Consider the following 144,179-nt stretch of genomic DNA (forward strand, 5'->3'; position numbering starts at 1 on the left):
CCATAAAGACAAACACTGAATGTTCCCTCTCATCTATGATTCCTAGCTCCAAATCTGCATATGTAAGAATATAAGGGGTAGAACCTAGAGAAGCCAGAAAAGTAAAAGGACCATTTAGGGTGTGGTAGAAATTTTAGAGAGGGAAGCAGCAAGACAAGTAATAAGGAGGACAGATGGGAAGAAATGAGTTAGAACATAAATGAAAAGGTTAAGGTGTCAATACAGGAGTGGAAGGAAAAATAAATGAAGTTTGAAAAGCCATAAAAATCATACTCCTCTTTTTACTGAAATTACTTATAATACATAAAGGCAAATATATACAAATGTATATATAGATATACATAGGTATATAAACTTCTACATTGTATGTACATAGACATTCAATTATATATATGTATATGTATATATCACATATACACACATGTTGTGACACTTGAGATGACAACACTCTGCACAATGCGCATAGACTGTCTAACAAAACCACCTGTGTTTGGCATAAAAAACAGGCACCTGTTTGTCTTGTTTTGTTTTTGAGGAGTGTGAATACTCTCAAAACAGTGTAGGCTATTGCTATTGCTCTTCATTGTATTCTAGAGGTTGAAGGCATTTACCAATTGTTGAAGCACCATGCATTTCAGACATCGGACTTGGAGGATCAAACTTGGATTTGACCTGAAAACCTCCTTGATGTTGATGATGATGATATTTCATAGTATTGGAATGTTTTCTTCAGGCTTATACAAATGAAAGCAAACAATAGTTTTACACAGATGTATCTATGAACTACAAACATAACTAGCATAAAAACTTGTCCCTAAGGGTTTCATGGCCAAACTCATATCTTGGAGAATACTGACAGATTTTTAATTGGGTTTAAGGCCAATTCCACAGAATGAAAATCATGCCTGGTATTAGAAACTTAGCCAACTACCCAGCGATAAAGAAGTCATGAACCTTAGAGGGGACCTCCGACTTCCACTTAACAAATCACCATAATTCTTAGCTGAATGATAATATATACACTTCTATGCACAGATAAGTGTAACCCCCATAACAATAAAGTCCATCAAAACTAAGAAATTCGTCAAAATGTAATAATTTTTTGTGTGGTACTTCTTCATCTAAGACTTAGGCAAAAAACAGGAACGAGAGGAGAGAAAGGGGGATAAAAAGTCTACTGTGATTTTTTTTCTCTTAATATAGCAAAGAAGCTTTGTCTGTGATACATCAATAATATAGGTACCTAAACAAACAATATCATTATACATTCTAATGTCTAAAGGGAAATCTAATGGAGTTTCCTCCCAACAAAGAAATATAGGAAAATAAGGAATAGGGAGAGAGCAAGTATTTGTCTTCCCAAGGAATGAATATCAAAATGTCTTATCCAGGAACATTGTGATTTTATCTTAAATATAGCTTGATGAAAGGGGATTTAAAAATAATTTTCATCAGTAAAGTATAGAAAGATGACTACAACAGTAGAAAGGCAATCGGTCACACTAGGTAGCTCTTTTTAATAATTAGATGAAACTGATGGCATAAACTAGCAATATTGCATTAATGTATTCATTGAATAAAATGCTAAGATTTTTCCAGAGTATATGTGAAAGTACACAAGAAGAATTTTGAGAGGCTTCCAGGATTCTGACTTACAGAATTCTCACTTAGAGTTATTTTCCTAGTTTTGACATTATGAAAGCGTCTTGGAGAGCTGCTGAGGCTTGGAACTAGGAGAAAGTCTTGGAGAGGACATGGTTAAGGGTACATCCTCACTTTCTGTAGAAGCCCAAGGCATGGACCAAAAGAGAAGTTAATGATTGACAACATGTGAGAAACTCAGAAGAGAGAGCAAAGATTGGTGAAGGTGTAAGCAGTAGCAACAAAAATCTTATCATTTGGAGATACCAGTACCACAGGATCCACAGTAGCCATGAAGTAAAACTAGACTCAACCAGCAACACTGGCAGTGTGTGCTACCACTGGAAGAACGAGGGAAGTGATGCCCACTGTGCCACCAATATCTCATGCTGACCTTTAACCTTTGGACGTTTGTTTTGCTTAGATCTAATTGTGAGTGTGCTATGGCTTTTCCTTTATAAGATAAGAAGAATTTAATTTTGATTTTACAGAATGAAATATTGACAGATGTTAACTTTAAAGTTATGTTGGAGGGTTTTTTTTGCTATTTTTTTGTTTTCTCATTTAGTTCATTTATTTAAATATTTAATATTCTCTGAGAATTGAATTTTCTGAGAAGAGAGCAGGAGTGGCATATGTAGTTTGTGTTGTCTAATGACTCTTCCTCATAGAGATCTCTCTGTGAAATGGTATTTTTATGTTTTTTTTCCCAAGACTTAATCTACAGTGATCTAAATAACTTTAAATAGAGACTATTTGAATTCTGCCAGAAGGTCAGGAACACTTTTGTTCTGAGTAAAATTAACCATTTAGTACAGTTTCAGTCCTCAGCTGTGTCCATTCTCTTCCATGGCTTCCTTTGTAAGAAGGGTTTCAGTAGAAGATGGGGAGATAAGACAGTAGATGGGAAGTTTTTTAGAGATGGTCAACTTTTTAAGTGACTTATGTATGTTAAAAAGCCAAAATTTTAAGTGTTTTAGTTTATAAAGACTTAGGGAAAGGCCCTCAAGTTTCATTCCTAGACAAAGAATTATAGGAAATAGATGTGATTTGAACATAATGAATGAACTATTTGTATGTAATTTGTCTGAAAAAAGTTTTCTCCCAAATAAGAGATACCTGTTAAAGTACAAGAAGCATACAGAACATCAAGTAGATAGGACAAGGAAAGAAACCTTTCATGACACATACTAATCAAGAATTAAATGTACAGAGAAATAAAAATACTAAAAGCTATGATGGAAAAACAGCAAGCCACCTATAAAGGCTGACCCACTAGAGTAACACCTGACTTTTCAGTGGATATTCTAAAATCCAATAAACACATTTGTTTTAGATACAGTTGCATATAGCTGTTTAGGCTGCACTTGCCTATATTTCTTTGTGTAGGTGCTATTTATTATTATTAATAATAATAACAATAATAATAATAATTATTATTATTATTATACAAGTCTTTGACTTCTTGTTTAGAGTTACCTCAAGATAATTTATACTTTTTGAGGTTATCATGAATGGTGTTATTTTTCACAATTTCTTTCTCAGTAAGTTTATATAAGAGGAATATTTATGTTTTAATTTTTTGTGCTGCTACTTATTGGAAGAGTTCACCAGATATATGAGTTTTCTTGTGGAATTTTTAGGATCATATATGTGTACTACACATATACACAAAGATCATATAATCTTTGAAAAAAGATAATTTAACTTTTAAATTTCCAACTTTTATCCCCGTGCTCTCCTTCAGTTTTAATATTACTCCTGCTGGATTACTAGTGCTCTATGAAACAAGAATCCCTTGAGTGAGGCCAAATATGAACAGAGACAGCTGTAGGAACCACAACAGCTCACAGGAACTGGATGATGGGCAAGGAAATCTGGGTGGTTGGACAATTAGCATCCTTGTAGAAATAAGGCAGTTACTGGTAAAAAAAAGTTCTTCACTTAACTCAGAATAGTATGCCATCAAAAAGGTATGCATTTTTTCAGTTTACAATATTTTATTGTAGAAAAACATTCGTGTAAAATTTGAGTAAACCTTTTTACCTAGGCTTCTTTGCAATATATATTTTTACCAAGTTATTTCTTATTGTCCATAATCTGTTTTAAGAAAAGTACTCAAAAAAAAGTTAAGTGGCAAAGACTTTCCCTAGGTAAGAAAACACTAACAAATCATTGTTACTAACATAGAACCACAAAGGACTGCTCAACTATGACCATCTATTACTGTTTTATTTCTTCAAATTGCTTAGCATTATTTTTACAAATAACGTTTGAAATGTAAATAAATAAAATAACCAATAAAAAAGAAAAATGATGTGTAATGATATTCTGCTATACTCATAGATTGGTGCTAATCCAATTGTCATCAGGGAAGATTCATCTAGCAACTGATGGAAAATGATACAGAAAACCACAGCCAAACATTAAGCAGAACTCAGAGAATTCTAACAAAGATGGGGAGAAAGGATTGTAAGAGCCACTAGGATCAAGGATATTGTAAGAAAGCCCATATTATTAATACATCTGGACTCATAGGGACTCACTGAGACTGACCCTACCAACAATCAGGGAGCCTGCGTGGGTCTAATTTAGGCCCTCTGGTTATATGTTATAGTTGTGTAGTGTGTAGTTTCTGTGGGATTCCTAACAGAGCGATCAGAGACCGTTTCTGATATGATTACCTACTTTGGGGCCCTTGTCCTCCTACTGGGTGGCATCATCCAGCCCTAATATGAAGGGGTGTGCCTAATCTTATTGTGATTTGTTATGCCATGGTAGGTTGATGTCCCTGCCCTTTTCTGAAGAGAAATGGAGGAGTGGATGGGAATGAAGAAGGTAGGGTGGAGGAGGACGTAGGGGCTAAGGGAGGGAGAGGAAACTGCAGTCAGAATATAATAATATATAAAGAATAAGTTAACCAAAATATTTTTTACATATATACATTTTCTTTCCATTGTGTCTATGTCTTTATTAACTTCAACACTTTCAAGTACAGCAGTTACAAATGCAGTCTTCCAAGTGTGGATCTAGATGGGTTGGTCAAGTGCTTATCCCTTATGCACAAAGCCTTAAGTTCAGTCAGTTTTGTGCATAACCCAGGCCTCTGTGACACATACCTATAATTTTATCTCTAAGGAGATAAGGTCATCAGAAGTCCAGGGTCAACCTGCTCTGTCCTGAGTTTGAGATTAAATTGGGATGGATGAGTAACTATCTCATGCCTTCTTTGTTATACTAACCATACACGGAAAAGCTATTTAATGTGTTCTCTTCTCAGTTACCTCATTTGTTAATGAAAGATAAAGATAAAAGCTGGCCTGATTCTACTAAAGTATGATTAAAATGTTGATAGTACTAGCAAATTGCTTTAAGTAACTACCAGTAAACAATATATCTTTGAAAAACATTAAACAATGCACATAGTTACATTTTGATTACCTACTTTAGGTATGCTTCATTGGCAATTTGTACTCTCAACTCCATAATAATCATAACCACTATCTTTAATTTTCTTGTACTTCTGAAGACTCAAGAAATTATGACAAATGCTTTAAAAGATTAAAACCCAATCCATCCAAAATAAGAGAGTTGAAGTTTCCTCTGCCACCAGAGGAGTGGAATTTTAACGATTTGTTAAAAATAATGCTAAGGTTTTTTTTTTTTTATTATTAGAAATTTCAACTTTAAACATTCCAGAGTATAGATGATTAGGCCTGATTGAATACATGGAGAGTAGAAAACTAATGTAGCCAAAAGGAAAAAAATACATTATATTTATATTTTATTAATTTTACATTATACTAGTAAAGTGAATTCTTTTGTGAGAGAGGAGTGAAAATGTGTGACTTAGACAAGTCCAAGAACCGGCACGGGATATTCTTAAAGGAAAGTAAGAAGGCTTACAATGTTGAACTTTAGAGGGGTATTTCAGAGTAACAGTTTTTTACCTGAGAAACCAAATGAAAGACCCAGAACTATGGTAAATTCTGTGGTAAAGAAAATTTACTTAAGTTTAACCAATGAGCTGTTCGTTATTACTGACATGTGAGTGCCACTTATTGCACCTATTCTGACATCTTGCCATGCTGGTTACTGTCATACTTCATAGGTGTTTCAGGTAGGTACAATTATTAATTACCTCTCTATCATGTCAACTTGCCTACAGTTTTATATATCACAAAAGAGAACTTCAAGAAACTAAACTTCAAGATAGAGGATTCTAAGTAATATCCACCTAGAATCACTTGAATTCTGAGCCATCCCTGTGAGATTTATTTAGCAACTAGCACACAATCTCTCAACCTGAGAGAAAACCAAGGGCTACCCCAAACATCTGGATTTGGGAGAAAGTCACTTCAAATACTTTGATTAAGGAGTGGGATATTTTCTCTTAACAGGATTGAAATCATGTCTGCTATTAGAAATCTAGTCATACTTATGGTGTTAGTGAGGTGATGGACCTTAAAATTTATCATACCAATTTACTAGATCAGCCCAATTGCTTACAACATTCTAGATATTTCTAGATATTATTCTTATACTCATAAGTAAGTGAAGTGGGGCTATCACTCCTCATCACAGAAGCTTTTTTTATATATAGAAAAATGGAGACAATTATTGAAAACCAAAATTGGACACAATGAAGAGAGCAGTGGATTGTGGAAAACCCAGCATCAATGGATACTATGTACACAAAAAACAACAATATAGACTTGAGTTGTATTTATTTTTTTATAATGCAAACATACACAAATAAATACACATATGTGACAATATAAACAATGAGTTTGAGAGTGTGCTGCATGCGATGAACTGCAGGGAGGAAAGAGGGCAAAGTGGTATAATTCAATTTTCAATAAAAATTAAAAAAACAATAGTAATCAAAGAAACATTTATAACTTATATTAATGGGAGTTCAGGAGGGTCCAATGAATAATTAATGTGGAAATTATGCATTTCTTTAAGATTTCCATATCTCAAATTTGTATTACAGACCCTTTCTAGGAAGACAAACCATAAAGAATGATGCTGAGATAAAGGTCTCAGTTTATGAAGAGAGATACAACAGATATGATGTATACTTATGTGAGGTTCCGAGTATATGTGATACATGTGTGAATACATGTGTGTGTGTGTGTGTGTGTGTGTGTGTGTGTGTGTGTGTGATTGTGTGTGTGTCTGTGTGTGATTGTGGGAATTTAGAGGCTTGAGCTTATTTAGGCTAGAGGAAAGCTGCAAGCATTGTTCTTTCTCCTATCTTTTTGTGACTCTGAGTCTCTTTTGTTCACTACTGAACAAACTTCCAGCGATATTTGGCCATAAGTCTTGTGTTAATTCCTGTCACAAACTCCCATCTCTAGGTAGAAGCCTCTGGGCTAGAGATGCTTGTGCTACAATACCCAGTTTAGTTTGGTTTTTAATGTATGTTTTGATGACCTGAACTCATGTCACAAAGCCTGTACCTCAATTCCTTTAGACACCGAACTACCTTTTCAGGCCATTTTATATATTCTTAAAATTGTGTGCCACCCCCAATTTCATCATTTGTGATGATTAATTTTGATTATTTATGTATTTTTATCTAGAAATATCGATGACACTGGCTTCTAGGCACAGCTCTGAGGGATTATTTACTGTCATTAGCTTCTGTCTATTAGAGCTTCTGAGAAATTATTTGCATTAGGTATTTGAGGTGGGAGAATTAACACTATACCTGGGCTGTACTACTCATTAGACATGCCTCCTGGAAAGTCCAAGGAGGAGAAAGTTCACAGAGTATGAACATTCATCGTGCACTGCTTCTTACTGGATGAACGACTTCACTAACTGCAACCTCCTGATATCAGAATTGTACCATAATGATGCCCAGAGTCCTCAAATATTGAGCCACTTTTTCCTAATGTAAATAATATTCTAGAAGAATAATTATTATTTATTATAATTAATTAACACAATATAATTATATCATACAAACATATAAATATTATATTATAGTGACATATAAATATTATTCTAATAATATTTATTTAAAATAAAGTGTTTCTATGATGTACAGGAGTGAGGCTGATTTTATGATACACCTAATTAGTTGATTATTAGCCATTGGGACTGTTTTGTGGTAAGAATCTGGGAGAATTTGGTTAGATAAATTCCCAGCTTTCATTTCTTATGCATAACGTAGAATCACTTCTGCTGTTTTGTATTATTTTGGAAGAAAAGACTAATGAAGTGATGCTAGTGGATCTACCTCATGAATGCAGGTCTCTGAGTAACTGAGTTAGAGGAGAAGATTGAAAAATGCCATTTCCCAAAGACTATGGAGAACCAAGGCACATTGGAATCTAAGCAATAATGTAGTTTAATAACATTTATTATTATAATAAAGAATGTGTAATATACAGCAGAAAATAAACATAATAAGTGAAAACTGTTTGTAATCAATAATATAGTAAAATATAATAACAGGAGTGTCTTGTAATAATATAGTCTTCTATGGCTAAGCGGGAGGTGCAAAGGCTCATTGAAAAAGAGAGGGCTGGAACCTTCGTCAGTCATCCTCTACCACTTGATCACACTGTTACATACAATATGTGGAAGTTGCTCTGTTGTGCACTGCTAAATGAACCATAAAATGTCATAGTTAGACAATCATATGATAGATTTGCCTCACTTCAGATTAGTTTCTCTGTATATTTTCTTAACTCTACACAAGAATTATTTGTGTTAACAATACACCTGATTTTGAATGGTGCTAACTGTTATAACTCTTCACATATGTGTTTTAGTGGATCCTGTGCTAATTATTTGCCAATGAAATGAAACAAACACTAATGCTTTTGTACAAGTATAACAAAGTTTGTTGGCAGTGGCACAAGGCTTAATTCTTTAGAATGTTTAATGTTTGATCGATTTTAAAATCAAATCATTGTTTCTAAATGATCTTTTAAAAAATAATTTCATATCCAAGATATAGTACATAACTTATTGACCATTGACCAAGGTGAGAAATATAGTAGGCAATATTCTGGTAATCTTACAGAGACTAAATTAGGAGTTCATCTATCACACACACATTTCCATATATACATGCACGTATTTGTGTGTGTACATATACATATATGCATATATTTAAACATAATTTAATTAATGTGTTGTTTCAAAACCCTTTTCCATACTCTAATATCATGATGTGCCCCAAAGCTGCTGGGATGTTTACAGTTCTTTGAAATCAGGCAATGCTGTCATCCACCATTCATTTGATGACTACTTAAAACGTCTTCTTACCTGTCTGTAGGACCTTTCTTCTGAGGGGCAGCAGATGTAATCTTTAATTCTTCAGCATTATCATTAGAGAAAGTTTTCTCACTGTGGTTACCTATGGCTTCTTTCATAGCACACGGTTTATGAACAGTTTTTAGCGAACCTGAAGGCATCTTTATGTCATCAGACCTTTTTTTGAGTAACTTTATAAAATATATTGTCATCATCCCCAAATATCTTGAGACAATTTTCAGTTCGATTTTCTACAAAAAAAAATCTGTGACACAACAAGACAAAAATCAAGATCCTCTGTCATTTCACATAGTTTACAAATTTGAAATCAAGTAAAAATTTGAAATCTAAAATTGTGATAACAGTTACTACAAACAGGTATGAAGACATGAAATGAATTCTCTATCTGAAATGGAGATTCTAAGTTCTTTGGATCTAACTAAAACTTCTTAAAATTTCATACAATAAAGGAACTACTAAGTAAAGCATTATTTTAGAAGTTATAAGCTGACAAGAACTGTGAGTGAATCGAACTAATGATTTTAAAAGTATCTGGACTATGTTTTCTTGGGTTTTGGAGATGGGGAGAGGGGGAGGGGGAGTTCCATTATAGCAGTTGAATGTGATGCCCCTCTAATTCCAGGCATCTCAATACTTGATTCCTTCCTTGTGAAAAATTTTGGGTGGTTAAAGTGGCTTGGCTTTCCTGGAGTCAGTATACCACTGGTGGGAATTTAGGGTTACAAAATCCTGGTACTGTTTGCAGTGTACTCTCTCTGCTGCATGCTTGGTGTCCTATAAGAGCAATCAGTTTGGGCCCTGACATTTCTCAGTAATTAATTGGTAACTATAAGTACAACATGAATTGTATCTTGTCCTCCATAAGTTGCTTTTCATCAGTGTTTTATCCCTGCAATAGTAGCCGATTAAGATATTTCCTGTATGGAACAACACAAGTAAGTCTCTTCTGAGATGTTGGTTAGGTTAATTCAACTCTACTCAGCACCTAAGTTTCTTCCCAGGATGCACCTAAGATTATATTTGACCAGTCTTAAAAAAGATAGGAAAGAAATGATTCTCAGGAAAATCCCACTCATCAAATCTTTTCTTTTATGTGTTGATTGTTCAGAAAAGTTTTGCTTCTTTTTTTCATACCTGATCCTACAAAGGAATATATTTGAATGGAACTATACATATAGGAAGAATCATTAATCATTATGATTAAGAATGGGAAAATGTATTTAATTGCTTAATTTGGACTGAACACGCAGCATAATATAGGATTTGATTTTAGGTTACCATTATCTGTGTTCTCCAGGTTAAAATGATTTTAGTAGTCCAAACCATGCTCAGTCCTGTGTGAGAAAGCAATTCAAGCTACTTTCTTGCTATTGTACTTCATTGTGAGTAATATTGCCAAAACTTCCTTCCTGTGGACTTTATCATTAAAACTACTAGTTAAAATGCCCCCTACTTTCCTTCTTTTTTGTTTTCTTTTATTGTATTTTGTTTATGTTTTAAATGTATGTTCTTATTGGTTCTCTATGAATTCCTCATCTTGCAATCCTGTAACACTTGTTTTCCAATCCTTCCATATCTGCCCCACTGTAACTCCCCCATCCCCCAAATTAATAAATTAAAATTTAAAGTTTTAAATTAAAAATTGAAACCATAAAATTAAATTAAAAAATTAAAAATTGTGCTGTGGAATGTGATGTGCCATGGTATGTTACATTGTCTGTACTCTTTTGCCTCAACAGCTTTACTTGTGAAATGCCTGTTAAGCAGGGAGAGGGACCTTATAGAGCCCACTTCCAGCAGGTAGACAGGGCATCAAATGAGGTAGGGGGTTGCCATCCCACAGTCAAAACTCTTACCCATAATTGTTCCTGTCTGAAAGAACTACAGGGATGGAAAGGAGCCGAGGAAGAGAAAGTCCCGCGATAGGCCCAAAGTGGGATCCAGCTCAAGGGGAGGTCCCAAGGCCTGACACTTTTACTGATGCTACGGAGTGCTCACATAAAGGGACTTATCATGACCGCACTCTGGAAGACCCAACAAGCAGTTGAAAGAATCAGATGCAGATATCTGCACCCATCCAGTGGAAAGAAGCAGCTGACCCCTGTGACTGAATTAGGGGAAAGCTGGAAGAAGCTAAGGGGAAGGGTGACCCTGTATGAGGACCAGCAGTCTCAATTAATCTGGACTCCTGAGATCTCTCAAACACTGGACCACCAATCAGGCAACATACACCAGCTGATATGAGGCCCCCAACACATATACAGCAAAGGACTGCCGGGTCTAGGTTCAATCAGATATGCATCTAACCCTAAAGAGACTGGATGCCCCAGGGAGTTTAGAGGTTCAGTGGGATGGGGGTGGGGTGGGGATGGGGGGTATAAGGACACCCTCATTACAATAGTAGTGCTAAAATGGAAAAAGCTCCTAATGTATTTTTTTTTCAATTTTACTATAGTCTTATTGCAGTACTATTATATGGGCAACATATTGTTGGCTAAAACATCAATATCTAAAATCAGTATCTAAAAGAAAGAAAGAATGAATGAAAGAAAGAAATGATTCACTTACTTCAAACTACAATAGCAAGCTCCCTTCCCAAACCTTCATGAAATAGATTAATACATCTTCCATTCCGGAAGAATGCAATCCAGGGTGTCCTTTAACAGCAATGATCTTTCTGAGATTTTTTCCAATTCCTGGCTCACAATGAGGACTTTGTTCCAAAAGGCAAAACCCAACAGATCCCCTTACCTTTTTTGAGAGGTCACTCCCAAATAATGAGTTACTGGAAGTAGGATCCCATAGAACATGAGGGGTTATGCAAACAGATAAACTGTTAAGTGTCCAAGTGATTCATAAAAGAACTTTTTAATCTTTAATTACACATGAATAAGGTATTTTAGTAGAATGTAAGTTGGTTGTGGAATCTGTGGTAAAAGACTAAACAGAAAAATGAGAATTTTATGTTTGATTGTCTTGCAAATAATATTACTCATAAAACTCTAAATATAAAGAAATATCTGGGTAAAGGCTTTATAGACTAGCTCATAGTATAATCAGAATTCAAAGTAAATATGAATATATGGCAAAAGTATTGCTTAAAGTATTTTTTGCAGATCACTTTTCTGTATAGAATCATGGGAATTATTTTAAAATCATATATGAATTTCTGTGTACTACATGTATGACTGCTACTGACAGAATCCAGAAGAAGGCGTCAGGATTCATGCAATTAGAATGTAGATGGTTGCAGGTCATGTTTGTTCTGGGCATGGAAACATCCAGTGTTGTTAAACAGCGAACTATTTTTCCAGCCCCCTTGGAGTCACATTTAATATCTAACTTAATATAAATCCAACTTGTAACACTCTTGTGGCAATCTAGATCATGATGAGCAGGAAACATACTAATGAACCTAAGCAATGCAGTTATAAAAAATTCTACTATAGATAAGGCAGAGATGCTGGGTTTCTGACTAGCAATGAAAGCGCAAAGCTTTTCTGTTACCTAAGAAATTATTCTGTGGAGTATAGTACAGGAAAATGTTTCAAAGGAGACAAAGCTATACCTAACCTAAACTCCTGTAGGTAGTTATAGCTGAGAAAGACAAATTCAGTGAAAGCTTCATGTTCCAATTAATGGCATATATTTAGTATATGAAATATTCACTATACCATGGTAGTAATATTAGGACACAAATAACCCACAGGTATCATACACACAAATTTCTTTTAATTTGTATTACACAGGAACTCAAGCCAATAGTCTAGCCTGGCCTGCACACAATTGTGCAGCACAGTCTGTCTTCCAAATCATGATAGTTATAATGTAGAAGGCTCCCAAGTGGTGGGATTAGAGATACAGTACAACACTCTTGCTTGAAAAATACATCTGTTTGCAAAGTGATAATACATGTCTGAGCTAAGGAAACATCTTGGAATGGGGCATCATTCCAGTGGATAATCCTGTACATACAAGCCTATGTACATTCAAAATGCATTGCTTCTATCCTTGTATGGTTCCCCATGAGTTTACTGTACCATTATCTTTAAATAGCAGAATTTTTTTGGTGCAAAATTTCTTGATCAGGGATACCAACCCAATTTTGTAAATCTTTAGAAATCCCATTTTAAAGAAAAACAAACAAACAAACAAACCAACAAACAAGACTTGTAATTATCATTGTACATTGGAGAAAGTATTTGAGAAACATTTTTGTTAAAACATAGCAATTTAGTCCAGTGAGTCTCAACTTGTATGTCACAATCATTTTGAGGGTCGATTATCAGATATCCTGCATATCAGATATTCCATCCATTACACATTATAATTCATAACAGTAGCAAAATTATAGTTATAAACTAGCATCAAAATAATTTAATGGTTATAGATTACCACAACATAAGAAACTATGCTAGCGTTACAAGGTTAGGAGGGCTGAGAAGCACAGGTTGAGTCCTACTTCCGTAAGAGATTCCCAGCACTGTCACCTACCCAGAATCTTGGCTCAAAAGTAGAACTCTATAAGCAGGAACTTGTGTTTTTTTACCTAAGACTAGAATCAAAGAAGCAGAGTTCTGATTGCAGTAGCAGTGCAATAAACCTACTGTCTGTTCAAGTTGCCTTTCCTGGCTTCCAGTTTACACCACTACCTGCAAACATTGATCTGCAATCAGCTCTCCAGCCCCCAGCTCTGTTTTCCTCAAAGGAGGTCAGCTCCCATGTGGGACAACCAGACAGGAACCTATCATAACTGCCCTCTGAGAGGCTTGACCCAGCAGCTAACTGAAACAGATACAATGACCCATAGCCAAACAGTGGATGGAGCTCAGGGACTATTATGGAAACGTAGGTGGATGAGTCAAGAACCTGAATGAGATAGAAACTTCACGGGAAGAACAACAGAATCGACTAACCTTGACCATTGGGAGCTATCAAAGACTGAGCCATCAACCAAAAAGCATACACAAGCTATACCATGACCTATGGCACATATGTAACAATTGTGTAGCTCAGTGTCCATGATGGTCCCTCAACATGTGGAGTAGGGGCTATCCCTAAAGTTGTTGACTGTCTGTGAAAACCTTTCCCCCTCTGGTCCCAGTGGGAGGAGATGTGCTAACTCTGAAGAGAGTTAATATTCTAAGGTGGGAAGATGACCTAGGGAGTCCTAACCCTGTCAGAGGAGAAGGGAGAGATTCTGTGAGGGGGAAAGAAGTGAGAGGCTGCATTCAAGATGAAAAATGAATAAATAATGAATAAACAATCCAATAAATAAATGAAAAAAAAATAACAACAACAATAATAATAATGAATAAATATAAAAACCAACAAAACAAACAAAAGCCAAATTGCTCTTTCTGAAAATAAGCAACCATCAAAAAGGGCAAGGCCAGAAAATATCACATCCCGATTTTATAATTTGGTGAATCTGTACTTTTTGTTCATAGTAATTAAAGTTCTGTAATAGTGATGGAATTTCTTACTTGAACACACCATTTTGCCTGTGAGAAGGTAAAATTCACATCCATTCCCTTAAATATGTGAATATTCAATTATTTAAATTAATCGTAAACAGCAGCTTGTTTGATGGACAGAAATGTTGTCTTGTTCATGAAACACCATAACTAACTTTCATGTTGTACCAAGAATAGAGAAGTGAGAAAAAAAATGAAGAATCTCAGGTGTTCCTGTACTTTTAAATTGCTCTGAATGCACATGGCTGCCTTCAGGCACTGATCTTCACTTTCTTCCCCATGATTTGGTCCCAGATTTCTGACAATTAGAGCCAGACACACTTGGCAAGCCCCAGGGCCAAGGAAGGATCATTTGCCCCTTTGCCTAATGATACTATAGTAGCATTCTTACTTTCAGAGCATTATCTTTTTTCTCTTGATGTCTGAGGCCACAGCACCACAGTCTACTGAGAGACAAACTCAGAACATGGCACAATTAAAATATAACAATGATATTTGTTCTAGAGTCATTGCTGCTCCCTTGCAAGTTAAACAAAGTAGACTATTAATGAGTAGATTAGGCTAATTCTTGATTATTTGATATGGTGTTAGGATGGTAACATCAGGCAAAAGTGAAAGTGCTGATTTATTTCTTGGTAAGAGATACTGGAAAGAGGGCAACATCCAAGTCTCTGATAACCTATTATAGGTCAGTAGTGGACTAGCCATTTTGAACTGTTGTTATTAGTAATAATTTTGTTAAGTATGATTTATGACACATATTTTGTAAAGCACACCTTTACCACTACTATTATTTGTTCTGTTATTACTTCACAGCCAGAGGCAAAAATCACTGGGTTCATTTGCAATGGCAAACCAAAGCCCATCTAATATATGAGCAAGTTAACTTCCAATAGAAGGTATTAAATTATGTTTTTGTGATGAATCCTTTAGCTTCTCAGACTTTTATCTATCATGCTTCTCATCCTGAGCTCATATTTCCATAGTTCAAGGAAACTGTCATCATCAGTTAATCTCAAGGAAGGGATGTACATATGCATCTTTAGAGGGATGCTGACTGTTGGGGGATGCAAAAAACCTTCTTTAACTATAAAACAGATACTATGACAAGGACTGATTCTCGACTCTAATTTTTATTCAGCATCAATTTTATCTCTCATGAACCAGTGTAATTCCATCGATGGTGTTCTGAGTATTTTATATGAATCTTGCCCCTTTTAGCAATGATAGCTAACATGTCCTGTGTGGGATAAAGATAAGCTACTATTATTGTAGATCCACACATCTGAAGCACAAGTATGTCTTTTATTGTGAATCAAAGCCAAGGCAATTATGGGTGGAGAGCTACAACTGAGAGGAATGAAGAGTACATTGAACTTTTTTCTCTTTTACTTCCAAATAAATATTCTCACCTAATCCAGTTTTCCCGATTTGAAACACTGGGTTTTGTTGGAATCAGATAGTCCTTAGCATTGAGTCACACTTCTGATCCCCAAAGCATTTTAGTGAATGATCCTTGGTTACATTTTCCTTTCTTTTATGAATATCCTTCTCAAAAACACCATCCTCAGTTACTATTTGGGATATTTCTCTTTTAGAGATCAAATTACTATTTTATTTGTTATCTGCCCTGGCCTCTGTTATGAATCCTAAAATCTGTGCTTTTAAGAAAGCATTTTCTCAATATACTTCTGAGCCTTTTGTTTCCCTTTTCCGTGACTTCTTATTTTCAACTGTCTCTGATAGTTCATCTGTCTAAAGATGCTGTCACAGTTAAGAACCCAAACAAATTTCAATCCTTCTTCCATGGAGTCTGTAAAACTGACTACAGTACAAAGATTTACTCCAAATTTTCTCATTTTCAAAGTTGTGATGATTATAGTTATGGTTACCAGAAACTTTTGCTGTAAAATACCAAAGGTGTGGGCAGATATAGTCATGTGTCTGATGTGATAAACTTGTTCACAAGCAGCATAAATTCCTGGCACAGGTATAGTAATAAACTGGGTGTTGAACAGTAAATAAATGTTTCCAATGGCAATTTAGTAACTTAGTTAAAATAGGTCAAGGCATATTAAGTGGCTTTTAAATATAGTCTACTAGAATAAAATGATTCTTCCTCTCCAGAAGGTCACAATGCCAAGGTATACATAATCTACCAAATGAAACAAAACCAAAACAATTAGCAACAACAACAAAAAACCCAGACTCTCAGGATAATCCTGTATTTTTGTCTCATTGTAAAGATTTATCAAAGCTAGGCATATGATATCCATTGCTAATCCTTTATTGTGGGAACTAGGTAGGCACAGGTTACTTGGTGCAATGCCAACAGAAAAATCATAAGCCGTCATTTGATTCACACATCAATTTCTCTCAAATTGATATTCTGAAAAGTTGTCCATACGTGTGATATTTGAGTGCAGTAGTTTTCTAAAGGCAGAACACAGGGACAGTTTTTTTTTCTTTTTAAAAATGTCTACTCAATTTGTAAATATGAAGGAATGGATCAGAGTAACTGTATCTTAGACAAGGCATCCTGACAATAAGATGAAAGTTAGAAGGTGTACTAGAAATATTTCTTGAAATGTTTCCCCAACTTCAGAAAATAAAAGACAAATTTAATTAGAATATAAAGCAGAAATTGTAAGCATGGGCCCCTGTGTCTACAAGTCACACGTCTCTTTAAAAATGTCTTCAATGGTGGTGAACAATTGATACCTTTTGTTGTCAATGAGTATTTTTTGTAAGTATTTCTATGATATATAATCTCTAATGTGTGAAAAAAATATTTCTTCTTTGATGATTTTGTTCAATAGTCATTACCTCTGCACAGTGGTTACTTTCTCTTCTTCAATGACCTGGTCAAGTACCCCAAGCCATTCTTCATATATTCTAGATGTCAGTAGACTTTCTTTGATATTTTGAAGGAATTCCTTATATATAGAGAAAAAATATATTTTGTGGAAAAAATGGAAATTTCTCAATACAAATTTGAGTCTAAAATTCTGTTTAGTTCCAACTTTCTTCATAGCTAAAAAATTTCCTCTTGTTAGAGCATTGACTGATATGTAGGTCTAGTAAGTTTTTTTCCTTCAAAACTAGAAACCTAAGAGTAGATTTTCAGATATGCTTAGATTGCAAAAAATCTCTTCTTAGTTCAATGTGCCTCTAGTGGACAGATGAACAAAATGGTACACATAAGAGACCAATACCTCAACTTGAATACTATTTTTAAATGACAGAAGAATACATATATGGTAACCACAACAAAGATAACCATAGTGAGTTATTATCTGATTTCTCTGGAGCAGAAATTCATGCCTGACATTGAGCACATGAGGTCATGGCTCTTACAGAAGGTCCTGTTACCATTTCACTAAACAAGCATGATGTTCCTAACTCTATTCTAACAAAATGTCCAGTGGCTCCAAGATCCACTGCCTACATATTCATACTAACTCCTGAACCTTGGGATCTGAAAATTGGTTAAAGGAGTCAGAATCATTTTATACCAGAAGATCAAAAAATCTGCTTTGGGATTGGTCCTCCTAGAAATGTAGGAGAGGATTCACAATTGATAGTCCCACAATCTGGCTGCTTAAACAATTCCTGAACAGAACATTGCCCAAGTTAGTAACAATAAGTCAGAATGAGGAAATATCATAAAGCCAAACTTTTAGATAAAGAACTACATGAAAACAAATACTACAAAAAGTGAGAAAATTGGCTTTCCCAAAAATTAAACCTTGAATTTGTAAGCCAATCACAGTTGGTTCTCTTGGAAATAGTACATATATTAACAAAGATAATGGACTCATCAGGTTGTTTGAACGTATTTATGGATCTATTTCTATCTATAAAATGACAGTTAAAAAAATGGGCCATGTATTTTTTAGCAGAAGTGGGAGATTGAAGAGAAACAACATTAGAGCAAGTGAAAGGAAGGAATGAAAAGGTATAATTGAATTTAAAATAAATAGTAAGATTTAAAAATATCATTGTATGGTGCTGAAGGGATGGCTCAGTACTTAAGAATACCCGTTTTAGGCAATCTCAGGAAATAGGAGGTTGGGGGAATCCTCCATAATTTACCAGTGACATGGGAGGTGAGAGACTCTCAGAACTCAAAGGGAGAGACCTTATATGAAATGCCCTACAGTGGGGAGAGGGAACTTATAGAGCCCACCTCCAGCAGGAAGACAGGACATCAAGTGAGGGCTGGGGTTGCCATGCCACAGTCACACCTCTGACCCATAATTGTTCCTGTCTGAAAGAATTACAGGGATGGAAATGGAGGGGAGCCTGAGGAAAAGAAGATCCAGTGACAGGCCCAAAGTGGAATCCAGCTCAAGGGGAGGTCTCAAGGCCTGACACTATTCCTGAGGCTATGGAGCACTCACAAAAAGTTGACCTAGCATGACTGTCCTCCAAAAGACCCAACAAGTAACTGAAAGAATCAGATTCAAATATTTGCACTCAACCAATGGACAGATGCAGCTGATCCCTGTTGTTGAATTAGGGAAAGCTAAAGGAAGCTGAGGAGAAGGGCAACTCTGCAGGAGGACCAGCAGTCTTAATTAATCTGGACCCCTGAGATCTCTCAAACACTGGACCACCAAATAGACAGCATACACCAGCTGATATGAAACCCCCTAACACACATACAGTAGTGGACTTCTAGGTCTGCGTTCATTCAGAGATGATGCGCCTAACTCTCAAGAGACTGAAAGCCCTAGGGCGTTTAGAGGTTAGGTGGGTTGGGGGCATCCACTTGTAGATGGAGTGGGGTGGGGAGGAGGTGTGGGATGTGGAGCAGTTGGAGGGTTCATGGGGGAGCCGGGAATGGAATATGGAATGTAAAAATGAATTAAAAATAAAATAAAATTAAAAAAAGAATACCTGTTTTATAGCCAAGTGAACCTTCATTTGGATATCATTATCTTGTGAGTGAGAGAGTCAAGCAGACCATGAGATCCTACTGAGTCTGCATAGAAAAGATATACAGGAAGAGGCTCCATGCTCTAAAACTAGGAAGAGAAACCTGCCTCTCAAAATGAAGTAGAGAGTGATGAGAATGAAGAGCAGGGGGAGGGGGAGGGGGAGGGGAGGGGTGGGAGGGGATAGGGGATTTTCGGGAGGGAAACTAGGAAAGGGAATAACATTTGAAATGTAAATAAAGAAAGTATCTAATAAAAAAAAGAAAAATCCATCTGAGGAGGCATGCATACCAGGTGATACTTGTACACATGTATGACGTGACTCCATATGTCCACATGGAGTAATCAAATGAAAGATACTTAATTACTTGACTGCTCACTATGATGGCTTTTCCCCCTCTGAATCCCTATTCCTTATGCTGTGAGTATCAGAGGAACCTTTGAGCTTACCAGATTTCTCTCCTATGTACCTACTCTCACTCAAGGGAATGTATGATGAAGGAAACTACTCACAAATGTTCGGAGGAATCCTGAGGGTAGATGACGCCAGGACTGTCTCTATCTTTAAGATCCATGCCACTACATGCGCAGATGGGGTTTTAGGTTTACATCTTCTCTGCAACCCAACTTCTCATATACTGTTTGACATGATGCTATGCTGGGTGAGATTATAAGTATATCCTAAGTTTGGGGTCATTTTTCTTGGATGAGGAACAGCATATCGTGAGAGGAAAATGGGAAATACCTGTCATTCCATGTACAGGACAGAGAATTATTTGTTTCATGAGAACCAGTCCAATGATGTGCACAGCTGTAGTGCAAGGGCTGGCATGGACAAAGAGGACCTTGAACTGGTTTTATGCCTCAAAATGACCCCTAATGTTAACCCTGAAAGCTCGGGCAACATTTAGTTTTACCAGATTTTCCACACTAATAAAGAGATCTGACTTTTCTAGTAGATAGATTCTGATGAATAGTACTCTCTTAACTTCTTATTGTATAGCCAATGATTCGATGCACACGTGTTTCTCTTCATTGTGGTAGGATTGAAGACAGTAGGGGTCATTATAAAAGCAGGATCGTGTCATTCAGACAGACAACGAAAAGTGATGTGAAACTTTCCAGAATTACTGTGGGAAGTTTTCCATCACCACAAATGGAAGTCAGGTCTTTTCCTAGATTTCCTGTCTTATCAACAAAAGCAGTTGTTGGTCCTGGTGAGGATCCGAGCCCCTGTGGAACAAAATGTTATGAAAGGCCTTTTTTTTTTTTTTGAATTTGCTTCCATTTTATTTCTCAGAAGTGAATTTTGAGCAATTTTTTTTAATACATTTTCTTTTTTTTTTATTTTTATATATGCATATCATTGTTTATTTTTTATTTTTTTCCATTTTTTATTAGGTATTTAGCTCATTTACATTTCCAATGCTATACCAAAAGTCCCCCATACCAACCCACCCCCACTCCCCTACCCACCCACTCCCCCTATTTGGCCCTGGCGTTCCCCTGTACTGGGGCATATAAAGTTTGTGTGTCCAATGGGCCTCTCTTTCCAGTGATGGCCGACTAGGCCATCTTTTGATACATATGCAGCTATAGTCAAGAGCTCCAGGGTACTGGTTAGTTCATAATGTTGTTCCACCTATAGGGTTGCAGATCCCTTTAGCTCCTTGGGTATTTTCTCTAGCTCCTCCATTGGGAGCCCTGTGATCCATCCATTAGCTGACTGTGAGCATCCACTTCTGTGTTTGCTAGGCCCCGGCATAGTCTCACAAGAGACAGCTACATCTGGGTCCTTTCGATAAAATCTTGCTAGTGTATGCAATGGTGTCAGCGTTTGGATGCTGATTATGGGGTGGATCCCTGGATATGGGAGTCTCTACATGGTCCATCCTTTCATCTCAGCTCCAAACTTTGTCTCTGTATCTCCTTCCATGGGTGTTTTTTTCCCAAATCTAAGGAGGGGCATAGTGTCCACACTTCAGTCTTCATTCTTCTTGAGTTTCATGTGTTTAGCAAATTGTATCTTATATCTTGGGTATCCTAAGTATGGGGCTAATATCCACTTATCAGTGAGTACATATTGTGTGAGTTCCTTTGTGAATGTGTTACCTCACTCAGGATGATGCCCTCCAGGTCCATCCATTTGCTAGGAATTTCATACATTCATTCTTTTTAATAGCTGAGTAGTACTCCATTGTGTAGATGTACCACATTTTCTGTATCCATTCCTCTAATGAGGGGCATCTGGGTTCTTTCCAGCTTCTGGCTATTATAAATAAGGCTGCTATGAACATAGTGGAGCATGTGTCCTTCTTACCAGTTGGGGCATCTTCTGGATATATGCCCAGGAGAGGTATTGCTGGATCCTCCGGTAGTACTATGTCGGATTTTCTGAGGAACCGCCAGAGTGATTTCCAGAGTGGTTGTACAAGCCTGCAATCCCACCAACAATGGAGGAGTGTTCCTCTTTCTCCACATCCATGCCAGCATCTTCTGTCACTTGAATTTTTGATCTTAGCCATTCTGACTGGTGTGAGGTGGAATCTCAGGGTTGTTTTGATTTACATTTCCCTGATGATTAAGGATGTTGAACATTTTTTCAGGTGCTTCTCTGCCATTCGGTATTCCTCAGGTGAGAATTCTTTGTTCAGTTCTGAGCCCCATTTCTTAATGGGGTTATTTGATTTTCTGAAGTCCACCTTCTTGAGTTCTTTATATATGTTGGATATTAGTCCCCTATCTGATTTAGGGTAGGTAAAGATCCTTTCCCAATCTGTTGGTGGTCTTTTTGTCTTATTGACGGTGTCTTTTGCCTTGCAGAAACTTTGGAGTTTCATTAGGTCCCATTTGTCAATTCTCGATCTTTCAGTACAAGCCATTGCTGTTCTGTTCAGGAATTTTTCCCCTGTGCCCATATTTTCAAGGCTTTCCCCCACTTTCTCCTCTATGAGATTCAGTGTCTCTGATTTTATGTGAAGTTCCTTGATCCACTTAGATTTGACCTTAGTACAAGGAGATAAGTATGGATCGATTCGCATTCTTCTACACGATAACAACCAGTTGTGCCACCACCAATTGTTGAAAATGCTGTCTTTTTTCCACTGGATGGTTTTAGCTCCCTTGTCGAAGATCAAGTGACCATAGGTGTGTGGGTTCATTTCTGGGTCTTCAATTCTATTCCATTGGTCTACTTGTCTGTCTCTATACCAGTACCATGCAGTTTTTATCACAATTGCTCTGTAGTAAAGCTTTAGGTCAGGCATGGTGATTCCACCATAGGTTCTTTTATCCTTGAGAAGACTTTTTGCTATCCTAGGTTTTTTGATATTCCAGATGAATTTGCACATTGCTCCTTCTAATTCGTTGAAGAATTGAGTTGGAATTTTGATGGGGATTGCATTGAATCTGTAGATTGCTTTTGGCAAGATAGCCATTTTTACAATGTTGATCCTGCCAATTCATGAGCATGGGAGATCTTTCCATCTTCTGAGATCTTCTTTAATTTCTTTCTTCAGAGATTTGAAGTTTTTATCATACAGATCTTTCACTTCCTTAGTTAGAGTCACGCCAAGATATTTTATATTATTTGTGACTATTGAGAAGGGTGTTGTTTCCCTATTTTCTTTCTCAGCCTGTTTATTCTTTGTATAGAGAAAGGCCATTGACTTGTTTGAGTTTATTTTATATCCAGCTACTTCACCGAAGCTGTTTATCAGGCTTAGGAGTTCTCTGGTAGAATTTTTAGGGTCACTTATATATACTGTCATATCATCTGCAAAAAGTGATATTTTGACTTCCTCTTTTCCAATTTGTATCCCCTTGATCTCCTTTTGTTGTCGAATTGCTCTGGCTAATACTTCAAGTACTATGTTGAAAAGGTAGGGAGAAAGTGGGCAGCCTTGTCTAGTCCCTGATTTTAGTGGGATTGCTTCCAGCTTCTCTCCATTTACTTTGATGTTGGCTACTGGTTTGCTGTAGATTGCTTTTATCATGTTTAGGTATGGGCCTTGAATTCCTGATCTTTCCAACACTTTTATCATGAATGGGTGTTGGATCTTGTCAAATGCTTTTTCTGCATCTAACGAGATGATCATATGGTTTTTGTCTTTGAGTTTGTTTATATAATGGATTACATTGATGGATTTTCGTATATTAAACCATCCCTGCATCCCTGGAATAAAACCTACTTGGTCAGGATGGATGATTGCTTTAATATGTTCTTGGATTCGGTTAGCGAGAATTTTATTGAGGATTTTTGCATCGATATTCATAAGAGAAATTGGTCTGAAGTTCTCTATCTTTGTTGGGTCTTTCTGTGGTTTAGGTATCAGAGTAATAGTGGCTTCATAAAATGAGTTGGGTAGAGTACCTTCTACTTCTATTTTGTGAAATAGTTTGTGCAGAACTGGAATTAGATCTTCTTTGAAGGTCTGATAGAACTCTGCACTAACCCGTCTGGTCCTGGGCTTTTTTTGGCTGGGAGACTATTAATAACTGCTTCTATTTCTTTAGGTGATATGGGACTGTTTAGATGGTCAACTTGATCCTAATTCAACTTTAGTACCTGGTATCTGTCCAGAAATTTGTCCATTTCGTCCAGGTTTTCCAGTTTTTTTGAGTATAGCCTTTTGTAGAAGGATCTGATGGTGTTTTGGATTTCTTCAGGATCTGTTGTTATGTCTCCCTTTTCATTTCTGATTTTGTTAATTAGGATTTTGTCCCTGTGCCCTTTAGTGAGTCTAGCTAAGGGTTTATCTATCTTGTTGATTTTCTCAAAGAACCAACTCCTCCTTTGGTTAATTCTTTGAATAGTTCTTCTTGTTTCCACTTGGTTGATTTCACCCCTGAGTTTGATTATTTCCTGCTGTCTACTCCTCTTGGGTGAATTTGCTTCCTTTTTTTCTAGAGCTTTTAGATGTGTTGTCAAGCTGCTAGTATGTGCTCTCTCCCGTTTCTTCTTGGAGGCACTCAGAGCTATGAGTTTCCCTCTTAGAAATGCTTTCATAATGTCCCATAGGTTTGGGTACGTTGTGGCTTCATTTTCATTAAACTCTAAAAAGTCGTTTCTGGGTTCTGATGATGGTGAGTGGTCCTGGTTTCTCTTAGTAGGATTCTTACGTTTACCTTTCGCCATCTGGCAATCTCTGGAGCTAGTTGTTATAGTTGTCTTTGTTTAGAGATTGTTCCTCTGTTGATTTTTTTACGCTCTATCAGCAGACATTGGAGACTAGCTTTCTCCTCTGAGTTTCAGTGGTCAGAGCAGTCTCTGCAGGCAAGCTCTCCTCTTTCAGGGAAGGTGCACAGTTATCTGGTGTTTGGACCTCCTCCTGGCTGAAGATGAAGGCCCAAAACAGGATCTTTCCCAGAAGCTGTGTTGCTTTGGCCAGGAAGGTGGCCGGTTGTCTGGAGCCGAAGATGGCGCCGCCTCAGAAGCTCTGAGGCTCTCGCCTGTCTCAGAAAAGCCTGGCCTCTGTATTCTACACAGTCACCCGTGCAGACTGCCCTCCGCAGAGTCCCGGAGCCAAGGAGGCTCCCGCCGGGGCCTGAGGCACAAACCTCTGGGGCAAGGCCTTCATTTCTTAACTGTTCTTTCCTTTGCATTTAAGGAGGAAGTGAGATCATTACAAGAAATATTGTCATTTATATACTTTTTTGTTCCATTTTTGTATTTTAATTAGGTATTTTCTACATTTACATTTCCAATGCTACAACAAAAGGCCCCCATATCCTCCTCCCCCCACTTCCCTCCCACCCCCCACTTCCACTTCTTGGCCCTGGCGTTCCCCTGTACTGAGGCATATAAAGTTTGAAAGACCAATGGGCCTCTCTTTCCACTGATGGCCAACTAGGCCATCTTATGATACATATGCAGCTAGAGACACGAGCTCTGGGGGTACTGGGTAGTTCATATTGTTGTTCCACCTATAGGGTTGTAGACCCATTTAGCTCCTTGGGTACTTATTCTAGCTCCTCCATTGGGGGCCCTGTGATCCATTCAATAGCTGACTTTGAGCATCCACTTATGTGTTTGCTAGGCCCCAGCATAGCCTCACAAGAAACAGCTATATCAGGGTCCTTTCAGCAAAATCTTGCTAGTGTGTGCAATGGTGTCAGCGTTTGGAGGCTGATTATGGGATGGATCCCGGGCATGGCAGTCTCTAGTTGGCCATCCTTTCGTCTCAGCTCCAAACTTTGTCTCTGTAACTCCTTCCATGGGTGATTGTTCCCAATTCTAAGAAGGGGCAAAGTGTCCACACTTTGGTCTTCTTTCTTCTCGAGTTTCATGTGTTTAGCAAATTGTGTCTTATATCTTGGGTATTCTAAGTTTCTGTGCTGATATCCACTTATCAGTGAGTACATATCATGTGAGTTCTTTTGTGATTGGGTTACCTCACTTAGGATGATGCCCTCCAGGTCCATCCATTTGCCTAGAAATTTCATAAATTCGTTCTTTTTAATAGGTGAGTAGTACTCCAATGTGTAAATGTACCACATTTTCTGTATCCATTCCTCTGTTGAGGGGCGTCTGGTTTCTTTCCAGCGTCTTCCTATTACAAATATGGCTGCTATGAACATAGTTGAGCATGTGTCCTTCTACCAGTTGGAACATCTTCTGAATATATGTCCAGGAGAGGTATTTTGGGATCCTCCGGTAGTACTATGTCCAATTTTCTGAGGAACCTCCAGACTGATTTCCAGAGTAGTTGTACAAGCTTACAATCCCACCAACAATGGAGGAGTGTTCCTCTTTCTCCACATCCTCGTCAGCATCTGCTCTCACCTGAATTTTTGACCTTCGCCATTCTGGTTGGTGTGAAGTGGAATCTCAGGGTGGTTTTGATTTGCATTTCCCTGATGATTAAGGATGTTGAACATTTTTTTGGGTGCTTCTCAGCCATTCAGTATTCCTCAGGTGAGAATTCTTTGTTTAGCTCTGAGCCCCATTTTTTAATGGGGTTATTAGATTTTCTGGAGTCTACCTTCTTGAGTTCTTTATATATATTGGATATTAGTCCCCTATTTGATTTAGGATAGGTAAAGATCCTTCCCCAATCTCTTGGTGGCCTTTTTGTCTTATTGACAGTGTCTTTTGCCTTACAGAATCTTTGCCGTTTTATGAGGTCCCATTTGTCTATTTCCGATTTTACAGCACAAGCCATTGCTGTTCTATTCAGGAATTTTTCCCCTGTGCCCATACCTTTGAGGCTTTTCCCCACTTCCTCCTCTATAAGTTTCAGTGTCTCTGGTTTTATGTGGAGTTCCTTGATCAACTTAGATTTGACCTTAGTACAAGGAGATAGGAATGGATCATTTCACATTCTTCTACATGATAACCACCAGTTGTGCCAGCACCATTTGTTGAAAATGCTGTCTTTTTTCCACTGGATGGTTTTAGCTCCCTTGTCAAAGATCAAGTGACCACAGGTGAGTGGTTTCATTTGTGGGTCGTCAATTCTATTCCATTGGTCTACTTGTCTGTCGCTATACCAGTAACATGCAATTTTTATCATTATTGTTCTGTAGTACAGCTTTAGGTCAGGTATGGTGATTCCACCAGAGGTACTTTTATCCTTGAGAAGAGTTTTTGCTATCCTAGGTTTTTTATTATTCCAGATGAATTTGCAGATTGACCTTTCTAATTCGTTGAAGAATTGAGTTGAAATTTTGATGGGGATTGCATTGAATCTGTAGATTGATTTTGGCAAGACAGCCATTTTTACTATATCGATCCTGCCTATCCATTAGCATGGGAGATCTTTCCATTTTCTGAGATCTTCTTTAATTTCTTTCTTAAGAGACTTGAAGTGCACATTTTTTAAAAATCAGAATTTCAATTGTTCATTTTCCTTGTTGTAATTTGTTACTCTGCCTGTAATAGCTTTATTTTCTTCTCTGTACTCTACACTCTTACTAATCTTAGAGACATGATCTAGTGTTAACCAGTGGAAAATCTCACAAAATGTTACTGTCAAACTCTGTACTGCATCATGAAATACTCCATACATGATTTTAACAAGTTTCCTGAGTATGCACTTTCCATTGCCTTTGTGGTCATATCCATTTTTATATCTAACCTCACTTGTATTCACTTGAAGCAGTGTTGTATCATTCTCAACTGTAGTGAATCTCCTCTCATTCCTAGTTTTCTTGATGAGGTTTTAGAAGAACCATTGCCAAATTTTTCTCCTCAGCAGTGTGTCCCCTTCAAGAGAAAGTATATAGGACTATTTTTTCAGACTCTGTACCCTGATTCCATAGTGTTCATTCAAACCTGAGATCAAAGTTTTTCTCTTCTAAGACTTCTTTGAGAATATTAGACCATAATAGAATCTTATATAAGTTACATAAAACAAATGCATTAAAAATAAACAAAATAGCCACATAACAAAATATAATATAAACAGTCTTCTTCAGTGTAGAACATACTAGCAGACTCACTATTTAATACTCATAACTATGTCACAAGTAATATTATACATACTGAAAAAGATATATATATATATATATATATATATATATATATATATATATATATATATTCCAAATATACAGACCTTAAAAACATTCAAGAGGTGTATGTGGGACATTTTCAAGAAAGGGGAATAAGGGGAGATTATGAAAGCATTCTATTATTTGAAAAATATTTAAAATTTCCCAAAACTCCAGTATATAAATATTAGGTTCATTTCAACTCTAGATGCATGTCTAGAAGGGAGACACAGCATATACTTGCTGTGTGGTCTGAAATGAGATTAGAGACTGAACTACATGTATAAGGCTATTTCTAGTCAATCCCACAACAGATTATCTTCAATTCTATGCATATGATTGTTTTGTGTGTAGCTCTCATTACATTAGTCTGTGAAAATGCAGTTCATAGGTAATTTTCTGCTCTGATCATGAAACTACATGAAGGGAACCTATGTGGATCCAGGTATTAAAATTCTTATTCTAATAGGACAAAAATGTGTACACATACTTGTGTGCATACAGCATCCTAACATTCTAGTTTATGATAAATATCTGCCTGCAAAAATGAAATGTTCTCCCCCAAAACAAGGTGAATATTGACATTAGAATTTAGAGTTTTCTTAAACTGGACCTGAAGCATATTCAGTTGTTTTTTTCTTTTGGATTCTACAGGGTCCCTCCTCCAAGCAAGAAAATGACAATATGCTGTAATATTTTATTTCAACAAGAACTGGGAACTGAGAAAGGGCACTTGAAGGAAGTTGGTAGACTCACTTCTTTGCTGCTGGTTTTTTTGCTGAACCAAGGTTTTAAGGGGAATTGCCCCTGTGCAGCTGAATTTAGATATTTCATAAGCCACCCAGACAGGGAAGCTAAAGCTGTGACATTTCTTGAGTTCCGTGGACTAAAGTTCATCTGAATGCTGATCATTGTAGTGTCACTGGATAGTCATGGTCTGTGAGAAGGAAATAGGAATATGAGTTGAAGCTAATGATAATGAGTATAAGCAACCCTCCCAATACGATTTAGTATGCACTGCTGTATCTTAATTCTCCTCCTTCTTCTGCTCAATGTAGACTGTACACACTAGAAGATTAGGACCATGTCAGGGATACTGAAAACACCAAGGAGAAAAATTTCAATTTGACACTTTGTTTAGAGGACATAGACTCCTCAGGACAGTGTGTAGAGGGACTTTGCTGAACTCCTTTCTGACAGTGTTAAGACCTGCCTGACAAAAAGGCCACCAACAGGCTGGGAAAGGATCTTCAGCTATCCTAAATCAGATAGGGGACTAATATCCAATATATATAAAGAACTCAAGAAGGTAGACTCCAGAAAATCTAATAATTCCATTAAAAATGGGGCTCAGAGCTAAACAAAGAATTCTCACCTGAGGAATACCGAATGGCTGAGAAGCACCTGAAAAAATGTTCAACATCCTTAATCATCAGGGAAATGCAAATCAAAACAACCCTGAGATTCCACCTCACACCAGTCAGAATGGCTAAGGTCAAAAATTCAGGTGACAGCAGATGTTGACGAGGATGTGGAGAAAGAGGAACACTCCTCCACTGTTGGTGGGATTGCAAGCTTGTAGAACCACTAAGGAAATCAGTCTGGTGGTTCCTCAGAAAATTGGACATGGTACTACCAGAGGATCCTGAAATACCTCTCCTGGGCATATATCCAGAAGATGTCCCAACAGGTAAGAAGGACACATGCTCCACTATGTTCATAGCAGCCTTATTTATAATAGCCAGAAGCTGGAAAGAACCCAGATGCCCCTCAACAAAGGAATGGATTCAGAAAATGTGGTACATTTACACAATGGAGTACTACTCAGCTATTAAAAAGAATGAATGTATGAAATTTCTAGGCAAATGGATGGACCTGGAGGGCATCATCCTGAGTGAGGTAACCCAATCACAAAAGAACTCACACAATATGTACTCACTTATAAGTGGATATTAGCCCAGAAACTTAGAATACCCAAGATATAAGATACAATTTGCTAAACACATGAAACTCAAGAAGAAAGAAGACCAAAGTGTGGACACTTTGCCCCTTCTTAGAATTGGGAACAAAACGCACATGGAAGGAGTTACATAGACAAAGTTTGGAGCTGAGATGAAAGGATGGACCATTTAGAGACTGCCATATCCGGGGATCCATCCCATAATCAGCCTCCAAACGCTGACACCATTGCATACCCTAGCAAGATTTTGCTGAAAGGACCCTGATATAGCTGTCTCTTGTGAGACTATGCCGGGGCCTAGCAAACACATAAGTGGATGCTCACAGTCAGCTATTGGATGCATCACAGGGTCCCCAATGGAGGAGCTAGAGAAAGTAACCAAGGAGCTAAAGTGATCTGCAACCTTATAGGTGGAACAACAATATGAACTACTCAGTACCCCCCAGAGCTCGTGTCTCTAGCTGCATATGTATCATAAGATGGCCTAGTCGGCCATCAGTGGAAAAAGAGGTCCGTTGGTCGTGCAAACTTTATCTGCTTCAGTACAGGGGAATGCCAGGGCCAAGAAGTGGGAGTAGGCGGGACATCGGGTTTGGGACTTTTGGGATAGCATTGGAAATGTAAATGAAATAAATACCTAATTTTAAAAAAAGCTGAAAAAAAAGACCTGCCTTTTGGAGTATTGATATTAATAAGATTTTTACATCATAAGAATCTTACATCACTTGCTTACCTTTATATTAATCCATTTAATATTTTCATACTTCATATATAGAATAAAATATGAGCACCAAGTGCCTTCATAAAGATATTGGAGAGACTCTATACTAACAGCTTAACAGCACAACTGAAAAATCAAGAACAAGAAGAAGCAAACACACCCAAGAGGAATAGATGGCAGGAAATAATATCAAGGCTGAAATTAACCAATTAGAAACAAAGAAAATAATACAAAGAATTAACAATACAAAGATCTTATTCTTTGAGAAAACCAATAAGATACACAAACCCTTAGCCAAACTAAGTAAAACTCACATTGGAAAAATCAGAATGAAAAATTTGACATAACAATTAAAAAAATGAGGAAATTCAAAAGAATCATTAGGTCTTAAAAGCCTATACTTGACAAAACTGGAAAATCTAGATGAAATGGATGATTTTCTAAGCAGATATCACATACCACGGTTAAGTCAATATCAGGTAAATTACCTCAACCATCCCATAATCCCTAAGGAAGTAGAAGCAGTCATTAACAATATCCCAACCAAATTAATTAATTAATTAATTAATTAAGTATGTAAGTAAATTTAAAAAAAAGCCCAAGGCCAGAGGGTTTCAATGCAGAATTCTACCAGGCATTCAAAAAGGAGCTAAAACCAATACTCCTCAAAATATTTCACAAAATAGAAACAGAATGAGAGATCATGCTGGTGAGATTATGGAGAAAGGGGAACACTCCTCCATTGCTGGTAGGATGGCAAATTTGTACAACCACAGTAGAAATTAATCTGTTGGTTCCTCAGAAAACTGGAAATAATTCTATCTGAAAACCCAGCTTTACCAATCATGGGTATATACCTAAAAAAAAAAAAACTCCACCATACCATGAAGACATATGCTCCACTGTGCTCTTAGTAGCCTTATTCATAATATTCAGAAAGTGGAACCAACCCAGATGTTTCTCAACTGAAGAATGGATAAGAAAAATGTGGTACATCTACACAATGGAATGCTATTCAGCTATTAAAAACAAGGACATAAAGAATGTTTCAGGCAAATGTATAGAAGTAGAAAATAACATCTTGAGTGAGTTAACCCAGTCCCAAAAGGACATGCATGGATATACTCACTGATAAATGGATATTAGTAAAAAAGTACAGAATACCTATGACCCTAAGAAGTCCAACAGAAAGGAATACCTATGTGAGGATACTTCAGTCTTACCTAGAAGTGGGAACTAAATAATCATGGAAGGCAGAGGGAGGGAGGGAATTTGGTGAGACAGTTGAGGGGGAGGGGAAAAGGTGCAGGATCAGGCATGGGGCAAGATATGAGAAAGGCCAAAAGGGCCAGGAGAATGAATGAAAATATGCAGCTTCTGTGGTTAAGGAGAGCGGGGACTTCCCTTTATAATATCCCAGAGACATGGCTTGGGTGAGGCTACAAAGACTCAATGTGAGTGATCTTAGCCAAAACGCCCAATAGTGGGGATATGGAATCTGAAGTGTCCACCTACTGTAGTCAGGACCCACAGTGGATAAATGGGGACACTAACCCACCTACAAAACTTTCAACCCCAAATTGCTCCTGTCAAAAAGAAATGTAGGACAAAAATGGAGCAGGAATGGCCAGTTAGTGACAGTCCCAACTTGGGATCTACCCCATTGGCAGACACCAATCTTGACACTGTTACTGATGTTATGTTGTGCTTGCAGACAGGAGCCTACCATAACTTTCCTCTGAGAGACATACAGATACTCATGTAGAAGAATGCGAATTGATCCATTTCTATCTCCTTGTACTAAGGTCAAATCTAAGTGGATTAAGGAACTCCACATAAAACCAGAGACACTGAAAATTCCTGAACAGAACAGCAATGGCTTGTGCTGTAAAATCGAGAATTGATAAATGGGACCTCATAAAATGGCAAAGATTCTGTAAGGCAAAAGACACTGTCAATAAGACAAAAAGGCCACCAAGAGATTGGGGAAGGATCTTTACCTACACTAAATCAAATAGGGGACAATATATATAAAGAACTCAAGAAGGTAGACTCCAGAAAATCTAATAACCCCATTAAAAAAATGGGGCTCAGAGCTAAACAAAGAATTCTCACCTGAGGAATACCGAATGGCTGAGAAGCACCTGAAAAAATGTTCAGCATCCTTAATCATCAGGGAAATGCAAATCAAAACAACCCTGAGATTCCACCTCACACCAGTCAGCTGACTGAGACATACAGATACTCATAGCCGAGCATTGTACTGAGGTCAAGAGCCCCTTTGGAAGAGTTAAGGGAAGGATTCAAAGAACTGAAGGGAATGGTAACCCTACAGGAAGACCAACAGTGTCAACTAGGCTGGACCCCTGGAAGCTCCCAGAGACTGAGCTACCAACCAAAGAGCATATATGGGCTGGTTACCTCGGACACCTATGTAGGAGAAGGATGTCTTGTCTGGCTTCAGTGGGAGACGATGTTCCTAAACCTTCCGATATTTGATGTACCAGAGATGGGAAGTAAAATCTGCAAAAAGAGGACCAGCAAAGAATATGTGTTCATACGGTTTGGGGGCTGGTACCCATTAGGTAATTCTATTAGCCATGCAAAGTGCTGTTCATTTCATTATTTTCTCTCATGATGACTGCTGCATTCATAAAGAATCCATTTCCACACATTCAAAATGAATGCTATGAAATTAACAAGAATGTTAAGTTCTTGGGATTTTTGAAACATTAATGATATACAAAGCTCTTCCAAACCTTAGAATTAAAATAATATCAAGTTGACACATTTCACTCAATATTTTTTAAAAGAATGTTCCTGATCTTTCACCGCCACTACACTTGTCTTTTAACTGACTGAGAACTCTAATTGTGTCCACCTTACAAAGCAAAATGCATAGATGTTTTTATCCATGCCTATATTCTCAGCACTCATTTGGTTGAGACAGTGAGGATTGAGAGTTCTTAACCTGCTTAGGCTTATTACCAATACTCTGTTCCATAAAGGAAATAAAAACAATCAAATGTGTGGGTAGATTTTGCCCTGGTTATTATCTAGCGTACTGAGACCCTGAAAATAAGTTTTATAGAAAAAAAATTGGAATATAGTTTCAGTTCTCTTGGAATAATTAAAATTTCTCCATAGATTGTTTTCACTGTACATGAGAAAAGTTTGAAGAACAAGAAAATGTTCTCTGTTCTCCAATAGACATCATTATTGTCATGAGTTTGAAGGTTACTGTATGCCTTAGGACTTCACCTTTTCAATAGTTTCTAAAAGACCAGCTTTGCAAACACACTTGGTAATCTCACATTTTAAGTCTTATCCAAATGCTTCTGATAATTCTATTACTATTATTTGCCAATAATCTATTGAAAAATTCCAGGAAAAATGGCAACAGAAGGAATAGCAAGTCAGGAATCATCATTCATTCAGTGAAGAAATCTCTCATTCAGTGGGGAATGCTGGTCACAGGGAGATGTGAACTGAATATTTTACATGGATTCAGTGAAATGGCCACATTTCCTATTTTCATTCCAAAACAGAATCTACATAGTTTAGTGTAAACAGATATATATTTTAAAAGTTCTACATTTTAATTTCAGACTTATTGCATGTAAGTGTTTTGCTCACATGTATACCTTGTACCATGTACCTATGGTACCTATGCAGGTCAGTGAGGGATTTAGATCCCCTGACTATGTAGTAATGGATGGCTGTGAGCTACCATGTGGGTGTTGGGGATCACTGAGACATCGCCTAGTTAGTAGGATTTTCTGTAATGATTACCAAATGACTTTTTTCCAATGCTTTTTGTTTTGTTTGCCTTTTTAGGAAAATTATTTTTCTCAAATGGGAAAGCACAGAAAAATTGCAGTTATTTTTTCTTAGACCTCAGACTGTTGCATAATGAGATGTTATTATGTGCCTGAAGGATATATTAAATAGTTATTAATTATGAGTTAATTGAATGAAATAATGTTTAAGATAGTTTGATTTATTATGTATATAAATTTAAGGGTAAATAATGAAAACACTGAGAATTTAGGGATAGACCACTGAGCTCAATTAGTCCCTCCTTAGATTTCCTTCTTATTTTCCTTGGAGTGCTCTTGGAGCTCCTTCATGGCCAGAACAGAAGCACAATTATTAATCTTGAATGTTCTGGGAGGCAAAAGGAAACAACCATCACAAACAATCTGACAGTAGAATCTTGAAGAGTGTAGCCATTTCCTTTCCTTACCATTTCCAGCTGTTTAGCAGAAAAATTATTAGGACCAGTATTAATAATATGTCTTCTGACCACATGTTTGAGTCATCAGAAGAAAACCCTTGGGTACTCACCTTTCCTCTCTGAGTCTTGATCTGTTGATCCACAATAGAATAAGGAATTGTATTCAGCCATTCACATGAACCAAGACAAATATTATTACAAAATTTCTTACATCTGTCTTTGCAGACTGTGTGGAATATTAAACTTCGATTTGACATGACCACACAACCTAGTACCCAGAAGGTCATACACTCACTGTGATTTTGGTGACTTGATAAAGGAACATTTGGAGAATATGGTAACTTTAGCAACAGTGAGCAAAATAGACAAAAACAAAAACAAGAAAACGGAGAGGCTTTGAGGATGCCTAGGAGTAAAAACAACTTTTTGCTTTCATTCAGAGATGACCAGTCTGTGAACAGACATGTGTCTAACCTGAAAAATAATCCAGATACTGGAAAAAAGTTCCATCTGTTGAAATATTCTGTCGAAATGCTTAATATCCTCCAGGAGTGGCTAAAATAAAAATGTGCTGTAATTGGAGCTATTATTAATCGTACTTTATTCATGATTAAAATCCTTGCATTATCTCATAAAGTTTCTTTTCATTTTTTTATTGGTTATTTTATTTAAATTTCAAATGTTATCCCTTTTCCTAGTTTCCCCTCCACAAGCCCCCATCCCCTTCTCCCTCCCCCTGCCTCTACCACCCACTCACTCACTCCTGCCTTAGTGGCCTAGTATTCCCCTATCCTGGGTCATTAAACCTCCACAGGACCAAGGGACTACTACCCTCCCAGTGATTCCATATAGGGCAATTCTCTGCTACATATCCAGCTGAAGGCATGGGTCCACTCTGTGTACTCTTTGGTTGACGGTTTAGTTCCTGGGAGCTTTGGGGGTCTGGTTGGTTGGCACTGTTGTTCTTCCTATAAGGTTGCAAACCCCTTTAACTCGTACAGTCTTTGCCCTAACTTCCTTATTGGTGTCCCCACACTCAGTCCAATGTTTGGCTGTGTACATCCACATCTGTATTGGCCTGACTCTGGCAAAACCTCTCTGGGGACAGCTAATACTGAGCTTCTGTCAGTAAGCACTTCTTTGAATTAGCCTTAGTTTCTGGGTTTGGTGTCAGCACATGGGATGGATCCCTATTTGGGGCAGTCTCTGGATGGCCTTTCCTTCAGTCTCTGCTCCACTCTTTGTCCCTGCATTTACTTTTGACATCCCATAAAATTTTTAAGTATTAAACTAACAGACATAAACTCAAAAGCAGACACTCACACCATCACACACACATCCATACCCCAACATACAAAGAGAGTAGAGAGGGGACAGGACTAGAGGCAGAGACAGACTGACACACAGAATGTCATCATATAGACTCACAGAAAGTGACAGAGGGACATACAGACATACATTGAAACACACACACACATACACACACAGAATTACACAAAGATACACATTTATAAACAGAAAGACAAAAATTTACACAGATATGGATGCAGAAAAAAAGAAGATAGACAGAAATACATTTATTAAAGATTTATGGAAGATTGAAAACCATACCAAAACATGTACACTTATACCTCCACACATATAGAAATGAATAAAAGAAGGAGTGGGAGAGGAGATGGAGTTATATACCAAATAGGAAGTACATTATAAATTTAAAGAAAATAAAGGAATTAAGAAAAAATTGCTCTCTCTTAAATGGGTATCCTTTAAATTAGGTGTGTGCATATGACTAATTAATCACAATTTATTTCAGTGGATCTTTATTATCTAGTGAGCACAAGCCATTGGACTATGGATTTCATTTCACATAAACTAGACAAGAATTCAAGAAAAAAAAATCCCTCTAAAGACTATAATTACATATTAGATGCTCCGTTTCAAAAGGAGTAGTTTGTAAAATATGATTTGTAAATTTATCATGAGCAAATTTCTTCTGTATTTAATTATAGGTACATCTACACAAATGTGGATCTCAAAAACATAATTCAATTTTAATTCCCAAAGTAGATGGAAGGTAAACTTACAGGTTTTCCTATCATTGATTGTAACTTCACAATTAAATCATTCATGGTATCAATGTTTATTGCTGTCCCATATGAGGGTTATAGAAAGTACAGAGGAAAATGCTATAAAATAACTTGAAAGTTCATGATTACAAAATGAGTTGTGATCTACTCATTTCTTATAATCTACAATCTCTAATGTATAATAAGTAACTTAATTTCTTCCCATAAGATAACTATGGAAGAGTGTCAGTCTAACATATTTATCTTAAAATTAAATCCTTGGGTAGTGGGCACTCAACTGTAACTGTAGCAGGTATGACAAAGGGAGACTGAGTAATTGTGTGTACTGGAGCTCAGCATCCTGATTTTTTTTTCCATAGGGAGCGTGGTTAAGAACAGAGCACAGTCCTTTGCTTCCTCCCTAAGTGGACTTCCATAATTTTACAGCCTAACTTTTACATGTACCATGTGCACAGTTCTAGGAAAAATAGGATAAGAAGCAGCTGCAAGGTTGTTGGGGATATATATATATATATATATATTGCCTCTCACATTTAAAATTTGTTCCAAAGACCTAGAAAGACACAAGAAGACAATAGCCTGAAATCAAATGACAGGAATTTGAGATAATACCACTGATATACTGAAATTGTAATACATATATCATATTATATATATAAATATGAATGAGCATTCTCTCCATATCAGGGTTTGTAAATGATATACACTGTTAAAACCTGTCATGGTAATGGAATCCAAAATAAATATTTTAGAGATGAGACTCCATTTCTTAATACTCCCTAGAATATGCAGGAGCTTATAATATTAGGTTTCTACTGCCTCTCACATTTAAAATTTGTTCCAAAGACCTAGAAAGACACAAGAAGACAATAGCCTGAAATCAAATGACAGGAATTTGAGATAATACCACTGATATACTGAAATTGTAATACATTATCATAACATATGACAGTGAGTGGATAGGCATATGTTTATGAAGATAGTTCCTATAGTATTAGATAATCTGCAATGAGGGTGGTAAGATTCTAGGAAATAGTCCCTTAAAGAAGAACACAGCACAGAGCCTCATCTCAATCCATAACAACTTTGAACCAAGACTAAAGAAAACTAATTCATAAGCCATCTCTTTCACAAAATTCTTATTAATTACCTTTTACCTGCTGGGAACAAACTATTACCTTAAAATTTTTGTGTGTGTGTGTGTGTGTGTTCATCTAAGACACTACCATAACATGCCAGGTTAGTTGAATTTAATGAACAAGGGCATCTTTTATTAAAAAAAAAAACTAGAGGTTTATTTATTTTATATATGTAAGTACACTGTAACTGTCTTCAGACACACCAGAAGAGGGCATCGGATCCCATTACAGATGGTTGTGAGCCATCATGTGGTTGCTGGAAGTTGAACTCAGGACCTCTGGTAGAATAGTCAGTGCCCCTAATCACTGAGCTATCTCTCCAGCCCTAAGGACATCATTTTTTAATTAAACATTTTATTTATTTACATTTCAAATTATATCACCCTTCCCCAGTGCCCCTCCACAAACCTCCCACCCATCCACCCTCTCCCCCTTCCCCTTTGCCTCTTTGAGGGTGTTCCTTCATCCATTCACCCACTCCCACCTCACTGATCTAGCATCCCCCTTTACTGAGGCATCAAGCCTCCACAGAACCAAGGACCACTGATGTCAGATAAGGCCATCCGCTGCTACATATGTATCTGGAGCCTTGAATCCTCCATATATACTCTTTGGTTGGTGGTTAGTCTCTGGGAACTCTGGGTGGTCCAGTTACTTGATATTGTACTTGTTATGGGGTTGCAATCCCCTTCAACTCCTTCAGTCCTTCCCCTAGCTTTTCCATTGTTGTCCCCTGGCTCAGTCTGATGGTTGTCTGTGAGTATCTGAATCTGTATTGATCAGGTGCTGGTAGAACCTTTCAGGAAAAAAACTATACAAGGCTCCTGTCAGCAAGTGCTTCTTGGCATCAGCAATTATATAGGGGTTGGGTGTGTGCAAATGGGATGAATCCTTAGGTGGTGTGGTCTCTGGTCTTTCCTTCAGTCTCTGTTCCTTTTTTTGTTCCTGTCTTTCCTTTGGACAAGAACATTTCTAGATTAATTTTGAGACGTGTGGTTGGCCTCATCCCTCAACTGAGGGCTCTGTCTACTGGGGTGGTATCTACAAGTTCTATCTCCCCAAATGGCTAAGGTCCTCCCTGTTGCATCCTGGAAATGACTTGCTTCCCTGTGGTTGGGGACTTTCTAGTGGTTACCCCCAGTTCTCAATCTCCCACTGCTACATATTTCTATTAAATTTCCTAACTCTCTCTATACTTTTCTCCTCTCCCTTCAATACCTGCTCCTGCTCCCCCTTTTTTCCTCCCCCTCCTTTCTTCCTCCAAGGTCCCTAACTCCCTCTATCTCCTGTGATTATTTTGTTCCCCATTCTATGTAGGATTGAAGCATCCATACTTTGGCCTTCCTTCTTTTTAAACTCCATATGATTTGTGGGTTGTATTGTGGGTATTCTGAGATTTTGGACTAATACCCACTTATCAGTGAGTACATACCATGTGTATTCTTGTGTGTCTAGAGAACCTCACTCAGAATGATATTTTCTAGTTCTATCCATTTGCCTGTGAATTTGAAGAAGTCATTGCTTTTAATAGCTGAATACTAATCCATTGTGTAAATATACCACATATTCTGTATCCATTCTTCTGTTGAGGGACATATGGGTTGTTACCAGCTTCTGGCTCTTATAATTAAGGCCACTATGAATATTATGGAGCATGTGGTTGTAATATAAATAGGAAAGAACCAATGTGTGGTTTTGTTCAGAATATGGAGTTAACAATCTCTGACCAGATATTAGACAACATCTGTGGGTTTCCTTTGTACTTCAACATGGCACTTTGAAAAATGTGTACAAAATTGAACACCACATACTCACACACATACACAGTCACACACACATACACACAGTGAGCATAATAAAATTAAAGAAGAGTAAAGTTCTGATATTTTGCTGAATATCTGAAAAGTGTTGCCCTTCTCCCCAGCTTCTTTCAGCCTTCCCTAATTCAACAACAGGGATCAGCTGCTTCTGTCTATTGGTTGGATGCAAATATCTGCATCTGACTCTTTCAGTTGCTTGTTGGGTCTTTTGGAGGGCTGCCATGATAGATCCCTTTTTGTGAGCACTCTATAGACAACCCAATCAAAACATGGTGTATAGAACTAAACCGAGAATTCACAACTGAGGAATCTCGAATGTCTGAGAAGCACCTAAAGAAATGTTCAAAGTCCTTAGTGATCAGAGAAATGCAAATAAAAAACGACCCTGAGATTCCACCTTATACCATTCAGAATGGCTAAGATCAAAACCTCAGTTGACAACACATGTTGGAGAGGATGTGGAGAAAAAGGAACAGTCCTCCATTGCTCATGGGATTGCAGGCTGATACAACCACTTTGGAAATCAATCTGTAGGTTCCTCAGAAAATTGTAAATAGATTTACCTGAAGACACAGCTATACCCAAAAGATGCCTCACCCTGCCACAGGGGCACATGTTCTACTTTGTTCATAGCAACCTTACTTGTTATATCCAGAAGCTGGAAACAACCTAGATGTTCCACGACAAAAGAATGGATACAAAAATTGTGATTCATTTACACAAGAGAATACTACTCAGCTATTAAGAACGAGGACATCCTGAGTTTTGCAGGCAAATGGATGAAACTAGAAAATATCATCCTGAGTGAGCTAACTCAGACCTAAAAGGACGTGCATGGTATGTACCCACTAATAAGTAGATATTAGCAAAAAAAGAAAAAGAAAAAAAAGAAAGAAAAAAGAAGAGAAAAGAAAAAACCCATATAGAATACACAAGATACAGTCCACAGAATTCAAAAGGCTCAACAAGCTGCAGTACCCAAGTGAGGATGCCCTAGTCCCACATGGGAGAGAGAAGAAAGCAATCACAAGTGGGGAGGGAGGGAAGCTTCTTGTCTTGTAGTGCAATGTCATAATTTTATAAATTTCATCATATATACATATACACATATGTATATATGATGAAAAATTATATAGGTATATAACCTAAAGATACTTTGCATTGTAATGTGCATATGTATATATGTGTGTATGTATGTGTAATGAAAAGCTATATATGTGTATACCTGAAAGACACTTTGCGTATAAATTATAACTTCTAGCTTATTGTTTTAATGTGATTATTCAGTGTCTGAACTCGAGGGACTTTGTGTCTATATCTGTTTCTTGTGCCTCTTCTGGGCACTTTTTTGTTGTATTTGTTTGCTTTGTCCTATTCTGATGTTTTGTTCTGTTCTGTTCTATTCTATTCTATTCTATTCTATTCTATTCTATTCTATTCTATTCTATTCTATTCTATTCTATTCTATTCTATTCATATCCCTTAGAAGCTTACTTGTCGCCCTCCCCCCCCCCACGTTTTTTCGAGACAGGGTTTCTCTGTATTGTTCTGGCTGTCCTGGAAATCACTTTGTATACCACGCTGGCCTCGAACTCAGAAATCTGCCTGCCTCTGCCTCCTGAGTGCTGGGATTAAAGGCGTGCATCACCACTCTGGGCACTTGTTTTCTAGTAAGGGAAAGAAATGAAGTGGTTTTAGATGTAGGGGAATGGATAGGAAATGAGAAAAGAAGAGGGAAAGAAATTTTAATTAGCATATATTATATGTAGAAAAATCTATTTTCAATAAAAACAAAAATAAAATTTAATTCACAATAAAATAAAAACACTGGTTATTTCCATTATGAATTTCTCAAACTCAATTTTTGTACCATTAATTCTTAGTTACTCAGCGACAATTCAATAATTTCTATGACCTTTTAAATCTTAACTTACTCATTATATGCATTTTCAACTCCAGATTCTCCCTTGCAATTGATTTTTTTGTGAAAATAACTCAAGAATAATGAAGAAATATGTATATGAATAACTTACATGAATGTTGACTCAAATCATATCCTTTTTGTATGAATGTGCTCATCAATTTTTGTCAATGTCATTATATAAGCATTAATCAGGCATTTCCTAAAACACTTGGAAAGATTAAAATTAAAATTATTAGTGATAGTCATTAAAAAAGGAATTTATAATTTGTTTATGTATGGCTCATCGACCTAGTCACAAAACATTCTTCAGAAATACCTTAAAGACAAATATTTATAATTTAATCAGTGTGCATGAAGTTCTGTTCAGAAAAACTGATCCTTTGAACTTAAACTTGTGAATATATAACAACAAATATTTAAGAAACAAGGAAAAATAATGACAAATTTAGGCTAATGAAAATTTTATCACACAGGGGGAAAATGTTTGTTGAAGGCTAGAAACAGAAGACCAAAACAAACAATTAATTTAAGAATGTCTCAGTAATTTCTTAGTAGGGATGATGAAACAGGTAGATGCTGAAAATGGCAAGAAATTGAAAAGCTTAACTGCAATAAGAAGATAATTGATGTACATAAAATTTTCTTTTGAAAAACCAACTTGAATGTTCAATTGCATGGGTTGATAAATGCAAACTATGGGAATGGTAAACTGAAACTATAATATTTTTTTCAAAATATTGTTCATGGAGTGTGGAGTGGTTTATCTTACTGTTAACATTAATTACATCGGACACAAAGCTCTGGATATTTCTCAGAGGGAGTTTCTAGATTATATTAAGATAGAAAGTAGCATCCTAACTGCTGGACAGTATTCAAAGGGAAAGCTATCCATGCCCAGAATTCACCCTTCTTTACAGCAGGAGCAATGTAATTAGCATCCTGCCCCTATGGCCATGTCTTTCCTGCCATGAGAGAATGTGTGATAGAACTTTGAGCTAAAGCAAACTCTATCTTCCTTATTTAAGGTGATTTTAACAGGTATTTTGTCAGCAACAAGACAAGGGACATATTGTAAATAATGTTATGATCAGCTGCCTCCATGTCATTATGTAAGAGACTTTGGGAGACGAGAATGATAGAATTAAAGCATTTGTTTTCTTACCTTCTCTGGATTCCTCAGGTTGTTAAGGACCTTTTGCTGTTGTTTGGGTTTGTGCTGGCAAGCCAAAGGTATTTCTTTATCCTTTCAATTCAGAGTTTGTCTGCATTGCCACTGCAGGATTTTCTTTCTTCTTTGTAGATAAGTCCTAAAAACTGCTGTAGATTCTACTATAGCACACACTTGATGAACCTTAACATACCTTCACACGAGATGATTTAGATAAAAGTCTATGAGAGAACCAAGTAGACATATATAATGCAAAATTTTATCCTCCAGAGAAAGAGATATACATATTTGCTTATGTATAATGTTTTAGTTGTGCTAAAGCCAATGTTGTTTGTACTTTAAAGAAATTTTTAAATGAAATAACAGAACGTTTTATTGTCTAACCAGATAATAAAAAGAGGGTTTACAGAGGGTGTCAGAGTATTTCCTCTTTGATTTTTTTAAAACACATTAATATGCATCACTGTAAGTAAATTAGTTTCTGTTTCTTTCTATATTCCAAATGTGAAGGAGAGTTTACCACTGTACACAGGTGTAAAATTAAACATGCAATACTTTAAGTATACATAAACTATTCAATAAAAAAAACAGAGTTACCAGAATCTAAACACAACAAACACTATTTTGGCTAATAGTGTTAGTTTTTCATGCAGATATAGATCATTTTAAATTGAAAATTTTATGTCTTAAGAAATAGACAGAAATATGTCATTACTTGAAACATTTTTAAAATTACATTGAGAATATTTCAGAGATATTATATGGAAATCCATCAATGTAATCCACTATATAAACAAACTCAAAGACAAAAACCACATGATCATCTCGTTAGATGCAGAAAAAGCATTTGACAAAATTCAACACCCCTTCATGATAAAAGTTTTGGAAATATCAGGAATTCAAGGCCCATACCTAAACATGATAAAAACAATCTACAGCAAACCAGTAGCCAACATCAAACTAAATGGAGAGAAACTCAAAGCAATCCCACTAAAATCAGGGACTGGACAAGGATGCCCACTTTCTCCCTACCTATTCATATTGTACTTGAAGTTCTAGCCAGAGCAATTCAACAACAAAAGGACATCAAGGGGATACAAATTGGAAAGGAAGAAATCAAAATATCACTATTTGCAGATGATATGATAGTATATATAAGTGACCCTAAAAATTCCACCAGAGAATTCCTAAACCTGATAAACAGCTTCAGTGCAGTAGCTGGATATAAAATTAACTCAAATAAATCAATATCTTTGCTCTACACAAAGGATAAACGAACTGAGAAAGAAATTAGGGCAACAATACCCTTCGCAATAGTCACAAATAATTTAAAATACCTTGGTGTGACTCTAACTAAGGAAATGAAAGATCTGTATGATAAGAACTTCAAGTCTCTGAAGAAAGAAATTGATGATCTCAGAAGATTTTGGGACGATCTCCCAGGCTCATGGATCAGCAGGATTAATATAGTAAAAATGGCTATCCTGTCAATCTACAGATTCAATGCAATCCCCATCAAAATTCCAACTCAATTCTTCACTGAGATAGAAAGGGAAATTCATCTGGAAAAATAAAAAACCTAGGATAGCAAAAACTATTCTCAATAATAAAAGAACCTCTGGTGGAATCACCATGCCTGAAATTAAGCTGTACTACAAAGCAATTGTGATAAAAACTGCATGGTAATGGTACAGTGACAGACAGATATATCAATGAAATAGAATTGAAGACCCAGAAATGAATCCACAGAGCTATGGTCACTTGATCATTGACAATGGAGCTAAAACCATCCAGTGGAAAAAAGACAGTATTTTCAACAAATGGTGCTGGCACAACTGGCGGTTATCATGTATAAGAATGAGAATTGATCCATTCTTATCTCCTTGTACAAAGCTCAAGTCTAAGTGGATCAAAGACCTCCACATAAGACCAGAGACACTGAAATTAATAGAGGAAAAATAGTAGTAATAATATTAATAATATTAATAATAATAGGGAAAAGCCTCAAAGACATGGGCACAGGGGAAAAATTCCTAAATAGAACAGCAATGGCTTGTGCTGTAAGATAAAGAATTGACAAATGGGACCTCATAAAATTGCAAAGCTTCTGTAAGGCAAAAGACACTGTCAATAAGACATAAAAGCCACCAACAGATTGGGAAAGAATTTTTACCAATCCTAAATCTGATAGGGGACTAATACCCAATATATTCAAAGACTCAAGAAGCTGGACTCCAGAAATTCAAATAACCCCATTAAAAATGGGGTTCAGAGCTAAACAAAGAAATCTCAAGTGAGGAATTCCGAATGTCTGAGGAACACCTGAAAAAATGTTCAACATCCTTAATCATCAGGGAAATGCAAATCAAAACAACCATGAGATTCCACCTCCCACTAGTCAGAATGGCTAAGATCCACCCCATAATCAGCATCCAAACGCTGACAGCATTGCATACCCTAGCAAGATTTTATTGAAAGGACCCAGATGTAGCTATCTCTTCTGAGACTATGCCGGGGCCTAGCAAACACAGAAGTGGATGCTCACAGTCAGCTAATGGATGGATCACAGGGCTCCCAATGGAGGAGCTAGAGAAAGAACCCAAGGAGCTAAAGGGAACTGCAACCCTATAGGTGGTACAACATTATGAACTAACCAGTACCCCGGAGCTCTTGACTCTAGCTGCATATGTATCAAAAGATGGCCTAATCGGCCATCACTGGAAAGAGAGGCCCATTGGACATGTAACCTTTGTATGCCCCAGTACAGGGGAACGCCAGGGCCAAAAAGGGGGAGTGGGTGTGTAGGGGAGTGGGGGTGGGTGGGTATGGGGGACTTTTGGTATAGCATTGGAAATGTAAATGTGCTAAATACCTAATAAAAAATGGAAAAAAAATTCAGGTGACAGCAGATGCTGGCGAGGATGTGGAGAAAGAGGAACACTCCTCCGTTGTTAGTGGGATTGCAAGCTTGTACAACCACTCTGGAAGTCAGTCTGGAGGTTATTCAAAAAATTGGACATAATACTACTGGAAGATCCAGCAATACCTCTCCTGGTCATATACCCAGAAGAAGTTCCAACTGGTAATAAGAGCACATGCTCCTCTATGTTCATAGCAGCTTTATTTATAATAGCCAGAGCTGGAAAGCACACAGATGTCCCTCAACAGAAAAATGGATACAGAAAATGTGGTACATTTAAACAATGGAGTACTACTCAGCTATTAAAAAGAACGAATTTATGATATTCCTAGGCAAACGGTTGGACCTGGAGGGCATCATCCTGAGTGGGGTAAGACAAGCACAAAAGAACTCAAACAATATGTACTCACTGATGAGTTGATATTAACCCAGAAACCTAGTATACAGGAGATATAAGATACAATTTGCAAAACACATGAAACTGAAGAAGAACGAAAACCAAAGTGTGGACACTTTGCCCCTTCTCAGAATTGGGAACAAAACACTCATGGAAGGAGTTACAGAGACAAAGTTTGGAGCTGAGACAAAAGGATGGGCCATCTAGAGACTGCCATATCCAGGGATCCATCCCATAATCAGCCTCCAAACGCTGACACCATTGCATTCACTAACAAGAGCTTGCTGAAAAGACCCTGATATAGCTGTCTCTTGTGAGACTATGCTGGGGCCTAGCAAACACATAAGTGGATGCTCACAGTCAGTTATTGGATGGATCACAGGGCCCCCAATGGAGGAGCTAGAGAAAGTACCCAAGGAGCTAAAGGGGTCTGCAACCCTATAGGTGGAACAACAATATGAACTACCCAGTAACCCAGAGCTCTTGACTCTAGCTGCATATGTATCAAAAGATGGCCTAATCGGCCATCACTGGAAAGAGAGGCCCATTGGACATGCAAACTTTATATGTCCCAGTACAGGGGAAAAATGCCAGGGCCAAAAAGTGGGAGTGAGTGGATAGGAGAGTGGGGGGTGGTATGGGGACTTTTTGGATAGCATTGGAAATGTAATTGAGGAAAATACCTAATTAAAAAAAAACAATGGATTTATGAAATTCTTGGACAAATGGACATATCTGGATGATATCATCCTTAGTGAGGTAACCCAATCACAAAAGAAATCATTAGATATGCACTCACTGATAAGTGAATATTAGCCCAGAAACATAGAACACCCAAGATACAATTTGCAAAACACAAGAAAATCAAGAAGAGGGAAAACCAATGGGTGGATACTTCATTCCTCCTTAGATTGGGAACAAAATACTCATGAAAGGAGTTACAGAGACAAAATTTGGAGCTAATATGAAAGGAAGGACTATCCAGAGACTACCCCACCCAGGGATCCATCCCATAATCAGCCACCAAACCCAGACACTATTGCACAATGCCAGAAAGATTTTGCCGAAGGGACCCTATTATAGCTGTCTCGTATGAGGCTATGCCAGTGCCTGGCAAATACAGTAGTGGATGCTCACAGTCATCTATAAGATGGAACACAGGGCCCCCAGTGGAGAAGCTAGAGAAAGCACCCAAGGAGCTGAAGGGGTCTGCAACCCTATAGGTGGAACAACAATGTGAACTAACCAGTACCCCCAGAGCTCATATCTCTAGCTGTAAATGTAGCAGAAGATGGCCTAGTTGGCCATCACTGGGAAGAGATGCCCCTTGGTATTCCAAACTTTATATGCCCCAATACAGGGGAATGCCAGGGCCAAGAATTGGGAGTGGATGGGTAGGGAGCAGGGCAGAGGGAGGGTATAGGGAACTTTTGGGATAGCATTTGAAATGTATATAAAGAAAATATCTATTAATTAATTAATTAAACAAATAAATAAATAAGAGAATATTTCAGAGATACAAAAGCAAATTGAATATTTTCAGGGTGTTCAAGTAGCCTAATTGTCCTATTGATTTAAGAGAAGATCATTTCTCCTTCATTGCTTGATCTTTTTACTTTAGAGAACACAAAGGATGAGTTATAGTAAAAATTATTATCATGTCCACTCAATGTATTTGGCATCTCTGTGAATCTGTGTATTTTGTAGAATACTCACTTGTACCACATAATGAAATATTTGTTTTAAAAAATCTCTGAGCTCATTATTTTAGATTAAGTGTATGAATGACAATATTGTGAGTACTATTTCTCCTATGCTTTTGATTCTTTGTTTGTTTTCTAGGTAAGGGCTCACTTTACAAGCCATAACGTACTCAGACCTAATTACTGAAGCTCCTGAGTCATTCTGTGCTTTCATTCCATCTACATATCAGCATTTGCCAATCAAAAGCCCATTCTTTTATATATTTTAAGTTTTTTATTGAAGTAGAGAGGAGAGAGAAGGAGAGGGAGAGGGAGAGAGACAGAGAGACAGAGGGGGAGAGAGAGGAGGAGAGAGAGAGAGAGAGAGAGAGAGAGAGAGAGAGAGAGAGAGAGAGAGAGAGAGAGAGGCAAAGTACTTACCTGTGATGGCATCCCTGTATAATGTGCCATTTGGAGACATTTAAAACTACTTTATAAACGGTTGACAGATTCTCTATAAAACAAGTAACTGATGATGTCAAGTGTTTATTAAAAATAAAGATAGTTAAACTATTTATGTGGCTGTGGACAGATTTTGAGAGAATAGTCAAACAGACGTTTTGTGGTCTATGCATATGAAATGTGACATAGCAATATAGGTGAAAGAATATTTAAGAGAGAAGAACAAGGTTAATAGTCATGAGACAGAAAGAAATGTAAATTCTTAGAACAAAGAAGACAAACTGCGTAGAGTCATTACAGTCAATTAATCAGCAACTTGGAGTCAGGATCCATTTGGGAACCCCGAACCTTATAAAAAATATGTGTATTCTATAAACCTGATAATTTACCTCAAATGGGCCTGCTAGAGAATTGATCTATCTCTTATTCCTTAGAGAAATGAGTGTGGAGGAAGCAAGGGTCATTTCTAGATCTGGATGATCTAGTTCATAATTCAAAACACATTTGTTTTATAGCTTAGGGAGATTGAAGTTTAAAATCAAAGTATCAGAAGGGTAGATTTCCCCCAATATTCTGAAGGAAATCCTATCAACGTGGCTTTTCTAAGTCCTGGGGGCTTCTGAATCATTTTCAACTTCCTTGATTTATAGACCCCTCACTCCAGGCTCTCCTTTTTGTACTACATTATCTTTTCCTCTTCATGATTTTTGTTGTGTTTTATTTCTTCTGGAGACATAATTGAATATAGGGCTATTTTCTATTGCAGAGGTAGAACTCATTTTTAATCTCAGCACTCAGGAAGTAGAGGCAAGCAGATCAATATATATAGGCCAGCCCAGTATATCTAGAAAGTTCCAGGACAGCCAGGGATACACAGAGAAACTGTGTCTCAACCACATCCCTCACCATCACTAAAAAATAATTGAAATAACTTAAAATTTATTTATATATGCAAGGCCCCTATTTAAGGTTATACCATGAAATTCAAATTCTATATGAATGCAGAGAGGCCACCGATAAACTGCTTGTGGCAGGTATGGTGTTAGCAATGATGGGAATGAGTAATGTGATTATTTAGTTCTAAGCAAAAGCATAATGCAGTGGTGCATTCTAGTGTTCAAAGTGGTCCAATAAAATGCATTTTAAATTACACTATTGACAGTGAGTAGAACTTCATGACATTGTTCAGAAAGTTCAGAGTACATGGTAGTTAAGCTCAAATCCCAGATAAAAGATAGTGGAACATATAGAGTGTGAAAATGCATAAGAAAATTTGATTTAAGAATAAATTGCTAATTTTTACTTTATTAGATATACAATCCAAAATACTAAATTGGCGGGGAGGGGAGGAAGAGAGAGAGAGAGAGACAGACAGAGACAGACAGAGACAGAGATACAGAGACAGAGACAGACAGAGACAGAGACAGAGAGAGACAGAGACAGAAAGAACAAACTAAGTGTAAGCATGCATAAAGTTATTCTCTTTTCTCTTGATTATGGATGTTATCTGTCCAGCTGTTTCAAGGCCCTGCTTGTTTAACTTTCTTTCTCAATGGTGAACTATAACCTGAAATTGCCAACTATAATAAACCCTTTTACCCTGAAGTTACTTTTGTGTGAAAATTTACCATATCACTAGGAAATTAAGTCAAGGCATCTTGACTGAAAATCATCAAACTAATAAGACATAAAAGGGGTAAATGATGTTAAAAAAGAAAACCATCAACAATGAAATTCCTTCTATTTATCCAAACAGATGCAGACTTGGTGTGTAAAAGGAGAAGAGTGGCAGCTGCTACACAGCCACGAAATGCTGAAGATATTACAGATACAATTGTATTTTAGAATTGAAATGTAGAACTAAGTATCATTTCCCACATTTTAAGAATGTCCAAACCAAATTTTAGTGAGACAAAGTGCATCAAGGTGTTGAGTATTGCTGGTAGTCAGTGAAGAGGGTAAAACATTGGGGTGGGTGATCCATGATTTACCTCGGACACCTATAGGGCATTGCTGCTTTTTGGTGATGGTTCATAGGGTATAGAGATATGTATTTATTTTTCTGAAATAATCTAAATGAGCTTCTCTCATGAACATCAGGATAAGTATTGGTGCTTATTATTGCCTAATTAGACCTCTTATCATGTTGGGTTTTAGGGTAAAGATTATGTCAGCCTTCTGATATTAATATAGGTGAGCTACTAAATGTAGATTCATTTGACCATTTTAAAGAGTTTTGATAGGCACTTTGACTTGTATGTCGTATTTTAAACCTTTTACTACTTCTTGTGCATAATACTGAAAAATTTCCTTAACTACTAACCTATTACCATTGTGTTTGTTGTAATTATGTCATTGATATGCTATGCATTGTTTTGCTCAACACTGTGAAAAAGAAGAAAAATAATGTTTGTGAAAATTTACAATCATAGGTAGATTGTTGTTTTCACTTCTGACAGTCATTTAAAATTCCGCGATACTAATATTTTATATTGCAATAGGAACAAAATACAGTGGTTTAGGTAAAGATAACTATTCTGCTACAGACTCATGTGTGTGTACTATAAATTAGAACAGAAATGAATGTGTAGAATGCCTTGTGTATGGAACACAGGCATGCTGTGTCTTTTTGTGTGCTCATTCATAATCTAGAATCATCTATGTTAGCAAAACACCCCAGAATCTGAGGAGTAAAGCAATTTTTAGCAGAGGCACAGGCAGTTTTCTGCTTTTGAGGACAGCTTGGTCTACAAAGTGAGTTTCAGGACAGCCAGGGCTATACAGAGAAACCCTGTTTTGAAAAACAAAAACAAAAACAAACAAAAAAAAGAGTTATATGCATTGGCAGACTATGTTTATAAGTTTTTAACAGATGGTTTATATCCAAGATTTTTATAAATACAGATAAGAAATATAAATAACTTTTTTTTTCTTTTTTTTTTTCATGGCCAAGTTTCATTTTATTGCACAAATGTCTGAGACTCATGAATATTGAATGTATTTATCTCTGTTATTCTATCTCATAATGCATAAACATATATGTGTAGTTTTCAAAGCCTAAAGTTGTGTTGCACAGTTTAAAATGTTGATTTTTATGACAACTTTTGTATGAATTTTAAAATGACTATTTGAAAACAATATTGCTATAACAATATTCCTGGCAGAAATCTATATGCAGGGCTTAATTTCATAGTCTGAATTGTCAATTGTTTTAGGAAAAATGATTGTTCAGAACACTGAATTAAGTTACATTTGGGTGTTCAACAACTACAAATTAAAATTGAATCTACTTGCCCTTTTGGCTTGTGCCTTCTGCCTGGGCAGATCATCAGATTGTCTGCCTTCTGAAGACCCCACAATCTGAAGGCCTGCCAAGAAATCTGCTGCACCCAGGGCAACAAGTATGGGGGTTTCCCAAAAATTTGCAATAGCAGGGACCCCTGAGGAGCGCAGCAGACTCAAGACACATCCCCTCCAGTTGAACTACATCTCCCATCCTGCCTGCACCTTCTGCTGGGCCAGATCATCAGCTTGTCTGTCCCTCTGAAGACTCCACAGACTAAATGTATCTCAGCAGATCTGCTGCACCCAGGGCAGCAGAGCAGATCATCAGCTTATCTGCCCCTCTGAACACCCACAGTCTGAAAGCCTCCCAGGAGATCTGCTGTACCCAGGGATATAGACCTCAAAGTCTAAAGGCCTTCTATGAGATCTGCTGCAGCCAGGGCAACAGATCGTTGGTGTAAAGGCTTACCACCACACTGTACCCCACAGTCTGAAAACCTTATAAAGGTCCTGAAGCAGCAAAAGGACACAGGAGGCAGGCTCCAGACAAAGACAACCAGGCCAGTTTATGCCAGAGATAACAATAGGTTAAGAGGCAAGCACATGACCATAGCAACAGAAGGCAATATACTATCAGAACACAGTTTTTCTACCACAGCAAACCCTGAATATGCCAACACACCTGAAAAATAGGATGCTGACCTAAAATTCTATCTCATGAATACAACAGAGTCCTTTAAGGAGGAAATCAATAACTCACTGAAAGAAATACAGGTAAACATGTAGAAGCCCTTCAAGAAGAAACAAATAAATACCTTAAAGAAATACAGAAAAACACATTGAACTAGGTGACAAAATTGAACAAAGCAGCCCAAGTGAAAGTAGAAACAATAAAGAAAACACAAAAGGAGACAACCCTGGAAATGGAAAAACCTAGGAAAGAGTCCATGGTATACAGATGCAATCATCAACAACAGAATGCAAGAGATAGAAGAGAAAATTTTAGTCATAGAATGTACTTTAGAAGATATTAACACAATGGTTAAAGCAAATTCAAAACATAAATAACTTCTAATCCAAAACATCCAGGAAATCCAGGACACAATAAAAGACCAAATCTAAAAAAAAAAAAAAAAAAAAAAAAAAAAAAAAAAAAAAAAAGACAACCGACCACCTTCCTGGTGAGAGCACAGGGGTCCGCCAGGCCCGAGAGGCTTCTGCCTCACTTTCCACGGGGGTCACCTTGGCTCCAGGACTCCGCGGCGGCAGTCTGCGGGTGAGAGTGTGGAACACAGAGGCCAGCAGCTTCTGGAATGGGCGAGAGCCACAGAGCCTCTGAGGCGGCGCCATTTCCGACTCCAGACAACCGGCCATCTTCCTGGTCAGAGCACAGGTGTCCGCCCAGCCCAAGAGGCTTCTGCCTCACGTTCCTCGGGGGCCACCTTGGTTCCAGGACTCCACGAAAAGTAGTCTACACAGGTGAGAGTGTGGACTACTGAAACGAAGGCTTCTGTGACAGGCCAAAGCAACACAGCTTCTGGGAAAGATCCTGTTTTGGGCCTTCATCTTCAGCCAGGAGGAGGTCCAAACACCAGATAACTGTGCACTTCCCTGAAAGAGGAGACCTTGCCTGCAGAGACTGCTCTGACCACTGAAACTCAGGGAAGAGAGCTAGTCTCCCTGGTCTGCTGATAGAGGGTAACAAAATCACCAGAGGAACAATCTCTAAACAGAGACAACTATAACAACTAACTCCAGAGATTACCAGATGGCGAAAGGTAAACGTAAGAATCTTACTAACAGAAACCAGGACCACTCACCATCATCAGAACCCAGCACTCCCACTTCGCCCAGTCCAGGGCACCCCAACACACCTGAAAAGCTAGACCTGGATTTAAAAGCATATCTCATAATGATGGTAGAGGACATCAAGAAGGACTTAAATAACTCACTTAAAGAAATACAGGAGAACACTGCTAAACAAGTAGAAGACATTAAAGAGGAAACACAAAAATCCCTTAAACAATTGCAGGAAAACATAACCAAACAGGTAGAAGACATTAAAGAGGAAACACAAAAATCCCTTAAAGAATTGCAGGAAAACACAACCAAGCAGGTGATGGAATTGAATAAAACCATCCAAGACCTAAAAAGGGAAGTAGACACAATAAAGAAAACCCAAAGTGAGGCAACATTGGAGATAGAAACAGTAGGAAAGAAATCTGGAACCATAGATGCGAGCATCAGCAACAGAATACAAGAGATGGAAGAGAGAATCTCAGGTGCAGAAGATTCCATAGAGAACATCGGCACAACAATCAAAGAAAATGGAAAATGCAAAAAGATCCTAACTCAAAACATCCAGGAAATCCAGGACACAATGAGAAGACCGAACCTACGGATAATAGGAGTGGATGAGAATGAATATTTTCAAATCAAAGGACCAGCAAACATCTTCAACAAGATTATTGAAGAAAACTTCCCAAATCTAAAGAAAGAGATGCCCATGAACATACAAGAAGCCTACAGAACTCCAAATAGACTGGACCAGAAAAGAAATTCCTTCCGACACATAATAATCAGAACAACAAATGCACTAAATAAAGATAGAATACTAAAAGCAGTAAGGGAAAAAGGTCAAGTAACATATAAAGGCAAGCCTATCAGAATTACACCAGATTTTTCACCAGACTATGAAAGCCAGAAGAGCCTGGACAGATGTTATACAGACACTAAGAGAACACAAATTCCAGCCCAGGCTACTATACCCAGCCAAACTCTCAATTACCATAGATGGAGAAACCAAAGTATTCCACGACAAAACCAAATTCACACATTATCTCTCCACGAATCCAGCCCTTCAAAGGATAATAACAGAAAAAAACCAATACAAGGACGGGAACCATGCCCTAGAAAAAACAAGAAGGTAATCCCTCAACAAACCTAAAAGAAGACAGCCACAAGAACAGAATGCCAACTTTAACAACAAAAATAATAGGAAGCAACAATTACTTTTCCTTAAATCTCTTAATATCAATGGCCTCAACTCCCCAATAAAAAGACATAGACTTACAAACTGGCTACACAAACAAGACCCAACATTTTGCTGCTTACAGGAAACACATCTCAGAGAAAAAGATAGACACTACCTCAGAATGAAAGGCTGGAAAACAATTTTCCAAGCAAATGGTGTGAAGAAACAAGCTGGAGTAGCCATTCTAATATCTAACAAAATCGACTTCCAACCCAAAATAATCAAAAAAGAAAAGAAGGGGCACTTCATACTCATCAAAGGCAAAATCCTCCAAGAGGAACTCTCAATTCTGAATATCTATGCTCCAAATGCAAGGGCAGCCACATTCATTAAAGAAACTTTAGTAAAGCTCAAAGCACACATTGCACCTCACACAATAATAGTGGGAGTCTTCAACACACCACTTTCACCAATGGACAGATCATGGAAACAGAAACTAAACAGGGACACAGTGAAACTAACAGAAGTGATGAAATAGACTTAACAGATATCTACAGAACATTTTATCCTAAAACAAAAGGATATACCTTCTTCTCAGCACCCCATGGTACCTTATCCAAAATTGACCACATAATTGGTCACAAAACAGGCCTCAACAGACACAAAAATATAGAAATTGTCCCATGCATCCTATCAGATCACCATGGACTAAGGCTGATCTTCAATAACAAAATAAATAATAGAAAGCAAACATTCACGTGGAAACTGAACAAGACTCTTCTCAATGATACCTTGGTCAAGGAGGAATAAAGAAAGAAATTAAGGACTTTTTGGAGTTTAATGAAAATGAAGCCACAACATATCCAAACTTATGGGAAACAATGAAAGCATTTCTAAGAGGAAAACTCATAGCTCTGAGTGCCTCCAAAAAGAAACTAGAGACAGCACACATTAGCAGCTTGACAACACACCTAAAAGCTCTAGAACAAAAGGAAGCAAATTCACCCAAGAGGAGCAGAAGGCAGGAAATAATCAAACTCAGGGGTGAAATCAACCAAGTGGAAACAAGAACTATTCAAAGAGTCAACCAATCAAGGACTGGTTCTTTGAGAAAATCAACAAGATAGATAAACCCTTAGCCAGACTCACTAGAGGGCACAGGGAAAGCATCCTAATTAACAAATTCAGAAATGAAAACGGAAACATAACAACAGATCCTGAAGAAATCCAAAACACCATCAGATCCTTCTACAAAAGGCTATACAAAACAAAACTGGAAAACCTGGATGAAATGGACAAGTTTCTAGACAGATACCAGGTACCAAAGCTAAATCAAGATCAGGTTAATGATCTAAACAGTCCTATATTCCCTAAAGAAATAGAAGCAGTCATTAATAGTCTCCCAAACAAAAAAAGCCCAGGACCAGATGGTTTAGTGCAGAGTTCTATCAGACCTTCAAAGAAGACCTAATTCCAGTTATTCACAAACTATTCCACAAAATAGAAACAGAAGGTACTCTACCCAACTCATTCTGTGAAGCCACAATTACTCTGATACTTAAACCACAAAAAGACCCAACAAAGATAGAGAACTTCAGACCAATTTCCCTTATGAATATCGATGCAAAAATCTTCAATAAAATTCTTGCTAACCGAATCCAAGAACACATCAAAACAATCATCCATCCTGAACAAGTAGGTTTCATCCCAGGGATGCAGGGTTGGTTCAATATACAGAAATCCATCAATGTAATCCAGTATATAAACAAACTCAAAGACAAAAACCACATGATCATCTCATTAGATGCTGAGAAAACATTTGACAAAATCCAACACCCATTCATGATAAAAGTGTTGGAAAGATCAGGAATTCAAGGCCCATACCTAAACATGATAAAAGCAATCTACAGCAAACCAGTAGCCAACATCAAAGTAAATGGTGAGAAGCTGGAAGCAATCCCACTAAAATCAGGGACTAGACAAGGCTGTCCACTCTCGCCCTACCTATTCAACATTGTACTTGAAGTCCTAGCCAGAGCAATTAGACAACAAAAGGAGATCAAGGGGATATAAATTGGAAAGGAAGAAGTCAAAATATCACTTTTTGCAGATGATATGATAGTATATATAAGTGACCCTAAAAATTCCACCAGAGAACTCCTAAGCCTGATAAACAGCTTCAATGAAGTAGCTGGATATAAAATTAACTCAAACAAGTCAATGACCTTTTTCTACACAAAGGATAAACAGGCTGAGAAAGAAATTAGGGAAACAACACCCTTCTCAATAGTCACAAATAATATAAAATACCTTGGCGTGACTCTAACTAAGGAAGTGAAAGATCTGTATGATAAGAACTTCAAGTCTCTGAAGAAAGAAATTAAAGAAGATCTCAGAAGATGGAAAGATCTCCCATGCTCATGGATTGGCAGGATCAACATTGTAAAAATGGCTATCTTGTCAAAAGCAATCTACAGATTCAATGCAATCCCCATCAAAATTCCAACTCAATTCTTCAACGAATTAGAAAGGGCAATCGGCAGATTCATCTGGAATAACAAAAAAACCTAGGATAGCAAAAACTCTTCTCAAGGATAAAAGAACCTCTGGTGGAATCACCATGCCGGACATAAAGCTGTACTACAGAGCAATTGTGATCAAAACTGCATGGTACTGGTATAGTGACAGACAAGTAGACCAATGGAACAGAATTGAAGACCCAGAGATGAATCCACACACCTATGGTCACTTGATCTTCAACAAGGGAGCTAAAACCATCCAGTGGAAGAAAGACAGCATTTTCAACAAATGGTGCTGGCACAACTGGTGGTTATCATTTAGAAAAATGTGAATTGATCCATTCCTATCTCCTTGTACTAAGGTCAAATCTAAGTGGATTAAGGAACTCCACATAAAACCAGAGACACTGAAACTTATAGAGGAGAAAGTAGGGAAAAGCCTTGAAGATATGGGTACAGGGGAAAAATTCCTGAATAGAACAGCAATGGCTTGTGCTGTAAGATCGAGAATCGATAAATGGGACCTCATAAAATTGCAAAGCTTCTGCAAGGCAAAAGACACCGTCAATAAGACAAAAAGGCCACCAACAGATTGGGAAAGGATATTTACCTATCCCAAATCAGATAGGGGACTAATATCCAATATATATAAAGAACTCAAGAAGGTGGACTCCAGAAAATCAAATAACCCCATTAAAAAATGGGGCTAAGAGCTGAACAAAGAATTCTCACCTGAGGAATACTGAATGGCTGAGAAGCACCTGAAAAAATGTTCAACATCCTTAATCATCAGGGAAATGCAAATCAAAACAACTCTGAGATTCCACTTCACTCCAGTCAGAATGGCTAAGATCAAAAATTCAGGTGACAGCAGATGCTGGCGAGGATGTGGAGAAAGAGGAACACTCCTCCATTGTTGGTGGGATTGCAAGCTTGTACAACCACTCTGGAAATCAGTCTGGCTGTTCCTCAGAAAATTGGACATAGTACTACAGGAGTATCCCGCAATACCTCTCCTGGGCATATATCCAGAAGATGTCACAACCGGTAAGAAGGACACATGCTCCACTATGTTCATAGCAGCCTTATTTATAATAGCCAGATGCTGGAAAGAACCCAGATGCCCCTCAACAGAGGAATGGATACAGAAAATGTGGTACATTTACACAATGGAATACTACTCAGCTATTAAAATAATGAATTTATGAAATTCCTAGGCAAATGGATGGACCTGGAGGGCATCATCCTGAGTGAGGTAACCCAAACACAAAGGAACTCGCACAATATGTACTCACTGATAAGTGGATATTAGCCCAGAAACTTAGGATACCCAAGATATAAAATACAATTTGCTAAACACATGAAATTCAAGAAGAATGAAGACCAAAGTGTGAACACTTTGACCCTTCTTAGAAATGGGAACAAAACACCCATGGAAGGAGTTACAGAGACAAAATTTGGAGCTGTGACAAAAGGATGGACCATCTAGTGATTGCCATATGCAGGGACCCATCCAATAATCAGCTCCCAAACGCTGACACCATTGCATACACTAGCAAGATTTTGCTGAAAGGACCCAGATATAGCTGTCTCTTGTGAGACTATGCCAGGGCCTAGCAAACACAGACGTGGATGATCACAGTCAGCTATTGGTTGGGTCACACGGCCCCCAATGGAGGAGCTAGAGAAATTACTCAAGGAGCTAAAGGGAACTGCAACCCTATAGGTGGAACAACATTATGAACTAACCAATACCCCGGAGCTCTTGACTCTAGGTGCATATGTATCAAAAGATGGCCTAGTCAGCCATCACTGCAAAGAGAGGCCCATTGGACTTGCAAACTGTATATGCCCCAGTACAGGGGAACCCCAGAGCCAAAACGGGGGAGTGGGTGGGTAGTGGATTGGGGGGGTGGGTATGGCGGACTTTTGGGATAGCATTGAAAATGTAAACGAGGAAAATACCTTATAAAAATAAAATAAAATTAAAAAAAAAAAACAAAACAAAACCAAAAAAAATTTGGACCAGAAAAGAAAATCCTCTCATCATATTAATAATCAAAACACTAAATGCACAAAACAAAACAAAGAAAGAATAATAAATGCTGTAAGATAAAATGGTCAAGTCACATATAAAGGCAGATCTATGAAAATTACACCAGTCTTCTCAACAGAGACACTAAGAAGCCTGGACAGAAGTCATGAAGACCCAAACAGAATATAAATGCCCGCTTAGGCTACTGCAAAACTCTCAATCATCATAGGTTGAGAAACCAAAATGTCCTTGGACAAAACCAAATTTAATCAATATCTATCTACCAATCCAGGCCTACAGAAGATTCTAGAAGGAAAACTCCAACACAAGGAGGGGACCTACACCAAAAACAAACAAACAAAAACCTTCCTTTATACAAATGACAAATGGGTTTGAGAAACAAAATAGGAAAGCAACACATTTCACAATAGTCACAAATAATGTAAAATGTCTAGGGGTAACTCTATCCAACAAGTGAAAGATCCATGTGACAAGAACTATAAGTCCCTCAAGAAAGAAATCCTCAGAAATGTAGAGATCTCCCATGTTCATGGATTGGTAGGATTAACATAGTAAAAATGGCCATTCTACCAAAAGTAGTCTACAGATTTAACAAAAACCCCATCAAAATTCCAACACAATTCTTCAAAGTCATGGAAAGAACAATTTTCAATTTCATCTGGAAAAAAAAAACCCAGATAGGGAAAACAATTCTTAACAATAAAAGAACTTCTGGGACAACCATCATCCCTGACCTCAAGCTGCACTACAGATCATTGGTGATAAAAACTGCATGGTATTGGTACAGATAGGCTGATCAATGGACTAGATATGAAGACCCAGTAATAAAACCACACACGTATGGAAACTTGATCTTTCACAAAGAAGCCAAAAATATACAATGAAACAAAGAAACCATCTTCAATAAATGGTGCCAGTTTAACTGACAATTGGTATGCAAAAAAGAAAAAAGAAAATAGATCCATATTTCTCATCTTGCATGAAGCTCAAGTTCAAGTTGATAAAGGATATCAACATAAAACCAGAAACACCGAATCTAATAGACAAGAATGTGGGAAAGATCTTTGAACTCCTTGACATGGGGTGGGAAGAGGAATTTCTTAAACTGGATTTCAATGGCTCGGGCTTTAAGATGAAGAATTGATAAATTTCGGTTTTCCTGAAACCGAAAAGCTTCTGTAAGACAAAGGACATAGTTAATACAAATCAGCAATCTACAGATTGGGAATTTTTTTTTTTTTACTAAACTTGTTGTATGTCATCCCGCGGCCTACATGAACCGGGTACACCTGGGAGGCAGGCTGGGGCTGAAAGAGACTTAAACTGCGAGAGAGATTAATGGAGACCAAGACACGTTTTCTGTTCAAGGCCCCCGAGTTTACTAAGAGATAGTGCTTATAATGGGGAAGGTCCATTCCCCCCCCCCCCCGGCCCCACCCTCTCCCCCGCCAGTCCACTCTTGGTGCCTGGAGCCTTTCTGTCAGGCAGGCTGTGCTTATTCAGGAATCTCTCAGGCAGACAGGTTCAGCCTCTAGGCATGTAGCAGAATCTCAGGGCAGTTGTCACTTCAAAAGAAGCCAACCAAGTTGGAAAGCTGCAAGCAGGTGGCCCCACCTCAGTGGCTTGATAAGGTATGCACCAGCTTGCTTCAGGCTGGGGGAGGCTACATAAACTCACATCCTATAGTGGGCTAGAATTCAAAATATATAAAGAACTCAAGAAGCTAACCTCCAAAACACCAAACAACACAATTAAATAATGGAGTATAGAGCTAAACAGAGACTTCACAACAGAGGAATTTCGAAAGGCTGAGAGGCACTTAAATATTGAAAGTCCTCTGTGATCAGGAAAATGCAAATCAAAATGACCATGAATTTCCACCTTATACCAATCAGAATGGCAAAGACAAAAATCTTAGCAGTCAGTATATGCTGTCAAGGATGTGGAGAAAGAGGAACACTCCTCCAATGCTGTTTGGATTGCAAACTGGTACAACCATCCCCTTCAGCTCCTTTGATCCTTCCCCTAACTCTTCCATAGGAGTCCCTGACCTCAGTCCAATGCTTGACTATAAGCCCCTGCATCTGTTTCAGCTGCTGGTCGAACCTCTCAGAGGATAATTAAGTTAGGCTTCTGTCTGCAAGCACAATATAGAATCAGTAATAGTGTCAGGATCTGGGGCCTGCCCTTGGGATGGATCCCAAGTTGGTCTGGCCACTGGTTGGCCATTCCTTTAGTTTCTAAAGTTCAGTTTAAAAAAAATGTCCCTGCATTATTTAGATATGAACAACACCGAGACAAAAAAAAAAAAAAAAGAAAGAAAGAAGGAAGGAAGAAAGAAAGGAAAGAGAGAGAGAGAGAGAGAGAGAGAGAGAGAGAGAGAGAGAGAGAGAGAGAGAGAGAAAGAGATAGGATGGGTGATCCCATCCTTCCACTAGGGGCCTTGCCTATCTCCTGGATGTGGTCTCTTCAGGTTCTACCTCCCCATTGTTTGACATTTCAACCCTCATTGAGTACTGGGAGCCTCTCATATCCCAGGTTTCTGGAACTTTCTAGAAGTTTACACTACTCCCCCCCAACTTCAGCAGCTGCATACGCTATTTATTCTTCTGGCCCTTTGGCCTTCTCTCCTGTCTCCCCCAAACCTGATCCTGCCCCTTTTTTCATTCCCCCTCTTTTCTCACACACGTCTCTCCCTTCCTTTGCCTCCCCTATTATTTTGTTCCCCTACTAAGTGGGATTGAATCATCCTCACCTGAGTCTTTCTTCTTGTTAAACTACATCTGGTCTGTGAGTTATATATGGGTATTCTGTGCTTTATGGCTAATTCCCACTTATCAGTGAGTACATACCATACATGTCCTTTTGGGTGTGGGTTACCTCATTCAGGAGGATACTTTCTAGTTCCATCCATTTGCCTGCAAAATGAATGATGTCCCTGTTTTTAATAGGTACATAGTATTCCATTGTATAAATAAACTACATTTTCTGTATCCATTCTTTGTTTGAGGGACATCTTGGTTGTTTCCACCTTCTGGCTTTTACAAATAAGGCTTCTATGAAGATAAGAGGAGCATGTGTCCTTGTGGTATGGTGGAGTATCTTTTGGGAATATGCCCAAGAGTGGTATAGCTGGGTCTTCAGGTAGAACAATTTTCTGAGGAACTGCCAGATTGTTTTCCAAAGTGGTTGTACCAGATTGCAATCCCACCAGTAATAAAGGAGTGTTTCCATTTCTCCACAATCTCACCAGCATATTCAGACCCTCTGTTTCTGTTCTGTGGAGTTTGAGGAGTGTGGGAAGCACATCTGGAGTTAACTTTGGCTGACTTCTTGATTGTGATTAATCAAGAATGAGTCTGCTAACTGCTGTCTTAGTTTTTAAATAAGACATGTGTTATATCCTGCTAAGTTCCTCCATTTAAGCATAATTCTTCAAGAAACTGTCCATGCCTGAAAGAAATGGCCTTAGTCAAACAGAGAAATTTCCTATATAACCATTTGTGGTCATTGTTTAACTTCCTGGAATTCTGCTGCTTACCTTTAAAATACACCAGCAGCACTCCCATATCTGTTTCTTTCTTTCTTTCTTTTTTTTTTTTTTTTTTTTTTGCATCTTCTGCCTTTCCTATAATCATCCTCACTCCTAATGTAGTGGTTTTCCAGATGACTGGCTCCAGCATAATGGCACCCAGCATGAAGGCTGGACTACCACCGATGCAGTGAAGGACACCTCTGGAAGTGGAGTGCTGGGGAACGGTAAATGTGTTTGCAGTGGTGAGTAACTTTTGGGAGTAAAATTGTAGATAAGGGATCTCAGAAAAAGTAAGGGAGCTCATAAAGGGTAAGGGAGCTTGTGAAACAAAAGTAAAAGTTGAAAAGAAAAAGAAAAGAAAGGAAAGGAAAAGAAAAGAAGAGAAAAAGAAAAGGAAAATGGGAACGGCCATATGTTTTTTTGTGCAAATGCTTAATATTCTTCCCTAAAGTAGACTTAGTATATTCTACACTGAGGAAGACTGTTTATATTTTGTTATATGACTACTTTGTTTAATTTTAATGCATTTGTTTTAAGTAACTTATTTAAGATTTTATTGTGGTCTAATTTTTTAAAAGAATTCTTAGAAGAGAAAAAGAAACTTTGCTCTCAGGTTTGAACTAACCATGGGAGCAAGGGTCCATAGACCGACAAAATAGTCATGTATACTTTCTCTTGAAGGGGACACACTGCTGAGGAGAGAAATTTGACAGTGGTTTTTCTGAAACCTCTTCAAGAAAACTAGAAATGGGAGGAGAGTCACTACAATTGAGAACAATATAACACTGCTTCAAGTGAATACAAGTGAAGTTAGCTATAAAACATGATATGACCACAAAGGCAACTGACTGTACATACTCAGGAAGCTTGTTAAACCTGTGTATCAAGTATTTCATGATAAAGTGCAGAGTTAGACAGCACCATCTTGTGAGAATTCTCACTAGAGAATACTGAATCATGTCTCTAAGATTAATAACAGTGTAAAATATAAGGAAGAAGTACAAATATGCATTATAGGATGAGTAACCCATTAAAGTAGGGACATTATGCAATTGGGATTCTCTTTTTCAAAAAAAGCCATGTAAATGACACTACGCCACATAAAGATCTCATCTCTTTCTTAGATGCAAAGGAAAGAACAATTAAGAAAAGAAGGCCTTCCATAATATCATTGTTCCACAGGGACTCCATGTCCCACCGGGACCAAATGTGCACAGTTCTCACGATTGATAAGTCAGGAAAACTCTTTGAAAAAGAGCTGACATCAAGTTTTGATGATGGCAATCTGCTCACAGCAATTCTGGTAGGTTCTTCTCTGGCTGTCCTTAGGACAAAATCTTGCTTCTTAAATACCCAATACCCTCATCAAATTTATCACAATGTGGAGAAACAGTTGTGCATCTATTAAATCATTGGCTATTCCATAGGAAACTAAGAGACGGCTATTCACCAGAATCCATCTAATGGAAAATTTGGATCTTTTTATTAGTGTGGAAAATCTGGTAAACCTAAGTGTTGCTTGAGCTTTCAGGGCTAACATTAGGATGCACTGAGTACAATAAAAGATTGAGGCACAAAACCAGTTCAAGGTCCTCTTTGTCCATGGCAGCCCTTGCACTGTAGCTGTGAACACCATAGTTCTGGTTTTCAAGAAGCAAATAGTGCTCTGTGCTGTATATGGCATGACAGGTATTTCCCATTTTCCTCTCAGGTTATGCTGTCCTTCATTAGAGAAAAATGACTCCAAGACTAAGGATATTTTCATAATATCACTCAACATAACATCATATCAAACAATAAAGAAGTTGAATTGTGGAGAAGATGTAATCATGTAAAATCTGTCTGCATATACAACAGCATTTATCTTAAAGGTAGGGAAAATGTCCTTGCATCATCCACCCTCAGGAGTCCTCTGAATTTATGATAGTAGTTCCCATCATCATACATTCCCTTGAGTGTGAGTAGATACATAGGAGAGAAATCTGCTAAGCTCAGAGGTTCCTCTGATACTCACAGCATAAGGAATAGGGATTCAGGGGAGAAACCAGTCATAATGAGCAGTAATGTAACTAAGTATCTTTCATCTGGTTCTTCCATGTGGACATATGGAGGGTTGCTTCATACATGCATATGATTATCAGTGCAGGTATGCAAGTCTAATCAAACACATTTGACTACCAGAGTTCTTCATTCTCTCACTCTGTAGTTTATTTCTGAGGGGCAGCTTTCTCTTTACCAGTATAAAGCATGTGACTCCTTCATGTATATCTTTTCTACTCATGCCAAGTACAATTTCATGTCTCTCTCTCTCACAAAATATAGATACCCAAATGCAGGTTCTCTTGTCTGTGAGTTAATCTTTATTACTGAGACCTTCACTTCAGCACCATAAAATGATAATTTTATATTATTATTAAAATTAAAATTCAATTATGTCATTTTTCTCCATCCCTTCCCTTGCTCTATTGTGCCCCCTCAATCTCCCACTTATGCTCAAATTCATGCCCCATTTTCTTTAACTGTCATAATTATATAGATACAAGTAGATTCATAAATATTTTGAAACAATTTGATGAATCCATTATTCTTGGTAGTATATGTACTACTTCTGAGATAACCAACTGTGATTGGCTTACAATCTACAGAGTTCACTTTTGGGAAAGACTAACATTCTCTCAGTAGTATTTACATGCATATAGCTCTTTATGGAGAAGTTTGGCTTCATGACATTCCTTCATTATTCATTAGTGTAGCTTTCATGATGCTTTGTTCAGAAATGGTTTAAGCAATGATATTTTTGCACTATCAAAAAGTGAAGCCTTCCTCCTTATTTCTAGGAGGTTCAATCTCAAAGCAAAGTTCCTGATTCTCTGGTGTAAAATTTCTCTGACTCTTTACCCATTGTTCAGAGCCTATGTTTCAGAAGTTACTGTGTACGTGTATGCCCTGCAACTCAGAGCCACAGGATATTTTGTTCTGTATACCTTGAGTAGCTGTCTAATCCACTAATAGTCTAGATCCATTACAAAGAGACCCTTCTTTGATGGATGGGTAAGGGCTACATTATCTGTGAATATTAGCTTAAATATTTAAAATCAAGTTAGGAATCATGCTTGTTTAGTGAATTAGTGACAAGACTTTCTCAAAAAAGCATGACCTCCTGTGACCTCCTCCTTTCAGTGCCAGGCATGATTTTCTGTTCCTGAGAAATGAGATAATAACTCACGATGGTTGTCTTTGTTGTCATTGAATTATTGGATGTTTCTGCCATTTAAAAATAGTATTCCAGGTGAAGTATTGATCTCTTATATGTACTAGACTGATCAGCTGTCCACTAGAGGAACATTGAGCTAAGAAGAGATTTTTTCTGCAATCCAAGCACATCTGAAAATGTGAAATTCTTTTAGGTTTCTAATTGTGAAGGATGAAACTTACTGGACCTAAATATCAGTAAATGCTCTAACTAGGGGAAAGTTTTTAGCTACAAAGGAAATTGGAACTAAACAGAATTTTAGACTCAAATGTGTATTGAGAAATTTCTGTTATATATTTTTTCCACAAAATATGTTTCTCTCTATATAAGGAATTCTGTCAAAATATGGAAGAAAGTCTGCTGACATCTAGATTATATGAAGAATGGCTTGGGGTACTTGACCAGGTCAATGAAGAAGAGAAAGTAGCCACTGTGCAGAGGTAATGGCTATTGAAAAACATCATCAAAGGAGAAATATTTGCTTTCATACATTATATATCACAGAAATACGAAAAACACTCACTGACAGCAAAAGGTGTCAATTGTTCACAAACATGCAAGACATCTTCAAAGAGAAGTATGACTTGGGGGGGGGGGCGCTGGTGGTCACAGTGGCCCATGCCTATAAACTCAGCTTTATATTCCAATTAAGTTTGTCCCTCTTTTCTGTTTGGGGAACCATTTGAACCAATATTTCTAGTACAAACTGAAATATAGTTACTCTGTTCCCTTTCTTCATATTTACAAACTGAGTAACCTTGTTTTAAAATAAATATTTCTATGTTCAGTCTTTTAGAAAAACTACCAATAGCAAATGTTACTCTTCTGGGACAACTTTTCAGAATATTATAAACAAATTGAGAGAAATTTTTCTATTAACAAAATGACAGCTTATAATTTATCTATTAGCACAGTGCCAAGTATCCAATGCCTGACTACTTCCTGTAATAAAGGATTAGCAAAAATAACACCAAATGGTAATGTGACATATACTCTATGCCTAGCTTCGATAAATCTTTACAATGGAACAGGAATAACAATATTAACCTGAGAGTCTTAGTTATTTTGTTGTTTATTGTTTTGAATTTGGTGTTGTTTCATTTTGTAAAATAAGTACACCCTTACATTGTGACCTTGTGGTGAGGAGGAATCATTGATGTGTTTTAAGTTAGTAGAGTGTAGATGGGTATTTTTGTTCAATGACTCAGGCTTTTGTCAATTGTGATTTAGAATATCCTTAGACTAACCCACTGAAAGGAAATGTTGTAAAATGATTTAAAAAAAAAAACCCAAAACCAACAACATGAGTACTGGGTACTGGGTTCAGAAAACAAGACTGAATGTTATCGGTTTATAACTGTGCTTGTTTTCCAGGTGGTTTCCCCATCCAACCAAAGGCAATATAATTTAGATTGTTTCTATCAGCTATAATTATGACTCCTGAGTAGTGTGATTAAATATAACCTTGGTTTAGAGAAATTCTTGAGTATACTTTTTCATGGTAGCTACTTTTCAAATACTATTATAAAATACCAAAATTTATAAACTACAGGTATCAAATGGAAATTTTGACTCTCAGTAATTGAGTTTCTGATTTATTATTAATTGACCAATTGCCCTGAACATGTAAGGAATATATTATAGGAAAGCATAACTCAAAAAAATATTCCTCGTAGTGTATGAAATCAAAAATCAGAAGGAATAGCTAAGGTCCTAAAGAACCTGTCATTGGAGATCCATAATTATCCTTTTTCCTACAAATAGACCTTATTTCAAATACCCCTCAATATGCTACACCTTAAGATCAAGGTGTTACCATTGTATCTGCACTGAGACATCAGAAACATTTAATGTTACTGCTCAGATGGGTTTGCATATCTCTTGCTTTTTAGTCAGCCCATGGACACTTTCAATAGGAGGCTGCTTATGTTGAGAGGTCATCTTCCTTCCTTAGTGTATCTTTCTATAAGCATCCTTACAAACATGCTCAGCCACGTCTGTGTCAAATGCAACAAAAGCTACTCCAGTGGACAGTGTGTATCACATACTGATCATCACAATGTGAAAACTAGAAATCATCCTCTTATATACTATTGCACTGTGATGATCACAATTGAACATCTGATCTCAAAATCATCTTTTAAATTTCTAACAGAAAATTCCACACTATATTTTATAACAGCTGATTTTTTTCAGAATTTTGAACTATATATTTTTATCCTCCAAGACAAATAGGTCAAATATGATTTGCAATGATTGTAAAATGATAAGAGACACTCAGTGTTTGCCCCATGTTGTCACAGATTTCTCTTGTAAAGTTTCTGATTGAAAACTACCCAAAATTATTTGGAGAAGACTTGGTTTTAGTTTATTAGGAGAACACGTTATTTTTCCCTTTTGGAGCAAAGGCCTCTCATTACCAGAATAATCTATGTAGCATGAGTGAGATAAAGGAAAATGGACACAGCAGCTGCCCCAGTGGGAGGACATGTCCCCAGCCTTAATATACTGCCCAGAAGTCCAAATGCTCCTCTTCACAATGAGGGGATTATAAGTGTGTATAGATTTTCTACTACCATAACTTAAAAAAGTAGAATCATTTAGCACTGAGGATATGATTTATAATAAAAATCAATTGAAATTTACTTAACAATGTGAAGAGAAACTTCACCTATGTATGTTAGGTGTTATTCTATTCTTAGAAATTGCCTCCAAATTTTGGTATCACTTTCTAGTGGTCCTGAGTTTATGTATGAGGTAAATCCCAGAAATGAGATTAATTAAGATATGTAAAGAAATATTACTTACTTTGATATATTGAGTCTTAATATAGATTTTTAAAATACACAGCATAGCAACCCAATAGCAAATCAGGTTTCCTGTACATAGCAGCTCTGCTCTGTAGTACAGGCTGACCTCAAACTCAGAGAGATCCTCTTAGCTCTGTTTCCTGGCATCTTGGATTAAAGGCATGTGCCACCAGACTTGTTCTCATGCAAGTCTTAATATAGCATAATATACCTATAGGGGAGACATAAACACTATCATCTCAGATTTGAGTTCACAGTTCACGGGGTGTAAAGCCAAAGGCTGTCATAGAAAGGCAAGTTGTGTTTTAAAATGCAGGCACTGCTGTTAGTTTACATTTTCCCCTGGCTGTTCAGTAAGAAAGTCACACAGGATGACTAAAAGATCAATACTATAATATTGCTTGATTCTAATACCTATATACATAGCTTTCAAGGCAAAACCAAAAATTTCCTGATTATTCCAGAAGTATGGGTCATATACAACTAGATATTCAGTACCTTATAAGCAATGGCATTATTATAAATGTTATAATAGTGATTAGTTATTTTCTGTGTATTTGTGGGGATGTACAATGCATTCATGCTATAAAATCAAAATGGCATTCAAGGGCCAAGTGAGTTCAATTAAGACAATCATTTTCCTTACTTCTTAGGCTCAGAGAAATCTAAAAAAATACCTTCTTTTTTAAACCTGGTGATTACTTGTAGCACCGATACTAGCCAAGACAATGTGCATATAACCCCACCACCACCAAATAAGTAATATTCTGTTGGGCATTCTCAAACTCTTCCAGTAGTAATAAAAAAACCAACTTTTTGGCAAGTCTCTTATGAGTGAGTATCTGTTAAGACGGAAGTCTTCATTCTCCAATACTGGTGAGTTTCATTTTGTTTTTCTACAGCCGTCCTGTTTTGTGCAATTTCTAGGAACCTTTGTTCTAAGTAAATTATTTCATCGAACTGATGTATTCTTAGATAACCTATCCTTGAGGGTAATACCTTTTAAAATAGAAGTAAATCCCACTGACGTTTGAGTCACGTCATAAAAGAAAACTGAAAGAAAAAAAAAGAAAAAAAATAGTATTCCCATGTTTTGCCCTGATTTCAGCAAAGACCCAAACCCACCAGCTTGTTGGAGAAATGGGTTTATGTATGCGCTTCTCTCAGTCTCCAACCACCATATATTGAGCTTCTTTATCTCTCACATTACTCTGGAGTGTCCCTTAATATCATTGCCTCTAAGATTACTCAATCTTATAATTTAAAATATCTAGAGACTTTTATTTTATTACCAATTATATATATATATATATATATATATATATATATATACGCATTGATCTTTGCTATATATTAATCATTTTATCCTATATTTAAAAGCCACCTAATATTCCTTGATCTATTTTAAATAAATTACTAAACTGCCATTGGAAATATTTATTTAGTGTCCAGGATCCGTTGTAGCATTATACCTGCAAGAAATTTATGCTGCATGTGAACAAGTTTATCATGTTAGACACATGATATTTACTCTCACGACTTAAGTATTTTACAGCAAAAGTTTCTGGAAATTGTGATTGTAATCATCACAACTTTGAAAAATTTAAAAATATGAACTAAATCTGTGGATGATAGTCATTTTCTCTGAGTGAAACCATAGTAGAGGGATTGAAATTTGCTTAGGTTCTAACAGCATCTTTAGACATAGATAGATGAAAATAAAAGTCTAGGAAATATATTGAGAAAAGGTTTTCTCAAAAACACAGATTTTGGGATTCAGAACAAAGGCCAAGACAGACAGTAAATAAAATAGTGATTTGATCTCTGAAAGAGAAAGAATCCAGTAGTAACTGAGAATGGCGTGCTTGAGAAGGACATTCAAAGAAAAAAGAAAAAGTCAGAGAGTTCCATTCACCAAAATGCTGAGGGGATGAGAAGTTTCATTCAATGCTGAGGATTATCTAATTCCAACAAAACCCAGTTTTAAAAATTGGGAAAAATGGACTAAGGGAGAAAATATATTTGGAAGCTAAAAAAGAAAAGTTTCAATGTCTTTTCATTTCTTTCAGTTGTGGCTCTGCACCCACAATTGCCATGGCTCTGGTTCACAATAAGAGACATATTTGCGATTCAGATGTGTGGATCTATAATAATAGAAGCTTGTCTTTCTCTCGGATAGGATATGTTATGTATCATTGCTGAAAAGGTACAAGATTCAGATAAAATATTCGGAACACTGGCAAATGAATCACACTGGTCCCTGAAGGAAAATTTGATGCTTAACAAGAAGTAGATTGGAGTGAAGAATCAGTGTTCACTGTAGCATTGTTTTAAAAGTAAAGAAGGATTTTTCATCCCAAACATTCAACATCCTTCTATAGACTCTTATGTACTTTCTTTGCTTGAGATAAACTGATGATGACAGTTTCCTTAAACTATGGAAAATTAGGACCTCAGGATAAGAGGTATGGTAGATAAAAGTCTGACAAGCTAGAGGATTCATCACAAAGACACAGTTTCAACACCTCTTTTTTTAAGTTAACTTTGTCATATATCAAACGGGCTTTGGTTTGGCATTGCAAATGAGCCCACTGATTTCACCTGACTATATCCTGTGATGTGAGAACAGAACAAGTAATAATAGTGATAAGTGTGTTTTACAAAAAACACGTGTTAAATCATACTTATCAAAAATATCCCTCATAAATAACAACAGTTCAAAATGGCTAGTCCACCACAGTGACCTGTAATAGGCTGTTGGAGAGTTGGATGTCGCCCTCTGTTTAACAGATACATGAAATTGTTTTCCTTCTCTATCAAAAAGTAAACCAGACTTTCTCTTTAACCAGATATTGCCAACCTAATCCAATGTCAAATCATTAAGAATTAACCTTTATCTTGCCAGGGAGCAGCACTGACTCTAGAGCAAATATTGTTTTACTTTAATTGGGCTATGTTATGAGTTTAACTGTCAGTAGACTGTAGAGTTATGGCCCCAGACATCGAAAGAAAAGATACTGCCCTGAGAGTAGGCATGCTTTTTAACATTAGGAAAAGGTATTTGTTTGTTTCCTCATCATGCTGCTTGCCAAGTGTTCCAGGCTCTCATTTCTAGAATCCTGGGACCACATCATGCAGAGAAAAGTAAAGATCAGTGCCTAAAGGTAGCCATGTGCATTCAGAGCACTCTAAAGGGACAGGAACACCTTGGAATCTTCCATTTTTCTCACTTCCTTATCCTTGCTACAACATGAAAGGTGATTGTGGTGTTTCATGAACAAAGCAACCTTTGTGTTCATTAAACAAGTTGCTGTTTACAATTAATTTTAATATTTGAATATTTAAACTTCTAAGAGAATAGATGTGAAATTGTGAAACCTTCTCACATGAGACACAGGGTGCTCAAGTGAGAAACTTTGCCCTATTCCAGGTGGTTCTGTAAGCAAAGGTGTATATGCATATTAGAACTTTACTTATAGTAAACTAAAAGTACTTTTTAACCAAATTTTACAGTCAAGAAGACGTGTTAACTGGCCTTCCATTTACTGAGGTTGCTCATTTCTAGGAATAACACTGGTTTTTGTTTGTTTGTCTGCTTTATTGGTTATTTTTATAATTGTTATTTTTCATTCATTCATTCATTCATCCACTCACCCATTCATTCATGTTACATCCCGAATGCTGCCCATCTCATCTTTCCCCCTCACAGTGTCTGTCCCTTTCTTTCTGAGATAGTTAGAGCCTTCTGAATATGCTCCCACCCTGGCACATCAAACCTCTTAAGTTTTAGGCTCATGTTCTGTCACTGAGGCCAGACAAGGCAAAACTTTAGCTATTTACTCTTACTTCTTTTGAGTTAAGATTATACTTTGAGCTGCTCTACAAAACATTTTCCCTGATTTTTCTTTGTATTTAGTAGAATTTCACGAGTAACATTAAAGTTAGAAAAACAAACACAAAATCCTCTTTAGTTTTCTATTACATATGCCAAAACCAAATTACATTCTATTAAAAAAGCTCATTCATGTGTTATTCAAGATGAAAAGTTCTTCCATGAATCACTTGGGTTCTTCCTTTATCTGTCCTCATAGTCCCTCAGTTTCTATGGAGTCCTACTTCCAGCAACTCAGTTTTCGAAAGTGATTTCAAAAAAAAAGAAGGGGATGGGGTGTTTTCTACCTTTGGGAACAAAGTCCTCATTGTGAACTAGGAATTGGGGATAACTCTGAGATCATTGCTGTTAAAGTACACCTTAGGATTGCATTATTCTGGAGTGGAAGATGTATTTATCTAATTCAGGAAGGTTTGGAAAGGGAGATTGTTGGTGTAGTTCTTTCTCTTTCTTTTCCTTTCTCTCTTTCTTTCTTTCTCTCTTTCTTTCTTTCTTTCTTTCTTTCTTTCTTTCTTTCTTTCTTTCTTTCTTTCTTTCTTCTTTCAGTTATTAGATACTGATTTTAAATATTGATGTTTTAGTCAACAATATGCTGCACATATCATAGTACTCTAAGAAAACTAGAATGAAGTTGAAAAATACTGATTACATAGTATTTTGTTTTTTGTTTTTTTTTTTTTTTGTTTTTTCATTGTAGCACTACGTTGGGGTACATAATAGTCATGTTTCATAGTAGTGAGACTATTATAATGAATTAATTCACATCAACTGCACATCTGGTCATATGAAAGCACACTTACAAATAATTATATACATACACAATAGGCAATATAATGAATAGCGATAAATAACAAGTATATATTATACTATGTATATTCTTTATTTTAGCACTAACTCCTACTTAAAAAGAATGATGTATGCCTGTATCATGTCAGGTACAGTCTTATGTACCTTGGGTTTACTGTAACTCTTAATTTTATGATAAACCTGTATGCATTAATTTATTCACTTTATATCCTGATTTCAGGCCCCCATTTTCATCCAAGTCCCATCCTGACAACCTCCTCTCACCACTCCATTTCTCCTTCTCCTTGGAGAAGTACAGAACCCAGATGGGTAACAAATCTCCTTCATACATCAACTCACAACAGGTATAAGTGCATCTCTCCCACTAAAGCTGGACAAGGCTTCCTAGCTAGAAGAAATGGATCCAAAGACAGACAATAGAATCATAGAAAGCCTCCACACCGATTGTTAGGGGACCCAGATGAAGACCAGGCCGCACATACGCTACATGGTTAAAGGGGACCTAGGTGCAGCTGCTGAAGCACGTGAAAGGGCTGGTCCTGCAGATTCAAGGCTGAAGGATCTACATGACTAAAGGAAACATCAGGATATCCAGGACATAGGAGGGGAGCACACTGGAAGGTTCCAGTATTGATGATTTAGCAAAATCCTGAGGTCTTGAACTAAACCAGTGACTCATTTCAATGGACATTTGCATGTAAAGCTGTCTGGAGAAAAGGGTATAGACAATGTGACACACCATGGCACATCACATCTCACACAGATGAAGTTTTTATTTGTTTTAATTTTTAATTTCAATTTTAATGTTTATTTAATTTATAATTTTTTTATTTTGAGGGGAGAGAAGAAATAGGACTGGAAAATGAGAGTTATTGGGTTGCATAGTGAGAAATTCACTGACAATCAAGAACATGCATTTAAAAAGTGGAAAACCAGTAACTTACAAAAATAAGGATCACATGAAGTCATGGTAATATGACTCACTACAATAAGGTAAGACAAGAAGTAACTTGAACAGTTTTCTTACATAGGACTTTACTTGGCTTGGGCTGCTAACATATTTTCCCTCAAAGGACATAGCTACTGGCAATCTAAAATCAAATTCTATGTTAAACTTCATGTTCAGTCCAAATGAAGAACGGGAGGTGGAGATAGGAATTAACAGAGACTTTTTGGCATGCACAAATGAACACACACATGTGCATATGTGGCATGCATATGACAAACACACCTTAGATATTCACACATACCATGTGCATCAGCTCACATCAATCATAAGCATTCAGGCATGTATCACAAACACTCACCAAAACACACTGATATAAAGCATTTTTGTTTTATCTCTCTTCATAAACTAAGACATCTTTCTCAATGTCAAGCATTCTTTATTCACAGCTTGTCCTCCTAGAAAGGATCTCTAATGCAAAAGTGAGATAATAGAAATCTTTGAGAAAACCTCCAGTAAACAAATTAACTTCCACATTAATTATTCATTGGACCTTCCTGAGATCCCATTAAGTTCTAGGTTTTCTCTTAAGACAATTATTATTTTTAACTTGAATTGAAAATTTATTTATAGCTCTCTTCAGCCCATTTCATGCACCACACTCTCAAACTCTGTTTCAGTACAGTTATATTGTATGTTAATTTGCATGTTTGTATCTATAAAAATATGAATACAACCTAAGCCTATTTTGCTGTTTTATTTTTGTGTGTGTATATGTCTTCCAAATAGAATGTTCTTTATTGGACAATTCATTAGAGGGTTATCTCTGGAAAAGGTAATACTTCTCTAGCCATCTTTAGTTGTCTATAATTTTTGACACATTACATTGATATTAACATCATTGTCATTTGCATCAATTTTTCTGAAAGGCAATTTCAAAACAGACTTTCAGTTATGTTGGCATTTATGGTCTTTACAAACCCTCTTGGGCAATGTTCCATGAGCTATATAGACAGTGGACCTACAATGTACATGTATCTAGTGGTGCTGAGTTTCCCTCAATCCATTGATCTCATCATTGTGTCCAGTTTTGGTTTTCTGTGATGGTCTCCATTTTTTGTAGAAGATGCTCTGTGATGAGGTGTGATAGCCCCAGTTATTTGTGGGTATAAGGATAATATTTAGAATGCTGTAAGGAATTGGGCTGATCTAGTAAATTTGTGTGATACATTTTAAGGTCCATTACCTACCTTACTAGCTCCATAAACATGACTAGATTTCTAGTACCAGACTTGATTTCAATTGTGTTGAGAGAAAAAGTTCCATTCTTTAACCAAAGTATTTGAAATGATTTTTCCCAAAATTCAGATGTTTGAGGTAGACCTTGGTTTTCTCTCAGGTTGAGGGATTGTGTGCCTGTTGCTGGATAAATCTCACAGGGATGTGTCATCATTCAAGTAATTCTAGCTGGATATTACTTAAAGTTTCCAGGGTATAAAAAACAGTAAGTAAGCAAGTTGATAGATTGTACCCACCTGCAACACCTATGAAGTATGACAGTAACCAGCATGGCAAGATATCAGAATAGGTACAATAGGTGGCACTTACATGTCAGTAGTAACTAACAGCCCATTGATTATACTTGAGTGTATTTTTCTTTACCACAGATTTTACTGTAGTTCTGGGTCTTTCATTTGGCTCCCTGGAAAAGGATGCTATTCTGAAGTAACCTTCTAAAGTTCATCATTTTATACCTTCTTACTTTTCTTTAGGATTGTCCCATGCAGGTTCTTTGACTTGTTTAAGTCACACATTTTCACTCCTCTGACATGAGAAATTAGTTTTCCTAATGTAACATAAAATTAATGAAATATAAATACAATACAAAATTCTTTACTTTTTGGCTACATTAATTTCTACTTTCCATTTCTTGAATTAGCCTTAATCAACTATAATCTGAAATGTTAAAAGTTGAAATATCTACCAGAAACTAACTTATTTCTACAAAGATGATAATCATTCTATCACCCAATATTTGCTGCCATCTAGTTTCCTGTGGAATATTGTGGTACCAACAGCAATCTCTGCTCATGTTTGATCATACCCGAGGGACACTTATTTCATACAGCACTTGTAATATAGCACAACTAATATTACAACTAAAGGATATCAAAGACAAACAAGTTAAAAATGAAGAAACAAAGTACCTTTATTTGAAGATAATATGTTAGTAAGAATAAGTGAGCATGAAATTTCCACAAGAAAACTCAAATAGCTGGTAAACTCTTTTTTTAATTAAATATTTTCTTTATTTACATTTCAAATACTATCCCAAAAGTTCCCTATACCCCCCCACTCCCACTCCCCTACCCATCTACTCCCACTTCTTGGCCCTGGCATTCCCCTGTACTGGGGCATATAAAGTTTGCAAGACCAAGGGGCCTCTCTTCCCAGTGATAGCCAACTAGGCCATCTTCTGCTAAAAATGCAGCTAGAGACATGAGCTCTGGGGTTACTGGTTAGTTCATATTGTTGTTCCACCTATAGGGTTGCAGACCCATTCAGCTCCTTGGGTACTTATTTTTAAAAGCAGCAGCATACAAAATTAACATAAAAATCAATATTCTTCCTGAATAAAAAATTCACAGACTTACTGAGAAGAAAATCAGGGAAACACTACCATTCACAATAACCTTAAAAAGTTTAAAATATCTTGAGTTAACTCTAAACAAGCAGTGAAAGGCTTGTATGAAAAAAAAGAAACTTAAGGAAATGGAAGAAGGTATCAGATAATAGAAATATTCTCCCATGCTCACAAACCAGTAAGATTAATATAGTAAAATCTGAGCATCTAATATTAACATTTTGATTCTTTCCTTCTCAGCTTGATAACATGTAAAACACTTCTGATATTACTAGGAGAAACAACCTCACAGAAGGGACTTGATCTTTTGGGTTTTACCCTCTTTCCTCCCCATCTTTTGCCATGTCCCCTGAACCTCACCCATAAAGCCTCACCAACATGACTGACAAACCATTAGCTGAACAAAGGCAATAACACTGAACATGAAAAATTGAATGAGGGCCAAATCCTACACAATGAAATATAGTCTAAACAAGTGTATGCAAGAGTATCAAAAACGTGTTTCTTGGATTCAGGAGAACAATGGATCCTGTTTTCTTTTGCAAACTGAATTTTTATTGGTAGAATGAGACTGTTAATGTTAAGAGATACTAATGAGCAGTATTTATGGATCTCTTATTTTTTCATCATATACTTTTTTAACATCTTTTGATTAATGACTACAGTGATATTTATCAGTTTTGTGCTTTTAAGTATGTACTTTATCTTCAAACTGATGTTTTCCTTTTGTAAACCTCAATTGCTGAAGAGAAATGGCTTAATGTTGATTTCATTGTGTAAAGTTGCTCTTTTTTGGTGATATGAATGATAATTTTGCTCAATATTTTATTTTATGCTAGTATCAGTGTTCTTTGACAACTTGGAGAACATCCATCCAGGCCCATTTTTATTTTCAAATATCCATTGAAAAGTCAGGTGTTCATCTAATGTGTCAGTCTTCATATGTGCCTTGGTCTTCATAGCTTTTAGTGTTTTTATTTCTCTGTACATTTAGTCATTGATTATTAAGTCTCAAGGAAGCTTTCTTTACTGGTTCTCTCTGCTTGATGTTTTATATGCTTCCTGTACTTTAACAAGTATCTCTTCCTTATTTGGGGGAAACTGTTTTCAGACAAATAATATACATATAGTTATTTCATTTATGGTAAATACTGTCAGTAGATAAGATACTACAAGAAGGAATCAAAACGCAACCACCCACTAAGCTCACCAATACAGCCCAGAATAATAGAAGGCAACAGATAGTTCCATTGCAGTTTGCTGTTTTCAGCATATCTTACTTTGATACCAAGAGGTGCCTAACACTTGTGATTTTTGTCTAAAATTTTTAAATATCTGGGGTTATACATTGCCAAAGCCTGCCTGTCAGTCACTGGGAAAATCATGATGACTGGGGAAGTGAGGATAGGAAAGAGTCAAATAAATTAGAAGTCGGGAGGGCTAACAGTAAATACTGCATACTGATTATATTCTCTCAGTGTCTTTTAAGGGCAAGCAGCTCAAAGCATGAACAATCCCAGGAAGGTAAACATTAACCCCAAATGCTTACATAGTGAGTTTATGGTACACAGTATTATCTATGTTTGACTAAGGCCATTTCCTTCAGTCTTGATCAGTCTCTCAAAGGTATGTGCATAAGCAGATAAACTGGACAGGATAAAATGCATGTCTTAATGAAAAATAAGACAGATGACAGCAGACTCGTTCATGATTAATGACAAGCAAGAAATCAGGCAAAGTTAACTTTAATGTGTATTTCACATTTTCCCCATTTTTATCTATAAGAGCTGCACACCTTTCCAGCCATGAAGCAGAAAGTTGTGCCTGTCTTAGGTTGTCTTCTGAAAACACAGCGCTCACCCATCATTGGCACACAAATAGTCTTGTATTTGTGGCCTGTCTTAGGTTGGGAAAGTTTTCAAGATAATCTTACCCATCATTGACTACCAACTTCTTCCAGGGAAGACATTGGAACCTGAATTTTTGTAACTCTGCTTTGACATCTGTAAGTGCTCCAATGAAGTGCTCTGATGATTCAGTTCAAGAAAATAGGTAATAGACATGTCATGGAAAGGATTATAAAACCAAATACTGCTATGCCAATTATGAGAGACATAAATGAAGACCATGAAAGAAAAAATGACCTATAAGTTTTTCAGAATATCATTTTCAATGTTAGCCATATCAAAACACACAGGATTTGCATTTATTAAACTTACAACCTCCTAAGAAGGGCCAATAAATCTAAATTAGTACTGGTGTTCTGTCATATTTCTTGAATGTGCCATTTTACTCTTGTCAAAATATGCTGACTTTCATTATATATTTTTGGAGTTATACAGGTTGATATCAAACATGAAATTCCAAATGGCTTCTGAATTTCATTCCTCATACTTCATTTCCCATGATCTGTACTATATCACATACTGTGTCACATCTTTGTTATAGTCATTTATCCAAAATCTGACCATTGGTTAAATTTAGTAGCACTGGCAATGATCAGCCAGACCATAAGTTTGTTCCTTGCCAAAGCATGTTCTAATTCTTCCAGTATTTGTAGCTTTTTAAGAATACCAGAGTTCTGAATCATGAACTAGAAGCATAACAAATTAAGGTTGACGAGGTACCATAGCATTAATTCCTTGGAAAATGTCAGATAAACAATTAGTCAACTACAGTCATAGTACATTACATTAACTCTGATCCTATATAATTACTAACAGTACAATTGTCACATTAAACAATTCTCCAGACATAGCAATATTATTTGCCCAATCTTCAACACATGAGGCAAGGATACACAAGCCTTTACAAAACCTGACAAAAGATATGGAATTGTTTTCAGAATGTACCCAGGGGGAATTCCTTTTTGACTTAGTATTTCAGCCTGTCAAGTGGGAGAATGGATGTTGTATCTCTCTTCTGTATCTGCTTCCTGCTGACATTAGGACGTCGAAAATGGGGCCCAGGAAGGCTGAAATACTAGTCAAAGGCTGGGCAATGCGACATTTGTCAAAAGCATCTAATTAGCTGATACAGATAAAAGACAGAAAGCAATTCCATTGATTAGGCTGGTTAACATCAGCTTTCAACAAGTACAGAGTTCTGCAGTTCCACGGGTGATCAGCTCCACAGGTGGAGTCTGTCAGTCGGGTGAAAATCTGCTGAGACAAATATAGACTAGGAACAGAAATTAAAATTGTCTACCAATTGGGGAAGGTAAGAAATCCCAAGGGAAGGGAAATTTCCATTTTTTTTTTTTGAGGATGGAAACCTTTCACAAACTTATTTATTTGAAAATACAAATATAAAATTATACTTTCCACATCTGTGATGTGAGAGACTGCCATCCACATAGTAATTTTTTTTTTTTTTACAACAGGGCTTTAAGAAAGCCACACACAAAGACCTGAAAGATGCTTGAGATATATATATATATATATATATATATATATATATATATATATATACATATATATGTATATATATAAAAAAAATACTCACTACCAAAGTTCTCATCAGTTTCATACTAAAGTATAAAAGTAAGGGTGAGGTCAGCCACAGTGCTAGGGGAAGTTTTATTTAGATACATTTATGTCCACATGAAACGCTTAGACTTGCATCCTATTACATATGGAATTCCGAGTTTATAACACCATGAATGGCAGATTGGCTAGCCCACGCTACTCAAGAGCACACTCACAGACTCCACACAGGGTGGCACAGTATATACAGAATACAGCAGTTAGCAGTAGAAGCCTTCCCTGGAGGCTCTGGAACTGTCTCTCAGTCCCGCTCCCCTCCCCCCTCACGCCCTGCCTCCCGAAAATGAAATCCTGTCTGAGACAATACCTTCTGATTACTAAATAGCCATGTTTGAATTATGGTTGTTTCCCAGAGAGGGGTGGGTTTTATTTATATGGGTTGTTGTTTGTTTGTTTAAGAACAAGCAGCTGTACTTATCTGGAGTCCATTTGATCTGTGACAGGCAGGTCTTAGGACTTATGTGAACTTTAGTTTACAAAAGAATATACATTAGTATTTACCATTGTATCGAAATCCATATTTCAGAAAAAATACTTAACATGTGTCTGCTAGACAACAGGAATAGACTCATGCCTTTGAGACCTACTAAAATGTATAGATTTACAGCTATAGATACACAGGTAGAACAGAGATGGTTTTAGCATGATGAGAAGCATCTTTAAGTTTATATTCAGAAGACAACCAAAGGGAAATTAAAATCTTAAACTTGTGACTGAATTGTGAACTGCAAATATTCGATTTACTTATGAGAACTCCACTAATCAATGTTAAATTCTGAATGATGAAATAATAATAGCATATGGGGGGAATATGGAACGTTTCCTATTTTTCTTTTTTCAAGAGGGTGACAAGTCAATACTATGCCAGCAGAAAGTGTATTTTCATAGCCTTTTTATATACACAGTACTTTGGGAAACAAAGCCACCACTAACAGAAGCAATTGCTGAAATATACATAGAAGATATATGTGCTGATCCTATGTCTTCCCCGTCCCTATAACCAAGATCAACAGAATATTCAGTCACTTGCCATAAGCTTCAAGTGTACTTCCCTTCTATCATTCCATGAATTTGCAGGCCAGGAAATCTGCCAACAGGCCCTGACCTTCCTTGACTCTACCTGGCAGGCAGACTTTGATTCTTATTCTCCCTCCCTCTCCCTCTCCCTCTCCCTCTCCCTCTCCCTCTCCCTCTCCCTCTCCCTCTCCCTCTCCCTCTCCCTCTCCCTCTCCCTCTCCCTCTCCCTCTCCCTCTCCCTCTCCCTCTCCCTCTCCCTCTCCCTCTTCCCCTCCCTCTCCCTCTTCCCCTCCCTCTCCCTCTTCCCCTCCCCCTCTCCCTTTCTCTCCTCCTCCCTCTCCCCTCTTCTTCAGAGAAACAGAAAATGGATCTGGACATCACCTCTATTTTCATTTTATACAAGCCAAAGCTGTCTCAGCTATTGGCACAGAAAGACTGTCTGTCTTAGGGTTACTCCCAAGAAGTGTGGACATTACCCATCATTGGTACATGAATCCTAGCATTCATGCCGTCTTAGGTCGATCCACCTCTGAATCTTACCCATCTTTGACTACCAGCCTCTGAAACGGGAGATGTAACCTATTAATTTACAGTTTTGAGCCAAATAGGATTGAGATATGCACAGCTGTTCAAAAAGAAAGAGATAACATACTTAACCACAAGTGGTAAACAGGCATAATCCTAAAATCAAAAGAGTAGTCAAGGCAATTTATGAAAATGAAAATTGAACAAGTGACCAGGAAAGCAAGCTTTTCTTTAATTACTCTAACCATTCAGAGGCAGCTTTGCATCATCAAATTACAGGGCATTATTAACTTTCAGACAAACAATTAACAAATTGAGCAGTTTGAACATATTGTGACAATGTTACTATGGCAGTTGTAGCAGTAGCTATAATACATTCTATAGTAAGAATCCCAGCGATGATCAATCCCATCATTCTGGTAGGACTACTCAAGCCTTTTCAATTTCATACAACAGCTACAAGCCTCTATCTGCATGACAAGCACACCATACACATTGGCATATGACCACTCTAGATGATAAAAAAGAAATACACAGAAACAAACAAAAATAGAAATTGTGTGTTTATCCTGTTTTATGTTGAGGTCTTTGACCCCCTTGGACTTGAGTTTCATGCAAGGGGATGAATATGGATCTATTTACATTCTTCTACTTGCAGACATCTAGTCTAAAAAAATTTTTTTTGGATATGCAGATTATTTAATTGTATGGCTTTGGTTTCTTTATCAAAAATGAAGTTGCCATAAGTATGTGGGTTTTATCTGGGTCTTTGAATTGATTCTATTGATTAAGGTGTCCATTTCCATGCATTTTTAAAATTTTCTCTTTAGTACAGCATGAGGCCTGGAAAGGTGATACCCATAGGAGTTCTTTTAATGTACAGTATTGTTTTAGTTGTCCTGTTTTTTTTTAAAATATCTAAAAAGTATAAAAACATCAAGGAGTTAGACACTAAGAAACTAAAAATTCAATTAAAAATGGGATACTGAGTTAAATAGAGAATTTTCCTTCTTTTTATTAGATATTTTCTTTATATACATCTCAAATGCTATTCTGAAAGTTACCTATACTCCCCCACCCTGCTCCCCTATCCACACACTCCCACTTCCTGGCCCTGACATTCCCCTGTACTGGGGCATATAAAGTTTGCAATGCCAAGGGGCCTCTCTTCCCAGTGATGGCCAACGTGGCCATCTTCTGCTACATGTGCAGCTAGAGACACGAACTCTGGGGGTACTGGTTGGTTCATATTGTTGTTCCACCTATAGGTTGCAGACCCCTTCAGCTCCTTGTGTGTTTTCTCTAGCTTCTCCATTGGGGTCCCTGTGTTCCATTTTATAGATGACTGTGAGCACCCACTTCTGTATTTGCCAGGCACTGGCATAGCCTCATACGAGACAAACAAGGAATCTCTAATGGCCAAGAAACATTTAAATATATTTTGTATTAGGCAGCCTCCCAGCATGTTCTACACACACAGAGACTTTATATTACTTTTTATTATATATCTCCTTTATTTACTTTTAATGTTTTCATTTTAAGTAACTAATACTTCATTATGGTTCAATATTCTAATAGAAACCTTAGGAGAATAAAAAAACTTTGATCCCAGTTTTGAACTAACACTATGGAAACAAGGGTCCAGAGTCTGAAAAAAATAGTCATGTATACTTTTTCATGAAGTGTACATTCTGCTAATGAGAGAACCTTGACAATGCTTCTACTTGTCAAGAAAACTAAGAACAAGGAGAGCTTCATTATGACATTTGAGGACAAAAGAAAACTGCTTGATGTGAATACAAGTGAATTTGGCTATGAAAAAGGGTATGAACGCTAAGTCAACTAATTGATTGTATAGAATTCAGGAAGCCTGTTCAACCTACATATTGAGAATCTCATGATACAGTGCAGAGTTAGACAGCACCATCTTTTGAGAATTACCAGTGGTGAATACTTGATCATGTCTCTAAGATTACTAACAGTGTAGAGTATAGGGAAGAATAGCATATAGACATTACAGGATGACTAACCAATTATAACATGAACATTATGCAATTGAAATGTTTTTAACATGGCAGCATTAATTAAACTACTCCATGTAATGGTCTCATCTTCTCCTTAAATGCAAAGGAAAGAAGAGTTAAAAAAATGATGACCTTTCATATCTTCATTGTTCAACAGGGGTTCTTTGCCCCACCAGGACCTAGTAAGCATTGTTCTGACATTTGCTGTGACAAGAAAACTATTTAGCAAAGACCTTGCTTCCATTTGTGATGATGTAAAACTTCACACAAAATGTCTAGTAGGTCTCACATGGTTCTTCTCTGACTTTCCTAAGAACAAAATTCTGCTTCTTAAATACACCACCCCTTCAAATTCTATCACCATATGAAGAAAGAATTGTGACTTAAGTCATTGACTATACATTAGGAAGGTAAGACAGGGATATTTACCAGGACCCATCTACTGGAAAAGTTGGATTTAATCTCTACAATTGTGTGAAATCTGATAAAAAATAAATGTTGCCTGAACTTTCAGGGTTAATGTTAGGGTGGCTTGAGTATAATAAAAGATTAAGGCACAAAACCAGTTCAAGGTCCTCTTTGTCCATGCCAGCCCTTACACTGCAGCTGTGCACATCATTGGTCAGGTTCTCGCAAGCAAACAGTGCTCTGTGTTGTATATGGCATGACAGGTATTTCACATTTTCCTCTCAGTATGTGCTGTCCATCATCAAAGAAAAAGGGACCAAAACTGAGGGTGTATTTATAATAGCACCAAATGTAATATCAGGTCAATCACTGCAGGAAAAGTTGGATTTGTAGAGAGGATGTAAACATAAAAAAATCAATCTATGCTTATGGTGGAATGTATCTTAAAAGTAGGAAAAGTCCTAGCGTCATCCACCCTCAGGATTACTCTGAATCTTTCTTAGTTAGTTTCCCTCATCATACATTCCCTTGAGTGAGAGTAGATACATAGGCGAGAAATCCGGTAAGCTCAAAAGTTCCTTTCACAGCATAAGGTATAGGGATTGAAGGGGGAAATAACAGTCATAATGAGTAATAATGTAACTAAGTATCTTTTATTTGATTTCTCCATGTGGACATGTGGAGGGTCACATCATACATGTGAGTTTCATCGAGTATGTATGCCTAATCAAATGCATTTGGCTACCAGGGTTCCTCATTCTCTCTCACTCTCTACTTTATTTCTGAGAGGCAGGTTTCTTTTTCTCAGAAAAAGCATGTGACTCCATCATGCATATCTTTGTTACACATACCAAGTAGGATCTCATGATCTGCTTGTGTCTTTCTCTCATAAAATACTGGTATCCAAATAAAGGTTCTCTTGTCTGTGAAATAGGTATTGTTAATCACTGAGGCCTGTGCTTCAATACCATAAAATAATATATTTATTTTATTATTAAAATTAAAATTCAATTACTTCATTTTTCTCCATCGTTTCCCTTGCTTTATTGTTTTGTCCCCTCAATCTTGCTCTTATGATCAATTCATGCCCCATTTTCTTTAACTGTTATAATTATATAGATACAAATAAACCCATAAATAATTTCAAATAACTCGAGATGAGTCCATTATTCTTGGAAGTGTATGTAATATTTCTGAGATAACTAACTGTGATTGGCTTACAATCTATATAGGTCATTTGTGGGAAAGATTAATATAATCACTCAGTATTATTTATGTGCATATAACTCTTTATCAAGAAGTTTTGTGTCATGAGATTCCCTCACTCTTCATGAGTGTAATTTTGATGACATTTTGTTCAGAAATTGTTTAAGCAATGATATTGTTGGACTATCAAAAGTAAAGCATCCCCCTCATTTCTAGGAGATCGAATTTCAAAGCAAAGTTTCTGATCATTTGGTGTACAATTTTTCTGACTCCTTTACACAATATTCAGAGCCTATGGTTCAGGAATTACTATGTATATGTTTGCTTTGCAGCTCAGAGCTATGGGACATTTTGTTCTATTTATGTTGAATAGCTGTGTTTTTCTCTAATAGTCTCCATCCATTGCAAAGAGAACCTTCTTTGGTGGATGGGTAAGGGCTACATTATCTGTGAATATTAGCTTAAATAGAATAGAGTTAAGAATCACAATTGTTTAGTGAAATGGTGATAGGACCTTCTCTAAGAACCATGTCCTCCTGTGACCTCCTGCTTCCAGTGCCAGGCATGATTTTCTGCTCCTGAGAAATCAGATAATAACTTTGTTATTGTTACCATGATGATATGTTTCTGTCATTTAAAAATAGTAATCATGTTGTGGTTTTGATCTGTTATGTGGGCTAGTTTACTCAACTGTCCACTAGAGGCATGTTGAGCTAAGAAGAAATTTTTTTGCAAACAGAGCTCATCTGAAAATCTGCTCTTAGGATTACTGTTTTGATGGAGAGAACTTAGTGGACCTATCAGTCAATGTTCTAACTATGGGAAGATTTGGGAGATGTAAAGAAATTTGGATGTAAAAGGGAATTTTACAGTTTGAATGTATTTTGAGTGATTTCCATGATTTGTTTTTTTCCACAAAAATGTTGTTCTCTCTCTACAAGGAGTTGCTTCAAAATATCCAAGGAAATCTGCTAATATCTGGACTATATGATCAATGGCTTGGGGTACTTGACCAAGTCAATGAAGAAGAGAAAGCAGGCACTGTGCAGAGGTAATGGCTGGAGAACTGCATGAATATCAACAAAATAGAAATAATATTTGCTGATATACATTAGAGATTATATATCACATACATATTCACTAAAAATACTGACAATAAAAAGTTTCAATTGTTTGCAAACATTGAAGACATTTTCAAAGAGAATTATATCTTGGGGGGTTACAGTGCTTCATGCTTATAATCTCAGCTTTATACTCCAATTAAATTTGTATTTTTCATAGCTTGGGGAAATTTCAAGCAATATTTCTAGGACACATCCTAACTTTCATTTTAGTCTCAGAGGACCATGCCTAAGATATAATTACTCTATTTCTTTTCTTCATATTTACAGACTGAGTAAACTAATGCACCCAAATAGTGTATTATACCAAATTGAGAGAAATTTGTTCTGTGATTCAGATGATAGCTTATAATCTAACTGTTGCCATAGCTCCAATTATCCTATGTATGCCTAAATCCCACAATAAAAGTATTAGCAAATGATATCTCCAAAAAGTAATAAGACATATGATTTATGCCTAGCTTTATAAGTCTTTGCAATGAGACAGGAATCCAGGATTATCTGAGAGTCTGTGTTTTTGTTTTTGTTGTTGTTGAGGTTGAATGTTTTGGTTTTGGTACTTTTTCATTTTGTAAAATACAGACAGCTTTTCATTCTGACCTTCTGACTGGAAAGAATAATTGGTACATTTTAAGTCAGTCGAATGTAAATGGATATTTGAGCTCAATGACTAAGTCTTTTGTCGATTGTGATTTAGAATAACCACCTAGAATAACCTACTGAGGACAAGTGCTGTGAAATAATTTTTAAAAATCCATTGGTACTGGAGTCAGCAATCAAGACTAAATTTTGATGTAATCAGTCTAGAATGTGTGAAATTATATTTGTTTTCAAGGTGGTTTCCCCAAGAAAACAAAGGTAATATAATTTGGATTTTTTGGTCTGATATAGTTTTTATAAGACCTGGCTAGTGTGATTAAATAGGCCCTTTGCATCTTTATGCTGATTATGATTGGCTTAGAGCAATTCTTGAGCACATTTTTCAATGATAGCAACCTTTCAAATACTGTAATCAAATACTAAATTGATTTATTATTCACTAGTTGCCCTTTGAACTGTAATGAGCTTATTATAGGAAATGATAGCTAAGAATAAACTTTTTCTCATATTGTGTAAAATAAAATTTCAGGAGAAAAGTTAGGGATTCAAACACAATATCATCGAAGATCCGTAACTATCCAGTTTACTGAAAATAAGTATTATTTCAAATACCCCCAATGTATTGAACCTGAGGATCAAGATGTTACCATTGCATTTGAACTGAGACACATGAATGATACTGCTCAGATTGGTTTGCAGTTCTCATGTTTTTAGTCAGGCCATGGGGACTTTCAGTAGGATGGTGCCCACATTCAGTGGTCATCTTCCCTCCTTACTTGTGCCTTTCTATAATCATCATTACAAACATGCTCAACCATTTTTGTGTCAAATGCAACCAAAGTTACTCAAGTGGACAGTATGTATCACATATTGGCCATCCCAATGTGAAACCTGGAAATCATCATCTTATATACTATTGCACTGTGATGATAACATTTGAACATCTGATCTCAAAAATCATCTTTTAAATTTATAACAAAAATCCAGCCTACAATTTATAACAGCTAACTTTTCTCCAAATTTTGAGCTATATATCTTCAGCCTACAAGACTCATATATTAAATGTGATTTTCAAACATACAAAATGACGGGGATCCTCTGCGCTTGCCCCCTTTTGTCACAGAATTCACTAGTAACATTTCTAATTGAAAACTCCCTGAAATTATTTGAAGAAGACGCAGTTTTACTTTCTTATGAAACATCACTATTTCATCCTCATGGAGAGAAGGACTCTGGCTCCCAGAATAATCTTTCTACTCTGGGTGAGATAAAGGAAAAGGAACATGGTCACAGCAGCTGCCCCAGTGGGAAGACATGCACCTTTCATCATGGTGCAGATCAGTCCAGATGCTTCTCTTCACAAGGAGAGGATTATAGGTGCATATAGTGTTCTACTTCCATAACTTAAAAGGTAGAACCATTTCGCACTGGAGATATAATTTATAACAAAGAGCAACGGGAAAATTACTGAACAATGTGAAGGGAATCTTCATCTGTGCATTAGAGGTACTTTCCTATTTAAGGAATTGCCTCTAAATTTTGGGGCCTCTTTCCAGTGGTCCTGAGTTTTTGTAAGAGGTAAATTCCAGAAATGAGATTAAATAATTAAGGATATGTGAAGAAATGTCACTTATATTGACATCTTGGGTCTTAACATAGATTTGTATAGTAAAACAGAATGACAACTCAATATCATAATGGGTTTTCTCTATGTAACAGGTCTGGCTGTCCTGGAACTTGGTTTTAGTCCAGGATGACCTCAGAGATCTGGGATTAAAGGCATGTGCAACCCTACATGTCACATATGCAAATATTAACGTAGCATAACATACCCACAGGGAAGACATAGACACCATGATCTCATATGTAAGCTCATAGTTCAGTGGGAAAGCCAAGGGCTGCCATAGAAATGCAGTCAGGAAAGTTCTGTTGTAAAGGGCAGATATTTCCATTAATTTACAGTTGTTCATGGCTGTTCAGTCAGAAAGCCACAAAGGGCAACTTAAAGATTTATGCTTCATGTGGTCTGTGAATTGAATCTTGGGTGTTTAGAGAATTTTGGCTAATATCCACTTATCAATAAGTGCATACCATGTGTGCTCTTTTGTGATTGGGTTACCTAACTCAGGATGATACTTTCTAGTTCCATCCACCTGCTTAAGAGTTTCATGAATTCATTGTTTTTATGTACCCCATTTTCTGTATCCATTCCTCTGTTGAGGGACTGGTAGGTTTGTTTCCAGCTTCTGGATATTAGAAATAATGCTGCTATGAACATAGTAGAGCATGTGTACTTGTTATATGATAGAGAATCTTTTGGGTACATGCCCAGGAGTGGTATAGCTGGGTCCTCAGGTAATACTATGTCCAATATTCTGAGGAACCACAAGATTGATTTCCAGAGTGGTTGTGCAAAGATAAAGTTGAGAGACCAACTGAAGATCAAGTGGTACTTTGGTCCTTCTTAGAAAGCAGAACAAAACACTCACAGGAGCAAATATGGAGACAATGTATAGAGACAGAAGGAAAGGCCATCCAGAGACAGCCCCATCTGGAGATTCACCACATATAAAGTCATCAAACCCAGACACTATTGGGGATGTCAAGAAGTGCTTGCTGGAAGGAGTCTGATGTGGCTGTCTCCTGAGAGGCTCACAAATACAGAGGTGGATGCTTTCGGGCAACCATCGGACTGAGCATGGAGTCACTAATGGAGGAGTTAGAGAAAGGACTGAAGGAGCTGAAGGGGTTTGAAACCTCATAGGAAAAACAACCATATTAACCAACCAGACCTGCCTGCCCCACAGAGCTCACAAGGAAAGCCACTAACCAAGGGGTACACATGGAGGGACCCATGGCTCCACCCGCACATGTAACAGAGAATGGCCTTGTCAAGCATCAATGGTAGGAGAGCTCCTTGGTCCTGTGAAGGCTAGATGGGTGTCCCATTGTAGGGGAGTTCGGGGGCAGGGAGGTGGGAGTAGATGGGTGGTAATGGAACACCCTCTTAGAAGCAGCAGGAGGTTGAACATTTTTTCAGGTGTTTCTCTGCCATTCGGTATTCCTCAGGTGAGAATTCTTTGTTCAGTTCTGAGCCCCATTTTTTAATGGGGTTATTTGATTTTCTGAAGTCCACCTTCTTGAGTTCTTTATATATGTTGAATATTAGTCCCCTATCTGATTTAGGATAGGTAAAGATTCTATCCCAATCTGTTGGTGGTCTTTTTGTCTTATTGACGGTGTCTTTTGCCTTGCAGAAACTTTGGAGTTTCATTAGGTCCCATTTGTCAATTCTCGATCTTACAGCACAAGCCATTGCTGTTCTGTTCAGGAATTTTTCCCCTGTGCCCATATCTTCAAGGCTTTTCCCCACTTTCTCCTCTATAAGTTTCAGTGTCTCTGGTTTTATGTGAAGTTCCTTGATCCACTTAGATTTGACCTTAGTACAAGGAGATAAGTATGGATCGATTCGCATTCTTCTACACAATAACAACCAGTTGTGCCAGCACCAATTGTTGAAAATGCTGTCTTTCTTCCACTGGATGGTTTTAGCTCCCTTGTCGAAGATCAAGTGACCATAGGTGTGTGGGTTCATTTCTGGGTCTTCAATTCTATTCCATTGGTCTACTTGTCTGTCTCTATACCAGTACCATGCAGTTTTTATCACAATTGCTCTGTAGTAAAGCTTTAGGTCTGGCATGGTGATTCCGCCAGAAGTTCTTTTATCCTTGAGAAGACTTTTTGCTATCCTAGGTTTTTTGTTATTCCAGACAAATTTGCAAATTGCTCCTTCCAATTCGTTGAAGAATTGAGTTGGAATTTTGATGGGGATTGCATTGAATCTGTAGATTGCTTTTGGCAAGATAGCCATTTTTACAATGTTGATCCTGCCAATCCATGAGCATGGGAGATCTTTCCATCTTCTGAGATCTTCCTTAATTTCTTTCTTCAGAGATTTGAAGTTTTTATCATACAGATCTTTCACTTCCTTAGTTAGAGTCACGCCAAGATATTTTATATTATTTGTGACTATTGAGAAGGGTGTTGTTTCCCTAATTTCTTTCTCAGCCTGTTTATTCTTTGTATAGAGAAAGGCCATTGACTTGTTTGAGTTTATTTTATATCCAGCTACTTCACCGAAGCTGTTTATCAGGTTTAGGAGTTCTCTGGTAGAATTTTTAGGGTCACTTATATATACTATCATATCATCTGCAAAAAGTGATATTTTGACTTCCTCTTTTCCAATTTGTATCCCCTTGATCTGCTTTTGTTGTCGAATTGCTCTGGCTAATACTTCAAGTACTATGTTGAAAAGGTAGGGAGAAAGTGGGCAGCCTTGTCTAGTCCCTGATTTTAGTCGGATTGCTTCCAGCTTCTCTCCATTTACTTTGATGTTGGCTACTGGTTTGCTGTAGATTGCTTTTATCATGTTTAGGTATGGGCCTTGAATTCCCGATCTTTCCAAAACTTTTATCATGAATGGGTGTTGGATCTTGTCAAATGCTTTTTCTGCATCTAACGAGATGATCATGTGGTTTTTGTCTTTGAGTTTGTTTATATAATGGATTACATTGATGGATTTTCGTATATTAAACCATCCCTGCATCCCTGGAATAAAACCTACTTGGTCAGGATGGATGATTGCTTTAATGTGTTCTTGGATTCGGTTAGCGAGAATTTTATTGAGGATTTTTGCATCGATATTCATAAGAGAAATTGGTCTGAAAATGTTTAACATCCTTAATCATCAGGGAAATGCAAATCAAAACAACCCTGAGATTCCATCTCACACCAGTCAGAATGGCTAAGATCAAAAATTCAGGTGACAGCAGATGCTGGCGTGGATGTGGAGAAAGAGGAACACTCCTCCATTGTTGGTGGGAGTGCAGGCTTTTACAACCACTCTGGAAATCAGTCTGGCGGTTCCTCAGAAAATTGGACATAGTACTACCGGAGGATCCAGCAATACCTCTCCTGGGCATATATCCAGAAGATGCCCCAACTGGTAAGAAGGACACATGCTCCACTATGTTCATAGCAGCCTTATTTATAATAGCCAGAAGCTGGAAAGAACCTAGATGCCCCTCAACAGAGGAATGGATACAGAAAATGTGGTACATCTACACAATGGAGTACTACTCAGCTATTAAAAAGAATGAATTTATGAAATTCCTAGGCAAATGGATGGACCTGGAGGGCATCATCCTGAGTGAGGTAACACATTCACAAAGAAACTCACACAATATGTACTCACTGATAAGTGGATATTAGCCCCAAACCTAGGATACCCAAGATATAAGATATAATTTGCTAAACACATGAAACTCAAGAAGAATGAAGACTGAAGTGTGGACACTATGCCCCTCCTTAGATTTGGGAACAAAACACCCATGGAAGGAGTTACAGAGACAAAGTTTGGAGCTGAGATGAAAGTATGGACCATGTAGAGACTGCCATATCCAGGGATCCACCCCATAATCAGCATCCAAACGCTGACACCATTGCATACACTAGCAAGATTTTATTGAAAGGACCCAGATGTAGCTGTCTCTTGTTAGACTATGCCGGGGCCTAGCAAACACATAAGTGGATGCTCACAGTCAGCTAATGGATGGATCATAGGGCTCCCAATGGAGGAGCTAGAGAAAGTAGCCAAGGAGCTAAAGGGATCTGCAACCCTATAGGTGGAACAACATTATGAACTAACCAGTACCCCGGAGCTCTTGACTCTAGCTGCATATATATCAAAAGATGGCCTAGTCGGCCATCACTGGAAAGAGAGGCCCATTGGACTTGCAAACTTTATATGCCCCAGTACAGGGGAACACCAGGGCCAAAAAGGGGGAGTGGGTGGGCAGGGGAGTGGGGGTGGGTGGATATGGGGGACTTTTGGTATAGCATTGGAAATGTAAATGAGCTAAATACCTAATAAAAAATGGAAAAAAAAGAAGCAGCAGGAGGGGGGATGGGATGGGCGTTTGGAGGGGGCATAACTGGAAAAGGGGATAACATTTGAAATGTAAATAAAGAAAATAACCAATTTTAAAAATAGAAAAGAAGATTGGTGCTATAATATTGCCTGATTCTAATATGGATATGCATAGCTTTCAAGGCAAAACAAGAATTTACTGATTGTACCAGAAGTATGGGCCGTATACAATTATTATTATATATGTTATATATTGATTACTTATTTCCTGTTTATTTCTGATGATGCAGAAAGCATGCATACTATAAAACGAAAAGGGCATGTAAGGGCTAAGTGAGTTCAACAATGACAAACAATGCTTTCCCTCCTTTCTTAGATTCAGAGAAACCTGAAAAAAAAAATACCTTCTTTTATAAACCTGATGATTACTTGTGGTTGATACCAACCAAAACCATGTGTATATAACCAGCCCCAGACAAGGAGCATCTTGTTGGAAGTTCTGAAACTCATCCAGATACCAATCAAGAAGCAACTTTTTGGAAAAACTCACTAGTATTTGTAAAGGTGGAAATCTTTTTGGGTTTCTACAGCTGTCGTGTTTCATGTAATTTCTCGAAACGTTTATACTATGTAAAGTATTTCATCAAACTGATGAGTTGTTTATATAACCTATCTATGAGTGTAAAATCCTTCTAAAACAGAAATAAATCCTACTAAAGTTTGAGTCATATAATAAAAGAAAATTGAATTTAAAAAAAAGAAAAATAAATATTATTCCCATGTTTTGCAATGATTTCAGCAAAGATCCAATCCCACCAGGTTGTTGGAAGAAATTTGTCCATTTGATGTGTACCTCTGAGTCCCCAAACATCAACACTTTTAACTTCTTTATGACCCTATATTGCTCTGGAATTTCCCTTAATGTAATTTACTCTGAGACTACTCAATCTTATCACTCAGAATATCTAGAGACCTTTATTTATATTACTAATGAATTAGATACATGCATTGTTCTTTGCTACATATGAATCATTTTATCACAATAGACTGTATTTAAAAGCCACCTAATATGGCTTGATCTATTTTAATAGGTTACTCAATTGCCACTGGACATGTTTATTTACTGTCCAGCACCCATTTTAGCACTAACCCTGTGTGAGAAATTTATGCTGCTTGCTAACAAGTTTATCACATCAGACACGTAACAATTACTGCCCACACTCTAGGTATTTTACAGCAAAAGTTTCTGGCAACTGATTGTAATCATCACAACTTTAAAAATAACAGAAAATATAGATTAAATTATGGTAGTCATTTTTACAGAGTGAAACTGTGGAAGAAAAATTTGCATGGGTTCTTAACTGTGACAACACTTTTAGACGTACATAGTTGAAAATAAGAAGTCACAGTAAAAGGAAACAAGTATCTCAGAAGTATATTGAGAAAAGGCTTTCTTGAAAATACATATTTTGGGATTTAGGCCAGGACAGACAGGAAGTAAACAGTGATTTGATCTCTGAAAGAGAAAGATTCCTATAGTAACTGTGGATAGCATTCCTGGGGATAGTCATAGAAGAAAGGAAAGACTAAGAGAGGACCATTCACCAAAATGCTAGGGAGAACAGAAGTGTGATTCAACCCTGAGGGTAATCTGCTCCTAACAAAACCATGTGCTTCAAAGTGGGAATAATGGATTAGGGGAGAAAATATATTTGGAAGATAAAAAAGAAAACATGTTCAAAGTCTCCTTCATTCCTCTGTGTGGCTGCTCTGCACCCATAACTGCCATGGATTTGGTTCACAATAAGAGACCCATTTGTGCTTCAGAGTGTGGATCTATAATAATGGAGGCTTTTCTTTATCCCACACAGGATATAGTATGTATCATTGCTGAAAGGGGGCAGGATTCACAACAGTAGCAAACAAATCACATTGAGCCATGAAGAATTAGATTGATGCTGAACAAGAAGTAAATTGGACTGAAGAACCATTCCTTGTTATAACGTCTGTTTTAAAAAACAGCTTTTGCCACCCAATACTCAACATTCCTCTAGAGACTCATATGTACTCTCCTTCCTTGATATAAACTGATGATGACAGTTTCCTTCAACTATGGAAAAGTGGAACTTTTCAATAAGAGGCATGGTAGATAAAAATTTGACAAGTGAGAGGATTCATCACAAAGACACAGTTGAAGACCTTGTGTTCAAAGTTAACTCTCTCCTATATCATATGGGGTTTGGTTTGGCATTTTAAATGAGTCCTCTGATTTCATTTATGACTATACCCTGTGAAGCAATAGTAGAATAAGTAATAATAGTAACAATAGTGTGCTTTTATAAAATGCGTGTCTTAAACCATACTTAACAAAAAATATGCCTCATTAAGTAACAGTAGTTCAAAATGGCTCCTCCACCACTGACCTATAATAGATTATCTGAGATTTGCCTGTTGCCCTCTGTCCAGAAGTTACATTTAGATTATTTTTCTTCCCTAGCAAAAGAACAAAACAAACAAAATCACAAAACCATCAGCACTTTCACTTTTACTGGGTTTGCCTTCCTAACCACATGTAAAATAATTGAGAATTTGCCTAACCTACTTATTTTCTACCACTTTTATCTTGACAGGGAGCATCAGTGACTCTGGAACAAATATTATTGTTTTATTTTAATTGGGACATGTTTTGATTTTGTCTCTTAGTAGACTGTGGGGCTATGGCCCCAGACATCAAGAGACAATGCTCTGATAGTAGCCATGCTTAGTAACAATACACAAAGTTATTGATAGTTTCCTCTTTGCCATGATGCTTGCCAGGTGAGTCTGGATCTTATTTTGAGAAAGCTGGGATCACATCATGGGGAAGAAATTGAAGATCAGTATCTTAAGGTAGCTATAATATTTGAGCTCTCATTCTTAGCCAGCAACTCAGCATCTCTGCCTTATCTATAGCACTGGTTTTTTGTTTTTTGGTTTTTTTTTAATAACTGCATTACTTAGGCTCATTAGTGTGTTTTCAGCTCATCATGGTTCTATAATGCCACAAGAATGTTATATGGACTTACACTAAGTTAGATATTAAATGTGTCCCCATGTTCTCTGGCAAATGATGGTTCAGGCAACAACACTGGATGTTTCCATACCCAGAACACAGATGATGGCATACAACCATCAACATTCCAGTTTCAGGGATCCTGTCACCTTCCTCTTGGTTTTATGGCCACCAGTCACACTGAAATTCATACATTATTTTAAAGTATTTTCCATGATTCTATACAGAAAGGTGATTGCTGAAAACATTTTAGGTAATATTTTAGCTATATATTCTTACTTCTTTTGAATTATGATTATACTATGAGCTGGTCTACGAAATATTTACCCTAATTTCTGCTTATCTTCAGAGAAGTATAGACACCCCTCCACTCATAGATACAAACTATCCCTCATTCATACATCAATTCACAATGGGAAAATGTGCATATTCACCCACTGAAGGCTTCCCAGCTAGAAGAAAGGAATACAGAGAAAGACAACTGAGTCAGAGACTAGCCCTACACCAATTGTTAGGGGACCCAAATGAAGATCAAGCTACACATATGCTACATGTATGTAGGTGACCTAGGTGCAGCTGCTGACACATGTTAAGGGGCTGGTCCTGCTAAGGGAAACATCAGGATATTCAGGATAAAGCAGGAGAGGAGTCTCTAGGGGGTTCTTGTATTAATGATGTAGCAAAATCTAGGGTCCTTGAACCAGACTGGTGACTCATTTCAATGAACGTTTGCAATTAAAGCTGTTTGGGCAAAAGGGTATAGACAATGTGACATCATGGCACATCACATCTCACAAGGCGCAATTTTTTGAAATTTTTATTTAATTTTTCAGTTTTTTAATTTTAATGCAAAACGTTATTAATTTGTAATAAATTTTTTATTTGTGGGAAGAGCTACACAGGGAGAGAGCAAATATGGAAAGATTGGAAAATGAATATTATTGGGTTGCTTGATGAGCAATTCCCAGAAAAATCAATAAAGAACACATATTTTCAAAAGTAGGAAAATGGACAATAAAAGAAATGGATAAGAAAGAATACACAGGTGTATTTTATCTAGTATTTTCCAGGAATACGGTCCACACAAAGGAAGTCATGATGATGTGACTCACAATGGAGTAGGATATCCCAGGGAATAGCTTGAATAGCTTTCTCGCCCAGGACTCTACTTGGCTTGGGCTAGTAACACATTCTTCCTGGACTCCTAAGCTGCTGACAGCCTAAAATTGAAGCCTATATCAAACTGCATGTTCAGTCCAAATAAAGAAATAAAATATATATTTTCTACTCTTAATAATTATTAACAATTCTCATTTTATGGGCAGTTCTATTCAAGTATATTCCTTTTTATGGTCGAGTATGAAAACAAATAAGCAAAACTATTCTGAAACATTTGCATATATAATAAGAGAATCATTGGAGTGTGATTTTCCCTGAGAGAAATGTCTTTTCTATCTTATGCAAGACTAGTCAAACATAAAATTAGGTGCATCCTAGGAAGAAACATGTAATACGTACAGCTGATTTAACCTAACCCATCATTTCAGAAGAATTATCAGTGTTGTTGAATTTAGGAAGTGTCTTAATTTACTACTCCTGCTGTGATAAAGCACTGATGGAAATCAACTTATGGAAGGCAGGATACACTTAATGGTGTATTTCTAGTTATCAGTTAATTACTGAGAAATGTCAGGGCCCAAATTGAACCAGGTAGGAAGTAGAGGCAAGAACTGAAGAAAAAGCCATGTAGGAGTTGTGCTTAACACCTTATACCTCTTATCTGTCTCAGCCTGACCAAAGCTCAAGGGGAGTACCATCCTGGTGTTCTGGGTCCTACAAATTCCATTGTTAATCAAGACAATATCCCATAAACTTCCTTACACAATAGGCAAATCTGACAGAGGCATTTTCTCAATTAATCTTCCCTCTTCTCACTAACTTCTTCTTGTAGTCACTTCTTTTATCACTTTAATAAAACATCATGACTTAGGCAGCTAATAGAAGTAAGTGTTTATTTGGCACTAAGAGATGTAGAGGGATACAGTCCTTCAAATCATGACAGATAGAACACATAACCAGTATCTGACATGATATAAGTCTATGAAAAGCCTTTCTGAGCAAGACTCCATTAGCCAAGAACTTAAACCAACAGTTGACAACCAGAACCGCATAAAACTAAAAAGCTTCTGCACAGCTAGAGAAACAGTTCACCAGAAGAAGAAGTTCACTGAATGGAGTCACCACATCATCACCAGCATAATTTTGATCTCAGCCATTCTGATTGGTGTAAGGTGGAATCTCAGGGTCACTTTGATTTGGATTTTTCTGAAGTCAAAGAAGTTTGAACATTTCTTTACGTACTTCTTGGTCATTAGAGATTCCTCTGTTGAGGATTCTCTGTTGAGTTCTGTAGTGCATTCTTTGTTTTGTTTTTTACTTTTTGGACTCTTCTTGAGTTCTTTATATATTTTGGATATTAGCCCTCTGTTGGGTGAAGCAATTCTTGTTTCTCCTAATAAGAATTCTTTCTTTAGATCACCTGCCCATTTATTAATTGGGTCTTTTGGTTCATTGACTCTTTTTTTTGAGTTTGAATATTCTGGATCTTAATCCTTTTTCCAGATGAACAGCTGGCAAAGACTGTCTTAGCTGCCAGTCATCCAAGCATAGTAATTCTCATATCACTCATGAAACACTGACAGATCTTTCTTCCTTTGCCTTTCTTTCCAAGTGTTTAATTCAGCAGAAATGCAGTAATGGGTTCCCTGGCACTAAGGAGGATAATAGACAGTGACATGTGTTGGGTTGATGTTGGGAGTGTGGAACTAACTAGTCATTCATCAACACCAAAAGCGATTAGAGTATCACACATGGTTTTTTTTTTTTTTTTTTTTTTGATACAAATGGTTGTCATGAAGATTCCAGACTGGTCAGTGGACATGCATACTGTCTTCTGCACAAATATGTCCCAGCACACTGCAGCACTTTATTATGTTAATATTGCTACAGATGTCACCATCCCTCAGCCATCAGGACCAGGTGAGTATGTGAGATCTATAGCTTAGATGCTTCCTGAATGGGTGTCTCCTGACAGAGGAAGAAACATACCTCACCCACCAAGTAATGAAAGGGTAGGTCTTTGTTGGGGATTAGTTCTAATGCTTTGTCTTGATTTGGCTTCCCAAATTACACGGGAATCTATGTGACCAGATGCTGAGGATCTCTGTCCCTAATTGGGTTTTGATTGATCAAAACCCAGCAGCCAATGGCTGGGCATATGGGAAAAGGCTGGACTTTTAGGATTCTGAGTAAGAAACAGAGAGGAGAGATGAGGGCCTCCTGCCATGAGAGGTGTACAACGGACGACACAGTGAAGGGGCCGGGTGGCCAAAATACGACACAGTGAAGGGGCCGGGTGGCCAAAATACAGGTACAAAGGGAAAGCAGCCCCAAGGGAGGGCTGCCCAGAAGGAAGCAGAGTGACAAAGATAAAGATAAAGTACAGACTTATAAAGTGTTAATTCAGATATATTTGAGAGGAATATATGTTAGCCTCGGGGACGTTCAGATGTATCTTGCCATTGAGCAAGTCAGGCATATTGAATATAATGCTTCTGGGCATGTTTGTCTGTTCATTCATGAATTCATAGCTCTTGGGTAGGTGCAGAGCCACGTGTGCACCTGTCTGGAACACAGAGCAGATTAAATATTTACAACAGGTGTTAGACAGGGATCTAGATCTGAAACTAGCTTTTCATCAGACTACAACACAGATCAGAACAACACCCTCAACACTTGAGCAGTTCTCTCTGCAAGATGAAAGGTGATGAAAATTATAAAAGAGCAAATAATGAATATCTTTAAATCTGACATGATGACAACTACAACATAACTCCAGACCTTAGAAAATATTTGGCAAAACAGCCTAGGACACAGCTCAGTGGTTTCGTCCTTTCTAATCACATATGAGGTCTTGAGTTCTATGTCCAGGGTCACAAAACAAAAAAGCAAAAATTCAAATCTTAGTTTTGGAACCCTTCAGAAATCATATGCCTTTGTCATTAGGGATATTTTCTTTGCTTACAGATGATGGGGCCCAAAGAAAATAGTGTGCAGTGATGTTGTATTAGGAACCCCAAGCAGCTTCTCACCATGGAAGGACCATTTATGCCTACCCAGAACCCTCATGGAAGGAATTATATGAATAGGGCAGTGTGGGAAGATGGTGGTAATGGAGCAGCACCAAATAAGCAAAATGTCTTGGCTCCTACCACCAGAAATCAGCTCTACTCATAGCCTTGAAAGCAGGAAGTAATTATTCAGCATGTTTTAACTCTAGATAGTAGAGAAATCTTCAAAGGCAATAGGCTGTCATCCATCATTGGTATGGAGAATCCCTGAACCCAGAGATTAGGCCCAGGTGGCTTGAGACCCTTCTTTTTATTTACATCGGAGTGGTCCTGGCTTCTTGTCTGCTGTCAATGCTGCCACTTTGTAAAGAAAAATCAGAGTGCCTTGCTACTTTTATAACTTCCTGTTGATCCTCCAAAGAGGTCTTCCTCTATTTTTGGTAGGAATGTGACTTCACAGCAACACAGGCATGCAGGTACTGTTAATGTTAGTTGTACTGTTATGCCCAAGTTGCAAGTACTCAAAGACCACCGAGGAGCCAATTCCAATGTAAAACACATAAGTGACTTTATTAAGAGCTCCCAAGCAAGGTCTCTTAGACTCTTCCCATCGCAGCGTGTCAGAGTGAGAGCCCAAGTCTAGGTGTTCAGTGTTTTTATTGTGGTTACAGCAAACTTGGGGAATTTCTATTTTGGTCAGCAAATTATTATTTTAAAAACCTCATTTCTGGAATAATCTGCAGGAACTGCACATGAGACCAGAGCCACCTGACAAACAGGATGGTCAGTCAGTTTATCTATTCTCGGAAAGGTGTTTTAGGTTATCTCTATGTACCTTGGCCCTGCTATTGTAGCCTGGCTGTTGCTAAAGGGTGTGGGGATGGGAACAATAGGGTTTTTGCTCAGGAGGACTCTGTGATTTTCTTGTTGGAATTGGGAGTTTAGCCCCTGGTCTGGCACAAAATGAGTTTCTTCAAAAATGAGTTTGGTTGGCTTTTGTAATATCCCCTTTCTTCTGGGTCCTTCGAAGGCAGAAACTTGGGGCTCCCAACAGGGTCAAGGAGACACTTTCAAGCTGTTCCTATTGTCTTTCAGATGTTCATTCTATAAAATGGGATCTAAGTATCATGAGCTGTATTACCTCTACTTTTTCTTCTACAAACCACATTACTCTGTTTAATATGCCAGGACCAAACATTAATAGCAAGAGTAGTATGGGTAAGAAGCTGAGCAGGGTGGTCAACTAGGGGGAGCTATTAAACAATGATTCAAACCATCTAGGGGCTGCATATCTCTCTGTCTGTTGTTTATCTAAATTTTCCCTTACTCTGGCCAATGAGTCCCATATCACACCAGAATGATTTATATAAAAATAGCACTCCTCTTTCAGAGCAGCACATAGTCTTCCTTGCTGTAAGAAGAACAAGCCTACCTTTCTATTTTGTAACACAGTTTCTGCTTAAGAGTTCACTGATCTTTCTAGTTTTTTTGTTGTTGTTGTTGTTCTCATCTATGGCTGTTTTTAAGTTGGCAAAGCTGAAATTCTGTAGGACTAGTTGGTCCCTGCTCCTGTCAGATCCAGCCCCGTCCTGACCACCAAAGTAATAGTAAGGGGCTCTATTTCATGTCTGATAAGCCCATTGTCTTTATCCAACAGTATTGCTGTTGTCCCCTCATCAGCATGATAGGTGATTCTTGGAAATAACTGCATCAGGGCTGGAGGGGCCAGGAGAAGAGACAGAGCTCACGCTTCTAGAGTCAGCATTTTCAAAGTCCAGACAAGCTTCCGTAGCCCAACCATTGCAGCCAGAGAGGAGTCTTACGTGGTCCTTGGAAACCCGCCATGTCTGTTGTCTGGGGTGAGCTTCAGCACATTGCTTTTTGTAGTGTGTATACTATGTAAAATTGTTCATTGATCTTTCTTCTCTTTTGCTGGAATTTGTGAAGTCAGAACTATCAATTCCTAGCATCAGGGGAGTCTCTGGATTTCACACCAGTGATACTCCACACAAGAAGAACTGGCCTACACACACAAAAGGAGGGGAACTAGGTGGTCCATGAGTTTATTCTGCAGCTGGCAGGGGAATGGAAGAGATACAAAACCACAGCAGGGCTGGCTTATTATCAATTCTATGTCTCAAAGAGAGTTTTGGAAAACATGACAAGGTTCAGATAAAGGACTAGACAGACACATGAATATCAGGTTCTAAAGGGGAAATATAGGCAAATGGCAGTGAATGAGGCCATGTCAATGGGAGGGACTAAACCAAATTGAAGCCCTAAGGAATGTCAGGATTTCTCTATCTGACTATCCTCAAAACATATAGTAGAAGACAAGGTGAAAGCTTTGCAGGAAATCTTTTCCTAGGTAATACTTTTTATGATCTTCCTGCAATTTTGACAGTTTTGTCTCTGTGGACTTCAGACAGAAGGATTGGGTTCAGTGCTTTAGGGAAATCCATGTAACAGAATAAATGGATTGAATGTAAGACACATGAACAAAATACTGAATGCAGTCCTTCCATTGAACAAGCAGAGGACAGAATCAGAGTTTTGGGCAGAAAAAGAAGCCCTACTTCTACCCTTCATCTTGTGGTAGGTTGGTTTCACTTATTTTCAATAGCATAAACTCGGTATTCACAGTTTAGTAATGATGCAGACCCATACATTTTTTTCAGAGGGAAATGATGACATGGCTCCATGTTTCATGGACCTAGAAATAAAATGTATGGTGTATAGTACTCTGTAATGACAAGACATTCTCAATAATACTCCAACCACCAATCCCTGTCTTAAGAGCTCTAGGAATTTTTATGAGAAAGCAGAAAAGGATCCTATAGGTCAGTAGTGATGAAACCAGACAAGGATCCTACAGGACAGTAGTGATGAAATCAGACAAGGATCCTATAGGGCAGTAGTGGTGAAATCAGACAAGGATCCTATAGGACAGTAGTAATAAAATCAGACAAGGATCCTATAGGACAGTAGTGGTGAAATCAGACAAGGATCCTATAGGGCAGTAGTGGTGAAACCAGACAAGGATCCTATAGGACAATAGTAATAAAACCAGACAAGGATCCTATAGGACAGTAGTGGTGAAATCAGACAAGGATCCTATAGGGCAGTAGTGGTGAAATCAGACAAGGATCCTATAGGACAGTAGTGGTGAAATCAGACAAGGATCCTATAGGACAGTAGTGGTGAAATCAGACAAGGGTCCTATAGGACAGTAGTGGTGAAATCAGACAAGGGTACTATAGGACAGTAGTGGTGAAATCAGACAAGGATCCTATAGGACAGTAGTGGTGAAATCAGACAAGGGTCCTATAAGACAGTAGTGGTGAAATCAGACAAGGGTCCTATAGGACAGTAGTGGTGAAATCAGACAAGGATCCTATAGGTCAGTAGTGGTGAAATCAGACAAGGATCCTATAGGACAGTAGTGGTGAAATCAGACAAGGATCCTATAGGACAGTAGTGGTGAAATCAGACAAGGATCCTATAGGACAGTAGTGATGAAACCAGACAAGGATCCTACAGGACAGTAGTGATGAAATCAGACAAGGATCCTATAGGGCAGTAGTGGTGAAATCAGACAAGGATCCTATAGGACAGTAGTAATAAAATCAGACAAGGATCCTATAGGACAGTAGTGGTGAAATCAGACAAGGATCCTATAGGGCAGTAGTGGTGAAACCAGACAAGGATCCTATAGGACAATAGTAATAAAATCAGACAAGGATCCTATAGGACAGTAGTGGTGAAATCAGACAAGGATCCTATAGGACAGTAGTGGTGAAATCAGACAAGGGTCCTATAAGACAGTAGTGGTAAAATCAGACAAGGGTCCTATAGGACAGTAGTGGTGAAATCAGACAAGGATCCTATAGGTCAGTAGTGGTGAAATCAGACAAGGATACTATAGGACAGTAGTGGTGAAATCAGACAAGGATCCTATAGGACAGTAGTGGTGAAATCAGACAAGGATCCTATAGGTCAATAGTGATAAAATCAGACAAGGATCCTATAGGACAGTAGTGGTGAAATCAGACAAGGATCCTATAGGGCAGTAGTGATGAAGTTTCTTCGTTACAAGATCTTGAGAAAACAATTCTCAAGTTCATATGGAAAAACAAAAGATCCAGAAACCCTAAAACAATTCTTTTAATGAGAGAAAATTTTAAGGTATTACCATTCCTGATATCAAACTGTACTCTAGAGCCATAGTAATAAAACCCCATGGTATTGACATAAAACCAGGTTCATCAGTGGATTTGAATAAAAGACCCAGAAATAAACACCCATAGTCAGGACACTTGGTTTTTTAAAAGAAGCCAAAACTATACAGTGGAAAAAAGAAAGCATCTCCAAAAAGGGTGCTTTGGTCTAAATGGATATCTTCATGTAAAAGAATGCCAATAGAACCATCCCTATCACCCTGCACAAAACTCCAGTCCAGGTAGATCAAGGACCTCATCATAAGTGGAATACACTAAATCTCATAGAAGAGAAAGTGGAGAATCGCCTTGAACTCATTGGTAGAGGAGACAACTAGCTGAACAGAACACCACTGGCTTAGGCACTAAGATCAACGATTTATAAATGAGACCTCATGAAACAGGAAAAGCTTTTATAAGGCAAAGGACACTGTCAAAAGGACATAATGGAACCCTATGGGATAGGAAAAGATCATTACAAACCCTATATCTGACAGACGGCTGATATCTAAAATCTATTAAGAGCATAAGAAATTTGACATCAATAAATCCAATTAGCCCAATTAAAAATGGGATACGGATGTAAACAGAGAACTCTCTCTCGAGAGGTAACTCAATGGTTCAGAAGCACTTAAAGAATGTGCACCATCCATAGTCATGAAATGCAAATCAAAATGACTCTGAGATTCCATCAGTACAACTAAGAGCAAAAGCTCTATTGACAGCTGATTTTGGCAAGGATGTAGACCAATGAGACCACTCCTTCATTGCTGATGGCAGTGGAAAATTGTGCAACCAGTTGAATCTGGTGGTTTTCCAGAAAATTGGGAAGAGTTCTACCTTAAGACCAAGCTATACTACTCCTGGGCATATACTCAAAAGATGCTATACTATACCACAAAGACACTTGGTCATCTATGTTCAAAGCAACTTTATTAATAATAACAAGAAACTGGAAACAACCTAGATGTCCCTCAACCAAACAATGGATAAAGGAATTATGGCACATTTACTCTGCAGAATATTACTCGGCTAATAAAAATTAGGACATCCTGAAATTTGCAGGCAAATGGATGGAACTAGAGAAAATATTATCCTGAGTGTGAGAACCCAGCCTCAGAAAGACAAACACGGTATGTACTTACAAGTGGGTCATAAAGTAGTATAAACATTCTATAATCCACAGACCCAAAAAGCTAAGTAGAAAAGAGGGTCCAAGTGAGGACACTTGAATCACATGGAGTAGGGGAAATAGAGTAGGAAACAGGGGTAGAGAGAGGAAAGGAACCGAGAGAGGGAGAGGTGGGGACAAGAGCAGGAGTGATCTAGTGGGGTTGAGGATGGAGGGAGAAAGTACCAGGAAAGAACTGAAATCAGTTTCTCTGGGACAAGCTAGATACCCAAGGCAATGGAAACTCCCAGAAATCAATGAGGGGAACTCTAACTAAAACTCCTAGTAATGGTGGATATGAACCCAAAATGTCCATCTCTAGTAACCAGAAAAGACTTCCAGTGAAGGGAATTAGACACTAACTAAGCCACAAAAACTTCAACTTACCAAATGCTCATCATGTAAGAGGTGCAGATGTAAAGATGGAGTAGAAATTGAGAGAAAGGCTAACCAGTAACAGGCCTATCTTGAAACACATGGAGAGAGAGAGAGAGAGAGAGAGAGAGAGAGAGCCCACCTCGATACAATTAAAGATATTTTGCTGTACTTGCAAACAGGTGCCTAGAATAACTGTCACCTGAGAAGCTTGACCCAGAAACTCTTAAGTACAGACACATACAGACACAATTTGCAGCCAAGGCATGCACTGTGGAAGACACACCTAAGGAGACAAAAATCAGGTTAAATGCAGCTATGCATGAGGCTTTCACTTGAATGCTGTTAGACAAAAATCATGTTGATGGCAGGTTAAGAAACACATCTTACACACAAGGACCATTGCCTTAGTTATGGCTTCTATTCCTGTACAAAACATCATGACCAAGAATCTGGATGAGGAAGAAAGAGCTAATTCAGCTTCCACTTCCACATTGTTGTACATCACCTAAGGAAGTCAGGAGTGGAACTTAGACAGGGCAGGAACTTGGAAGCAGGAACTGATGCAGAGGCTATGGAGGGATGCTGTTTACTGGATTGCTTCCTTTAATTTACTTAGCTCCCTTTCTTATAGAACCCAAGACTACCAGCCCAGGAATGACAACACCCACAACTGACTGCCCCCTCCACTTGATTACTAATTGAAAAAAAGTGCCTTACAGCTGGATCTCATGGAGGCATTTCTGCAAGGGAGGCTCCTTTCTTTGTGATAACTCTAGCTTGTTTCAAATTGACACACAGAACCAGCCATCAATGTAAAAGATATAATGTTCAGCAATGATTTTTTTTCTATTTTCCCTTCTTCATACCTCTTCTGTGTATTTGTCTAGGTATAGGTTTGTAACTTCATATGTGTGTCTGGAGCACTTGAATGTGTTGGCTCATGTGCAAAAAGTAAAGGGTCTCAAGTGTTATCTTGACCTTGTTTATTGTTTACTAAGACACTTGCCTTAAAGTTGGAGGTGAGAAATGTGGCTAGACCATTCTTCAAAAGGGGTCTATCTCCTTCTATCACCATAGGCATAATTTTATAGGTCACATTGAGATGCAAGGGTTTTATTTGTTCACTAGATGTCAGGTCATCTGCTCATGTTTTCAGGACAAGTATTTAGTCTAATGAGCTCTCATCTTGCCACAAGAAGAGAAGTTTTGATTGATAGGTTTTTATTTCATGATATCTCTCATGAGCATATTATAGACCAGGGAGTATATGGACCTTTGTGATAGTCAATCCTGGGTTGAAACTGTACAAAAAGCATAACCATCTGGAGAATGAGTATATTTTCTGTATTGCGGAATTTGTCGGACTTGTGGAAAATTACAAACTGAGGAAGACCATTGGTTATTACTAATTTCTATAATGATGAGCATCCTGTTGATCCAGGAACTTTAGCTGTAAAAGGATGCATTGTGACTTATGTTAACATCTGAACTTTGGCTTTCATGACTCAAAGGGCAATAGAAATGGCCATGCTCTTTGCTGAGCCAATGTTTCAATGCAGAGGAAGCCTGGTGCTTCAGCGTTGTTATAAGAAACTGCTCTTGCCTATTGGATGGTATCCCTAATGGATTCTGTTACCTTGTCTCTCAGGCACACATTTTTGTAACATTGCCTCAGGTTAGGCAACCTTTACCTTAAGGGGAGATGGCTAGACATATACCTCAGGTTTTCTGCCTCCAGAAGCCTTAGTCTGAATATCCTGGTACCAAATGCTATTTCACCATGACAGGAAATCAGGTAACAGTTTTTACAAACTTACCATTTCTACCACTTCCAAGACCTCATGAGGAAGGCCATGACAATATTTCATTACTTTGCTTAGAAGAATTTCCCAATCCAAGAAGCTCATAGAAATAATACTCCCTAAACACTGTGGTACTCCATGCTGGGTCATGACTCCTACTTACATTGTCATTATTAGTTGTCTTGGTTGTTTAGTGGCTGGAAGACACTGTCACTGCACGCCCCACCTGTTTGAGCCAAGTGCCACAGGTGCCATGGCATGGGAGGATAATGAGGTGGATGGGAAATGTATTTCTCTCACCTGAACTGCAGAGTGAGGTTGGCTGTCTTCATAGGATGATGGTTATGTGTACAGCTTCTCTGTCCATGCACTGGTGCACTGAGAACAATGATGTTAATGAATGGGGAGCTAATTACTCACGTTCTGTAGATCCGGTGTACAGAGGATGTGTGATAGCTCATGGAGGTGTCTGCCAGGTAACAACAAGTTGTGCACACTGCTTCTTCTGGCCACAACTGTGGTGCTGCACCAGAGTGAACGTAGACCCATGCGTTAGGAACCACAGGCCTGGGCCAGATGATCAGACCTTGAAAGAAGACACAAAGGACTACGTTAGTGACACTGACACAGAAGAACTTACCATAAAGTTGCCCTCTCATACCACAGGTCTCCACAGGCTTCCTTTCCTCCTAACCTGTGCTCCCCTTCAGCAAACGCTCTTTCTTCCTCCTTCGCTCCATCCTCTACTCCTGGTCTCCTGCTCTCTGCTTCTCATTCAACTTCTTCCTTCCAGTCTCACAGACTTCTTAAGTTTCTTGTCCTAAATATAGGTACAGCCCGTCAGTGGCAGAGTGATTTTGAAAATGAAAAACCAAATACACATGTGAATGTTGGTGGCCATGCCTACCCAGTTTCCTTGGGAATCCATTTTCCATTGCTTGTTATCCCTTACCTGGATATTGTATCTGTTCTACTTGCAGTGCAGAGTTAGAAACATACCCTGCTAATGTGCCTCCTCACCTGCTTCCATCACCTTCTGCTGTTCTTGTTTGAGGCTATGGGTGTCTCCTGGGGCTGGGCTTTGGTAGATGATAACTCAAGGACTTATGTCCTTGTCAGTTTCTGTTTCATACTGATAGTCCCCATGCTGGGTACCTTCCCTACAGAATATTATATTATCTGTGTCTCGCTAACAGTGTGATTGACACCTACTTTCAGGTAGAGTCCCTCAGTAACATCAATAGCATTAATTTGTCCAGGGTTCTCTTTGATGTCAGAGTCCTCCAAGAAGGACAAAACATGCCGAGATGTGTTATTAACTGAGACCATCATTGCTGTCTCCTCAGTCTCAGCCTCCACATGGGCCCCCTTGCATGTTGGCACACAAGTCATTATCCTGTCTCTGCAGCATTAGTCCTACATTTACACAACTACCCTGTAGGCAAGAATTGATAAGTACGGTGACCTGGACCTAGAGAAACCCTTGCTACTTCTGTCATTTACCTGCCGCATGCTGTTGCCTTTTATTGAGGCCATGATGAATGTGGGCAGAGCTAATTCATTCCATCTTGGGAAAGGGAGGGAGGATGATATGACATGCAGGTCCCTTGAGTGGTTTTTGTTTTTTGAAGATGTACTATTTAGCCAGGGATACAATGCTTTTTTTTTTTCTGGTAGATTATATCCTTCCTTCCTTCCTTCCTTCCTTCCTCCCTCCCTCCCTCCCTCTCTCTCTTCCTCTCTTTCTTTCTTTCTTTCTTTCTTTCTTTCTTTCTTTCTTCCTTCCTTCCTTCCTTCCTTCCTTCCTTCCTTTCTTTTCGATTTTTTGAAACAGGGTTTCTCTATATAGCCCTGGCTGTCCAGAAAACTCATTCTGTAGGCCAGGCTGGCCTCAAACTCAGAAATCTTCCTGCCTCTGCCTCCCAAGTACTGAGATTAAAGGTGTGTGCCACCACTGCCCTGCTGATTATATCATTTCTTGCCAGAGTATCTATAAAGTATGTTGTTCTCGCTATGTTAAATTTTTCTCTGCCACATGGCTCAGGGAGCATATAGTGTTCACCAAGCTGGAAGTCTTTCATGGGATAATTATGCTAAATTTGTATCACTCAGATCTGTGCATGAAAATTTGCCTGCCATGTCCATCACCTCAAAAGGTGGAGTATGGGACCACCACAATATCCTAGAAGTTATAAAATCAAAAGCAGGTACATGAGTTCTTTTCAAATATATACAAATATAAATTTGTGTAAAATAAAATACAAAGCTATCTTTAGCATTGTCTTGATGCACTATGTGGTCAGAGAGAAAAAACAAAACAAAACAAACAAATAAAAAAACTAACCCAACCACAGAGCAGTTTTGAGAACACTAAGAAAGATCAGCCCTGGATACAACTTTACTCTTAGAGGTTGAGTGAAAGTGCAAAGAAACAAAGAATCGGTTGATTGAATGAATCTGACAAGCCCTTAACTAAATCACCCAGAGAGGGCACAGATTATTGAAATGTGAAATATGGTAGATACAAGTAGGATCCATGTGAAATCTTGGCAGAGGGTTGAATATCCTCAAGGAAAGAGATTGCTCATTCCACAAAACTGACCCCAACATTGATATTAGAAGTGACCAAACACTGACCACCTTTTGCATTCCTGTTGCTTCTTGGGTGTGATGATGCATTCATGGTCTTATGAACATGTAACGATATCAATATTAGTACAAGATTGGAAGAGTAATAGTCTTTCTCAACAAGGATGGTCCAGGACCAAGAACTTAACCAGTGGCCCACTGCCCTGAAAACCCTTATAGAGACTCTGGCTTTTCAGAGTTGAGATGCAGACCACAGGGGTGTTGAAGCAGGAGCTACTACCTGCAGGGAGTATGAGGTGTCTAAGCCCAGATCCTCACCTTCTCACTTGAACACATCAGGGTTAATGGCTGTGTTCCTTGACTGAAAGCTCATACAGCTCCATCTCCTGGGTGACCAGCACTTTCCACTGCCCAACCTGGCCAGCATTGCTGTCTCCAGCCCTGTGGATGCCAGGAGTACAGCACAACCAACTATAGTCTCCAACTTCCCAGCCTGCCACGTGAATCCACAGAGCCTCCTGCTGGTCACCAGTTTCCATGAAAGACAATCTGCAGGTCTTGCCTACTCCAGTATGGAGGGCATGCGTCCTGAGAAGTCTTTAACATAGTTGTTTGCTGGACTTGTGAGCACCTAGCGTGCACAGACCAGGGTGTGAGGCATGGGCATGCTGTGGTAGAAAGCTGCCGGTTGCCTGAAGATCGGACTCCTGATAGGCCGTAGACGTAGGTAACAGCACCCAGAACAGTGCCTGGCATATTCTGGGTACTTGGTAAATACCTGTTGGATGACAGGTAGTCATGACTGTCTGTACTCATCGGTTCTGCCGAGGGTCCCTAAACAGCTTGTGCTCTCATACGCACTCCTTCCCCCTGGAATGAATAATTTTAGGCACAAAAGTTTGCTGATGGGATCACTGCACACTCTTTCATGTCCAACCGTCCCTGCCGTGAGTCAGTTGACATTTGCTTCGTGCGGCCGTTCCCCAGTGGGAGGAGCACTTTTCCCACGAGACAGGGGGCGTGGCTTGATGAAGCTCAACTCAATGACTATAGGTGCAAGTAGTGTTTCTGGATAGTGGCGTCTATTTCTAAAGATACGTGAACACACAACAGGACCAAAGATGAACTCACCATGTCAGCTTGGTCTGTGATGTGAATGAGAAATATTTCACTATCCACCATGATTCAATATCACTGCCATCTAAAGCGATAGGAACAGAGTAGCCAGTGTCCACACAGAGGCAAAGGGGAACAGCAATGGCATTTACATAAATGGCGTGTTTCCAAATGTGTGTTTTCATGGATGTGTGTGTGTGTGCGCGCGCGTGTTTTCATGTGTATATTTCTCATGCTTTATTTTTGTTGTTGTTTTTGTTTGTTTTCCTGTTTGTTTTGCTCTGGTTTGATTTTTCGTTTATTATTTTATTAGATATTTTCTTTATTTATACTTCAAATGTTATCCCCTTTTCTGGTTTTCCCTCTGAAAACCCCCATCCCCTGCCCCCTCCCACTGATCATCAACCCACCCACTCCCATGTCCCGGTCCTGGCATTCCCCTATACCTGGGCATCCAGCCTTCACAGGGCCTCTCCTCCCACTGATGACCAACAAGGCCATCCTCTGATCACACGTGGATGGAGCCATGAGTTCCACCATGTGTACTCTTTGGTTGATGGTTTAGTCCCAGGGATCTCTGGGGGTACTGGTTGGTTCATATTGTTGTTCCTCCTATGGGGTTGCAAACCACTTCAGCTACTTGGGTCCTTTCTCTAGCTCCTCTATTGGGGGCCTTGTGCTCTGTCCAGTGGTTGGCTGACAGCATCCACCTCTGTATTTGTCAGGCACTGGTAGAGTCTCTCAGGAGACAGCTATATCAGGTTCTTGTCAGCAAGTACTTGTCAACAAGCAATAGTGTCTGGGTTTGGTGACAGTATATGTGATGGATGCCCAGGTGGGGCAGTCTCTGGATGGCCTTTCCTTCAGTCTCTGCTCCACACTTTGTCTCTGTATCTCCTCCCATCGTTATTTTGTTCCCCCTCTGAAAAGGATCAAAATATCCACACTTTGGTCTTCCTTCTTGAGTTTCATGTGGTCTGTGAATTGTATCTTGGGTAGTCTGAGATTCTGGGTTAATATCTACTTATCATTGAGTGCATACCTTATGTGTTTTTTTGTGATTGGGTTACCTCACTCAGGGTGATATTTTCTAGTTCCATCCATTTTCCTAAGACTTTCATGAAATCATTGTTTTTAATAGCTGAGTAGTACTCCATTGTGTAAATGTATCACATTTTCTGTATCCATTACACTGTTGAAGGCCTTCTGGGTTGTTTCCAGCTTCTGGCTATTTTAAATAAGGCTATTATAAATAAGGATCATATGTCCTTATTGGAGCATCTTCTGGGTATATGCCCAGGAGTGGCATTGCTGGATCCTCAGATAGTACTATGTCCAATATTCTGAGGAACCTCCAAACTGATTTCCAGAGTGGTTGTACCAACTTGTAATCCCACCAACTATGGAGGAGTGTCCCTCTTTCTCCACAACCTTGTCAGTATCTGCTGTCACCTGAGTTTTTGATCTTAGCCATTCTGACTGGTGTGAGGTGGAATCTCAGGGTTGTTTTGAGTTGCATTTCCCTGATGACTAAGGATGTTGAAAGTTTTCTTTAGGTGTTTCTCAGCCATTCAGTATTCCTCAGTTGAGAATTCTTTGTTTAGCTCCCTACCCCATTTTTAATAGGGTTCTGGTTACTGAGTGCATACTATGTAGCAGGCTCAGTAGCAAGTGCGGAGGATACAACATCAAGAGAGCCTTGCCCTCTTGGGAAGAACAGCCATTTGGAAGGCCAGGGCTGCAAAAGCCTGCCTCTGAGATTGTAATCTCTGGGTGCCCTTTCCCAGCCTCTTGGCCTGGCACCTCAGAAGAGTGATTTCTCTTGTGGACTTAAGGGCCTTCACTCAAGGAACAACCCTATCATGGGGTGGGGGGGGGGGGGGCGGGTGCGCTGTGTGTGCAGAGCTTACTGTATGTGTGCAGAGACAAACAGCAGCAGAATGCCAAAAGGCTTCAGAGAGAGGCATAGAGCCCTGCTTAGCAGAAGGGAAGAAGTGTTATTTGGCCTCCCAAGACCATTTCGAGTCTGTTTTTCTGTTTCACATCCTCTTACATTAGGTCATCCTGCCTCCATTTCCAGCCTGGGTTGTCTGCCTATCTCTTATTCCCCATCCCTACCCCGTACATCTCTTTCCTCTGTCCCATTTGACAGTCACCTTCTGGGGGACAGTAAGAGGGAGGGGGATAGAGATTATACCTGACTCTGCCTAGCACACAGTGTGCTCTCATGCAGGGAGGCTGACCCACAGAGAAGGTGCACGGTCCTCTGCTAAGACCCACCAGTGGGCAGGAAGGCCACATCCAGGTCTGAGCTGTGTTTCCAGCTTTCAGTCATGACACTTGGCCTGAGTGTAGGCCCACACTGTCACTTGGGACTCTCATTCATGAGATGATACATATGCCTGGAGGAGTGGGGCCAGGAGTGGAAGGAAGTGCCCAGAGAGAGCAAAAGTGTATTAAGCCCTAGTGGCAGTCCTAGGGGAAGGTTTTACTGTGCTCCTGACAGAGGCCAGGTGACCTTAAAGGTGACCCTATCCTCCTGGAAGTGTCCTTCCTTCTTCCTTCCTTCCTTCCTTCCTTCCTTCCTTCCTTCCTTCCTCCCTCCCTCCCTCCCTCCCTCCCTCCCTCCCTTCCTTCCTTCCTTCCTTCCTTCCTTCTTTCCCTTCTTTCTGGAACTCAGAGCTTGTATACCTGTGCTGTTGACTTACAAAGTTGTTCTAGGAAATAAATGAGAGCCCCCATGGTCTGTTTTTCCTCCACCTGCAACATGTGACAGGCACTGCACTAGGCAACAAGAATGCATAAAATAAAATAAAATAAAATTTTGCCTTCCAGAATCTCACAAACTACAATGGCACCCAGAAATCAATATTTCATTGCAGATGGGCCTGTCTTCAGACAGAGTTGGTGCCAGACACAAAGAGAGAACTCAGGCTCTGGTTCTAGCCTTTATTAACTAGAGTAATTTTCCCAGGGCATTCTCTGCCTCTGAGAAGGTGGCTCCACAAGGACTCAAGTGGTCCTGCTTAGAAGAGCGCGACTGCCCCCTGGTGGCCACATGCCTGATATCTCCAATACCAGCTCCACCCCTTCCATCCATTGTCTGAATCCTCCCATTCATCAAATAGGTATTGAGGCCCCCTTCTATGTACTGGAGGTTGGAGAGTGAAGAAGACCTCTTGTTAAGTGAATGAACACCCTATACTCTAGAAGAGGTCAGCAGGGGACTGTAGAATGTTAATATGTAAAGCAAAAATCTGCTAAAGTAGAGATTAGCCCAGGGTGTAATAGAAGCAAAAGAAGAGAGAGAAAGAGAGAGAGAGAGAGAGAGAGAGAGAGAGAGAGAGAGAGAGAGAGATAAAGAGAAGAGAAGAAAAGAGAAGGTTGCATTTCAGCTTCTAGATAAGCTATCTAAAAATAATCCCTTGAATCAGGCATGCATGGTGGAGTATATTTTATAATTCCAGATACCCAGGAGGCTGAGGTGGGAGGAATCAACTAATCTGGGCAATAGAATGAGACCTCATTTTAAAAACTCCTTAATTGGTATGGGTTGGTGTGCTTCACACATAATCAACCAATAATCAATAGTCCTTTGTCTATGTTTACAAAAATATTTTATTTATATTACCTAATGTATAGTTCTTGTAGTCCCACGTGGTGTTTACAATGGTCTATATCTTAAAGATGAGTAGTCCAAGGGTCAGAAAACCCAAATGATTTCCTCTAAGTTGCAATTTACTAATAGGCTTCTATCTAACCTATAAATCCCAGTTGGGCTGGATAGCCTTCTGGGAGGCAGTCACACTAGGCTACGGTTGCAGGTTGGGGTTGGTCACTTCTGCCACAGAATAGTTGGTGAACTGGGGAACTGGGCCATAATGCAGCTCTCTCCATCTTCCAGGGAGCAGAATTCTCTTCTGAAGTTGCACAGCAATGCCTGGTGAGCCTGACACACTGGCGATGACTTGCTTGTTAGCTAGACACATGGCCTTGAGTGACAGGCATGGGTTGCTGAGCTTGTTCCTGGCCACCACCAGCTTATGTGGGCAGAGCACAGGTTAGATCTCAGGGAAAGCACTGAACCGTAGAAGAGCTTTGAGGTCTGCGAGGCGCTGGTCTCATCCCCCATATCCTCTCCACAGTCAAGCACAAGGTACATATTCCCTGGTGCAGCCCATTGGTGCATGCCTTTAGGGAGGCAGAGGCAAGTAGATTTCTGAGTTCAAGGCCAGCTTGGTCCACAGAGAGAGTTCCAGGACAGCCATGACTACACAAAGAAACCATGTCTGGAGAGAAAGAGAGTGGGGCTGAGGCAGGGTGTCTAGCGTAGTTATTTAGAAACAGGCAAATGAAAATGATTCATAGCAAAATAACAGAGTACAAGCCTGGTAGCAACCTGGAAATCACCCACCATTGCGAGACTTGCAGATACAAAGGGGCCAAAGAGGAATGTGGGGCCCATTAGGTTTCTTCTTATCTTTCTATCCCAGAACTTATTTCAATGGATTCCTGCAGATTCTGTCCCCAGATCACCTCAGGAACCCCACTGCTCTGTGCTTAGAAATTCAGTTTTGTTTCCAGAGTGTTGTTCTCCCTCTCCCTCTCCCTCTCCCTCTCCCTCTCCCTCTCCCTCTCCCTCTCCCTCTCCCTCTCCCTCTCCCTCTCCCTCTCCCTCTCCCTCTCCCTCTCCCTCTCCCTCTCCTTCTCCCTCTCCCTCTCCTTCTCCCTCTCCCTCTCCTTCTCTCTCTCTTTCTCTCTCATGACAGAGTTGCAGTGTCTTATAGTCACTGGTAGGGTCTCTTGGGGTGAAGCTGGACCCCACACACATCTATGATGGTGGAGTTTGAGTGTTAATGGATATCTGTGTATAGTGGCCTGGTGGGAGGATATTCAGTTTAGAGAGAGTATTAAAACTTTAGGTTTTTTTTTTCCTCTCCTAGGGTTTTAGACCTAAGTATTCGCTAGTAAATTGACAATAGACATTCCAGGCAGGGCTATTCCAATGACCTCATGCAGGAGGTCCTTTAGACCAAATGTCTGGGCAAGAAGCAAGGCAGCCAGAGTCACTGAGTCTGCATGACCCAGTGCTGATGGGCACTTGTTCATACTTGAGCCATGTCATCTTCACTGCAGATAACACTTCTGTGAGCCAGCCCTTAGGTCATAAAGTCAAGAAGCAATAACATCCACACAAGAGCCTTCTAATGCCAGCATGGGGTGTTACAATGGCATCTTTGGGCTTTGCTGACTCTGAAGTGATGTGGAGTTCCCTTTGAAAGAGTGAAACATTCAGGAAGCCAAAAACCCAGAGGAGAGAAAGCAGGCATTGTGAGATAGGCAGAATATGACTGCTGTGGGGCCCAGTTTCTGGCTAGAACTGCCCATCCTAAGACACAATGACTGTTTCACATTCAGTTCTGCCTGTGTTCTCTGCAACCTCGTTTTCTAGGACCCCAATATTCCTCAGCTGGGGTATCTCCCAAGTCCTTGCTTCTAACAAGTTTACTGTTCCCATGTCCCTGCTAGGCAGGCATCCTAGTGTCCCGACTCCAGGAGAACTCTGTTTGGCTGGTGGTAGTAGCTCAGTGTGGTCACAAGCTCCTGAAGTAGTGTCATCTGCAGTGGGAATCAGGGAGGCAGGGCCAATCTGGTTCCTTTGACGAGTAGAGCAAAGGTAAAAGTGGGAGTGGAGGTGGGGGAGCTTGGCTGTAGAGTATCTGGGCTATACAGAAGGGTGTGTGTGGGGTGAAGCAGGAAGGCGAGGCTGGAGGTGGAGAGATGGCAGTACCCAGCCAGAGGAGGCCTTGGTACCTGTGTTCATCCACACCAAGGAAGAGTGGCGGGAAGTTCAGAGTTTAGGGGTCAGGGAAAGCACTCTGGAGATGAGCCCAGTGTGAGAAGCAAATAATTGGACTATACATTTTCCTTAGGGATGAAAGGGTGGATAAATGAAATGAAAATGCCTGGGCCATAGAAGGAAGCCAGCCCAGACCAGAAAAAAAAATTGAAGGTTATTTATAAGAGGAAAATGTCCTTTAAATAGGCAGCATTGGCTGACACTCTATACTCCTCGTGGATCCCTGGCATGGGACTAGTGGGCGAGGCTAGTTACTGTTGACTAGCATAACAGCAGCTGAGAGGTTTTCCAGAAAGTTCCCAGCCCCCAGGAAATGGTAGATGGAGGCAGGTAGGGGTTAATGTGTCTGAAATAAACTGAAGATTAATCCTCCTGGTACTTACTGCAGGTGAAAGGAGATACATTATTCGCACCATTCAGTGTAATAAGCAGGCGGACAGTGCCAAGCCAGGCCTCTTCAGCTGCATTTTACACGTAAGTCCTCTTCTTACCCCTCATGTCTAATCGTTTTTAGAACTTCTGGCTTAAGTCAGTATTTCAGGGCTCCATTCTTTATCTCCTGCAAAAATAAATGAGACCATACGTTCACTTCACGACATTTCCAATACTCTTACTTACCTTCACACAAACGTGATTAGGAAGAAAGGGGCTGGGAAATCAAGCACAGCAAGAAGGTGGGACTCTTTCCCACGCTCATGCCTTCAGATCTTCCAACGAGTGGGCTGGCTATGCAAAGGAGCAAAAGGAAGTCTGTGAAACACTCTCAGTTATTGGTGATTTGTGCACATTAGATGGATGCCTTAGAGCTGGTCAGGGCTCTTCTCTTCCATGGCCCACGTCTGTGCAGAAGTACCCACAGCCCTCCAGGTGCCTGCAAAATGGATTGCAATGAATGGGGCTTTTGTGGCCAAGAGTCTTACCACTCGTGAGCAGTGTGTCAATGGTCCCAGTCCATGGCAGTTCCCCAGAACAGTGGCTAAATTTCAGCTTTTCTTTACCAGGCATTGACCCTCAGAAGGGAATGGACTCTGAGAGGAGGTTTCTGAGAAGGGTTCATGGGCTCTGGACTAAAGTCAGTGGTGAGACGCTCAGAAAGTCAGACAGAGGAGGAGTAAATTAAGGCAGGAGGAGGGGGAGAATGACAGAAGGAAGGGCTGGAGAGCTAGCCAGGAGACAGAGCATAAAAGAGGTAAGCCAGAGGGAAGGCAGAGTCTCTGGAGGAAGGTAAACAGCTCAGGGGAGGAGCTGGTCAGGACTAAGGGTCTGGGAGAGAGGTTCAGAAAGCAAAAGAAGCCAGAAAGATGGAGCTAGGTGAAGAAAAAGGAGTGTCAGGGAGAGAGAGTGGGGCAGAGCCTCTGACCCTGCAGTGACTTGGGTAAGTGTAGGGCAAGTACGTACACACACACAGACACACACACACACAGAGAGAGAGAGATAGAGAGAGAGAGAGAGAGAGAGAGAGCACGTCACCACATCCTCTGAGGTTCTGATATACCCATTTTACAGAGGAGCAAACTGAGGCTCATAAGGCTTACACATGGGACTGACTCACATAGCTAGGAAAGCTGCATGCCTTTGCATTCTGATTGGCCTTCTAAAATGGCAAAGGATAAAGGAATGTCCCCTGTGAGGAGGAGGCAGAAGGAAGAGCACAGAGTGTGAGACCCTACAGCAGGGCCTGGGAACAATGACACTTCAGGTTTCACAAGAAAAGAATGCTAAACAGCATGCAAGCCCAGGTTGGAGAAATGGGCAGGGGCCCCAGACCACACTGGTCTTAGAACTTCATGCTCTTGACATTGACAACACTCAAAGGTTTTAACAGAGTTTCAATTCACTTTTCAGGTTACTCTGGCCACGGAATGATGGGAAGATTCAGGAGACAGAGTGATAGGGCAAAAGAGGGGTTAGAGGCTACTCTACAGTACCCAAGTGAGGTCACGCATAAGAATTAGAAGGGCTTGGTGTGGGCAGGAGGGAGGGGTCGGAGTCGGGCCTTCAGAGCTGAATGGGAGCAATGGGATAGAACGGAACCGGTAAGTTTGTTCCATGAAGGTAAGGAACCCAGAAATACATTTGTGGAACGCTGAAGTTCGTGTTTTGCTCCATCTCTCATTGCTGTCCCTGTAGAGTAACTTCCAAAGCCACAGCTATGGCCTTAACCACGCTTTTTGTTTTAATCACCCACAGTTTCTTCCCTCTAAGGCTTTCAAAAATTTCTAAGTGTCCTCTGCACTTCCAGGATAAATTAATTGAACAGAGCCTTGTCTTAGGGCCTGCTCCTGGGGAAGCTTGAACGATAGGAAGGCTAAATTTTGCCAGCACACTTATATGCCACAGCACGTTCTCCCTACATCATTTTAAAATCTCTTTTAGTGAAATCAGTAATCAAATTTGCATTATTACAATTGTATTGATATTCTTCTTAAAGAACATAGCGAAGTATGATTACATTTCTACTTTATTTATTTTCAAGACCGGGCATTGTTCTGTTGTCCAGGTTGGTCTCAAACTCCTGCACTCAACTGATCCTCTCTGCCTCCTTCTAAGCAGATGGGTTGGTAAGAGTGCACTAGTCTTAAGTACCTACATTTTTTTTTCTTTTTTTTAAATATTTTTTATTACATATTTTCCTCAATTACATTTCCAATGCTACCCCAAAAGTCCCCCATACCCTCCCCCCCCCCACTTCCCTACCCACCCATTCCCATTTTTTTGGCCCTGGCGTTCCCCTGAAGTACCTACATTTTTTTCATAAAGAACATTTCCCCAAAGGAGATGACTGGATTATAGTAGCAAAGTAAGTCATATTTTCTATGCCATCTATATTTCCATAGGATCAGCACCCAAACTGAAGCCCGGGTCTTCCTACTCCAGCAGGGCCTGCTGCTTTCCTGGCTTGTCACACAGCTGTCATCCTGAGGATCCCTCATTCTAGAAAGCTCTTTTGTCTCTGTCCTGTATTACTAGTGTATCCTTTTCCTAGCTCTTATGTTTTCATTTTGCTTTTTCCCTTGTAGCTTTATAAGAATGGGTATATAAGATACAGCTTTTTGAAGCCAAAAGCATTGTTCTTGTTTTATGGACAGTGTAGAGAATCTGACAACTAGAGAATCCCAGATACAAAATAGCATCTTTCAGAACTTAGAAGAAATGGCTTTATTATCTCTTAGTTCTCAGCATTCCCTTTTACATTTATTTTGCAAACATGAATGCTTGTGTGTGTGTGTGTGTGTGTGTGTGTGTGTGTGTGTGTGTGTGTGTAGGTCAGAGCACAAGCTGTAGGAGCTGGTTATCTTCTCCTACCATGTTGGTCCTGTTTGGTTTTACTCTTTTGGGAGGGATGGGGTTGCTTTTCATGACAGGATTTCTTTGTGTAGTCCTAGCTGGTCTGGATTTCACTATACAGAGGCTGCTGGCCTTGAACTCATGATCCACCTGGCCCTGTCTCTCTCAAGAAGTCCCACTGTCTGCACCCCGAGACAAGCTTATTTTACTTTAGATGGTAATTTATTTTAATGATGTTTACTATGTATATATGAATTATTTTACTATTTATAATTTACATTTTCATTTAAAATGCTTTATGTATTTTGTTCCAAATATTTATATCTTACAAATTTTGTATTTTACAATGTTATTGAAATATATTTTGGGCTTTTAAAATTCACTTATTTCAACATAATGATTTTAATAAATCTACTGTTTTTCAATAATCACCATAAACTAGTTTTTAGAACATTCTTGACACCCACTTAGATCCCATATGTCTACTCCAGTATTTGTCTAATATATTCTGAACCTGAATCCTTTGTAGGTGACAGAGTTTTTCTCCTTAGAAAGTCCTAATTAGATGCTTGTTTTGTCTGAAGTTTGAAATATTACAATAATGTAAGTTAATTTGATATCTTTTTATTCATTGTCTTAGAAAAAAATTAAATTCTTTCTTTGCTAGTATCCCTCCATCGTCCAGTCCACTTCATCCTAGAATCCTGTTATGATGACGTTAATTAACCCTCTGGATTAATAGTCAAACATTCGTTTCCCTTGTGTGGGTTCTTGGTGTGTGTTTTGATGTCTTTACCTTTAGGAGACATCTTCATTTGTTTTCTTTGAAACATATACATATTCAAACTTTAGCTGTCCTGAGAAACTTCCTTATCCTCCGAACTCTTTTCTTCCTTCCTTTTCTTTTTTCCTTTCCTTCCCCTTCCTTTCCCTTCCTTTCCTTTCCTTTCCTTTCCTTTCCTTTCCTTTCCTTTCCTTTCCTTTCCTTTCCTTTCCTTTCCTTTCCTTTCCTTTCCTTTCCTTTCCTTTCCTTTCCTTTCCTTTCCTATCTTCCTTTTCCTTTCTTTTTATAGCCTCCTTTGTCTTTTTTCATGCGTACAATGGCTCCCTAGCTTCCTAGGGATTTAATTATGCTATTTAATGTTTGTGTTTTTCTGAATTGTTTCTGCCTCCTTTCTCCCTCCCTCCCTCCTTCCTTTTTTCTCATTCTCTCCCCCTCCCTCTTTCCCTCCCTTCCTCCCTTTCTTTCCTTCTCCTCCTGGGTCTTTGTTTTTTAGTCTTTCTTATTTTCCTCAATATCCATTTCAGACCATTGTTAATGAGGCCCAAAACATTCACGGAAACCTGTATATGTAAGTGGTGTGTGTATGTGTGTGTAGAACTGTGTGAGTGGATAGGTGTGTAGAGCTGAGTATGTGGTGTGTGCGCATGTGTGTGTAGAGCTGTGTGAGGTGGGTATGTGTATAGAACTATGTGAGGGACGTGTGTGTGTGTTTAGACCTATGTGAGTGTTTATGTGTGAAGGACTTTGTGTCGTGTGTAGAGCTGTGTGAGTGGTGTGTGTGTTTGTGCATATTTGTGAAGAGCTGTGTGGTGTGTGTGTGTGTGTGTGTGTGTGTGTGTGTGTATAGACCTATGTGAGGGGTTTTGTGTGAAGAGCTTTGTGAGTGTCATGTGTAGAGCTGTGTGGATAATGTATGTGTGTAAAACAGTATAAGTGGTGTGTGTATAGATGTGCAAGTGGTGTATGTGTAGATGTATGTGAGTGGTGTGTGTGTATGTGTGTGCATGTGTAGATCTCTCTGTGTATGTGTGTGTAGATTTATGTGAGTTGTGTGTGTATGTATGTGCATGTGTAGATCTGTGTGTGTGTGTGTGTGTGTGTGTGTGTGTGCGCGTGCGCACGCGTGTATGTTTGTGTGTAGAGCTATGGGAGAGACAGGCCATCTCTTAGGGCTATCATGTAGGAAGCCACTGTTTACTGGGGACTCCCCACCTATGGTAGTACCAATGTCTTTCTTTTAGACCAATCATACAGCAGGGGCTTCCCTGACCCTTTCCTTTGGGAAGGATGAACACTTTTGTGACGGCCTGCTTCCTGTACGATACCTTCTTACATCTGTGTGCTGTCCTCAAGTGCACAGCATCTCATTTGCAGTCTCTGTAGACCTCTTGTATTTATTTTGCTGAGTGGAATGAAAAAAGCCTGAGAAGCAGGCTAGGCTGGGAATGTAGAACAGATGTTTGTTTAATCGCAATGTTCTCAGCCCAAACATCCCATTGGCTTCAGAAGTATCAGTGTGTCCATTTCCACACTTGTGGTTATTATTATTATTTTAGCTTTGCTTTTCATAACAAATCAGCTCTTCTTTGAAAGCATCTTTGAACCCACCCGCCTGGCCGGCAGTTCTTTTTTCTCTGCCAGGGCATTGGATATTCATCCAACTACTATCCTTTCCCCACAAAGTCTGACACTTCCATTAGCTTTTGTCTCTTCTCATGTTTACAGTCCTGTGGGTTTGTACTTTAGGAAAACAGTGAAGTGCATGTGTAACCTGCAGAGCTCAGCCTGAAATTCCTTTATTTTTTTTCTTTTCTCTCTCTCTCTCTTTCTTTCTTTCTTTCTTTCTTTCTTTCTTTCTTTCTTTCTTTCTTTCTTTCTACTTTCTTCCTTCCTTCCTTCCTTCCTTCCTTCCTTCCTTCCTTCCTTCCTTCCTTCCTTCCTTCCGTTCGTTTTCTGTTTTTGTTTTTGTTTTTTGTTTTTTTGTTTTTTGACAGGATCTTTTCTATGTGGCTTTGGCTCGAACACTATGGAGGCTAAGGCTGGCCTTGAACTCACAGAGATCCACTTGCCTCTGCCTTCCAAGTGCTAAAATTAAGGGTTCAAGGGTGTGCACCAGCATGCCTGGCTTGCAAATCACCTTCTTTCTCTTTCGTCTTCTTTCTCCTCCTCTTCTTTCTCCTTTTTCTTCATCTTTTTTTCCAAGCCAGGGTTTGTCTCTGTAGCTCTGTCTGTCCTGGAACTCACTCTGTATCTCAGCTTGGCCTCGAACTCTGGGATCCATGTGCCTCTGCCTTCTGAGTACTGGGATTAAAGACATTTATTTCCACTACCCAGCAAAATTCACTTCTTGCCTCCACACTCTCAGGCCTAGTTCACATTGCCAGTCTGGACTGCCTGCTAGTCTCCAAATGAGCCCCACCTTTTCTGGTATCCTTGCCTCTGATAATTTCTGGCATGTCCCTCTCAACTTGTTCCTATCCTTCAGAGCTAATTTTAAAGTATTATAACCACCCGTTTTGCCATGTTGTATAAACAGAAAAAAGTTCTGCTTATGAATGTGTTCTTTGTACTCCATCTGTCCAAACTAATACTTCAAATGTCCGTATATCCATCACCTCTGCTGTGTAAGCATCTAGCAGGGAAGGCACACTAACATAATGGCTTTGAATCCCAACCCCTTTCTACCAGCAGTCGATGACTTTCTGTCCACGATGAGCTTTGTATTCTATGGTGATAGAGTCCATAGTAGCCATATAGTCTGTGTTTGACAGTTTGTGCATAGATGAAAGGGCAGTTTCAGTGTCAAGCAATATATGCTGTGTGTGTACTTGTAACAGGATAGGAACAGTAAAAAATTAAACCTCTACCCTATGCTGCAGAGGCCTTTTGATCACATTGATCTCTAGCCCTCACAGTAATTCTTCAAAGTAGATCACTGTCTTCCACTTTCAGACGAGGAACACAACACTCTACTGTGTTAAACAGCCTACCAGCAACCCAGAGCCAGCAACCCTCAGCGATGAACTCAAGCATTGGTCTCTGGTCCAAAAGTCATTCATTCATTCAGTCAGTCAGTCAGTCAGTCAGTCAATCTTTCTATCTGTCTGTCTTTCTGTGTTTTTTTTTTTTGCAGCCACTTTCTGTTTTCTTTTTAAAAATCTTGTGTCACTTCTAGTTGAGTGCTTAGCAACCTTCCTCATATGAGTTACGTCCCCTGTTGTAGAAAAGCAGGGTAATGTGGCTAACTTTCTCACTCCAAACTCTGTCTCAGAAGCTGAGGTCCTCAGCCTGCTCTGTGGACCCTTTTCTGTGGGCATTGCCTCTCAGCTGAGCATCAGCATGTGTCTTAGAGTTTTACTGCTATGAACAGACACTATAACCAAGGCAAGTCTTATAAGGGACAATCTTTAATTGAGGCTGGCTTACAGGTTTACATGTTAGGTATATTATCATCAAGGTGGGAACATGGCAACATCCAGTACAGGAGGAGCTAAGAGTTCTATATCTTCATCTGAAGGCTGTTAGCAGAAACTGGCTTCCAGGCAGTTAGGATGAGAGTCTGAAAGGCCACAATCACAGTGACACACCTAATCCAACAAGGCCACATCTACTCCAACAGAGCTACTTTCTGGGCCAAGCATATACAAACTATCACAGCATGGTTATTCTCTAAAGATACTGGTCCTGAAGACAGTTCAAATCCTGCCTCTTCCACTTATTAACTACAAGTGGGGTAAGTTAGCATCTCTCTGTATGTCTGTTTCTTCCTCTGCCTTTATGATAACATATATTTATCTGGTAATTATATATATAATATATATTACATATACATATTTATCTGGTTATATATATATATATGGTACTGGTGAGAATTAAATGAATAAAGTACTTAGTTGGAGATTGATTCTAATGCTTTGGCTAAATTCGCCTACCAAAAGCTGCGCTTCCAGATGCTGAAGGTCCCTACCCGCAACTGGCTTTGGTTGATAATAAAGAATTGCTCTACAGCCAATGGCTGGGTAGGAGGACAGAGGCAGGTCTTTTAGACTGCATGGGCAAGCAACCAAGGAGAAGAAGAACAGACAGAATCGCCATGACAGGGAAATAAAGAGAGCAGACCTAAGGGACTGCCACAATGTAAGTATCCTGGAAATGACCCCAATTGGGTATGGGGTAGCAGAGATGAAATATAGATTTAAAAAGACTCAAGGATACCAGAGGAAAGTGTGTGCTAGCCTCGTGGAGGATTAGAAGTGCTCAGCCACTGAGCTAGTTTGGCATATCAAAATTAGCTGGTGTGTGTGTGTGTGTGTGTGTGTGTGTGTGTGTGTGTGTCTGTGTCTGTGTTTCTTTCATTTATGAATCCAGAGCTCTTGGGCAGGTGCAGAGGAAATGCCTGTAACCAGCTGGGAGTCAAAGTAGCTTAATTAATTCACCGCTACAGTACTTAAAATAAATAAACTGAGAAGTGTGTAGTACTTTGCATGCGCTTTTTTGGTGTTATGTACTACAACCACATAACTAATCTCATTTAATATAATCTTTCTACCGTTCCCGTGAGGAAAAATTCAACTTTGCAGCCATGTGTTTCTTACTGAATACCAGCAGCATCTGGTGGCCATGGACAATAACCCAAGACTGTTGCTCCCCACTGCCATCTAGTGGTCATTAATGCCCTGACATTTTCCTGGTGTGCAATTTTTTTTCGGAAAATCCTTGAACAGTTCACACATGTCATCCTTCTAAGCAAACTAAAGCTAACAGGAGGTTAGTTTTCAGAGCAGTTAGGTGAATGGCATGAAGTGACACGTCAGGCTAACTGGCCGTCACAGCTGGGCTTCAAAGTCTCTGGGATATGAAGCTATGTTTGGAATGATCCTAACTGCTTCCTTTCTTCTTTCTCTGACAGGAATATGTGTATGTGGAAGCCCAAGATTGATGTCAAGTGTCTGAGGTAGGGTCTCTCACTAGACCTGAGCCTGGCCATTTCAGTGAGTTTAGCTAGCCATTTTGTCCTAAAGATCCCCGTATTCTGCCACCTAAGGAAGTACACTCCCATCTAGTTTTTACATGGGTGACAAAGATCTGAACTCAGGCAAGTACTTTATCCACTGAGCCATCTCTAGCCCATCACTGAGCAGATGTTTCTCCAGGTGAGAACCTACCGTATTCAAGATGTATCACGGAAATCATTTCACTTACTCTGAACATACTAATGAGGTTATCTATGCAGACAGATTGTGGCAGATGGAGGATTTGAGCACAGACTCTATGACTTCCCCGGAACAGCTTTCTTTCCCTTATGGTCTGGGGCTGGTCTTGAAGTACACAGTAATTTCCTGCTCTCCAGAACGATGTAGTTCTCCTTCATGATTAAATCAACACCACCACTACCACCACCAGTGTGTGCGTGTGTGCATATGTGCATGCTAATGTTTACATGGGTGCATATGCATGTGTGAGCATTAAGAAAGTCAAAACAAACCTATATATCCTTCCTCAGTAACAATGTATACCTTATTTTTGAGACAGGGTCTCTCTTGAGCCTTGAACTCACCAAATACTACAGATGGCTAACGGGGGAGCCTCAAACTGGAATTGCAAGCACACATCACCATGTGTGCAGCTGCTTTAAAAAGTGGGTTCTGGGACTGAATTCAGGTACTCATGCTGTAAAGATAAGCACTTTAGTGACTGAACCATCTCCTTGGCTGAAGATTTCCATCAGTCTCTAGGCTAATCCTCAACAAGACCAGAGTCTCCAGGTTATACTCTCAACAAGAACAGTATTTCCAAGTTATTCCCCTAACAAACCTGCACCCCCATGGTACAAGCTCCCGACCTGTCTAATGAGGACCAATGCAGACGGAAGCAGAAATTAAGTTTATGATGTGACTCCCAGCACCAGTCAATACGCTAAAGGCCACAGTAGAGTGCACACTTACCCCCCACTGGCTGCTTACTATACAGCCTTGCCCCAATAGATATTTGGGGGTCTTCCACCACCAAAACTGTCCTGCATGATGGCCGTGCATTGGAGGGGCCCAAGATAACTGGAATAGAATAAAGGCTGTGCTGGGAGTTGCATCTGATCAACTCCTGTCTTTTTTGTTTGTGTGTGTGTGTGTGTGTGTATGTGTGTGTGTGTGTATGTGGGGGGGGGGTGGATCACTAACATTTGTTTATTAGTTTTCATAGACAATAGATGACCTTTTTCTTGACCCCCTGTTCCTAGCGTATTCATGAGGTCATTTTGCTTCCCCTTAGATGGGATCCTGAACTATCATTTGGGCTATCTTCACGATATATAGATGGCATCCTAAGTACCTCATGTGTTCAAGTCAGCAACTATAGGCTTCTCTTGCAATTCTCACTGTTAATGACTTCTTAGACTTAGTTTGATAACAATTATGTTTTAAAGTGTGGCCTCTTTCTATTACAGGCGTCAGGAAAATCAATTCAAATGCACTTAAACCGTAAGTGATTTATTGGTTCACAACCCTGGAAAGGGAGTGGGTGTCGTTACATAAATAAATGGCTCTGGGTACCTCTCCATCTCAAAAAGGACTGTCAACATTATGGTCTCATCTCTGCTTCTCTGATTGCATCTCATTGTATTCTGTTACTTAGTGTGAAAAACAGGTTCCTGACAGCTCCTCAAAGCCTAGAGGTGAGAGAAAATGCTTGCCTTTAGTATTGACAAGTACTGGGAGGGACCTTAATTCAGGCCAGATTGGAGACAGATGTTCTGTGCAAACTTTTTTTGGCTAGGTTGCTCATGGGCAGATGACTGTTGTGCCACTAAAGTCACATGATTGGAGGCTTCCTAAACAGTACCTTTGAAGAATTCCAGGAAGACAGACTCATTCTCTTAAGAATCTCAGTGTGGGCCAGATGATTGTGGTGCTTGCCTTTAACTCAAGCACTTGGGAGGCAGAGGAAAACAGATCTCTGGGAGTTCAAGGCTAGCCTAGTCTACAGAATGAATTTGAGATACACAGAAAAACCTTGTCTTGAAAAAATATAGGGCTGGTGAGATGGCTCAGTGGGTAAGAGCACCCGACTGCTCTTCCGAAGGTCCAGAGTTCAAATCCCAGCAACCACATGGTGGCTCACAACCATCCGTAACAAGATCTGACTCCCTCTTCTGGTGTGTCTGAAGACAGCTACAGTGTACTTACATATAATAATAAATAAAAATCTTTAAAAAAAAAAAGAAAAAATATATATATGTGTATATATATATTTTCAAGACAAGGTTCATGCAGGTGGTTCTAATTCTCCATTGGAGCAGGAGGTTGCCTTCACATGGGGCATGCATGAATTGGGAGTGACCAAAAAGGTATTCATTTCCTGTTTTGTACTCACATAAAACATAGTTGAATGGAATTCCATGGTTGTGTGGCTCATGACTTTTCTTTTTTTCCTCTTCTGTAAATAACCGGGTTCCTTTAAATTTCAAAGATACATGATTTATTCCTGTTATTTTCATAAATAAGCTGAATAAATGGAAAAATCATAAAATCTCTGTAGCTTATGTAGTTTGTGTCACCTTATACAAAAGCTAAAGAACATTGTTAGATTAAAAAAATCTCTCCTAGAGTCAGGTGGGAAGGTTTTTAGCTTACAATGGTATCTTAGTTATTTTCTGTTGCTCTGAAAAAGTACCAGAGAAATAAGGGCTTATTTGTGCTTATGGTTCCAGAGGTATAAGAGTCCATAACCATCACAGCAGGAAAGTATGGCATCAGGAAGACATTTGTGGTCTCTGGAATAGCTGAGGACTCACAACTTGAACTGTGACCAGGACGTAGAGAAATTATAGTGGGAATGGCTCAATACTCTGAAACTTAAGAAACAGAACTCAGGGAGCCTCAGAGTGTAGCATTCAGGCAGGGGTTCATCTTAGCCTGCCTGAGTCTGTGGAAGGAGAACTCAGTCATAAGGTGGCTTACTTAAGTCATAAGGTGGTGCAGTATACTCTGAGTCAGATGACAACCTGGAATCCTAATGAGATTGAAGCCAGTCTGGGCTTGATGGTGGAGGAGAGCAGAGATGAAGAGAATACAAGATAGCAAAAGAGCAAGTGAGAGCAAGAGATCAGAAAAGAAAGAGAATGAAAGTGCATCCTACAAGATTTAGAAGATGATTCAGGAAGGAAGATAATGCCCAAGTCACAGTTGGACAGTGCACACAAGGAAGGAAGGAAGGAAGGAAGGAAGGAAGGAAGGAAGGAAGGAAGGAACTTAGATACATATAGGAGAAAAGAAATGGGAAGAGGAAGTATAGCGGGAACATGGAAGCCGTTTTTATCATATTGGCCAGCCTTGATCTCATAGCAACCCTTCTGCCTCTGATGCCTTGGGATACAGGCATATAATTCACCGTGCCCAATGGTACAAGCTACTCCTGAAGGATTAAGTGTGAGTAGAACTCAGGAGAGAGTAGGGTTCACCTATGTGTCTGAAATTACAGGCTCAACCTCTGGAGTGTTACCCATAGCTGTTGGCGAGTTGCTAAAAATGAGATCATTCAGCCGGGCAGTGGTGATGCACACCTTTGATCCCAGCACTTGGGAGGGAGAGGCAGGCAGATTTCTGAGTTTGAGGCCAGCCTGGTCTACAGAGTGAGTTCCAGGACAGCCAGGGCTACACTGAGAAACCCTGTCTCAGAGAGAAAGAGAGAAAGAGAGAGAGAGAGAGAGAGAGAGAGAGAGAGAGAGAGAGAGAGAGAGAGAAAGGGAGAGAGAGAGAGAGAGAGATCATTAGAGAAAGTTAATGGAACATGAATATAAATTATTTTCCTCACAATATTACAAAACAAACAGAGAAAAAATACTTGGATTAATGGGTAGACTTGCTGAGTGCACTGGTGGCACATGTCTTTAATCCCAGCACCCAGGAGGCAGAGGCAGGTGGAGCTCTGTGAGTTCAAGGTCAGCCTGGTGTACAGAGTGAGTTTTAGCACAGCCAGGGTTGCACAGAAAAGCCCTTTCTCAAAACAAACAAACAAAAATGATAGGCAGAAGCAAGGCTAACTTAACATCATTTCCTTACCAGGATTTTATGGTATTTAATAAAATATAGTAAATTTAAAAAACTTAGTTTTTACTGTTGTACATTGTCATTGGTCCTCCGTTCACGCAACGGCTTCTTTACTTCGGGCTATTTCTTTTACAGCTCTCTTCCCCAGCAGCTTCTTCTTAGGGCAAGAGCTAAACTACTTCTATTACAACAGCTTCTCTTACTCTACTTCTACTCATGGCAAGGGCTAAAACTACTCTCTTTACTACTTGCCCGACTCACCTCCTTCTAGCTCCACTCCACCTCATCCAATCAGAATTCACACACTCTCTAGGCACGTTCAGGTCATTCACAGATAGGCTGACAGGTCCCGACCAGGAGGAACAGTTCAGCAAGGCAGGCAGCCCACACATGCAGCCTCACTGCGCATGCTCAGGCAAGGCAGTAAACAAATGGGTTTCACCGGGCCTGTGGCCGCACCCGCTTCCCGCAATATGTTAACTAGTAAATCAAAAGAAGGGAAATAACAAAACATTGTTTAGGAAAATATTTCTAATGATGTAAGGTGTACCTGAGCATCCTATAAAGACTCTTAGAGGAAAGAAAGCATTGGTGCATTGTGGACTCCTGAGACTTGAAGAGTGGTTCCTGAGACTTGAAGAGTGGTTACGGGTATTGGCTACAGTCAGAGCCTAGTGTAGGCCACTCTCCAGAGCCTTTAGTGGACCACTGTTACAATGTTGTCATTGCTGTTTATATGATACATTCTCTCTCTTTTTAAAAATAGTCCCTGGCTGTTAATTTTTATGAATAACTTTAAGAGGAAATAATCTTGAGAAGTATCAGGATGTTGGACTGAAATAATAGTTTAGCAGCATGTGTGGCAACCATGCTTCAGCAACAAGTTTGCTATTAGATGAATCTGATTTCTTTTTAGGAGAACCTAAGATGTGGTTCTTACACCATCTGGTGTTGTCTGTAAGAGTTGTTGTAGGGGAGGATCCTCTCTTTTGTTTTTGTTTTTTTTTAATTTTTATTAGATATTTTCTTCATTTACATTTCAAATGCTATCCCAAAAGTCCCCTTTACCCTACCCCCACCCTGCTTCCCTACCCACCCACTCACTCCCACTTCTTGGCCCTGGCGTTCCCTGTACTGAGGCATATAAAGTTTGCAAGACCAAGGGGCCTCTCTTCCCAATGATGGCCGACTAGGCCATCTTCTGCTACATATGCAGCTTGAGACACGAGCTCCAGGGGTTACTGGTTAGTTCATATTGTTTTTCTTACCTATAGGGCTGCAGACCCCTTCAGCTCCTTGGGTACTTTCTCTAGCTCCTCCACCAGGGGGTCCATCCCATAATCAGCCACCAAATGTAGACACTATTGCATATGCCAGCAAGATTTTGCTGAAAGGACCCTGATATAGCTGTCTCGTGTGAGGCTATGCCAGTGCCTGGAAAATACAGAAGTGGATGCTCATAGTCATCTATAGGATGGAACACAGGACCCCCAATGGAGGATCCTCTTAAGAACTGTAAAAACACTGGTCATGTAAGATTCCTCTTTGAGAGGAAGTAGCGACTAGTTCACAAAGTAGTCTTTGTGCTGGCATGGTCTGACAGGAGCCATGAACTTGTCCTTGAACTCATGATCCTCTAAGCCTAGATTCTCAAAAACTAGGTTAGCAGTTTGGACGATACTCTGTGCTTTAGGGTCTGATAAGCTGTGGAGAGTTAAGCATTTCATCATTGGTTTATATTCTGAAATGAAGATCTTACTCAATATATGAAGAGATCACTGCCTTTGTTATTTCAGAACACTGAGATTTGGCCAGAAAGAAAATCAAACTAATTGTAGTTAACCACATTCATTTCTGAGACTTAAAATTTCTTATTATTGTAATTCTGTAGTTCAGTCCTAACTTGTCTTACTAAGATCAAGGTATCAGGAGAGGCCTTTGGCTCTCAAGTCTCTTTGCTACTTCTAGGGACTGTCTGTTTTCTCTGGTTCCTGACACCTTTCCAATAGCCTCAAAGTCCGGACTGTAGCTTGTCTGGCCTTGATTCTTTTGTCACATTCTTTGACTATACTGTCTTCTGCCCCCATCTTCTACGTTTTAACATCCATTTAATTATATTGGGGGTACAGAGATAGTCCAGACTAAGATTCCTATCTTGGGTTCCTAATTTGTTACATCAGCAAACTCTCCATTGCCATAGAAACTTTGTGTTTACAAGTTCCTGTGATTCTGATAGGCATCATCGTTCACCATGTTCTTCCTCCCATGGGCATGTTTAGGTGTTCCCATCATGTGAGTGCATACACACATGCCTGTTTACATTTGCATTGACCAATTCAGCTCAGTCAGTCAACTGGTTTTGCAAGGAGGGAAAGAGGAAAGAAGAGAAAAAGACAAAGAAAACTATAACATGACTCCAGACAGTTCTGAGGCTGAAGCGGGTTTATTTTTTTTTTCCAGTCTGCTTTTATATCATTCTAGATATATACACAGAATATGGTCAGTCCTAAGTCATAAACAAAGTTGTCAAGGAACAAAAGAGGCAATAATCAAAGTAATCAAACAAGTCAATAAACAATATCCCATGGTCACTATGTCTAGGGGTTTATCAGGATGACCATGATATAAGGAATACAGTACATTTCTCCACTGTATTTGCTTTGAGCCTACTTTGTTGTCCTAGTTCAATGTCAAATTCCTGCCAAAGTCTTAGAAATGGTCCGCAAATCTCTCTCAGTCTCCCTTTTTTTTTTTTTATTTCCTAAACTAGATTGTGCCTATCTTAGGTAGTTTTGACGAGAATGCCTTTCTTACTGATCGAATATGCATTATTCAACCAGTACATTTCTGTTTTAGGTTGGTAAGGCTCTGTCCAGAATCTTGCCCATCAATGACTGTCAGCCTGTTAGATTAATGACTCTTTCTGGGGATCTGTTTTCAGTTTCAAGCCATGTATTTTGGCTGCCAACATGTTGATGTTGTTAAAGGTAAGTTTTATCACAACAGGCAGGAATAAAAGCATTGCCAGAACAAGAAGGGTTAACATGATCAAGCTATATAAGCCATTCTTGAAGCTTGACCAAGATGGAAATAATGACCTTAAGTCATTAATAATTTTATCAGCAATAACCACAGCATTAAAACTCAGCAGAACAATATTCTTTAATTTCATAATCTCAGTAAGCAAAGTTAAAACATTCTGAGAGGTGTTATGCCAAATTCTGAGAGAGAATTATGTCAAATACCCTACAAGTATCTTTGAATTTTTCTCCCAATTATGGTGACTACCATTAGAATTTTAGAGGTGAAACAAATCCATTGGTATTTAGTGTGACACTTGAGATGGCTTCTTACTCTTAAACTCTCAGCCTTATCCCCAATAATTTGAATAGTGTCATAAAGAGCATCGACTCATTGTTCCAAACACCTATATAAATCCTCATTGATACTCAGAGCATTAGTAACCTTTTTTGCTAAATGATTAACTGCTGCAGGCCCTCTTGGTCCCTTGTCTGAGTGGAACTAGTCTCTGGTCACAGGTGGGCAAGAAGTTGGTGGGAATTGACAGACAAACTCAAAACAAGGGAGTGTGGATCTGAATGTAATTTGTCAAATCGAGCATCAAACTTTTTATACAGAAGAAAATAGGGAAGTTGGGTGACACACCAGCAAAGTACAAAGAGGTTACTGGATTCTTACACAAAACAGAAGAATGAAAACACAGAAGGACTGGCAGGAACCAACTGGGATAAAATTCAGTGTTAACAACTGAGATAAAAAAAAAAGCTCCACCTAAGGTCCACTTAATCTTAGAAGCCAGGGGCAAGGGCTTCATGCCCTTGCCATAGTTCCTACTCTAGTCTATTGTATAGTCCACCTTCCCCCTAGGCCATTGTAAATACTTGTGTATGGGTATAACTCAGCTATCTATAGTTCTAAGTATCTACTCTGGTTCCTCTTTAGGTCACAAACTTTCTTCTTCCTAGATAATAGTAAATTTCTGTGTAGGGCAGTGACTTAGCTATCTGTGCCCAAGGTCGGATCAAGGACTGCCTAGAATCTAACTTAGCTATATGTCAAAATATCAATCCTTAGGCGCACTTGTAATAAAGCAATATTAAGGGAAAGCACACAGATCCGTTTACTAACTAAAGCAAGGACATTGGAGCATTCTTTATACAGGATGCCATGGTTCCAGAAGACTAAGTTTCCATAAAATTTTCACCTCAGGACAGCGCTCAGGTTTTCAAGGCCTGTTGCACTTGTCACTACTGGAGTGGATGTAGCAATTAACAAAAGTAGCTGTGCTAACTTCTTGTGTCAAAGCAATTGCAGAAGCAGTGGTGCTAGCTATTAATATATTCAAAGCTGCTGTACCAGCCAAAATCAAGCCCACTACCCTCTTGCTTCTGCTTAAAGCCTGCTTCACTTCTTTCAGTATCTGCAAGCTTTTTTCAAAATAACAAGGTCCTGTGATACTCACAGGCAATAAAACAAAAGGTGGTTGATAGACCAGACATGCCAGATTTCAACCCACTAATACAATTAGAAAGTGTACAATCAATACAACTCACATTAAATATCAATTAATAAAAGATTAGGAGCCTTAACACATACACTAATCAAACTCAGGGCTGAAATCAACCAAGTGGAAACAAAAAGAACTATACAAAGAATCAACCAAACCAGGGGCTGGTTCTTTGAGAAAATCAACAAAATAGATAAACTCTTATCCAGACTAACTAGAGGGCAAAGAAACAGTATCCTAATTTTAAAAAATCAGAAATAAAAAGGGAGACATAAAAACAGAAACCGAGGAAATCCAAAAAAATCTTCAGATCCTACTACTACAAAAGCCTATACTCAACGAAAGTGGAAAACTTGGATGAAATGGACAGTTTTCTAGACAGATAAAAGGTACTAAAGTTAAATCAGGATGAGATAAACAACCTAAACAGTCCCATATCCCCTAAAGAAATAGAAACACTCATTAATAGTCTCCCAACCAAAACAAGCAAGCAAGCAAGCAAACAAACAAACAAACAAAGCCCAGAACCAGATGGCCTTAGTGCAGAGTTCTATCAGGCCTTCAAAGAAGACCTATCACCAATACTCCTCAAACTATTCCACAAAATAGAAACAAACGGTACTCTAACCAATTCACTGTGTAGAGTCACAATTACTCTGATACCTAAACTACACAAAGACCCAACAAAGAAAGAGAACTTCAGAACAATTTCCCTGATGAATATTTATGCAAAAATAATCAATAAAATTCTCACAAACTGAATCCAAGAACACATCAAAATGATCATCCATCATGATCAAGTAGGCTTCACCCCAGGGATGCAGGGATGGTTCAATATATGGAAATCCATCAATGTAATCCACTATATAAACAAACTCAAAGAAAAAAAAAAAAACTCATAAGATCATCTCATTAGATGCTGAGAAACATTTGAAGAAATCGAACACCCGTTTATGATAAAAGTCTTGGAAAGATCAGGAATTCAAGGCCCATGCCTAAACATAGTAAAAACTAAATATAGCAAAACCAGTAACCAACATCAAACTAAATGGAAAGAAACTTGAAGCAATCCCACTAAAATTAGGGACTAAATAAGGCTGCCCACTCTCTCCCTACCTGTTCACTATAGTTCTTGAAGTCCTACCCAGAGCAATTAGACAACAAAAGGATATCAAAGGGATACAAATTGGAAGGGAAGAAGTCTAACTATCACTATTTGCAGATTATATGATAGCATACTTAAGTGACTACAAAAATTCCACCAGAGAACTCCTAAACCTGATAAACAACTTCAGTGAAGTAACTGGATATAAAATTAACTCAAACAAATCAGTGGCCTTCCTCTACACACACACAAAGAAAACAAAAAACAAGCTGAAAAAGAAATTATGGAAATAACACCCATCACAATAGTCACAAATAATATAACATACCTTGGTGTGACTCTAACTAAGCAAGTGAAAGATCTGTATGATAACAACTTCAAGTCTCTGAAGAAAGAAATCAAAGAAGATCTCAGAATATCAAAAGATCTCCCATGGTCATGGATTGGCAGGACTAATATAGTAAAAATGGCTATCCTGCCAAAAGCAATCTACAGATTCAATGCAATCCCCATCAAAATTCCAACTCAATTCTTCACCAAGTTAGAAAGAGCAATTTGCAAATTCATCCGGACTAACAATAAATTTAGCTTATCAAAAACTATTCTCAGCAATAAAAGAACTTCTGGTAGAATCACCATTCCTTACCTCATGCCGTACTACAGAGCATTTGTGATAAAAACTGCACAGTATTGGTACAGTGACAGGCAGGTAGATGAATGGAATAGAATTGAAAACCCAGAAATGAATCCACACACCTATTGTCACTTGACCTTTAACATACCAGCTAAAGCCATGCAGTGGGAAAAAAAGACAGCATTTTCAACAAATGGTGCTGGCACAACTGGCAATTAGTATGTAGAAGAATGCTGTACTGGCTAGTTTTGTGTCAACTTGACACAGCTGGAGTTATCACAGAGAAAGGAGCTTCAGTTGAGGAAATGCCTCCATGAGATCCAGCTGTAAGGCATTTTCTCAATTAGTGATCAAGGGGGAAAGGCCCCTTGTAGGTGGGACCATCTCTGGGCTGGTAGTCTTGGGTTCTATAAGAGAGCAGGCTGAGCAAGCCAGGGGAAGTGAGCCAGTAAAGAACATCCCTCCATGGCCTCTGCATCAGCTCCTGCTTCCTGACCTGCTTGAGTTCCAGTCCTGACTTCCTTTGGTAATGAACAGCAGTATGGAAGTGTAAGCTGAATAAACCCTTTCCTCTCCAACTTGCTTCTTGGTCATGATGTTTGTGCAGGAATAGAAACCCTGACTAAGACAAATACAAAGCAGTCTTATCTCCTTATACAAATCTAAAGTCCAAGTGGATCAAGGACTTCCACATAAAACCAGGTACACTGAAACTTATAGAAGAGAAAGTGGGGAAGAGCTTCAAGCACATGGACACAGGGGAAAATTTCCCGAACAGAAACCCAATAGCTTATGCTTTAAGATTAAGAACAGACAAATGAAACCTCATAAAATTGCAAAGCTTCTGTAAGCTTTGCCTAATCTTTTATTAATCTTTTATTAATTGCAAAGCTTCTGTATTGACACAGTCAATAGGATAAAAAGGCAATCAACAGATTGGGAAAAGATCTTTACCAATCCTACATCAGATCGAGGGCTAGTATCCAATCTATACAAAGAACTGAAGAAGTTAGACTCCAAAGAACCAAATAACCCTATTAAAAATGGGGCACAGAGCTAAACAAAGAATTCTCAGCTGAGGGAATACAGCATGGCTGAGAAGCACCTAAGGAAATATTCAACATCAGGGAATCCTAGTCATCAGGGAAATGCAAATCAAAACAACCCTGAGATTCCACCTCACACCAGTCAGAATGGCTAAGATCAAAAACTCAGATGACAGCAGATGCTGGCAAGGTTGTGGAGAAAGAACACTCCTCCATTGCTGGTGGGATTGCAAGTTGGTACAACCACTCTGGAAACCAGTTTGGTGGTTACTCAGAATTTTTATAAAATATATGTCTATACTAAAGACAAAATTTTTCAAGCACACACACATATTTAATATAAATAACTTTATTATGAGAATACAAGCACACAGGTACACACACAAACACACACATATTGCTTTCTCTTCTGAAGATGAAGTGCCCTGTTATGAGAGGAGATCCTATCCTCTGAGGGAAATTCATCAGGATCCTTTAATATCCTTCTGTGGAGTTGAGCAAGGCCCTGTTGACACGGTTGGTAACAAGTATATGTGATAAAGCACAGGGAGTTTGCCTTGCTGGGGTAATCTCAGCTGGCATTACAGCTTTGTGGGAGAAGCCAGGATTCCTCTTCAGGATGGTAGAGAATATTGTCCGAAGGGCTTCTTAGAAGTTCCGACAGGTGAAGGAGCAGGACTGACTTCATGGATCAGCAGGCTGCCTGTGGGGAATGGTCTAATAGGCTGACCTACTTGGCACAGTCTCCTCATTTTAATCATTGTTTTTAGCCCACCAATCAAAAGGATGGACACTTGTCAAGTTTAAGAAATAGCAAAAAGGAACGGTCTGGTCTTCATGTGCTCTTGTCTTTTTTGTCCTTTCAGTACTTGCCTTGGGTACTGTTATGGTTATAGGATCAAGTCTGGTTAAGTCTTTTATTTTGAATATCCATGCATCATCTATGGATCAAAACTGTAGCTTAATAGGTTACACCTCCCATTGCAGAGGCTAGTAGTCAAAGATGGGTAAGATTCTCTCAGAGGTGGATCAACTTAAGACAGGATTCATGTACAATTACAGGAAAGGTCCACATTTCTTGAGGGGACACCAAGACAGGCATCATCTTTCTGTGTCAATAGCTGAGACAGCTTTGGCTTGTATAAAATAAAAAGGGGAGATGTTGGGATCTGTTTTCTGTTTTGCCTGCCAGGCAGAGTCAAGCAGGTCAGGGTTTGTTGACAGATTTTCTGGCCTGCTGAGACATGGAACTATAAGTAGATTTGCACTTGAGGCTCAGAGAGGCTGAAAACTCTACTGACCTTGGTGTAAGGAACAGGGAGGTTACAGTGTCTTTTGTGTATGTTACAGCAATTGTTTCTGTTAGCTTGTAGCCTTGCTTTCCACACACTATGTAGTATAAAAAGACTATGAAAAATACAGTTGGTTTTGTCCTGATATTGACCTGTAGCCCTACTAAAAATGGGAAAGGTTTCATATTCCCCACACATGCTATTGTTATTTCAAAGTTCAGAATTTTGGCATTGATCAGTGGAGTGCTTATGAGGTAATAGGACATAGCAGTTTACAATTCAGTCACAAGCTTAAGATTTTAATTTCCTGTTGGTTGTCTTTTAAATATAAACTTAAAGATGCTTCTCATAATTCTAAAAACATCTCTGTTCAACCTACAGCTTTTACTAGGTTTCAAAGGCATGAGTCTACTCCTTTTGCCTAACAGACACCTGCTAACTATTTTTTTTTGAAATATGAATTTCAATACAATGGTAAATACTAATGTACATCTTTTTGTAAATTACATACGTTTTAGGGAACCAAAAGTCCTAAGACCTACATCACAGATCAAATGGACTCCAGATACTTACATCTGCCCATTCTTAAAAATGGAATTTTTTTCCACTGGATGGTTTTAGCTCCCTTGTCAAAGAGCAAGTGGATATTAGCCCAGAAATTTAGGATACCCAAGATATAAGATACAATTTGTTAAACACGTGAAACTCAAGAAGAACGACGACCAAAGTGTGGACACTTTGCACCTTCTTAGAATTGGGAACAAAACACCCATGGAAAGAGTTACAGAGACAAAGTTTGGAGCTGTGATGAAAGGATGGACCATCTAGAGACTGCCATATCCGGGGATCCATCCCATAATCAGCTTCCAAATGCTGACACCATTGCATACACTAGCAAGATTTTGCTGAAAAAAACTAGATATAGCTGTCTCTTGTGAGACTATGCCGGGGCCTAGCAAACACAGAAGTGGATGTTCCCAGTCAGCTATTGGATGGATCACAGGGCCCCCAGTGGAGGAGCTAGAGAAAGTACCCAAGGAGCTAAAGGGATCTGCAACCCTATAGGTGGAACAACATTATGAACTAACCAGTACCCTGGAAAGAGAGGCCCATTGGACTTGCAAACTTTATATGCCCCAGTACAGGGGAACGCCAGGGCCAAAAAGTGGGAGTGGGTAGAGGGTATGGGGGACTTTTGGGATAGCATTGGAAATGTAAATGAGGAAAATAACTAATAAAAAATATTTAAAAAATTAAAATGGAATTGTCCTTGGTCTTGGAATTTCTTACCTTCCCCATTGCTAGAAAATTTTAATTTCTACTCTATATTTGTCTTAGCATATTTTCACCTGGCTAACAGACTCCATCCAGGTATTACCTGTGGAGCTGCTGAACTCTAGACTTGCTGAAAGCTGATGTTTAACCAGTCTAATCCATGTAATTGTTCCCTATCTTTCATATGTGACAGCTAATTAGATGCTTTTGATAATGCCCAATTGCCCAGCCCTTGACTAGCATTTCAGCCTTCCTGGGCCTCCTTCACAACATTCTAATGTCATCAGAAAGCAGATACGGAAGAGCGATATGACATTCATTGTCCCACTCTACAGGCAGAAATACTAAGTCAAAAGGAACCTCCCTTAGTAGTCTTCCAGAACTGAGACAAGTTGTAGAGACAGCTGTCTACGTATACGTATACGTATATTCCTGTAAGTCAGGAAGTTGGAGCTTTAGTCTTCAGCCAAAACAGTCATCAGGTGACAAGGTGCTCCTTTCTTGAAATTACAGCTATAAAAAATTAATTTTGTCTGGTTTAAACAAGTAAATGTATGTAGTCACTTCATTTTTGTTTCTCACTGGTTTTAAAAGTATAAACATTATTGGGAATGAGTAAAAATTTGTAACATTGGTAAGTGAAAGTTGGCTTAAAACCTGTAGCTTCAGGTTGGAGTAATACAGAACTACAACATGTGACATGAGCCAACCCAGGGAAACAGGTCTCTAAAGATACTTCTAAATTAGGCAACATTCTATGTAATTCTTATCCTAGAAACCAGACTTATAAAAGATAGGATTTAGGGCAGTGTCTCTTTCAGGTCTTAGAGGATATACTATCTTGTGCTCTTGTGCAGGAACAGGCAGCCAAACTTTGTAGCATCTGGGTGATTCACTTGGTGTTTTTGGAGAGACTGAATTGTTGGAGGTTGAGTTTTGCTTTCCACAGTTCTGGTGTGCTCTAGGCTGCTGTCTCAGAATGACCCAGGTTCACTACCTGCAGTACAAAAGTAGGGAGAAACTTACAGACTTTGTAACATAAATGTAATGTTTTTGGTGTTGATTTTGAAAAGAATAGATTGTTTATACTGTTAAAATTGGGTTTTGCTTTCCAAAATTGTGGTTGTGTTATCGTTAAACTGCCAGTGTTCCATTGGTTGCAGCTGGTAGCTCAATCACAGGCTCAGGGTTTTTAACTCACCCACATTTGTAACTAAGATGATTGCTAGAGTAATAAAAGTTTAAAACAGCTGTGACCAGTATGGGCTTGCTGCCCCCTTTTACACAAGTTTTATTGGATATAGTAGTAGGAGCAAATTTAACACCCCCAATCTTTTTGGAAAGGAGATTTCAGTGGGAATTTATCTGGTATTCAAAAGTTCCTGATGAACTGCTTCAGGAATTTGTGGATAGGCTGCTAAAAGTAGCTAGTAGAATTTTTAGAGACCCTCAAGCAGGAATTTCTTTCGTTACACGTCTTAATTACGTCTTAATGAGAATGCTAATCTGCTGTTAGATCATCTGGCCATACAAAGCAAAGACTGACTTATCTGGATACATTCGTCTTTGTGCAGAAATTGGACCCTTGTATAATCAGGGTCTGGCTATGGCTGCTGCCTTGCAGGGGACTACAGTACAAACAATGCTTTCACAGTGCCGAGGTGATAAAGAGTGTTTTAAATATGGGGGCATAAATCACTTTAGGAAAGATTGTCCAAAAATTAGAGACATAGACAGACAATAGAGTCGCTCCCCTGGAATACATCCTCACTGCAGGAGGCCTCAGACAATAGGCTCATATTAAGGAATACTTACCTTTGAGTTAATACAAAGCTCAGAGCAACCTTAGTGAGGTTTGTATGGCACTGCCTTTGTCCCCCCCTAGGAAGTTTCAGGCTGGAGCAGCATTTTTTTTTAAATGTTATTTTTTTATTAGATATTTTCTTCATTTACATTCCAAATGTTATCCCCTTTGCTAGTTTCCTCTCCGAAAGTCCCCTATACCCTACCCCCCCAACCCCCCCCCCTCCCGCGCCACCTGCACCCCGCCCTGCTTCCTGGCCCTGGCGTTCCCCTGTACTGGGCCATATAATCTTCACAAGACCAAGGGCCTCTCTTCCCATTGGTGGCTGACTAGGCCATCCTCTGGAGCGGCATTTTTAACAGATCTCTCAAGGTGTTGTTCAAAATAAAGTTCAAGCTTAAAATTTATGGAAGGTTAATGAGGCTATGGAACTTGTAAAGGCATTACAATCTGGTCTACCTACTTCATATAGAATAATTATGGATTTGGAGGATTGTTCTTTATTCCTTTGCATCCTGATGATTGTAAAGGGTTTGTTTTTAGTGTGTTTTCTTGTATTTTAAAGAACCCATGAAGCAGTCTCACTGGAAAGTTTTTCCTCAAGGAATGGCTAAAAGTCTTACATTGCATAAAAAAAAAAAAAGTCTGCTTCAATGCAAGAAGTTAGGACTTTGAATTTTTCAGTGTATATTCATCATATTTTACTAACTGATCCCTCTGAAAGAGTTTTATTATAAGGCTTTGCTCTTATACAATGGGCTTTAAAACTTTGGAATAGTTGCTGCTCCAGAAAAGATTCAAAGACAATATCATTTTCAATATTTGGGGCCTTAGTTATATGCTAGACAAATAGTGGCACAGAAAATTCAAGAAATAAAAGATGATTTGCTTACTTCACATTATTTTCAAAAGCTTCCAGGAGATGTTTTTTGGCTAAGACCTCACCTTAAGCTCACCACAGGAGGACTTAAGCCTTTGTTAGATGTTATCAATGGAGATGCAAATTAACTGATGAGAGACAAATACCTTTGCAGAAAGTAGAGGAAGCATCTGTAATCAATTGTTATCGATTGTAATCAAATGTTAATTACTGATACTCAGTGTGCTCACAGCAATTCTTTGGCAAAAGAGAGGATTAATGTGGATTCATCTTTCCTCATCTCCAAGTAAAATTTTAACATCCTGTTATAAAGCTGTGTGGTGTTAGTAAAAAATTGTAGGATAGAATCATGAAAGTATTTTGGGAAGAATGTCTTAAAATCCCGATGAGACATCTATTCCTTGTTTCAAGCAGCAAGTAAATTGGTTATTAAAGAATACTGATATTTGGCATATTGCATAGCAAACTTCTTAGGTAAAATTAATAATAATTATCCAAAAGATAAGTTGTTAAAATTTGCTGTTAGCATGCTTTTGTATTTCCTGTAAATTTATGCATGCATGTATCGACCAGGCCTGCTCAGTCAGTGGGTTCTCCAGCGCAAGAGTGAGGACTTGAAGAGAGGGCGACAGTTGGAAAGCATTGTGGCATGACCTCAGTCAGTTCTGAGACTTAAGGCAAATTTAATTTTCCCAGTCTGCTTCTTGTGTCATTTTGATTGCAC

General features: G+C 38.7%; 1 long non-coding RNA gene across 2 annotated transcripts; it reads right to left on the reverse strand.

Annotated features, from left to right (window-relative positions):
- Positions 1-8,061: 8,061 nt before the first annotated feature.
- Positions 8,062-111,771, reverse strand: Gm31466. 2 transcript variants are annotated; one of them, XR_001783796.1, is made up of 10 exons: positions 111,578-111,771; positions 108,905-109,030; positions 108,631-108,796; positions 42,898-43,124; positions 41,845-41,942; positions 32,950-33,051; positions 28,604-28,784; positions 11,689-11,877; positions 8,929-9,181; positions 8,062-8,256 (listed from the first exon to the last, which is right to left on the reverse strand). It is a non-coding gene; the product is annotated as a predicted gene, 31466 (long non-coding RNA). The 2 variants fall into 2 exon arrangements; XR_001783795.1 differs by having other exon boundaries at positions 8,062-8,259.
- Positions 111,772-144,179: the final 32,408 nt, after the last annotated feature.

The sequence above is a fragment of the Mus musculus genome, chromosome 3, assembly GCF_000001635.26.
Source record: "Mus musculus strain C57BL/6J chromosome 3, GRCm38.p6 C57BL/6J".
NCBI classification, from domain to species: Eukaryota; Metazoa; Chordata; class Mammalia; order Rodentia; family Muridae; genus Mus; species Mus musculus.